Genomic DNA, 144,179 nt, shown 5'->3' on the forward strand with positions numbered 1-144,179 from the left:
TCTCCTCTTAGCCTACACAGACTCTGCCATCCCTTTGAAGATTAGCGGTAGGCACGCTCCAATCCCCGAGTCCTCTGAGCATTCTCTGGAATGTCCAGCCCTGTTCCACTGGATGCTTACAGAATTCACAGAACTGCTATTTCCACAGGAATAGTACATGCCAGCTTATCAGTATCACCTTAGGATCATCACTCTGCCTAGTGCACAGTACTTAGATATGTTTATAGTGAAAACAAGAATATGTTTATTTGACAAAGAATAGAGATTTGAGAAGAGCCAAGTAGCATTAATAGAAACAAAAAGTTACCTATAAAATAATAACACACATTCTAGAGCCTAAACTTAACTAATAGGGTGCTCTTTTGTCCAATAATATACTGCCTACCCAAAGTCCTCCTTACAGCATTTTTAACTTGGATGGCTGAGACCCTCCTATCATAAGAACAAGCCCATGGGCAGCTTGTCTCCCCAGATGAAGGATACCAGTGCATCTGTCTACATTCCTAGATATATTAGACAAATGCTTTGTTCATCTGTAAACAGAGTTCTGTACCCTTTTCCCCCATACTCTATCCCGTTTATCTCTTTCTGTTAATTTCTTTTTCTGAAGTCCCCACAATCTCTTCATTAGCATTTGACTCCATACCAAAATAGACTTCCATTGTATGATACTTATCTCCCTGGCTGACCATTGTGTATCTCTCACCTCTGACCTGCTGGAACCTCTGGGTGCCCTGCCTTTAACTTCAAGGCTTTCAAGAAGATCATTTCCAATATGCATACATATCTCCTTACACATTATCTGCACATACATTTTGCAAAGATTACGAGGAACGGTGTGACACAGGCTTTCAGTTGGGTTCTCATATGACATTCTTGTATTACTAGGAGGTAGATGCCAGACCCAGGGCAATCCCGGTAATCATTGTGAACCCTTGTGCTCTCTGCCAGTTGGCACCAAGAGATCCTTGGGTCATGTTGTTATTGCTGGTGAGATGATTGAAGTTAATAACTAGCCATATACCACACTTTTCTTGAAGTTCTGTGTATTCCTGTAAACATACCTTTCAAGCTGCCAAGGCTCAAATAGGGGACACAATATGTGACGAGCCCAAAATGAGGGATTCTGATGGGGTGTACAAACCCTGCACTGGAAAAGAAGGGGTTACAAAGCTACCTTGGGTCCAGGCAGCCCTACCCCAGCACACCTGCAAAGCATGCCTGTTCTGGAGGAGGAGCTTCACAGGTGACCAGAACAGCTCAGTAACAGGCAGCCTATGGAGGTAAACAGACCTACACTCTTCCCTCCTGCAAGGGAGCACTATGGGAGGTCTAGCCTCCTGGGGCCCTGACTACTGAGACTCTACCCAGCCTGCTGAGGGGGAAAGGATTCTGGACACTTGCAAGATCTGGGATTTATCCTTGAGTTATTTTGTTTATATATCTTTGCTTTGCCCTTTTGTGTAAGGAAAATGGTAGGAAGCAGTCCGGGGAACAGCAATGCAGTACCTCTTGCAAGTGTAAAAAACTCACTTCCCACTACAGGGCCCAACTGGAACCTGATGAGACTGATCAGGTGTATCTACATAGCAAGCACCAGTGAGTCTCAGAGCTATTGGCTGAGCCCCGTGAACCCAAGTCCATCGATCTGGGCTGTGAGACTCTCCACTGCCCACTGTGTGGATGCACCCACAGAGTTTAAGGCGAGAAGGGAGCACCAGCTCATCTAGTCTGACCTCTTGTAGATCACAGATCACCCACCCACTAAACCCAGCAACTGAAATAAGACCCCAGTGTTACAACCCAGAGGAGGTTAGACTATTAGGAGATACGGGCAGAGAATACAGATGGATCAGTACCCAAGGTCCCTGAAATGGCAGGTAAATGATTAAATGAGACATACCCAGATAATCCTGGCAAGTGACTTGCACCCTGTCATGGTTCCTTCCCCACTCTGAACTCTAGGGTACAGATATGGGGACCTGCATGAAAACCTCCTAAGCTTACTTTTACCAGCTTAGGTTAAAACTTCCCCAAGGTACAAACTATTTTGCCTTTTGCCCTTGGACTTTATCGCTGCCCCTACCAAACGTCTAACAGGTATATAATTGGGAAAGAGCCCGTTTGGAAACGTCTTTCCCCCTAAAATCCTTCCAAACCTTACACCCCCTTTCCTGGGGAAGGTTTGATAAAAATCCTCACCAATTTGCATAGGTGAACACAGACCCAAACCCTTGGATCTTAAGAACAATGAAAAAGCATTCAGAGTCTTAAAAGAAGAATTTTAATAGAAGAAAAAGTAAAAAGAATCACCTCTGTAAAATCAGGATGGTAAATACCTTACAGGGTAATCAGATTCAAAACATAGAGAATCCCTCTAGGCAAAACCTTAAGTTACAAAAAGACACACAAACAGGAATCTACATCCCATTCAGTACAGCTTATTTTCTCAGCCATTTAAAGAAATCAGAATCTAACGCATATCTAGCTAGATTACTTACTAAGTTCTAAGACACCGTTCCTGTTCTGTCCCCGGCAAAAGCATCACACAGAGAGAGGGGCTTTGTTTCTCCCTCCCCGCAACTTTTGAAAGTATCTTGTCTCCTGATTGGTCATTTTGGTCAGGTGCCAGCGAGGTTATCCTAGCTTCTTAACCCTTTACAGATGAAAGGGTTTTTCCTCTGGCCAGGAGGGATTTTAAAGGTGTTTACCTTTCCCTTTATATTTATGACACACCCACATGCAGCAGAGGAAGGTGAAAAAACCCCAGGGTCACTTCCAATCTGACCTGGGGGGAAATTCCTTCCCAACCCCACATATGGTGATCAATGAGACCCTGAGCATGTGAGCAAGAACCAATCGGCCAAGCACCTGAGAGAGAAAGAAAACACTCGATGCCACCTCAGAGCACAGGCCCAACCCATCTCTAGCTGTGGCTTCAGATGAAGGAGATTGGAGGAAAAAACCCAAAACAACCAAGTATACTTTGGGGGCAATGCAGGGGAGAAAATCCCTTCCTGACCCTTGCAGGTAGGTGACTGAAACCCTGAAGCTTGAGGTTTTAGGAACATAAAACAAAAACCAGAAGTGAGCCCCAGGGCTGCTGAGCTCTGGTCCCTGCCATCATAAGCAACCCATCATACAATCGCACTTATAAATTTGTCCAGCTCTCTCTCAAAACTAAGTTGTTTGCCCCACAGCTCCTATGTGGGAGGCTGTTCCAAAACCTCATCACCCTGGTCATTAGAAAACTACTTCTGAATTTGTTCATGGACTGTTTATATTCATTTGTTTTTTTGCCAACATTGTCCTTTAGCTTAAGTAGCTCTTCACTGCTCTGGTATCTAACCACCCTGATGTATTCATAGAAAGTAACCCATAGCCCCTCTCAGCATTCTTTCTGCTAAACTAAACAAACCAAGTGTCTTCTAGTTTTCTCTCATAAAATAGGTTCTCCACTCTCCTGATCATCCTAACAGGTTTCAGAGTGGTAGCCGTGTTAGTCTGGATCAGCAAAAAGAACGAGGAGTACTTGTGGCACCATAGAGACTAACAAATTTATTTGAGCATAAGCTTTCGTGGGCTAAGCTTATGCTCAAATAAATTTGTTAGTCTCTAGGGTGCCACAAGTACTCGTCGTTCTTTTTGCTGATCATCCTAGTAGATCTTCTCTGCACCTGTTCCATTTTGAGAGGGTGCCCATGTTCCCCTACCAATCCCTGGATAGGGCTGAAGGCAAAAAGCTACCCCAAATACAGGAAAATCTAGACTAGGAAGACTCTATAACTTAGAAGGTCATGACCTTTAGCCATTGAGGCCTGCAACCCCTTGCCTGACAGTGGGACTATCCTTCATTGGACTCTTTATATATGCTGAAAGGGATGGACATCTTGCCATAGGGCTGAGATATGGCAGGGGCAGACCACAACAGGATTGGAGTGGTTGTGAACAGGGGCTGTCAGAAAAGAAGAGAGTCTGCTATGCCCTTGCCTGATTAGTAGGCTGCATATGTGATTAGTGACCCCTTCACAGAGACACAAAATAGTTATTTCTGCAGGGTGTTGTATATTGGATATTCTCAGATGTTATGAAAGAATAAAAACCCAAAGGCATCTTTCTGCTATTTGCTGTTTTCTATATGACTAAAGATACTGTCCCCAAATTTGATTTACTGATCTGGGCCTGATCCTGACGATATTAAAACCAATGGGAATTTTGCCTGTATCTTCAATAGAAATAGGATTTGGGCCTTCATTGCTTTATTCATCTCTCCCTTGAAGGATTTTTGCAACGTGACAAATTCATGCCACATGTAACCTACAGTAATCATTAAAATATCAAATGCACATTCACTGAATTCCTAATGTTTCTCTCTTTTAAGTTGTTCCAGCAGAGGTTTATATGAAGCCTGAATTTTCATTACCTTTCCAATACTAAAAGAGTCTTTATTGACTTGTTTATTGGAACAATGGACTAAATTTTCTGCTGGTGTAAATTGGCAGAGCTCCATTGGCGAATAATCTCAAAATTTAAAATGTTGATTTTTTTTTTTTCTTTCCACTGGAACATACGTGGCAATGTCAACTCCAAGGGTAGTAACAGGAAGATCCCTGTGTGTTGTCCTGGTCTCAGGTTAACTGAGCAAAGGAAATATCATATGAGAACCTAATAAATAAAGGTTTTTTTATATTTGTGCTCCAAGTTAACATATGGTCAGCCAGTGTTTTCCAGCCCCTTCTATATCCATCTATTCTTGTCTGACTACTGTAATTTTCAGGACTGCCCATCTTGTTTTGTTGCTCTATAAATGTTTGGTCTGCTGATGCTTCTATTATTCTCACTTTCGGCAAAGTCATGTCTTTGAAGATTCCTACTGCAATATGAGGAAACATTCCTATAAGACTTTTAATCTGACCTTTGGAATATAGTGAAACACTTGAGAACTCTGATCTGTTGTAGTGTCTTTTCTTTGCTGATAGGTAGAATCCCAGACTTGGCTATGTTCTATGATGTTGGACTTTCAACTTACTGAGTTCTGCTTGCTATTCTACATTCTTATGTAGCATGACAATTCCCAATGCACAACAATTTATTCAGAATGAGCTGAATTTCCCTTACTACAATTTTGAGGAATTTTTGGCTGCCAGTAAAGTTCTGCCTGTGACAGATGTCAAACTGCCATGTATGTAGCTGGAGCCGTCTATAAATACATTCATCAGCCCATATGTTCTTCAGATATCTCCTCTCTATACAACATAAAGTTTTGGAGGCTTTTAAATATTATTTCTAGATGACACAGTGGTCCTAGGGGAAAAAAATACTTATACAATTCATAACAGATTGGGGCTACTGGTTTTGCATGTCATGTCACTGAAATACTTGTACCCAGAATACAGTAGTTTGGTACTGTACAGCATATTCAAAATACAGTTTTGGGAAAAACAAAAGATGTGGTGGCAACTGAATCCGAGCCAGATTTAAAAACGGACAAAACAGCAGCAGCAACATTCCATCTCCTGTAATTCGTCTTACTCTCCCAGCCTTTTTTCTATAATTTCAGCTACCACAAATCATAATTAAATTACTATAAAATCTATTGCCTGAGTACTGAATTAGATTCTGAATCTCCCCAGTAACCATATGGCATGTATCACATACCAGGCTTGTTGAACTAAGGATTGAAATTATCTGCAAATAAATTGCATGGAAGTTTTCCATAGTTTCCTTATGTGACCCTGTACAGGGCTTTGAATATTTGAGGTCAGAGGGAACATAAATATTCATTTCTAAGTGACTCACTATGGATCCTCCATTGGATGAATTATAGAATAATTCTAGTTAACCAACAATGAAAACATTCTGGACATTGACGATTAGCGTTGTACACGTTGGTTTGGCCTGATGCTTTTTTCGGTAAAAAAAGCTTTGTTCGGACTGCCCCCTACAGAAAATAACATGATACTTATTTAATACTTACGGTTTATAGTTATTGAAAAAAGAAAGTTCAGAAATGTATCAGAAGAGTCATTTATCTGGATTCTGTTTGCTTTTTACAGTATTGAGGATAGTGTGGCTGCTCAGTAGGGTGTGTAGCCTGCAATTACACACACACAAAGTGTCAAAATATTTATTTAATATTGGTATCAGAAAATGGATTTTATTAAACATCTCATTTATGGCAACAATCGTATTTGTCATATTTTCAGCAAGCCCAATTGCCTAAGCAGACCAGTGTCTGTGCTTTGCTTTCTCTCCAAAGACTAACGAATAAGGTTACGGTTTTGTCATGGTTATTTTTAGTAAAAGTCATGGACAAGTTGTGGGCAATAAACAAAAATTCACAGAAGCCTGTGACCTGTCCCTGACTTTTACTAAAAATAACTGGGGCGGGGAGGGACTGACCGCTGTGCTGGGGGCTGAAGCCAAAGGAAGTCATAGAGGTTCGTTAAAGTCATGGAATCCATGACCTCCGTGACTAAATTGTGTCCTTACTAATGAACGATATAATTGCCAGCAGTTATAAACTACCACACAGCTCTTTATAAAAGAGCACATTTATTCTTAAGGGGAAAGTACATTACAGAGAAAACATACAAAAGTTCCCATATGCATGCTACAAGCTTACCAGAAGTCGCCCAATAGTGCTATGGGGCCTCTGTAGGCCAAAGTCCTTCCAACCCTTCCCAGGAAGGATTGGGGGCTCCACTTGGATAGAAGGTTCTGTCCATTTGCTGGATCAGAAAGAAGGCCCCGAGTCAGATGAAACTCGGGCTATTTATCCAAAAGTCCTTTCTCTGTCTGTTTGGTCTTTGGAGAATCCATTTTGAACGAGTATACGTGAGCCTCTTCAGGTGGCAGCACTTCTCTACAGGTGTTGCAACCTGAGTGAATTTGCCTATTCACTCCACAATGTTCTTAGCTCCTGGAGAAGCTGTGGTCACCCTCCCCCATGGAATTACGTACTTTCCCTGGCCTACAAAGATACATAAACTTAATACAGTAAAATCGCCCAAAGATATTGCAGGAGATTGCCAGATCTGTCACACTCCTAATTAAGTGCCTGATCCAGCAAGGTGCTTAACACCCTCAATCCCATTCAAATTGATGGGAATGGAGAGCATTTGGCAACTCACAAGACTGGATCCAAGGTGACGAAGACCTCAGAGGCCATGCAGTGATTGAATGAATGATCATTAATTTGATTAGCACTTTGATGGTGAGAATGGGATATGCTCTCCTATGTTTCTATATTTATCTTATGTGAAAAATTTTCCATCTTATTTGCTTATTCCAAATCTGTATAAATATGTAATATCCTAAAGATATTATAACTAAGTATTATAACTAAAATCAGTATGTCGAGGACACAGATTGGCACAAAGCCTGTATTTTCTTGAAATGTTGCTTTATTTTATAAATTCAGTGAAGTGGAGAGATTTTGGTATGTGATCTCTAGGTAAGTGTAAGGTTGTATTCTTCCTACTAATATTTCACAGCAATATTCCTAGGCATGGACCCATTTCTCCATCCATTTGCCAGAATGGCAGAGTGAAGATTTGCTTTGTAACCAATACCTTGATCAAGACATGGAAAGACATACTTAAATATACTTGGAAAGACATGGAAATATACTTGATCAAGACATGGAAAGACATACTTAAATATATAAGAAAAATAGTTCTATTTTTCTTAAACTGTAGTTTCAATAAGAAACTATATCATGGGAACAGATCAAAATAATTTCCTGTATTCAGGCCTTTTGTTCCTCTCTAAATTAAATAGTTACAAGTTTTTAAATAGTATCTCAAGAAAGATCTTGCTACCCACACACTTTGTGAACATAGTAGCTTTAATGTATGAAAGTCTTATTTTGTGAATGTGGTTTCTTTCTGACGTTCTAGTAAGAACAGGCCACAGTTACTCATGAAATGGAATAGTCTTGGAGACCACACTTATGTCTAACATTTTTGTCTCTGCTGTTATCCACCCAAACTGATACCAAAAGTATGAATGCAGAAAAGTGTAAATCAAAGATTATCTTTAGCCATTTCCTTCCATTTCTTCCATATTGGACAAAGAGTTCACTTTGTCTCCTTTTTGCTTTATGTTACAAGTAGGAAGGAGCTGAATTTACATATTAGCAATTAGGGCTCAGAAAGTGTTCGTACTATATGCAAGCTCTGCTCTCAGGAGTTGGGAAGGTAGATCTTTCTGCTGAGAAGATCAGCAGGAAATAGCTAACAACTTTAGGATGATTATTGTTAGGCTTCAGAGTCAACATTCCATTGAGCTGAACAGGAACAATTTGAAGCTCTCTTAGGATCATTAACTGAGTTCTTTGCCTCCGATTGGGTATGCACATGTTCAAAATGTATCTAGATTTTTAGAGAAGGGCTAAATAATAAGTGCCTTTTACTGTAAGGGTTTTAGTCTTTAATCAAAATTAACACTGCAAAGAAAAACAATTCTGCATACAGTTAAAGTATGTTAAAGATAAATATATTTTTATTTTTATTTTTTGCTTGGAAGCGGGAACAGTTGCTGTTGACATCAGAAAGTTCTCCTTTGTCTTGTGTATATATTTCCCTTCTCTGCTCCCAAAAAACAACAGTCACAGAGCTTGACTCCAAAGACTTGGCATTTTCTCTAATTCAAATTAAATTTAAAATAATATATAATTAGATTTATGTTTGTCTTGTAAATGAAAGTTATATTCTTGGCAGCAGGAACCAAGGAGCTGGCTGGTGGAGAGAAAAAACAACTTCTTCCTTCCCTTGTTTTGTCCGAGCTCCTTCCTTCCTCTGCCAACAATCACAATTCTTTCTTCAAAGGGAACACACAGTGAGTCAGAGAGAGCCTCAATTTTCAGTTCTTATTTTGTGTTGTACAAGCTGAAGCAAATTCAGCAGTTCAACTTCAGGGCCCTGCCTACTAGACTCCTAAAGCAACTGACATTGTCTATGTGATGCCAAAATGGCTCCTTCTGTTACATCTTCATCAAATTAAGCAAAATAGGAAACATGAAAAAAAGTATTTCTCTCAATATTTCAAAATGGAAAACCTGAGAGATTCATTTTACTTCTTGCATAAATTCTTGTAAATGACAGCCTCTCTTACTTCCCCCTTACTGTACAACTTTCTGTTCTACTCACCACATACATACTTTGGCCCCAAACCTGCAAATATTTCCCAGTTCCCATGTGCTTAGAGTGCAAAAAGTGTTTATAGGATAGCACCTTAGATTCTTTCTCTAGAACAATACATCACAACTAGAGTACCTTGTGGTGCATAATCTTTATTTTTGGCTATCTGTGTATCTAACTATTGCCCTTGATGTTACTATCTTGTAATTTTCTGCATTATATGTGAACCTATGTTCAAAGATAATGAGCACACTTAGGTAAATGCACCTTTGAAAATTTGAGTTTCAGAGACCAGCTCCAGCTTGTGGCACAAAGTTTTTCCTCATTCTTGCCTCATTCTGTTATCCACTTGTATGATACTGTAGGTTTGCAGGATACGGTCCATTTAAAATAGCTAGGAATTAGAAATTCCACCCATTCTTCTCAGTGTAAGAAGCCAAACTGACTATTAGTAGGAAAGAGCCTTGCCTGGAAGAGTGTGCATGTCAGTCTGTACATGTGGAAAACTAAGGATATAATAGGGAATAAAGTGAATGTGTAATGTACTGAAAACAAAGCTGCTATAAGCTAATGCTGTCCTGAAAAAAGTGAGAGAATTGTGGTTAACTCTGTACGTCTAGGAGGTGATATACTCAGTGGTCTAACATCTACAAACAGTGGTTCTCAGCTCTCTGTGTTATGTGGGCCACATCCACGTGATATATATATATTACCTCTATGGCCCTGATGATGTCACATGCACCACAGTTGTGTGCTGATTGTGCTGCAAGCGGCCCACAGGCTACAGCTTGAGAACCATTAATCTATAGTATCCAGCACATTGACTTTCTGGTGCCCATTCCTAGTTGTAATGGACAGCCTTTCTCCTGTACCCAGAACCAGGAGGGAAGTGAGACCACTAACTCATTACATAATATGCAAAGGATTTGTGCACTGAGGGGCCCAGGTGTACAGGATATGAATGCAAGGCTTTAAAAAAATTACGTATAAAAGGTGTTCAGTTTAAAAGTTTGGGTTTTGTTCTTTCACAAATCTAGGACTTTACAATAATGTTGTACTGAATCTTCTTACCTGTCAGATTCTTATTAGGACTGTAACCAGCAAAAATGGCTACTTCATGATGACATTGACATTGGTAAGTATTTCCAAAAGTCACTAAAGAGAGATTGTCTAGGAGGTGATGTCTAACTTATGTGTCATTAATGATTATTATGCAAGAATTTATGTACGTTCACATTTCTATTTTTTGTTTGTTTTTTGATTCATAAACATAATACTGCTGACTGCTGATATAGTTGGTTCTGTCAATTCTGCCCCCGTTGACAAATTCAGTGGTGGTTAGGAATAACCATATGGAGGGATAGTTTGTCATCCTGAACTTACACTAGGACACTTTCAAAAAGTAGTTTATTCTTAATCATTAAGGACTAGATGTAGTAAAACCATGTATGTCCTCTGCACCGCAAGGTTGTGGAAGCACAGGAGATTTTTAATTAATATTTTAGAGGCCTCACAATGGTTTACCACTTGTCAATGGCAAATACAGCTCATCTCAAGATGGGTTTTCTTTGAGGGGTGAGGAACAGGGAGCAATCTGGAGGTGAACTTTGGATCAATGGTTCTGTTTTTGGCCCATCTCTACTTATGCACCAGAATTATATATCTCCCATATAACAAAACAATCCTTATTAACAAATGTGTACTTCCAAAGAGAAGTGGATTACGCTGTATCTTTGTTTCTGTGTCATCATAAAATGTGGATACCAGACATGAAAAGTCTGTATATTTTTTCTGCTCATTTGCTTGCCTGTTCTTTCCAGCATCCTCTGATAGCTTTGTTTTCAAAAATGTATCCACTCATGTGGGATAAACACGCACACTGTGTTTACATGAGTTACACAGGTTTAATAGCAAGAATCAAATGATTATATATAAAACATGCACTAATGAGCTGATGAATTAGCTGGGTCTTCCACGGCAACCACATTAGAGTGAATGCAGCTTGCATTGAAGTCTATGGGGTATTCAGCCATTTGTTTCAATGAGAGCAGGATCCAGCTTAGAATTTAAATAATAATATAATATGAATATTAATTTAATAATATTGCCGATACAACCGGAACTAACAATTAATAGTCACTAATAATAATAACCAAAGAAGCCCCTGTATCCCTTCAAAATGAGATTTGCTGTTGCTTTTTCTTAAAATAATAAGCAACATGAGTCTGCCTTATGTATTAACTACTTAGAACTATCACTTTAAAGAAAGGAATCCTGAACTGTAGCGATCAAACCTTGTGGGTTTTTCTCTAGTAGTCATGCAAAGGAGTCTGGGAAATCTCTCAGGCCCCAGGTTTGGTCTGCAGCTGACAGTGGTAGAAACAGGCCACTACTTGTATTTCTTCTCCTCAATGGTGTTAAGTAGCCTTCAGCCACCTTCACCACAGACTGATGTGACAGTAGCTACCAATCAACTCCCAAAGACAGACAGATGAAGTTCCCTAGAGATCTAAGAAAGACTCCAGCAGAGTTTAATCCATAAACATGAGAAGAAATGGCATTGAAGCCTCCAGAAGACTTCAAGGGTAAGTGGGCAGGGACATGACCTGTAGAGTAGAAGGTGGTTAGTGGGGGTACAGAAAGGGATTCTGAGTCAGGCCTGATGAACCTTGGCTGAGTTTCAAGTTCATAGTAAGATTTGAAAAGTGGTGATTTTAGCCTCATGTGAGACGTTCTTGCACAGTCCTAGAGTTATCAGTTATCTATGAAACGCATGGTGTTTGAGGCAGAGAGCTGTAGAGGCCAGAGTCTGCATTACATTTGCTCCCACAAAACATCTAGTCAAATGCTTTCCAAGCCAGACTGGGTGGAGCATTCCTGAAGAAAATAGGATCAACGATTCATACGTGAACTGGACAGGCCTGTGATCACACAAGCAAATAGTGTATGGTGGCTCGGTTCTCTTTTGAGAGGCTGTTGTCAGTCTGTTGCTGGGGACAATACTTTTCTTCTTGACATGAGGCTCTGGATATAATGATTTAAAGGCCTGAGGTGAATTGTAGGAGTGATCATGATAATCACTGTAATTTCTATGGCAAGAGTCCCTTGTTATGTGTGTAGGATGATTTGGGCCTTTTTCCTAAAGAAAAGGTCTGGCATACATTAAATAAAAAGAGAAATGTTGGATCTGATGGTGGACACAGACTAAAAACAACCCCATTTTTGCACCCTATTCCCCCCCCCCAGGGGGAAAAGACTGGCTCATTATTTTTAGCTTTGGGGCCAAATCACGTGTTGCTTTTGTGCTGCTAAAGCTGTTGCTGTGGAATGAACCAGTAACCACAGAAACTAGTTTATTCAGCTGGATCATCATCTTGGGTTAGTACAATTTTCTTTGATGCTATTAAAGTTGCAGCCTGTTGCCTTGAACCAAATATACTTGTGTGTGGTGTCATGTTTATTTTCTCAATCCCTGGTGGCAATGACTCGGAGCCAAATCATCCCGCTGCAGGAATTACCTATGAAGGGAATTGGAAACTCCATGGAGTTTCCCTGGCATAGTTCCCTACCAGATGGTGCCTCCGGAACCCCTCAAAAGGGGCTTCCACAGTGCAGAGGTAGAAAGAGCTTAAGTAACTGTTGCTTCAGGTAGTTTGAATTACTTTGGAGTGCATGAGAGGATAACGTGCCTGCTCCTCAAGCTCTGTGCACTCCCACCTTTGACCTACTGCTCCTCAGGTGTAGCTCCATATCACCCTATAAAACCCCCATGGATCCTGGGGAAGTTGGAGGGGAGGGAGAAGTATGCCATAAAGACTGCTCTTTCACATTTCCATGGCCTCCCAGCGCCATCTCCAACTGCTGAAGGGCTAATGTGCCCTTCATTTAATTTTTATCAGGATTCTAACATACATTTCCGTTCCATATGGTATTGTAGACTGGCTCATCAAACATACTGATGGTGGGAGACCACACCATTCCAAGATTTTTGTCATTGAATCTGAACAAAATATTTCCTAGTGCTGCAATGAGGAGAACCAATTTGGGATCTTTGGAAATGGGCATTACATCATCTTTTTCACTCTAATTCATAAAAACAGAGGGAGATTATGAATTGTGATGTGCTTAAAGCATTTGAAACCAAACATTTTGTGTGGGTTCTTACAAATTAAGTCTGGGATTTTTCAAAAGGCCCTGAGAAAGTTAGATGCCCAAGTCCCATTGACAGCCAGGGCCCCTTTTAAAATCCCAGCCTAAATATACACATGGAGATTTTTTTTCTAAATTCAGAAATAAAGTAAAATCATTCCCAGACTGTTTTCTTGTTTGCCAAGTTTCAGAATAAAATAGATTTTTGTATCCAAGTAATAAAACTCTGAAAATAAGAGTTTATGGAAATGCTGGTACAGCATTAGTTATAGCAATGTCAATGGCACATGATGTGATGCTATAGGCTGTTAATCCTAAAGAAAACTTTCTTGGAAAGAATTGAGCTTCAGAGCTCAATGGGATCTCAGAGGAAGTTGGACTGAAAAAGGAGAAAAGCTTTTTTGGCCAATGTAAATCCATCACGATTGCTTTCTCATTTGAGAGACTTAGATTGCAAAAACGAAGAGTTTTTGAACAGGAAAGTGACCACCTCTAAAACATTTTAAAGCACTGGTGATCTATATATATTCTGGGATTTTTAAATAATTCTGTTTTAAAGCCTTGAAAAGGTTTTGGAGAAGTTCTGGTGGGTTAACTGAGGAAGACATCATATAGTTTACCTGTGCTCACCGGTCTTATAGTGAGCTTTAGGTTGTGAAATGTTTAGTACAAATATACTTCTGTAAGAATTGACTCTTGGAAAAATTGCAAGAGGAATTGCAATGATGAAGAGTTAAGTGAACCCTAAGATAATGCCAAAAAGACTACAATACCATAGCCTGGGAGGTTTGAAGATTTTATGTGGAGGGGCCTTTAAGATGGAAAATGTAGCAGGCCAGGTTCCCAGGAAAGCATGTCATAGCATGGTTTTACAAACTTTCCAAACTTCTAAAGTGTCTAATGCATTTCCTGTCACAAGAAACGAGGAATGTTTGGAAACACAGATCTAAATTCTGTTCCCTGTTACACCTGTGTAAATCCAAAGTAATTTAACCAAAGTCCTCCTGAATTACTCGAGTTTTAAACCAGCATAAATTAGAGTAGAATTTGGTCTATAAAAAATAAAATCTCACTTATTAACTACAACTAGATTTTCTGTTGCTGATCACTCTAAGAAAAAAGAGTCTTCCAGTGACCACATCTTGGTTTAACAAAGCTTTGGAAATTTTGATGCTAGAAAAGCTCACCCACGGATTAAAACAACAAACCTGGAAGTATTTTTAAATAAATTACTCACCATCAATTATGCCCACCCACTTAGGCTCATAATTACTAATTAATGACAGATAACAATTGTTTTGTCTTGTTTAAAGTATCTCCTTCATTTTGTATTGTTGCTTACAGTTGTTTGTATTTATATGAGCATTTCAAGAATTAAACAAAAAATAAGGGTGGAAAAATGAGCAATACTTCAGCAGAAATGTGGTTGTCTTCCAGATAAATGAATATGGGGTTCTTTGGAAAATGATAATGTAGGAATAATTAAACAGAAGGGACTGAAGATTTTGGATACCCAGAATGCAGAGCATATGCTGTGCCTCTACCAAAATTTTAATCTTGTGAGTGCTCTTGTGATTTTTAATACCTTGGACATAGCTCATTAATCTGCAAAATAGAAGGTTAGAGCTTATATCCTTGAAGAATTTTCTCTGAGCTCCTACAAATGCCACTTCTCTATATGCAAAAAACATTTGTTTACTGATATCATTTACTTTCCTCAACTATAGCATAATGTATGAAAAAAGTGAAGTAATCTAATTCAAGATATAATAAAGAAGAAGAAATCGAATTTAAAAGACTATTGTAGACACAGATAACACCAGGACACCATATATTCTGCAATTCCATGGCCACAGAATTTATCCCTTACCTAAGGACTGTGCATAATTGCGCAACAGCATCTCAGCATTTCATTTTTTTAAAATTGTGTTTGTACTCTTAGCCCATTGCTTCCCTGCACTGCAATCCAATTAACTCCTGTTGGGGGAGATAACCTTGAAAACATGCAATGAGTATAAACTGATGCAGTGATGCCTGCTTACGTCTGTAGAAAGTCTGAAACTAGGGCTCCGAGCAACGTGAACCACCTCATTCATCTCAATTAGTGCTTCACGTGCTCAGTGACTTCACAATGGTGGGATGTGGCACTTTTTCCAAGATGCCAGAGAATTCAGCATTTTTGCAACCGAATGTGTCATTTTGCAGAAGCCTAGCATTTTGTTTTGTTGATCTTCAGCTTTCCCCATAAGAGAGAGTTAATTGGATTGCAGTGCATGCTCCCTGCACCTTTCACTGACCCAGGCAGCAGGGAGGTGAGGGCTAGGAGTAGGAGAATCTGAAGCTGACTACAAATTTGCCTCCTTTCTGGTACATATGGGGGAAGAAGGCCACCTGGACCCCGTCATGGGAGCTGAGTCCCAGGAAGTACAGCTAGGCCAAATAGAGAGCATTAAGTGGGGTGCAGAAAATAATCACTGTCAAAAATTATTATTAACTATATGTCAATGAGTCTGTGGGGAGGGGGAGAGGATTTCATGGTGATGGAATAAATTAATCCGAGGAATTTAGGGGCTGCTGCTGTGGAATTAAGTACCATTGTGACATACAGTTCACGAATACAGACCAAGATCCTGAGTTGTGGCTCTCAGGAGGATGCGGTGCAAAAATATCAGGTTGAATTTGTTTTTGGCTGAATGGTTTTCCATCAAAAATACAGATTTTTTCTAAATCTAAATTGTTTGTGGAAACATCAATTTCAACATCATTTTTGTCAGGATAAAGTCAAAATTAATCATTTCAGTGCTTTTATTCCATGTGGATAACATCAAAATATTTTGTTTCAATAAGATAAACCTGTTTTGTTTTGTACCCGAGGGTAGCCGTGTTAGTCTGTATCCACAAAAACAACAAGGAGTCCGGTGGCAACTTAAAGACTAACAGATTTATTTGAGCATAAGCTTTCATGGGTAAAAACCCCACTTCTTCAGATTTTATGCTTTGTTTTGACTCTATCATTTCAATGCATTTATTTTTTTATTTTTATATTAAACATAAATTAAATATTATGTTTATATGTATTATATGATGTATTTTAATATTAATGTGTTGACATTATTGAAACAAAATGTTTGACCTTAGCAAAATTAAACATTTATGTCATTTATGCCGAATCAATCTTTTTCTGCATTGTAATTGCATGGGAAGTTTGAATAAAAAGCTGAAATTTCAAAACAGCTTTTTATTAAAATGAAAACAAATTCTGAAATGTCAGAATTTCCCCCTGGAACGGAAACTCTGTTTTCCAGCCAGCTGTAGCTATAAAATACCTAAGACTTCTCTGTGCCAGGCCAGTCCCACAGTGAAACTGAGAACAGCTTGGAGGGCCTCAGCGTGCTGGGGCAGAGAGATGACCTACACATCATCTTTCCTCCAACCACTCTCCTTGCAATGGCATCGGGCAGGGAGGGTTGCAGAAAATTATTACGATGACTGTGCATCACCTGAGAATCCCCTAAGTGGGAGAATCCTTCAATGGGCAGATAAGCTGGTTTTAGGACATCTTTGCATCAGGATCTGAGCCAAAAATTCTTGCTTTTCCAAAGAACTTCTGAGTCCCCTTGGGCTTCTTTTAGCTTCCATTGCACAGTTTCTCCAGCAGTAAAATGGGGATAATAATATTTGCCTACTTTTAAAGTCCTGAGATAGACAGTGTTATATCTCTACATTACCATTATTAGAGAGACAAGGTGGGTGAGGTGATATCTTTTGCTGGACCAACTTCTACTGGTGAAAGAGACAAGCTTTCACGCTACACAGAGCTGTTCTTCAGGTCACGACAGCACGGCAAACATTACCATTATTAACATTCTCCCAGATGTCCCATTCCTGTATATATTTCTTTGGAGAATTTTGATACATTCTACAAAGCTGATTTACTGATCTCAGAGAATCATTCCGTTCAGTCTCATTTCCAGAAATGGGAACTTCAGAGAATCATACAACAGTGCACCGATGAGACTATAAGTATTTGGGGCACACTGATGGACAGAAAGCATTCACATCAGAGTGCAATCTGTATTTGACATTTATATTTTTGCAAAGGTGTTATTTTTATACAGTATCTTGTTTGGAGACATTTTTCCATGATTGTTTATGCATAATCAGCTCAAATAAAGTGCCAGTTTTTACAAATTTTAAAACCAAAATTCACTTTTAACACTCACAATTTTGTTCCTGTCTATACACTAATGTATTTTATTCATTAAGGGTCTTGGATTAATGTATTTTCTTCTTTATTTTTTGTTCTAATTGACTTGGCCATTAATACTGATACATGAGATGCCAGAATTAACTAATCAAAACAGGAAATCATGTAATAGTAAACAAGTACATGACCTTCCATAGAAAACACGGAGTATTTATTAATAAACAAGTGAGCTTGGACCAATACTATGTGGTGTCTTTTGTACTTTAGATTTATGTGAAGAGTTTGGAGTTATGTTCAAGCTACTTGCTCATTGCTGTGCAGCTTTCCAAAGCTCTCCATTTTCTGTTTCTAATTTTATTGTACACCAAGGGCTAGTTTGCATTAGTGTTTGAATGCCACAGTGTGTTCAGTGTCTGAAAGTCTGGCTTCTGTACTAACACATGCCAAGAAACCATTTAATAAGCGTGGGGGGTTTTCCAGAAATGTTCATTTTGTGCCATTCCTTTGTTTCCCCGCAGATAAAATCACCACATAGCACATGCCTTTCAACCATCTGCCATGAAAAGAAGAACCAATGTTGGGGCAAATCATGGACAAACGGAGGAAAAAACCCTCCCAGGAATGGCTTCTTGAAAATGGAATTAAAGGCACAAATATATGAGAGAGAGAGAGAGAGAGAAAAGAAAAAGAAAAATGAAAAACACGAGAGAGAGAGAGAGAGAAGTTTCTTTTTAAATGAACACTTTTAAAAGCAGTTTCCTATTAAGCTGTTCTGATTTTTCTCTTTTTTAAATCCCATTCTGTATGAAGAGAATTGGAACAATAAATGAAATATTGATGAAAAGTAAGGAAAAAACATCAAAATAAGCAAATGTTAGGAATATGTGGAGTTATAGGCCTAATCCTGCAAACAATTATGTATTTTCCCCATTCAAATCAGTATTTGAAAGATTGGATTCTAAAGAGTTTAATTTGTCTGAGAGAAACTACATTTGACTTTTTTTACTCACCTAAAATCTCTTTGGTTGGTTGATTTCTGTTTTATTAAAATAGTGAGAGGGTTTCTGGCAAGAAAAAAATATAACCTTGAACTGAAAAGTGAAATATGGCTGTCTCTTGTTTTGTTGACAGCACCAAAATAAGAGATACCATTACAAAATCTCTTCTTTAGCTAATGGTGGACAGTGCACAGAGTACTTCTGTTTAATGTCTAGGTTTATTTCTTTATCAACTGAGACAAGTACAATACAGTCAATCTCACTAAAGTGGCTTGGTTTCCAGCACTGAAAAAACGTCTAATATTGTCTTACACTAGTTTTCATCAAAATAAATATAATTTTGACATTTTCTTTTTTTGCAACCAAAGTCTCTGTGAGAAATATTTATAGTGACCTTTGTACTGAGAGAAGAGATGCCAAAAGTCATTAAAAGTTATATGACAACATAGCTAAATTGAATACAACAGTTTAATCTGAGACCATTTGAATTTCTCTGTTGTGATTTTTTTTCCCTCAGAGAAATCCAATAGCATAATACCCAGCTGCATGATAATATTGGCAAGCAAGGCAATGAATTTCTACTGCAAACTCCAAACACTGAATGTGCTGTGTTTTTAAAGAAATCCCCTTTTGTATGAGATATGTAATACCCTTTTGTGCCAAAATGGTTTGCATAATAATGGTTTTCTTTAGTTATTTGTTGTCACGTGGTGGAGCTGCTAAGTGAGCTAGGCACTAACAACATAAAAGACAATGTTCCCTTTTCCCTAAATCTTTTGTGTGTGTGTGTCTTTTAGAATTTAAAAATTTTATGTGTTTGGAAAAGATATCCAGTTATTAACATTTCAGGTATAATTATTACCTTTCCTAATTTCTACCTTCTACCTTCAGAAGAAGAAAAAGAAAAGAAGCAGCATTATTTCCTCCTCACTCCTGGGGAACCTCAAACATCTTAAAATAGTGGACTAGATGCTCAGCTAATGTAAATCAGCATAGTTCTATTCAAGTCAATGGTGATATGTTGACTTACACAAGCAGAGGAGCTTGGGGATAGAACCCTCTGATTATAGAGGCTGAATGAAATTAATGTTAATTGAGCAAGTCGTGCAATGTACACCAACGATACATTATGCCTTTGTGATGAAGGCTACTAAATGACAAAAGAGGGCTTTCAAAAGTAACTGCTGCAAGGGAAAAATTCTTTGATAGCTTCATTCAAAGTGTTCTTAAAAATGTATTTAAAACTTTAGTTCTTTCATGTCTTTTGGTCTAGGGTGGTAGCAAGAAATATTCTCAAATGAGCTATAATTAGACTAAAATGGGGCGTAATCTTGTATCCACTAAAAGCAGGATTGAATTTTAAGGGCCAGTTTTTCAGCTAGCGTAAATTAGTGTAACTCTGTTCCTGTAAATATTTTGAGTACTTAGAAGCTACCATAGGATTTTTCCATTGATGTTAATAGAGCTAGGCCAATTTACATCAGCTGAGGATCTGCTCATTAAATTGTAATATTTCAGGAAAGAGCATCTGGAGAGTTAATGTAAATCTAGTTAGTAAACATATTTTAACAGAACAAAGAATACCTCACAAAATTAGACACAAGGAAAAAACATACAAAAAGTCCTAAAATGTGTCTTTCTTTTTACTTTTGTGTGCCACCATAAGGACGTGCGGGGGAGGGGGCATTATAACCAAACCGACAAAATTCACGTGAAAAATTCTACAAAATTTATCCATATATTGACTACATATTACTGCCAACTTAATATATATTTCTATACTTTTTGTTACACAGAGCACCAAGAAATCATCACAGCCTCAAGCAGTTAACATACTATCAGTTAATACCAGAGAGAGAGAGAGAGACTATCACTGCAAGCAAAAAACAAATACTGGAATGAAGGTAAGAAAGGATTATCAAAATTATTCATTCTTCATTTCTTTTAATCTGAAATCTGACAAGTAAACTGCAAACTGACTCATCTTGGTTGGAGAGCTGATGCTATTAATGCACTCCTGGATAAACAAGCTATTAATCTTTCTATTAACTATAATCAGATATATTATCTTAGATCATTCCTTCCTGCAGGAGAACCTGAATGAAAGCTTCCTGGGAGGAAGAAAACCCTGGGAGGAATTTTCCCCAAATAATTGTCAGGGAGGTGCAGGGTTTACCAGTACTGCTACTGATTGCTCCCCAGTCCTCCATAAAATAAAGAGAAGTTTGGCTCACAAACTCGTGATCCCTATGATATGCACAGATCTTAGGAAAAGAGCCCCTTCTCTTCAATTACCCCTTTGCCTCCAGGCTTCTAGAGCATTCTATAACTCTCTTGTTCTTCCCTAATAGACATAACAGGACTTTTGATGTGCTCATCGCTTCCTTTTAATTTCTTTAGATGTGTTGACGTTTCATTCACGCACTGAAATGAGAGCTGAATGTTTCCAATATAAAAAAATAGCCTTTTCAAATATGTCATGTTCATGTAAATACTTCATAGTGACACAGATGGTCAAAAAACCGGGGCAATAAATCACTGCACTGGGGAGGTTTGTGTTTTTTGCCCTGAAACAAACAGCTGTTTTTTCCACAGCCCTGACCGTAATGAACTATCCAATGGCAAAAAGCCACCCACTCTTAGTAAAAATGCTAATAACCAATCAAAGATTCACCATGTCCCATCCCTATATTGCACACTATATGTGATTTATCTTGTTTTATAATAAAGGCAAAAAATGCAATTGATACAAATGTGAAGAGAGCCATTCCATTTATATTTATTGTATAGATAAATAGAATGGGGTTCCAAGGCTAACCCCAGCTCCCAAGCTCTTAGGCTTGGCACAAATGGGTATCATGGAGGAAGCCTCTGATATCACTATTATATAATAGTAGCCTAAGCGTAAGGTTACAGCAGCCCCACTGCTTCTGCCCCCCTACTTTGGTAGGGGAAATGCTGATTGTATGTCCCCTTATCTCTCACACACATGCATTGCCCTGGCTCTGCTGAATTTGAGGTCCTCTGCAGAAAGGGGGTAAGGATGTATCCCCTAACAAAATTAATTTTATCACAGTGAAGCTTCACATTTCAGTGCTTTGAAACAACTGGGGGTCTCATTTTCCTTCCCTGAAAAGAGTTTTATTTTCAAGTTTCAGAACAGTATGAGAGATCCACACTAGACTTCAATTACCTTATACAATGTGTCTAACTAAAAAGTATAGAAAACCTTCTTTATGCTTTAGGGCATAAGCTAATCACCAGGAAGAAATTTTTCCCCTATATTATTATACATTAATCTAATTATTAAGCATTAAGAACAACCAAAACCCAGATCCAACCACTCTGTGGAAAAGTTTGGTTCTGGATCCAAGAATTGTGCCTCAGTTTTAATTCACTGCTTCTGAAATGTGTGCGACTGATTGCTCTGAGAGAAAGGATATCAAATTAGATGGGCCACCGGTGTGTTCCAGTATGGCAATTCCTAGGATACTTCCACTGCAGCAAGAAGGTGATATAATGAATTTTTTACATAACATTTTTCTGCTGCAGTGAAAGGTTTCATGTACTTTTCAGGCTAAAAATCCTTCCCCCCCACCCTCGCCCAGCAAAAAGCTGCCAATAGGTTAGCCAGATTCTTCCCAACAGACACATTTGTATTATGTGCAAGATGATCTATATGGGGGGAAATCCTGCTTCTTCCTAGATAATTTTGTAGTTCTCATGCAAATTATTTAGAACATCTCCTGCTACTTAAAAAACTTATACAAGAGACCAGAAAAGTATCAAGCATAAGAAACACCACTGAGCTTGTTCACCCTATTTGGAGGGAAGTTCTATAGTTCCTGTAAATTATCATTGATCTCATCAATTGTTTTGCACAAATAATTAAACCATACATATCTGCTGTATTCAGAACTGGCCTGGTCTCATATCACTAGAAATACATGGTGTGTAGTTAGACATAATTTTAATGTACCATACATAGAACAGAAATGTGATTTATTTCAGAATTGCATTTCCTAGACAATCACTCCCATATACTATCTGTGTATGCAATATAGAGAGAAGGTTGTTGGTTCTTTTTTTTGTTGGAGGGGTTGGTTCTTAGGTTTTTTTGTTTTGTTTTGTTTTTACTATGTGGCCAGTTAACTTGATCATTAAGGAACATCAAGGAATGAAGAAGGATGCTTTATTGAAGTCAATGGAGTAAACTTAACTGGGTCTGATTCAGTTCCTAGTGTGGAAACTGCTGTGTTCAGTGATCACACAAGATGCTTGCAGGAGCTCTGCTTTATTCTGAGTCCTGTCCAACTGACTGTGCAGAACAATAACAAGAGTGTCACAGCACCTACCCCACTCCCTTTGTCTGGGAAGCTCAGCCCTTAAAGACACATATCCCAAACACCACAGAAACTGCAGCTAACGTGCCCCTCCATTTAAAATCAAAGCTTCACAAAGGCACTAAGGGTCAGTGGGCCCATATCAAGTGAATGGTGATGTCAGCATCTGTGAACAGGTCACCCCTTTCCACTCCATGTTGTGTATAAACAAATGGCTTAGAGCTCCTGCTGTGCTGCATAGACTTGATCTGGTAGCATCATCTGGAGAGCAGCTCTTCTCTACTGCTGCTCCTGCTCCTCCACTTCCCTATCAGGCAGCTCCTCCTTTTAACCCTCTCATGCTCACCAGCCCCACATGGGCCACCACTGCCAAATTTCCTCCCTACCAGGAAGCCCCTCGTTTTCCTGTGGCACAGAAGAGAAATTGTTGTTGCTGCTGTGATACCTCCCCCACTTGGAAGAAATGCTGTGATGAGGGAAGGCCAGTCCCTCAGCATCAGACCCACTACTTCTGGAGCACCTGCAGGGGAAAAGGGGTCAGAAAGCCCTGGTAATTGGGGCCTGGGATCCCCAGAAAAGGAAAGTGAAGGGGACTGAGAGCCCAGCCAAAAGAGTGGGGTAGAGAACCAGATAGTCACAACTGGGTAACTATGACCCATGTCAGGTGACTGGGGTCAGGATATAAAGAGGTGCTCTCCTGTATGTCACAACTTTATTTAAAGAGTGAAGGGACAGGAAAAGGAGAGCAGGAAGGTCCAAGACAAAGAATAGAGAGTCAGGTACAGTGAATTGCAGAGGTCTGATAGGCTGGTGTGGAGGAAGGTGGTATCATGGTCCTGTCCTCCCCTTACCCACTTCAGGTCATCTATTTGTGGCAGGTGGGGAAAAGCACCCTACACAGCACCAGACTGAAGCTATATCTATATAGGACAATAAAAAGGCAACTTCCAATATTAAAATAGCCTTATTAAGGCCTTTAACCCATATGAATTGGGCCCAAGACAGGAAAAAAAAACACATTAGTGCAGCAAGCCTACCCTGATACTAGCTGGAAAAGAGTAATTTGATTACACCGAACGTACAGACCAGGAGAGAGAGATTTCCATTCCCTTGCTATGACAACTCCGTTTCAAGCAAACTGAGCCGTTTCACTGGTCTATGACCCCTAAATATGAAAACGCAAAGTTCAGCCAAAACAGAGTCCTAGAGAATTTTAAGATCTGGGATAAGGTGGGGATCCAGTCACTGAGAAAGCTTTTCAAAATAGCGAAGTTCTGAGTCTTGAAGAATAAAAAGGAATAACATATAAATGTTCTTTTAGCTATATATGTTGTAACACAAAGGGTTTATTCTTACATGTTGGCATGTCTTTATTGGCGCCATTTATTTTTATAGCAGTGAAAGCATGACTGCTTTTATGCCACTGTATTTGATTGTGTATGACCGTTGCTTTAAATTTACAAGCATCTCTTGTTCATGAGGGGGAAAAAAAATCTCTGTAGAGTGTTTAGTTAGCTCCCTGTTGAAGTTAAGCAACAGATATCTATGGAAAACTCAAAGGATTATTCCTAACGATGCCAGTGGGACCCTGGCTTTGCTTGTAAAAATGTGTGCCACTTGAAGCCACAAAGATACAATTGTCTCAGATTTACCCCAGGAAGAATTATCAACTTTCTTTCAGATGAGGTATACGAATGTGGATTGCAGCATACACCAATATTCTCTGAAGGGGGTCAGTGTCTGTGCTGGGTTCCAGACCCTATGCATCCTGATTCTCTTATGATTTATGGTAGTCTGGAATAATTCACTTGAAGTCAAGTAATTTCACTGATTTAGTGGAATGAATCCTGAATTACACTGATGTAAATCATAGAAGAATCAGACCCGTGAACTTTAATAAAGAGAAGATCTATCTGACACTTGATAGATTGTTGCAGGGATGAACAACAGAATGTTTGGAGTCTTGTAAGACCATTGTCTCCCAAAGTTTGTCCCAGTTTGATCCCAAAAAATGTAGTCACTCTTGCTGAAGAAGGTTGATCTCATTTTAACAAAAGAACTCTGTACATCAGCCTTTTCTTTCTACAAGAACAGTAGTTTTTTCTACTGTTCCTCAAGAGACAGAAAAGTTTTATCAAAGAGATTTTATGCAAGATCCTTATAGAGTTGAAGAAACTTTGTGAAAACCAAATTATATACCCAGGTGTTACGAGAAAAGACTGTCTGAAAAGGAGCTGTCTCAGATTTTTATATTTAATTTTCAGTTATATCTCTCTTTATTTCCCCCATTAACTTATTTCATAAAGCTCCCATTCTCTTAGAGGTGTGTGGGGTCAAGCAGCAAAATTCAGACCTGGATCTGGATTTTTAACATCTTAAGTCCAGTGACATCTAGGGATATTCAAATCTGGGGTCTAGTTTGGCCCCATCTTTGACTTTCTCTCCAAACTACTGATGATCTCATGGGTGAATTGTTGTAACAGCATCTCCCCTGACAGTCGCGTGCTTGCTAAAGAGATTTCTTGTCATTGTCTACATACTGTTGCTAGGAAAAACAGCTGATTAGAGAGCAATGTAGTTGCTAGTTGATGTCATATACACTTGATAGAAGTCTTATCAGAAGCTCACACACTCACATGAATACTCATGATTAGAGTAGCTTTATCAATATGAAAAGAGACCCGTTCATTTCATTACCTGTTGGAAGCAATCTTTTCTGAGCTAAGTTTTAAAGCTTCAAAGCAATATTGCCTGTCACCCCTCACTACTCATGCCCATCTCGCCATGACGAACAGATGCAGCAAAGGAAATGCCAGGTGGTATCATGTTTTCTTCCTCTATATCTGCTTCAATGACATGAGTAAAGTTAGAGTGCTTTGAGCTTCTTTGTTTTGCTGCACACATACAGGCAGAGTCCTGGAAGGCCTTTCAGATGCTATCTGCAATGAAATACATCACCCGGATATTGAGGGTGAAGAGCAAATGGACTCAGGCAAATATATCACATCAGAAGAAGTGGAGTGAGGGCAAGACTTAGCAATAATGCTGAACTGTGATTATGTCGTCTTGGATGGTATGTTTGATCCTGGGTTTCAGCAAGAAGTTGCATGCAAGATTTTTATACTCATTCCCTACTAGACATAGCTTTTCCTTAATGTCATTTAAAGAATCTGAAAACAAAGACAATCCTTTCATTTTTTAAACTCCCATTTTAATTCTTAGGAATTAAATCTCTTGTCACTCGTTCAGCTCCTGTCATGGCAAACTATTCCTATCAATCAAAAATACACATTTGTCTAGTTTATGCAAAATGACAGTTTTAATTCTGTCTCCCCAGTAAAGACTACCAGAAGAAAGCCCTTAATCTTAGAGAAAAGCTAGGAACTGTTTAAAAAAAAAAAAAAGAGGATAGGGTACGATAATGTTTTTCAGATCTTTTTCTTAGCCTCATAAGGCCAACCCTTGGCCCTTGATCCAACTGTTTTGCTGAATGCAGCTATAAAGCCGGCAGATTAGCCCCCAAATTATTTCAACTGAAGGCAATCATCAGGTCACATAGAGCTGATATATCAGCTCCCAATCCCCTTAGCGTGGGGACTCTCTGGGACAGAACAGGTGTGGCTGAGGTGTCCATTGTACAGCTTGACAATGCTTGACTGTTCTAAAGGACTCTAAAGACCATTGGTAGCTGAATGTATGCTAGAACAGCCCAGAGGCTTACACCAGTGCCCAGGACCAGGGAATGAAGGATGTAGGCCATATAGTTTAATTTTCCTTAAGTAATTTGAATGATAATATGATAAACCTTTTTACAAGGATAGAAAAGATTGGCAAGGAGGGAAGGATATGTTAATTTTCCCTCAAATAAATTATCATCTGACTTTGCTTTCCCTTCTTTAAAGAAATTGTATAAAGAGGCCTATACACTATTTAGAAAATTGCTTTGGAAAATCACCAGGAATTAGTTTATAATCATTTTACTGTAACATAAATTAACATATTAGAACTGGAGATCAGTTGGTGGAGCTTTACTAATATGCTTTAGCCCCACTGATGTCAGTAGGACTCCTTACCTCAATAAAGGCTTGTAGGATTAGGCCCCTGCTTTGTAAGTGTGGGACTGATGACCTGTGATTAATTTCAGAGGTATTGGCAATTGAGAGATTTATAATTTCCATAGTTTTTTGACTAGCTAGTTTCTTCTGTGTCCCTTGAGATAAAGGACAATGTGCAATCCATAATGGCAAAGTCCTGATTTTTATTTGCATGCTTTTGTGTTTAATTAAATGAATGTGTTTAAATCCTGACAAGATGGGTGTAGCAAGCAGGGTCCAATGAGAGTGTACATTTGATGAATGGGGCTTCATGGTAGAGTAGCACCACTCACTTTTACTGCTTCAGTCCTCTAGGACAGCTATGCAGCCTTGGACACATTTTATTGTGTATGGTCTCCTCAGCATGTTATAGTAACCTGAGCTGGTGGACGTGAAGCTGGGTACATAGGACAACCACACACAGTACAGGTATGGGGTCTTAAAGCAGGGAAAGCATTGTATTAAACAGCACAAAGAAACCAATTCAAAGCAGCCTCAAGTATGGCTTTGACATCTCTGAGTAGATATGCTCACTGGGGACTAATCCAACCCATTGTCCCTGTTTCTGCAGCTCCTGGTTGTGCAAACAGTGTGGTTCAACTGTATAGGTCTAGATTTAGGGGGCTGCATGGGGTGTTCTGCGGGGATTCTTTGAATAAAATCATGCAATGGTAGGTGAGAGGGGGCATGGGTGGGTTAGGGAAGGGCCATGGACCCTTCTGGGCCTCGGCAAGAAGTCACAGAAGTTGTGCCAATTGGCTGAACATCCTTCTGTGGTCCATCACTCCATGGCCTGAACGGAGGATTTCTCCCTCTAGGTCCGTACACACTTGCCCAGTGTCTAACCCAGAAATTTGGATTGACCACTGAGCTAAGGTTTGGTATGTGTACAAATTCTTTGTATGTGCCCTTGGTCACCTGGCCCTTTATATTTAACTTTTTTCCTGTTAACTCATGCATGGCTTGCATAGTAGGTGTTGGCCTTGTGCATGTGTCTCCTACGCCCTTGCATTCATCATTCACAGACAATACATCACCACTGTGTGCCCTTTTATGCCTTACCTCATTCCTGCTTAGTGCTATACAAAAGGGCACAGTCAACCCAGAAATAACTGAGACAGTAGCACGCTGATGTATTGTGATTAATGCATCATCAACAATGACAAGTCAGCCTCAGGAAATTTCAGCAACTCAGAGAACATAATTTTTAATGTGACAGATTTTTTAAAAAACAAATGTATGTTCCAAGCAGAAAGGCCTCTTCAGATTCCTTGCAAATAGAGTAAGTATGTTGATGCTAGCCATGAAGAGAAACCAATAGGAGGCTGTTTAGGTGAAATTCCTACTGTCTGAATATAAAAAATAAATAAATAAATAAACAGGTCCCAATCCTGCAATTGGATCTGTATGAGCAGACCCCTGTGCCCAAACAGAGTCCCATAAATCAGGGACTTGCCTGTACAGATCACATTGCAGGACTAGAGCCAAAATAGAAAGATAAAGCACTCCTGAGAAATAACACATGCACTATATAACCCAGGTGATCTTAGGGTGCAATTCCCTGCACCTGCATAAAGCTTTTGTAATTGAGCTTTATGCAGGAGTACTGGCATCTGGACTCATAGAGGTGAAATATACCCCAATCTGGGGTAGGGTGTGGGAGTGTAGAGTGGCCCCCACGGCTCTTTTTCACTTTTGATTTAAAACTAACAGAGACTGAGCTTTTTGAATGACAAATGGCAATTGATTCCATAACCATGTGATGTAAATGCTGCAAGAACAGGGCCCAAGCTTTTCTAAATTACAGGTATAGCAATCCAGTATGTCTGCATGCTTTAATCAGAACTTAAGGAACAACTGGGATCACAGAAAGAAAAGGCATCTTCTTTCAGATAATCACTGACCCCACATAACTGAGGACATTTTAATTAATAGGACATTAAAATCTGTTTGAAATCTCACTTCAAAACTGAGGTAATGTGGTCAGATCAGATAGATCTAGATATAACCTAGCCAATTAAAAATTCAAGTGCATAGTGTTTTTCAGTGCACATATTAAAATTTGAAAGCTGTTCTCCCAGGGACCTAAGCCTGCAAGATTCTGCAGTAGAGCTGTGGGGATGGTGGATTTTTGGTTGTCTGCCATTACAGGATTTTTCTCAAATGCTCCTGAAGAGAGCTCGCATACCCCTATGGTTATGCATACCCCAGTTTGAAAAACCATTGAAGAAAATGTCAAACAAAACATTTTTACATTTCGGGGGCGGGGCAGAGGGTATTCCCAACACAAACAAATTTGCAAAAACAGAAACAAATTTTCAAAGCATTTTGGTGTCAACAAATATGCATTTTTCATGATTCTCCCCACCCCCCCAAAAAAAGTTTTATCCAAAAAATTTGTCCAGCTCTACCACTGAACTTGCAACACAAGTGGCAAACCATTCATTTGGACAGAACACTACTTCCTTACAGACTGCTAGCAACAACAACAGAAAACATTCTGTGGACTTCTTTGGAGATCAGCAGCAATCTTCTCAATAAGCAACTTCAGAGAAAACATTTTTATAAGCTTCAGAAGCCTTTTGTCTACTGTTCCCCACTGGTACCAAGTCCATAAATTAATGAAATCCTTAGAGGTAACCACAGCAGCAGAAAATCAGAGTGCTCACAAGTGTACAGCTTCTCAGTATAACAAGTGATTATTCACAAAGATTTCTTCTCTACCGCTTTTCTTTTGACAGGCTGAAGTAAGCTCAGCTTTGGGGTTAGTTGTGGAGATTTCTCTCTTATCTGTAGTAGGGTTGTTATTTTTTCAAGTTTCATGGAATTCCAGAACGTTGGTCTGGGCAGTGGCTAAAGAAGATGGTAATGCTTTTCTAAAGAGTTATTTTCACTATAGACAAAGATATAGAGCTGGATGTTGCACCAGTGCACAAAGGTCTCATGGAGCTTTCCTCCTACTCCACTCCCTCACTTAGAGGCTAGCCACAGTTGCAATCCCTACACCTTACTGAGTATAGAGGATACTCCCTGGCTGGCAATACTGGGGACAAATCATGTGAAAAGGAGTTAGAGATGGTGAACCATTGCTCCTTTCCCTTCGTCTGCACCAGGGAACTGCCTGGCACATAGGAGAGCATAAGATCCGCTCCTTCCAAGGCTACAGAAATTAGCACCCTTCCCTTACACACCTAGGAATTCCAGGAGACATTGTGTATGTCTACACAGCAAAAGCTCTGCACCCAAGTTAGCCTGAAACCAGCTAATGCGTGTAAGATAGCAGTGAAGAGAGCAGAGCACAGACTTCAGAATGGGTAGTACAAGCCCAGCAGAGACCATGGGTACGTACCTGGCTGGGTCACTAACATACTGCCTCGAGTGCTCTGCTGGGACAAGTGATGCTGTACTGCCCCAGTGTAGGACTGGGCTGAAAGCTCAGTTAGATCCCTTAATGAGACTGGCTTGTTTCAGCACTAAATTGTTGTAAGTATATCATCTTCAGAAGAATGACTGGCTCAGTGGACAGAGCCTTTTACCTCTTTTAAATCACCCACAATATTCTAGCCCAAGACGGTAGGGGTGAAAAATCATTATTACCACTTGGCAGCCCTGGTGACCTACATGAAATGAGCTGGTGATATCAATTCTTAGCAGACAAGCATCAACATCACAAAAACCACCAAATTATACTGATTTGCACCCTTCTTGATGGTCTTAACGGAAGGACCAAGGAATGAATGAGCATGGAGAATCAACTCCTTTCTTACAGAAAAGGCTGTCCCACCAAAACAGGGTTGAGATATATTACCAGGTGACTAGAGAAATTTGTGCTGACCCTGTCCATGTTGCCGCCAAACTATGAATAACGAAAGGATCTGAGTGTCTGAGACTGTCCATGTGGCATCTTTCATAAGTACTAAATTACATGGTTTAAAAAAAAATCTTCCTAGGGATTATTTAACCTGAATAGAAAATTAATTTCAGAGAGAGACTCCCATTGACCTCAGTAGGCATTGGTTTGAACCCTTAGATGATATATCCTCAGTCACACCAAAATATGAATCTGAAGGACTTGCAACATGAAATAGTACATTTGTACTGTGCCATCAGTCCCAAACTACAGTTATGATATTCTACAATTGTGTTGTACAAAGGCTGCACTGGTTCCCTCCACCCGAACAATAAGACTGATTGTCCATTGTCCTTCACCAGTGCTGCCTCAATCAGTAATTTTTTTCAGGCACTTGATCAGCTAAAACAACTTGCCGTTTGTTTGGTATTTGTGTAGAGGTTCCTCGATTTATATGGCACTGTTTCCCCCAGACTTCCCCCTCAACATTCCCCCAAATCTAGAATTCTTCTTTCCTCCTATAATAGTAATCTTATCTATTTGGCCATTATAACTTCCTGCAGGAATGGAGGACATTTTAATCTTAGTACCACTGAAGAAACAGGGCGTTATTGTGTGTATTAAAATGCTGGTAAGCATTATGGGACTAATTATTGCTGACATCTGCCTGGAGAGAAAGGTTGTGCTGATGCAAGTGCAGGATAGGGGGCTTAATTAGAACAATACAATATTAATAAATAAATAACACTTAAGAGTCTACAGTTAACCGAACTTTTTGTTGAAAAGCCATGTGTACAATAGAAGCCAGCTGGCAATTCCATAACCATGCTGGATGTGCATTGTTAATCATTGTAAAAAACGAAGATTTTCATTTTATAAAGTGAGCAGACATGAGTCAAAGGCATAGAGGTATGCTGAGTAAGAAGGTACTATTTTACATAGTCACTTGTTTTCTGGGCATAACCACAATTTAGTAAATGATCAATCAGTTTTTCACTGGTCAACTAGACGGCATGTGACTGAGTTTTAAAAGAAGTTAAGCTGAGGAGGCTCTAACTATAGTGAGTGTGAAAGTAAAGAAATCTGTAATAGCTACATTACAGTAAAGAATTGGATTTTTGATTGCTGTCTGTTTTTCTAACTTTCTTGATAAGAAAACACAGGTTTTGATATGTAATATGCATGACTTACTACATCTGTGAAGGCAATTTGTAAAATAAATTGTTCATTGCAAATTGAACCCTACTTCCTGTTCAATATTGTGAGCAAATAGACTGTCATTTTTACAAATTGGTTCATAATTCAAAGTTATTCAACAATGTTTTATGCAAACTAATTTCAACCTGTGGATTACTCACAAACAGTTTGCTACCAGTATTCCTTTGAATATTCTCTCCTCAAGTTATGTGTTTGATCACCTAGGTGACATGGCTTTATTACAATTCCCATTGTAGTTGTAATACAACTCCCATTACTCAGCATTTCTGAAATTCAAGCTGGTTATTTTGATGCCTAAAGGTCTGCTCCAAAGCTCACTGAAGTCATTCAGTGGGCTTTGGTTCCAGGCCCTAAATATGGAATCAGATACCTAAATGTAGCTGCACAGGTTTAAAAATGTAGGTCTTAACCACTCTGTGCCTCAGTTTCTCTATCAGTAAAGCATGGATGACAATAGTGACCCCTTATAATATGGGTTGAGATCTATTGGTGAAAAAAGAGATGTATTTCTGTTTTTCTGATTGCCTGTTGTATCTTCCCCTCAAACCATTTCAATATTAGCTTATTTAGTTTCACAGTGGACTTTTAGAAAATACTTTTTACCATATGTATTTTATTATTTAAATTTATTTGAAAATGTTGCATTACAATGAAAATCACAGTCAAGAAATCCAGATGTAGCACATCACAACTAGAACACTTTTAAGCGGCAGACATTCATACAGTACATCCCAAGACCAGGATGTTTCAATATCCTTTAAATTGTCTCGTTGTCCCAAGGCAAGGAATTTGATTTGCTCAGCAACATTTGTTAATTTATATAAAATACAGAATCAGATATAAATGTATGGAAATACTCACATCAGTTCTTTTCTCCTTTGTTTCTTTTCTTTTTTTATACATGGGATTTATGCTATCAGGATTTAACATTAAACAGATTCCTTATTTGTACTTAGCTTTCAGATTTGGATTAAAATAAACACTGGAGTGAATGAAATTAAATGTTTCTTTTGGACAGCAAACTGACAAAGAAAAGGAAATCCCTTGCTGTAGGATATTGCAGTTATGGGTCATGAACATTTAAGCAGGAGTTACTGCCATCCAGAGGCAGATAGCCATAAAGTGTCACATTCTATTATTGTTTTAACCACAGAAAGGTAAACCCAAATGAATGAGTTGGTTGGTTCAGATCATTTCACATTAAGGCATCCAAGAATAGAGAAATGATCATAGATCTGACCAGGGGTTTCAGTGGTTTATTTTATTATATGAATGCATTAATGATACAAAGTTCTGTGTAATACTAGAGAGAATAGTATAGTATACAGACCCAGAGAGAAAGCAGCACAAGTTAATAAACTTGGTCTGCTTTCCTCTCTCCACTCTTGGATATTCTATTTAAATGGGGGATTCCAGGATTACCTGTGGTGGGGACCAGGGGTGGGTATGAGCCAGTGGGGTCAAGCAGCAGAGTGGAAACAAAAGGTATTCATGTCTGTTTCCTATATTTCTTGTAGATTCCTGGAGATCTGCAGGTGAAGGAAACCTTTGGCTACTTCCACATAAGAGGCAAACCTTCAATGGGAAAATGAGCAGGATACTCTGTGGACTTTCCTTTTGTCGTTGTGGATTATTTCCAAGTTATGGGATCTTTAATTCTCAAATCAGTGGGAGAGTTGTTAGAGTAAAGAGTTCAGGATCAGGCTGTAGCTTATTAAATAAAAAAGTTAGACAATCAAGTTGTCTAGTGTTGGTATTACAATAGACTGGCAAAAGGTTAAGTGTTTTATTCTCTTAATGCGAGGGAAGGAAATGAGATTCTGAGACGTATTTGAGTGGGCAACCCAATTAGTATTTGTTTTTCCTGTTCTTGATAGTGATCAAATTTCCCCCTATCTACCCACACACACGTGTCTCAGAAATAGAACAGAAAATGAGGAATTAAGTGAGAATTGGGACAAATAATAAGAAAAGGAAAAACCTTGATTATGCTTTCTGCCCACGATGTCCACGGCACTCAATAAAAACCAAAGCTCTCAATTTCTGAGGGGAAAATCAAAGGAAAACCGGGTACAAAAGCACTGATAGAAGCATAAAGACGGCTTTTGAACAACCCACCCTCTGCCACAGTCATGTTAGGAATTCAAGACTGGAAATTCACTTTACTCTGGAAAACAGTTAATGGTGACCCAGAGAAAAGTGTTTCAAAGGTCATTCTAAATCTACAGCTACAGAGCCAGCTAGATCCGCCTTTACAAGATGTTACTTGCTTAAATATGTTTTCTTTCTGAGAAGCTGGTTTCGGTTTCTTGCATGCCTCCTTACATTTACCATGTATTCTGAGCATGAACAAACTAACCTCTATCATAAATATTTTTGGTTTTACATGGATAAATACCGTGCCACCACTTTTACAGTATAAAATATATTTCCTTAATAATGGAAACATTCTGCCCCTGTGTCCATTTAAAAAAAAAAGTTTCCATATCTTTCATTATAATTAATTATCAGGGTGTTGGGTTTTTTATATTAAACCATTTCTATTGGAGTGAATCTTTCCATTACCAAACTTTCTTATAATTGTTAAAGTAGGTTTAACAATGCCCTCTACTGGATTCATAGCTGAAATGACAAAAAATATCAGGGGATCAAATAGGGAACTCAGTTAAAACCAGCAAGCTTGAACTGAATGGTGGGTGGATATTAGTTGCCTACGGAGCAGTTCAGATTTGTGTTTTGTCCAGTCATAAGTCGAAATCATAATGGTGGTTCTTCCATCAAACAGCACTGCCTCAGTTAGTGGAAACATTTTGCTCTAAACAGTTATATAAAATATTATCCCGTTAAATATTCACCACATTAAAAGTTATCAAGAAAGTGGCTGTTTAGGTTTCAGACCTTTAAGAGACTATCAAATTGTTTCACAATAACTTAGTGATCTTTATGGTAACAAATTAGGCCCTGATCCTGCAACTGGATCCATGTGGGTGATCCTTTGCACCTGTGCAGGGGAGCTCCAATGACTTGATTGGAACTCTGAATGGACAGATGGGACTGCACATGTAGATTTGATTGCAGAATCATAGCCTTGGTTGTAGTAGTAGAGAGAGAGAGAAGTACAAAGATGCTAGTCAAAAAGTATCTGAACACCACATAGCCTGGTGCAAAGCATGCTACAGTGTTTCTGATAGAAAGATTGAATTTTTAAAATATTGTTGTTGCAGCTCAGAAGCCCTTTCACTGTTTAATGGATGGCACTGCACTATAGCGCTGAAGATGTTTTTAAGAATAATATTTTTAAATACTGTGCAATGTCCTTTAAACAGGAAGCATAATTATTATTATGTATTTATTGGTATTATCAAACACGCGTCAAAAGCCCTAATCAGGGACCCGGACCCCATTGTGCTGAACAGTTGTGTTATTTTTACAAAGGGTCAGTATAACAATTATAATTGTAAAATGAAAGAAAGATGATTGTAACAACAATAGTCTGTTCCCTCACGTGTCTGTGACACTGTAGACAGAAAACGTGGTTTATGATGACAGACCTACAAGGTTATGTCAATTTCTATGATAAGGACTAAGGCCCAGATTTTTAAAGGTATTTAGGCATTTGCTGCACTCAGCCTCACAATGCCTAAATGATTTAGAGCCTAAATCTCATTTTCAAAAGGGATTTAGGCACTTAGCTGTCTAAATCCCCTTGACAGTCAATGGAATTTAGAAAATTAAATGTCCAAATCCATTTGGCGAATAGGATTTAGGCTCCTAAATCAATTAGGCAATGTGGCACTGGGCACAGAAATGCCTAAATAGCTTTTAAAATGTGGGTGTAAACTACTTACAGGTTACCCCAAATCCTTATGTAAATTACGGGGAGGTGTGGACAAACCTTATTGTTGGCAGTGAACCAATCCCTGTGGGTTACCTGGAAGGTTTGATTTACTCAAACTCTCACCTCCAGTGGAACCCTCGGCAGTCACCCTACCTTTTCTCCAATGAGCAGCAGGACTGCCCACTCCCCATTCTTATCTTTATGTGTCTTCAGAAAGGTAGTGGAGCTTTTGGGGAGAGAGTTGGCTGTCACTGGGGAGGCGTGAGGGAGCTAGCTTCCCAGCAGTTTGTACCACCTCAGTTCACACCTACTTAACTTTCACAAGCAATGCTGATCTTCAAGAACACACCAAACCTGTAACCCAAGACTCAGTTCAAGTGGTTTCAGGTTCTCTGTAGGTATTTAGCACAGCTGTATGTAACCAAGAAAAACCCTAAGGTCTCATACGCATACAAATACCTCATGTACACACATTTTGGCAAGTAATTCTGCACCTTTGAAATTAGCAAATGAATTATAATTCTATCCACAGAGGGCTCGGTAATGGAGAAATTTCCAGAATAGCTTTAATCTTCCTGTTAACCTTTGAGCCAATGGTATGCCTGCCCCATTTGTAGATTTATTTATTAAGGTAACAGAGAGGTCAAAGGCAATGAGCCTTCCACTTCTGTAAGTTATGTGTCTGGTGACCTGCAGTAGGAATTACAATTGATCTCTGCTTATAACTCCTGTGAGCTGTCCCTTTTGTACCTGCAGACCCGGAACCCTGGATTTGAGTATCAGGAGCCCTAACAGACCTAAAAGAGACAAATGAATGTCTTTACTTGTGCACAAACTTGCTTTGTAGCAAAATACTTGTCTGCTTATTATTCAAATTATTTCCAATGGCATACGAAAAAACTGAAATCTTGTTGTTTGTAGACCTGTGAGGTATAATCATGTTAAAAGGCTTTTTTTATAAAAGAAAAACAGGATCCTTCCCCTTCTCCTCACCACATACTGAATCTTAATGAAAATATTTGTACATGTTAAACTTATCTTTACTGTATAATTCATTTTGGCAAACAGGAAAGTCACCATAACATATGTCATAGTCAGTTAAAAAACCCAGCAGAATATCTTATTGATTTCATTCAACTGCCTACCACAAAGAAATTTAATGAAGTTGGTAGTGAGAGAGGACAAGCCTCCTGTTTTTTGCCACTGTACCAAATACCTCCAGTAAAACATTGTGTCATCTCTACCTCCATCATGGGATGATCTATTTTAATAGCATGTGAGGAGCAATTGATCTTACAGGTAATAGATAACCCTAAAGCAGCAGCATCCTAAAAAAGCAGAACAGAAATCACTAGCTACAGTTTCCAACTGAAAGCAAGCGATAGCCAGCTACATTTTACAGGTCCAAAGTAACATTTTGCTCCATGTGAAATATTTGTAATATTACAAACCAAACAAAAACAAACCTAACTAGCAAACTGTATTAAAATTCAGGCGGGGGAAGGATGGTAGTGTTAATATGTAAGGGGATGCATGGGCCAGTTCTCAAAACATTGGATATAATTTTCTACCACATTTGACCAGCTAAATACACACAAACTCTGAAGGGTTTTGGCAAGATCCACAGTATTTTTTCTCCTGACACCCTAAGAGAAGAAATCTCAGAATGGATGAAATCATTGTGGTAGAATGCGTTTGTATATTTTAAAAGAATCAGGGGTCAAGACAATATTCAGAAGGCAATTTATGGTAGTAATTCCATGCATGTTTTCTGTGTTGCCTATTCCATGAAGCTGCCCTCATCTGGCTTCCTAAATGGATGAGCGCCAATACAAACTGTAAATATTAATGGCTGCCGAGAGAAATTGTTGCTCAGTGCAGTCCCTCTCCCAAAGCATGTGCCACACCCATGGATTAACTGTTAGCTCAGGAAGTGATGGTGAAATTTAGCTCTTTATTTTATCTTCTCAATGCAACAGTGTAGGTCTATTGGCAACAGAAAGGCACTTTCTATTTATTAAGCGATATTGGGCAAATCTCAACAAGACTCCAGTGGAAGGCTCAGTCTGCAGCAGAGTTTATGTAATTAAGATGGTCAGGAGAACATCTACGATGTGTAGAGACTGCCAGGGCCTGTATGACCCTTATGGAACAGCCCAATCAAAATTCTATAGGATTTAACAAAGAATATTATCCCTGCTTTCACTTTCTATTGAGTGGTTCAAACAAAACCTATACAAAAGTCTCATTTTCCAACTTCTGTAGGTCTTTAGAATAATTTCTGTAGAACCCGTTAAATCTGGTAAGACTTTTCCATGAGGATGATGTCCAGGCCCATCATGCACCAAAGGCCAGCTCTACAGAGGTTCCTTCCCTGATGACATATAGGAGGTGGCTTGTGAGGGTGGAAGTATGCAAAATGCCAGACTATCAGCCATGTGTGCACTGTTTCCAATCTTATTTTCTTGAATAAAATGAGGAGACCCCAAACGGAATTTGGAATTGACTTAGAGAAAACAACTAGATTCGGCTTTCCGAAAGGCAGTCCATCATTTAAAGAAGTGTTCAATATTGTTGCTGTTGTGACTTTGAACTGAACTTTTCTTCTTTAACAGTAACAATGGTCAGTTTGCTTTCTGTATATAGATATTAAAGAAACTGGGTAAAGTTTCAAATAGGTTTGAGGGGTTTTAGCCAAGCAATTCTGACTAATGAGAACTGCACCGATAAACCCCAGCACACTGATTTGAACATTGTATCTTCATAACTGTATTCCTTCACTCTTCAAATGAGACACTTTAAATAAACTCTTTTAAAAATAAATTTTATTGTATGGTTTGTAAAACAAAATTCAAATCAGAAAAAAATGTTACTATACCAGAATTACTTTTGATTTGTTGAAGTATTTTTAATATATTATGTACCAGAATGTCAGACTTTATGTTGTATATAGTAATGATCTGCTTGATATGTGACAGTACCATCAGTTCCACTGGATGGTATTAGAACTGTTCACATATGTGTCTGAGGTCTATCACACTCATGAAAGTTCCTGGATTATGCATGAATAACGCAAGAATCAGTTATCCAAGGTTTAATTCCAACATCATGCCTAGGTAAGAAGATATTCCTTGCGGTTTTGCTGGTATGGACCTATATTTATGACAACTATCAGAGATCCTCCTTTAACTCATTTAAAATCTATCCTGGTTACCACAATGAAGTGATAATAACCATAGTATTCAGGATACTGACTGTCATGAAGTGTAAGTGATCAAAGATTTGTTCCAGTATTCTTTTTTATTACACAGAATTTTGGAGTTTTGCTTTATAATCTTCATGTATAAGAACACTTCGTCCTTTGTAGGGATGTGCACAATGGAGAAAAGGACTGGTTACCAAGTCACTAAAGTCAGTAAAAAAAAATTATAACTAGACTTTGCAGTTCTATTATTTATTTGTTTGTTTGTTTGTTTGTATTGTGATAGTGTCCAGGAGACCCTGTCATGGCCCAGGGCCCCATTGTTCTGGGACCTGTACAATCACAGTTCTAGCGGTTGTTTGTCCATGGATTTCTTCAGAAAGAGCTCTACAAAATTGTGAAGCAACAGTTTCCACTATTTGCAACTTTATTTGGACCCTTTGGCCAATTTCCAACTAAGCAATTGGGTCACATTTTGCACGTGGGTCTGTCCCTGATTCTCCCTTTCTCTATATTTGATCAGTCAAGTTATGCTGATTCAAGATGTTTGCACATGACGTGGAATCCTTTGGCTGCTCACTCGTTTAATTTAGCTGGTATTACAAAACAGTTCCTACAAGTTAAACTATCAGGCTACACTTTGTATCTTATCTTCTCAAGTGTCTGAGACTCCCCTGACTGAAGAGCTTCCATTTAACCTCCAGAATTTGGGTTACTTATCAAAATATTTTGATGTCTTATTAATTATTTGTGTTAGAATAGTGTCTCGGGACTCTGCCCAATCTCAGGGCTCCATTGTGCTAGGCGTTGTACAAATACTGTACATAGAGAGAGTCCCTGCCATGAAGAGCTTACAAGCTCTCCTTCCTTTACATTTCCCAAACTGCTCTCTCCTTCTTCATAGTCCAGTCACCAACTTCTCCTTTGTGGCATCTCTTATGCCTGGCTCTGCTTGACAAAGCTCCCATTGACTTCAATGGGAGCGGGTGCAGATCCTGTCCTTCCCTCCCCACATGCCACACTCTTGGAACCTGCTACTCTTCCTCCCTCTTTATGCATAGACTCTTTTTTCTTTTTTTGGATGATCTCCCAGACTCTAAGTTAGAAACTTAACATCTGATAGTAAAATTTTGACATTTAATTTCCTTTCTTGGGTCAATGGTTGGAAATAAGAGAATTGTAAAGTGCCATTACTGCCTTTCTAAAGATTTTTAAAATATCTTTCCTTAGCAATTCAATGGTAATATAACTTCTATCATCACTGGGTCAGCTAGGAAGGACCCATTCAGATGTCAGTGTATTTTGTCATTGTCCATGAAAGGCTTTTTGTACATTTCATACAGAGATGCCATGGTCACTCTGGATAAACCGACGTCTCCTCTTCCTTTTTTTTTTTTTTTTTTTTTTTTTTGCAAACCTGCTGATTTTTTTACTTGTGAGGGCCTGATCCCATATGGTGCTGAGTAGCCATTGTGAGGTGAGGAGTGTCCATTACTTTCATTGAGGATGCTCATGACCTCGTAGTGCTGATCTAATCCTGATTCACAAAATTCTGTCTCCAACAGCTTCCTCCTGTGAGAAAACCCAAACCCCACAGCTTCCAGGCTAAGGCAAGCTACATGATGCTTAGGACCTCCAGACTTGGACCCTGGCAGCTCCTACCTCTCTCACAGGCAGTGCCTGTCCTCTAGATCCCACTTAAAGGTTGAATTCCCTACTCTGAAGGGGAGTACTGTAGATAAATACAGTCTCTAGCTTCTACACTGACCTCTGGAGGAGTCTAATGTGGATCCCCACAGCCTCAAACCACCTGTCCTCACTGTATGCTCCTTCCACTGCACATGTCCCAGATCTCCAAAGTACTGTCCGTGGGGTCAAAGGAAGATGTTGCCATGAAGGCAGCCATGAGACCCTTTTCCTTTCAGAGAGTGGAGATTCTCACATAGAAGGTCCTTTCCATACATGGATCTCATGGATGCAGTTGGTCCCCTGCTTCTTTGTAACAAGTCTCCCGGTCATTAGTGTTATCAAAAGCCTTGGTTCTGCATGGTTCTGAGCACCCTCTCTTCCACTGGCTTCACTAGTTGCTGAGAATGCTCAGCACTGTACAGGATATGGCCCCTAATCAGATCCTAGTTAGAACAGTACATGGTCCATTTTGTTTTTAAACAGAGGAGTTAATTGTATTAAACAAATGGGCTACCTCCTTGCCATCTCCAATATAAACCTACTATGTTATTGTGAAATCTTGTTTATTTTAAGCTTGTAATATTAACCAATGCAAACCATACAAAAAGTATATTTTTAAAATCCCATACCATTTTTCAGCTGAATTCTTTGTTGGAAAGACATGTTGATGTATAATTAAATGTGGCTTGCTTAAACGGTAACAGTTAGTAGCTTAATATATTTTTTGTTGTATTTTGAGTACAAAGGCTATATTATGCTTTTGTTGGCATCCTCACTAGTCAGTATGCCAACTGCATAATTCTGTTCTCTGCTATATGTCAGAATTCAAGTGCCGAGGGCTCAACAGGTGGTGTTGGGATAAAGTTCTGGCAAATCAAATAGCTAATGTGGTTATTTCTTTTGTCAAATTATAATTCAAAGCAGAGCTGAGTAAAATGAAACTCATATTTTCCTTGTCCAAAACAAGATTTAGAATTAAATACAAATCAACTTCCATGACAAATGCACATCACTACTGGACCTGGGTCTGTAAATAAACATATAACACCTTAACTTTGATTTACAGTGATATTGTTCCCTCGAAAGTTAAAACCTAAACACCAAGATGTAAATGTTAACAGAACGTAGGAAACTTTTATCCCAGCTAACTTTTATCCCTCTTGAACCAAATTTGCAGGAACTTGCCAAAAGTTTCAACAGAACTTTGGAAAGATTTTAAACCTAAAATTCCAGAGAATTTGGTACAGTCTTTGATATTTAACTCTAGTGTTTAAAATAAAGAGTTTCATGCCATATTGTTTCCTAATCATTGCTATAACCTTGCTCCCAGCAGAAAATGATAAATGGGAGGGAAATTCTAATGACTCTTCTTCAAGTGATGGTCCCTTTGTGTATTCCACATATGGGTACACATGTGTACCATGCATCTGAGTCGAGAAGTTTTCTCCAAGCAGTGTCTGTTGACCCACACATGTACAGTGTATCTCGTCATGCTCCTGACCAAAGGTATATGGGGTGGTGCAGGTCGATGCCCCTCAAGTTTCTTCTTACTGCCACATGGCCTGAGTCGGAACCCCTATTCCGCCTTCACTCTTATCTCAACAAGAGTTGTTGCATACTCATATAAATAGTTCTTTCACAGTTTTTATAGCTTAGTTAAGATAGTTTAGTATTGTGTCGTGTAGTATGGCTAGCATAGAACCTCCCTATTCAGTGGCAGAACCCTTGCACCTGGGGACTATGCCCAGGGTTCTGGACTTTAAGAATTGCATCTCTCGCCCTCATTCCTTTTCCATTAGTGATAAGCATCAATTGTGCCTCTACTGTCTGGGTGAGGCACACATCTCAGTGAAGTGCAGCATCTGTAAGTTCTTCCTGCCCAGAACTGGAGAGGCCTGTGAGCTCTGACTCCCCAAGTTCCTGATGGAAGAGGCTACGAGACCCTGGACTCACTCTGATCCAGGCCAGGGAGACCCTCATGTAAAGCGGCCTCTGCTGACCAGTAGTGCCCCTCTGAGCACAAGCCATAGTGCGGAGCCACCGGCACTGAAGCCCAATGAAGACCAAATAAGAGTAAAAAACACTTATGCTGGCATAAGAGCAGGTCCCTACAGTGGACTGCTCATAAAAGACTCATTCCTACCCCGAGCCGTGCCTGGTCAGGTGAGATGTTGTGTGCGGATCCTACAGAACTGGCACTGAAAGCCCCAGGGCTGGAGGGTATGACAAAGAAGAAGCAGGATCAGTACCGCCTGTCACCTTTGTACTTGGACACATGGCACACCAGTCTACGAGTTTGGCTCCAGATATCCTGTCAGTGCCCCCTCACCAATACACAGTCCGGCCAGCTCTGATGACCAAACCAGGTCCCTCCAGAGTCTCCATGGGCACCCCGCAGACTCTGTGATGCATGGAGACATTCCTGCACCAGAGGATGGGTTCTTGCCTTACCCACTTTCTCTGCTTCTCTCAGGCCTGTCCATTCTCCGGGATGTCTACATGCCTGAGGATGAACCATTACTTCTGTTACAGAAGAAGCCCTTTCTTCATCCGTCAGATCGGGGCCCTCCAGTATCTATAGTCCCACCATTTCTGATGGAACTGTCATCTGACTCAAAGGAGTCCCAGGATATAGTACCACCAACATCTCTGCCAGCATGCAGGAGCCTGGACAGACATCCAAGGTACCCTGACCAGCCTGGCTATGACCCCCTCCGGAGACCCCTGGTACCACTTCCTGTGGGGTCCACCCAGAATGATGGACCCCTCGTTCTGGTCCTACTGGAGCCCCTGGGACCCATACCACAGATGTACAATGCCATTGCAGGGGTCTTATCATTCCTTCCCCACGTACCAACCAGCTTCTTCAGTGTACAAGGAGGAAGTCACGGAATCGGTACCACCGGTACCACTGCTTCCTTTATGATTCACTTGGTTAATGTTCCTTAATTCCAAATTCATATACAAGGGTATAACACCTTCTATAACATAAATGCTACATATCATATATCCATAACTCCATTTCAGAAACTGCAAATAAAAAGACCCATCTACTCTAAGTCCATCCATTTTATTATTGTAGCCAGTGTTTTTACACTGAAATGTTTTTCTTTGCCTGAAAGAATCTAATCCACAGCTTCTACAATAGTTGTTTTCTTAGTGGCCTGTTCCTTATAGGAATCACTCCTCACTATGCAAAGAAATTTCTCCTAAACTCATCTCTCTCTCTCTCTCTTTTTAAACTCTAGTTTGGGCCTTGTCGTTTGTGAACCTGTAATCCACTCAGGTCTTGACCTCTGCCTTTGTATACTCCTTCAAACTAAAAACACTTACTTGCCCCATCGAGCTGTTCTCTTATTTCATAGAGATTTAGTTTTCCTGTTTCATGTTCCAGACTCTGGGCCCCTGACTCATGCTTAATACCTTACTCCACAAGTAGTCAGGTAGTACTCAACATGAAGAAGGGTATCACAATCTACCCATAACTTTTACCCATTGTGCTCTTTATTCACCTCGGTTACTTTCATTTTGCCCTGAAGGGAGATGTGAGATACACCTCTTGCACAAGTAGAGCCAAGCTGGAATGTCACTATCCCCTGAACTTTGGGGATGTTTAGATACAAATTTAAAACTTGTGACTCAGACCCATCTTTACTTTCTAGACATTGTGATCTATGTTTTCCAAAGTAGCCTCTAAATTTACATACCTCAAATAGCTCAGCAGGGTGCTGGCGCACACAGTTTGGGCACATAAATCTAGACATCCATTTGCAACTTTTGGCTTTGTACTATCTATGCCTACAGTCAGGCCACCCTTGTGATGCAGTTACCTTGAAGTCAGAACTGGGAGAGAATGAGGTGGAAATTGATTCATGAAGAAACCAGTAAACCCAGGAACCTTTAGGCTACTGGGCTCTGACTGGTCACAGACTAAATTTCTTCTCCCTGTTCAGTCAGAAAGTATTTGGAAACAAAAATATCTGACCATAAAGAGTTTGGCTCTAATTTTAGCATGCACCATCTTCAGAACTCCACATCTGGGCTAAATGCTATCCTGGATAAGTTGATACAACTTCACTGACTTAGTGGAGTTGCACCCACTTTATGACTGAATTTGTCCCCTTAACTGTGAGTGACTGAATCAAAATGTACATGATATGGTAGAACTAAAGTTACGGTATGTTTCCATTCTTTAGAAATCCTTTCACGGTACTACTATGTTGCTAAATTGATTTGGGACATGTACAGAGGATTGATCCCTGCTAATAAATATTCAAAGAATGAAAGAAAATGTTATTTTTTATTTTAAATAACCATGTTGAATATTTATCTTAAACCCTAGGTAGCTATTTAGAAAAGAAACAAATATGTAGCAAATAATGTGCCCTTTTCATTGACAAAAGATTTATGTCTTGCCTGGCAGGACTTCATACTCACAGAGCTCATGGTTGACAGAGTCAAACACAAATAGCACGTAGCCCAATGTTTATCCAGTGGAATTGAAACCGTTGCTCCCGCACCTCTTTGTGTGAAATTAAATCGGCCGCATTTAAACTGGCAAAGATATAAAAACATGATAAAATTCCTATTCAAAGAAAAAGGGGGGGAACCACAGAATCTGTTTGAATTAATGAATGTTGTGCAAAAAATGTCCAATATGCAAGAACATTTCTGCTGACCTTCCTTAGGAGCCATCTGTCTAGTTGCAGTGTTCCTTTCCCCCCCTGGGAACGGGTGAAGAGTTCAGCTCCAAAGCTCAACACCCCCTCCCCCACAGCTGTCAAAACTATTGTAGTTGGACTCTAACGTATGTATCATTAAATTCCACACTGTGCTACGAAGAGACGGGAAATCATATGAAACATGTATTTAAGCATGACTTTGCCACAGACTATGTACAGCGTAAGGCCATTCTCCGTTAGCTCTTGCTTTCCAGAAACTGAAGGTGTAAGGCTGCATTTTAGCATCATTTTTTTGTAAACCTCAGTGAGGAAAGATTTCAGAGTAGCAGCCGTGTTAGTCTGTATTCGCAAAAAGACAAGGAGTACTTGTGGCACCTTAGAGACTAACAAATTTATTGGAGCACAAGCTTTCGTGAGCTACAGCTCACTTCATCGGATGCATCCGATGAAGTGAGCTGTAGCTCACGAAAGCTTGTGCTCAAATAAATTTGTTAGTCTCTAAGGTGCCACAAGTACTCCTTTTCTTAGTGAGGAAAGAGGCATTTTTTTCTATTAAGGGAACACCGACTGAGAACAAAAGACCAGGTCATCCCCCCAAAATCCACATGCAGCATGCAACCCTCTTGAGCAGCTCCTCAGCTAGTGTAAATTGTCATACCTCCACAGATTTCAGTGGAGCCATGACAATTTTCACCAGCTGAGGGGCTGCCCTCCAGAGAGCAGATTTCACCCCTCTTGTGTAGAGGGGTGGGTCAGCAGCCTTCATGGCACAGTGCTCTTCTATCAAACACCCTGCAGAGAGCTCCACTTGGGGTCCAGAGTCACATAAGAGGAAGGGAGATGCAATAGGGTGAGCTGCACTGGGTGAGAGGGCAGGCCAGGGCGGGGTGTATATATATCACTCTTCACTTCCCACCCCACAGACCTGCACTAGAATATAGGAATGGCCATACTGGGTCAGACCAAAGGTCCATCTAGCCCAATATCCTGTTTTCCAACAGTGGCCAATGCCAAGTGCTTCAGAGGGAATGAACAGAACAGGTAATCATCAAGTGATCCATCCCCCGTCGCCCATACCCAGCTTCCGGCAAACAGTGGCTAGGGCCACTATCCCTGCCCGCCCTGGTGGGATAGCCACTGATGGGACCTATCCTCCATGAATGTATCTAGTTCTTTTTTGAACCCACCTCTAGTCTTGGCCACCACAACATCCCCTGGCAAAGAGTGCCACAGGTTGACAGTGCGTTGTGTGAAAAAAATACTTCCTTTTGTTTGTTTTAAACCTGCTGCCAATTAATCTCATTTGGTGACCCTACTTCTTGTGTTATGAGGAGTAAATAACAGTTCTTTATTTCCTTTGTCCACACCAGTCATGATTTTATGGACCTCAATCATATCCCCCCTTAGTTGTCTCTTTTCCAAGCTAAACAGTCCCAGTCTTATTAGTCTCTCCTCATATGGAAGCTGTTCTATGCACCTATCATTTTTGTTGCCCTTTTCTGAACCTTTTCCAATTCCAATATATCTTTTTTGAGATGGGGCAACCACATCTGCACACAGTATTCAAGATGTGGGCATACCATGGATTTATATAGAAGCAATATGATATTTTTGGTCTTATTATCTATCCCTTTCTTAATGATTCCCAGCATTCTTTTAGCTTTATCGCAAATCAACATGTTTTAATGGTTCTCAACTAACGAGAATCACCCTTTGTAGAAAAAGAACTAAATATGATGGCAGAACAAGATTTCAATCCAGATTTTCTGTTTGCTGATTGAAATCAATCCTTCGTGATGGTCACAGATCCACCTCCTGTGGAAGTCACAGAACCCAGCCCACCACCTATACTCCAATAAGCCCCGAGGGATATTCTGTGGGACTCATTTGGGGAGGAAGGGACGTGGAAGTTGTGGGGTGACAAGACCCCTTTTCTCACAACCTGTTGGACACACCCACCAGGAAGGGGATGCTGCTGAGATGGGACCTGCCGTGGGATTCACCTGGGACCCCAGGAGGCGCTCATTGGATGTCAGACCCATGCTGTCCCAGGAGCAGCTAATCCCAGTGAGAACCTGTGCTCCCCACCCAGGCAAGGGCCACTGGCCTGGGATCTCAGGGATTTGGCGGAGTCCGGAAGAGATTACAGAAAAAAGTACCTCTGAAGTTAGTGTGAGCTGCATGTGTGTACTACAGGCAGAATTTGCTCCTGAACAAATAGATCAAACATATATCAACTTTAAATTCCCATTTCTACATCTAAATAACCATATTTTATTATTTTATTATGTTATCTTGTGATTGGAAAAAAAAATAGAATAGACAGGAAATTCATTTTCTGATATGCAGTCTTTCGTGACTAGCTTTGTGGTAAATGCACAGAACTGGGAGGCAAGAGACCTATGTTGTAATCTGAGTCACAGATTTTCTTTGTGATGTCAGGCAAGTCATACTGTTCTGCCTCAATCTCCCCAGCTGTAAAACGGGAATGATAATATGAATTTACTACTCCAGGGGGACTGTAAAGCTAAACTGATTAAGATTTGAAATGAACTTTCAGTTCCTGGTGGCAGGGACTGCAGAAGTCCAAAATATTATTATTTGTGCAATTATGTAGAGAGAAATTTAGAATATTTCTCAGATGGTAGATAGGAACAGGGTACTAGTACATTTTTAAGATTTCTTTCAATTTTGGAGATTCTGATGGGATTTGTTCTTTGCTTCTTCATGATTAATATAAATGTTAGAAATATAGTACAGATGTATAGATTTCTTTTAGAAATGGTATGTAGTGTTCTTTTGTGAGATGCAATTGTGTCCTATATGTTTCTTCTTTTTTACACTATTTATTGTTCTTTAATTAAATACAACTATTTTTGAACTACAAGAAAGTGTGTGGTGCATGCACATAATTTATATTGATTTTTTGGGGATCCTTTTAACGAAGTGGGGGGAGAAAATCTTCAAGTTATGAAACAGGTATCATTTCCTCTTTATTCCAGTCCTAGACTCTCTGGGAAATGCATATTTAGAATTATATTTTCATCTCAGCTTGATGTACAAGGTTTTAGCCATTCAAATCCCTTTTTCCATTAGTGGCAGTTAAGCAGCTAACAGCCGGTGTTCTGAGGTTGCCCTAGTTTTGTTTGTACATATGCACATACATATGGCATTACATTCAATTTACCTATTCTCGTATGCCAGGTAAATACACATTTATATATGGTCCAGCTAGAATAATTTTGTTCTAGTGTATTGCCTGCTCTGATTGTCCAGCCTACGGCATATAGTCTTTACCTCCTTTTCAAACCAGAGCCGTGACATTCAGATCTAAAACTCCCCAGAGTTCAAAGAGGTTTGGATCCAGTATATAGTTTTTGATTCCAGACCATTATTCCACCTGTGATGCACATGGTTCCATATCTTTACATGCAGTTCCCCATTTTCATCATCATGGTTCTCACATTTTACATGTTATCACAGCTTCTGAATACCTGTACAGGTCCTCTCTAATTAAAATAACCCTCTTACAGCTTTATTTTCCTTTGCTATAATTTCCTCTCTATTCACACCACTTTCTATGAAGGCTAAACACTGAGCTTTTAGATGCAAAGTTTGGCCTGACCCTCATCTCCATTGAATTCAGTAGGCTTGCACAGGTTGCATTTGACAGCACAATTTGGCCCTTACTGTGTTAAATACATCAACCTACTCTGTTCAGTATTAAGAACTATTTCAAGGTCTAATATCAAAACACACCCCAAGCTGAATGGGAATAAGATGGAGCTTTGATTTCAGATGTTTCCTATTTCAGATGTGCTGAACTGACTCAGTAGAGTGCTAAGGAATGTTTGGAAAAGTTTTTACTTAAAGGGACATAAGATGATGGGAGGTCCCAAGACTCAGCCTAAGAATGTAATACGCCTCTGAGTCACCCTAAACTCAGGTGCAAGGACCTTGCATAAGAATGGAGAGTAATTATTGCTGAGTCATGCTGGCAGGTGGCTCTTGTTCACTCCAACCAGGTTATAAAGGAATTTGGGTGCGACCTCTGGCTAGAAGGAATTAAGAGTAGGATAGAGGAAGTTCTGCGGTGGAACTCTGAGTAATCAAGCTTTGGGACGAACGTGAAGCTGAAGCATTTTATTATCTAAGTAAATGTAAGCCAAAACCTAGGCAGTGGTAACTTTGGACCTTACCTTTAGTCTTTATACTTTTTATTTGCAGTAGGATGGGAACTCTGAACTGATTCCTTTTAAATAAGTAATCTCAAATCCCAGTGTTTTCACTATATGAATCTATTTTAATCCATTAATTTGTTGTCAAACTCAATATTGATAACCGTATTACTTTTATTTGATAATGCTGTATAATGGCAGAACAAGCTAACAAAGAAAACCTGTTATAGATTTTTGATCTGTTACACTAGTAGGGAATAATTCCATTATAGACAATGGAATTCCTCTAGGTTTACACTGGTGTAATGGAAAGCAGAATCTGACCCTCTCTTCTTAGAAATGTGCTGTTCCTGCAAATTACAGCATCAACATAATGCTATTTTAGTTTTTCATATGTAGTTACCCCACTGAGTTCTTTAGTTATAGTTGATTGTAATCTGAATATGGCTTCTTCATGAGCAGGCACACTTTGCAGCTGTGCTGAGTGAATGCAGATGTCTTCATTATGCAGGCATTTTGATACAGTCATTGGATAATTCAGTTAATGTGATACGTTTGTTACAAACCAATTTTAATACAAAAGTATTGAGTCCAGAAGATCTTCCCTTTGGGTCCTGCCAAAGAGCAAAGACTATCCTATTTCCAACAACCCTTTGAAAAGTGAAAACTAAATCTTACATCAATGACTGTAAAATCCTGCAGGGGTAGGGATTTTTTGTGTGTGTGTGTGTACAGCACCAAACCTAACGGAGTTCTGATCCCAAAAACTAGTCTTTGGGCTTCACCACACTACAAATAATAAAGAATAATTAACAATAGGAACCCCCTACCCATGCAACCAAAGGTACTCCCAGATGCTTTTATTTACAGCAAATTAAAGACAGATATTTCACCACTTACAGCTTCCAGTCTCCTAGGTAAAGCAGCTCTTTGATGCATTAGTATGGTCCATGACGCTCTCCTGGCCACCCCTCTTCCTGCATCTCACTTTAGTTCATAGAACTACTCTAAACTACTAGTTCAGCTTCAGGTGGGATGAAGTTAGATTATAGGTTTATAGGATATAGTTTATTTCCAAGATTATTGATGCTAGATCGATAGCTAGTGGATTGTAGTAAATGGTAGTACACTTGCACAGAGAGGACAGATGATTATATCTAGCTCTTACACCACATTTTTCATCCATAGATCTCAATGCACTTTATAAATTAGATAGATTTTATTACTCTCATTTTCCAGATGGGGAAACTGAGGCTCACAGGGGTAAGGAAAAGCAGCAGGCTAGGAAAAGAACCCAAATCTCCTGAGTTGCAGTCTCGTGTCCTATTAAGTCAAGTAACTTTGCTGAGATAAGCTGCTGTATATCCCTAACAGGAAACTGTTGTTCTGCTTTGAATCTCTAGGGTATGGAAATATCAGTTTATTGTTCCAGGGCTTGCAAGACTTCAATAAATGACCAAGTTATGTTTTACAGTTCTTTGGGACTGGAAATATCAGGCCGTTTTAGGATCAGTCTTGGTAGCTGCCCGGGGAGTAGAAAGGTGAAAAAGTTTTCAACTATTGTTTTAAAAAATGCTGAGAAATGTGTGATGTAGGTCCAGAAATGTTATGGTTTCTGTAGAATGGACAAAACAGTTTCAACCACCCTCATGGGGACAAAGATATTTCTTGAATGTTTCTAGTTTACAAATAAACCTAAACAGCTCTCTGTTTAAACAAGCACTAACAGAGGGTCCGATGTGTACTGTTTTCCTTGATGGGTGAACTTGCAATGTTAGTGCTACAGAATGTCTTATGAAGTTATAACTAATATTTATCTTTTTGCCCATATTTGGCATTGAAGGAAATTTGCTGTACTTTTACTTCTGAAATGTTGTTGACGACAATAAGCCAAAGCTTGTAAAGTCTGTGTGAGCTGAGCAAGTGTCCTGCATGAGCAGCATTTGAGGGCTAATATAGCCTTTGACTATTACATAATTTTAAACTCCATGAATGACTTAGAGAGAGAGAGATAACATACCGTTATTGCAATTGTTCATCCCTGGGCATTTGGTCTGCAGGGTCTGACCTTGCTGATCATCAGTATGTCCTGCTTTTACCAGAGTACAGCCAATGCCAAGAGAGAATTTTCTCTATCCAATTTTCCACTGTACATATTGTCAAATTTCTTTTCTTCTGTGGGTTAACAGTCTGCTGCTCTAGCTTTACTGTGCCAATAATACATGTCTGGAGATTAATCTGACCCTGGCCTCTGCTCCAGCTCCTTTAATCTTGAGATGGTATAGGCTGCTTTCTCTTATTATTTTAGCACTTTCTCTCACTTCTGAGTCTCAACATTCTTCTGTTGCCAGCAAACATCTGTGAAACCCACTGCCAAAATGTCTCACCTCCCTCTAGTGGATGGTCTACATAGAGGATAGCAACCTATTACTGCTATCAGTTATTCCCTTACCTCAAGCAATTAGGGCCTGTGCGTAGATCTAAAGATCCCAGCCCTGCTGATGAACCATGTGGGCTGGATATGGTTAGATATGATAGAATTTCAAAGGGGGGGAGATGTTCGATTTGCTTTTTTAACTAATATAGGAAATGACATACAAAAACTGTTGAAAAAACATTAAGGTGGCTAAATTGAGCACTCCAAAGTTAGGAAATGCCTTTTTGTAAGGTTATCTGGAGCAATCCCTGCCCTACAGAGGTTGTGGGCACTATACCTGTGTTTGTCTGGTTCATGAGGCAACTCTTTCCTTTCCCATTTATGTACCCAAAGAGCAGTCAGGCACTATCTGATCCCTACTATGTAAACCTTTTCATTCCTATTTGATGATTATGTATTAACCTTGTAGCCATAGTAAGAGGAGAGTTTTAGCTGTGTCCTCTGTGGTGAAGTGAACTAAATCAGAAACCCTCATATACTTAGAGTTTAACCAATAAAGGGACAGTTGTTTTTTCATTCTTGGTTTACTTCTGCTCTTTGGACAGGTAAAACACAGGACAAAGAAGGAAGAAAAGAAAAGGCAACAAAGGAACAAAAGGCAAGATTCCCAGAAAGCAAAACAAAGGACACAAAGACAGGACACCCAGGTACATATTTTAAACATTAATCATCCTTTCAGTGTATACGCAGCCTCAAGCAAGGGCCTTGCAGTGGAAAATTACACTTCATAAGATATCGTATCCCCTACATAAAACAGCCAGACTCAGATTTTCAAAGCTGCCTAGCCCCATTAAAATTAATGGGAACTGGACATGCATATCCCTAAGCAGCTTTGAAAGTCTGAGCTCCAATTTGCATCTGTGCAGGGGGCAAACTCTCAGAGCACATACTGGAAGAAACCATGGGAGAGGAAACCTCTACAGTATATGCTCACAAACCAAACAAACTGGAGAGGGCAGGGATATTCATGGGGTCCTGTCCACCCACCTGGCTCACAGGAGCCCTGGGACCTCAGAGAAAGAGCACTTCATGGCAGAGCGGAGCTTCCTGATGATTTCAGCTGAGCACTGCACATCAGGAGGTACTGTTTATCCCTCACTGGCTCCCTTGCAAGTAGCTTCCCGCACTGAGCTATAAAAAGTGCCATTGAAGCCACTCATCTTGTACTTCCCACCTCTTCCAGCAGTCTTGCCACAGCAAAAAAGACAGTATAATCAATAATGTTCATTTATGCACTAATCTTGAATCTCTTTTCCCCCCCATAGTTTAAAATGAAAAAATTCTTAATAAGCCATACATCAAGAATGTGTATGTTATAAGAATCAGGAACCTTGTTTCCTAAGGCCCAGGTTGTCTCACATCACTGCATGGATGTTTCCTTCTTCTTGAATCCCCAGTGCATGGGAAGTCCTAGAGCTCATCTGATAGCAAGAAATGACTGGGGCTCACACTCCTAGCCACCCCAAAGTCATGGGTGTGGAGAGGAAGTAGATGCCCCATGCCATCTCCATCAGTAAGCAGAGAAGAATGTACATTGTTTCTCTGCACCACCGTCTTTCTGAGTGCCCCCCACTGAGGCAGAATCGCTTTGCAGTACTCCCAACATGGGCCAGTGGTTTAAGCTCTGAGGACTCTTGTGCTGTTTTATCTTTTACTGCTACACTTTACTAGACTGAGATCCTAAATCTTCTCTTCAGGCCACATCCTGGTCCCAGGAAAGTAAACAGAATGTTTCCCATTGACTTTATTTGAGATTTGACCATGATTTATATGCTGATTACCATGATCTCCAGTCTGATGACTGTGTCATCACTGTCATCATCATTTCTAGAATGAACATATAAATGGAATTTTGGTAGCTGAAGAGAGTTGGCCCTGGACATCCCAGAGACTAGTTAGTATTAGGAAGAGTATTAGTGTTCTATAATTTATATTGTTAAATTGTACTCTGTGGGAAGAATTGGGCTTTACAGCTCAAGCCTATTTCATATGACAAGGCTTTGCTGACAGTCTGTCAGCCATGAATAGAAAAGCTGATCAGAAACCAAGAGAAGAAATCTTAATGGTACAATTCTGTTTAATGCACCATATATAAATTAGCACAGAAAAGAAGGTGAATTCTATAAATGGGTAGATTTGCTGTCAAATTTGATATAGAAGTTTGGTGCAAATATATTTTAATTGGGTATTTGCTTTACTTAAAAATACATTTTCAAAATCCTTCTGGTTACACACATCTTATTCAGGCTCTCATCCTTGGGAAAAATACAGTAACAAAGGGCAAGCTTTATAAAATAGCTCCTGAGTAAATGGAATTTAATGGGGTCAATTATCCCCACATGCCTGCATGCAACTTTCATTAATATTAATGGCAGGTAGACATGCGCATTGACGGAGTATAGAATAAACTGTCATTGCATCTGTAATATTGGTTTTTTGCTGGTCTAGAAACATAGTGTGTAGCATAATTCTTTCAATGCTACTGAATACAGTTAATGGAAACCCCAATATATACAATATTTATTCTCCCCCCCGTTAGATATGAAATAAAAGAATTAAACATGAGAGAAGCAGTGGTGAATTTTTAGGGTTTGTTATAATTTAGCTTTATGTTACATGCATGCCTCCTCTATAAATAATTAATGAAATGGCAATGAATATGTAACAGGCTGGATTCTTCCCTCTAAGGGTTAAGTTCCATTTCTACAAATTGGTTTGTGCCCTATTTCTGTTCCTGTGTCTCTGTGCATCTAGACATTTTCTTGGCATCTGAAACTCTTCTGAGATTTAGGGAGATCTTCAGAGATTTGCTAATAATTGACCTGTTTGGATTCCACATGACTGGCATCTGCTAAAAGATAATATAGTCCTGCATTTTGCTGTTAAGTGCCGGTCACGTTATTAACTTGTGGCCAAACCAGAATAAAGACTCATGGGACATCATTTTCCCTTCGACAACTTCATTTTGTTCTTACCGTAATCTCCATTATAAATGAAGCACTTCGGTTGTAGCTTAAAGAGTCACAGAACCTACAGCTTGTCAGCTGTGTTTGTTCAATAATGAATCCATGGACTTCTCTGTTCATTTTTTGTAAGAGTTACTGTACACTGAAGATAAAGGATCAACATAACACTGAAGTCAGATGATTTAACCTTCTGCCACTTCTTTAACCACTAAAAAGTCCCTGCTACCACTAATGGGGCATTGGAACACATGTAAATGTTTTCTGAGAAAACAGGGTTATCAAACACAGCAGTTCCCTTAGAAAACAATAATAATGAAGAAGCTTAGATCTGTCCTACTCCAAAGGAGTTTGTTTGAACCCTATTTGTTCAACATTTCTTATGTTGCAGACACAAATCCTGCTCTCAGTTACAATGATATAAATCTGGAGAAGCTCTATTGTCTTCAGTCCCAATTCTCTGACAACTGAAACCAGTTTTACACTAGTTTAACTCCACTGATTCCAACAGCTGAGTTCCTCCTGATTTACACCTCCTTTAAAGTCTGAGAAATTTTAACTTCAAATTTGAACCTAGAAACAATGAAATAACAAATAAACACATACAATTCACTTTTGTATAGCAAAGGATAAAATACTGCTGATCTTTGCAAGCAGCAATGACAACTCAAAGATGGTGCCTTGGGGTCTGCAATAACCTGGTGGCTAATTAACTGCATATAGTATATTAAAAAAATAGATTAAATAAATTCAGCACAAATCCCTAAAGACCAATAAGCATGTTTAGACAGTCTAACTAAATTCCCTCCCCCCCCCGTGATACTTTGGGGTTCAACCCAGACCGGCAAGGTGTTGTGTCACCACCTCTCCTGACACCTTAGATGCCTCTGTGCTGTGCAGCTTTGATTCAGAGTCCTGACACCAGCAGCCTGCTTACAGCACAGTGACCTCACACTGGCTTCCTTCCACCAGCCTGGTTGCTTCTTGCAGGGAGGCATCAACACCCTCCCACCTGAGTTTTCCCCCAAACCAATAGTGTCCAATCCTTCTGACTGTAACACTCTCAGAACCTTATTAAGTTTGTTGCTCCTTTAAAGGGACAGTGCACAGCACCAACCTGTTGTTTAGCTGAGGACTCACACTCTCTTCAGTATATAGCACTCAGATGGCTTGTAATAAAACTAAAATTGTTTCTTAACAAAGAACATAGGATTAAATGATTTCCAGTAAAAGTGAAAGAGATGAAAAGTTATAAACAACACACACTTTCTAGTGACTAAATTTAACTGCAGCAAGTTACATTCTTGGTCTAAGCAGGTTTCTCACCTATATTCAGTTTCCAGGGACTTTCCACCCCCTTGGTTGGAAGGTTCCACTTTTCTCATGTGTACACTAGCTCTGGCCTCTTGTATCTGCCCAGTAATGGATGCTGGCATGGTTTTCTGTCCTTGCTTATATCTTCCAAAGTTCAATGACTTTGTTTCAGGAGGCATGAAGGTTTCCTGGAGCTGCAGCTTCCATCTGCCATTGAGAGTGTTAAATGACCATCTTCCACATTGGTTTGCCTGATAGCTTTGTCTACCCTTCATGTAAATGTAATTTCATGATGTCTCCTTGCTCAATTCATATTGGAGAAACATTCAAGCAGCAGAACCACCTTCCTGTGTCTAGAATGGTGTGACTTAAGCCTTACCTGTCAAACTCATTTTAAGAATGTATTTCCAGCACATATTTCTTCTTATATCACTGCACATACAACACACCACACCACAATATTAATGATCAGCCAGTTTATATTATGATACCTTACCTGCCCCCTTTTAGATACAGAATATGACAGTAGAGAGTTGGGGCAAGGAGCAGGACAAACCTGATATGTGTTATGTTATGCTGTTCCCTCTGCCAGTTGGTGTCAAGGGGCTTCCAGGGTCACAATCCCAAAACTCACTGAGCTATATTCTAAGCATGAAGAGGTACTGTGTGGGATTCGGACAAAAATTTGTCTGTTTATGATGTTCTCCTACAATAATTCTTTCTGTTTAATACCAAAGGAGATGGTGAGTGTTGGTATTATGAAAGGCTTCATTTGTCAGTACAATCAGCGATGCTTTTGTATCTCTCATTATAAGGCTATTAGAAATAGATTTTATCCCAAATAGTTCTGTAAGGCCACCACCTCACCCACCTTGTCTATCTCCTTAACACATACATTTTAAAAATCAAAGCTATTTCTGTGGCCCTAATTTGGTAAAACAGAGCAAAGCAAATCATTCCTAATGTTTTGTTCCTTAGTTTTACAGCTTAGTCAAATATCATTATCTCATCTTGTTATCTCATAAAGCAAACCCCAAGATGTACATAAACTAGAAGTATGCGAGCAAAGTGCTGTAAGGCAAGTGCAGAGGATGGCAGGGAACTCAGCAAGGAGTCATAAAGGGAAAAAAACCAGCTTTATTCATAAAAAGGTGGATCAGTCAATAACTGGGGTGTATTTAGGTCAGTATCCAATAAATGTAGCAGTCACCCAAAAAAGTCTGTGGTTTGGCTGATGAAATGAAATGACGTATACTAACTTATTTTTAATTCTCCTAGCACAGTACCTAGAGAATGGAAACATACTTTCCTTCACCAGGTTTTTAAATCAAGTAACATACTCTGAGCAAGTAGAATATAAAACACAGACTTGTGTTAAACATCTGTCTTCAGTGAAAAATATGTTTAAGGAACCGTAGCCCTTAAAATGCTATAGGCCTGGCCCCTATGACTTGGCTGATAGCGTCATGTACCTCCTCTGTGACTTGTCTAATGTGCTTATGTCACTGTTCCATGGAGGTGAGAGATCCCTTGGTGGCTCTAGAGGTACTTGTGAAGGTATAAGAGCTATCATTCCTTTGCAGTCAAAGGCCTGCAGCTGGCTGGTTGGCTGATTAGCCCTGCCTGCTGCACCTGAGAAGAGTTGGAACTTAATTAACTGATCCTTCTAAAAGAGGGCAGCAAGAAATGGAGGGGGAGATTGCAACACCCCTCAGAAAGATAAGGGGCCAGGAGCCATGTTCCTAATGGACTGCTACTGGAGCTACTGCAGAAAAGAATTGCTCCAGAAACCAAATGGACTAATGGAGACTGTGGGAAGTCCTTTACTACTGAAGTTCTGAGGTCAGAGCCGGGAAGTTTTTTGGTTGCTGAAGTTACTGGTGTGAGAGACAGATTTGGGGAAGGGATTACTCAGCCTGCACAGACTTTTGAGGGAAGACACTGTGAAGTTTTGATTTATTTTGTTAAGGCTTAAAATAAGCCCACTGACCTTGCTGGAAATTGCTTCCCTGGATTCTGTGAGAGAAGTCCGACAGAATTACCTCAGGGAGTGAGCTGGTTCAGTAAGTGCAAAATCTGGTCTGGTGGGAGGAGGGTGCTATATGTTAGGGCCCAATCCTTTACAGCACTGTAAAATGCCTGCTTCTCCGCTCAACTACAGCAGTTCTACACCACAGAAACAAAACCGATTTCAGCGGAATTATTCCTTGTTCATTACACTGCAAGAGAGCAGTCAGGCCCTCTCTTTCCTTTATACACACAACTCCCAATAGCATTTACGTGGGTTATGTGTGTTACAGAGAATGGAGCTCTGTTACAAGGTGGCTGGGGAGTCTTTACTGGAACCTTGTTTTGGATATTAATACTAAATTATGTTTGCACATGCCAAGCACAATGAAGCCCTGGCTTCCAGGAACTCCCATAAAACAAATAACATAATGGTAGCAGCTCATCAAAAGATAGGGCCAGATCATGCTGTACAGAGAAAAGTCTATTTACAGGGTAGGAAACTTTGAGAGTTTCAATTTGCTGAGATCATCTCCCAGTGGGAGAGGTTTACTTCTTCAGGTTTGATCACCCCTCCCTCCTGGCTATGCAACTCCCACAGGAACTACTCTGAAACCTGTACACCTATTGTTTCCCTTAGCTGGATCTGTCCTGATCTTTCTCTCTCTCACATGCACCCTAAGAATGGAGGAAGAAACTGCATAAGTCTGTGCTGAATGGATGGGAAAATCCATGTTACATGGGGAAATCCATGATAATTTTATTGGGGTTATTATGCTACAGAAAGCACTCATTCCCGTGTTGACCCCTCTTGGTCCAGCTATGTGTCCCTTCCCCATCCAGTGTCAAATATGCAAATGTCCTACTTAGACTGACATTAAGATCTAGTTCTCATCCAGGCATGAATCTCATAGAGACATTGGGTCATTCATTCCACAGCATCAGCAGCCATGCAAAATAGATCTATAGAGCTGGATAAGATCCACATGTTGAATTACACTGCATCTATGTTGTCTTTCTTAACACCTCCAGTGGCCTCAAATGTGGTGAACGTGATGGGGGAAGAAACACATAAGCCCCCAAATCCCCCTTCATGTGAGATCCCTTGGATTAGAAGAACAATTGCCCAATTCTACCCTCCGGTGCATCCCATATAAAAAGAACAGAGGGGAGCCAATCAAAAGAAACTCCATCCACTTCCACTAGTGACATCAGAGGAGTCAACAATTCCTCATAGTCAATAGTATGCTAAGAGATCTAAAAGGTCAGTATGTTTATATCTTCATCCATCACAAAAATGGAATTGTTGACCAATTCCACCAATGCAGTCTATGTCCAACAGGCAGGTCTGAACCTAGTCAAATCAGGTTAGGGAAACTTTAGGATTCCAGGTAGTGCCGGGCTTGCCTCACCACAACTTCTTAGTGATCTTCCCCCAAATAAGAGGAGATACAGGTGGATTTCACAACCCTGTCAGAGCCAGAGATGTTTTTAAAGTAAACGTCCCCATCAATGCCTCTTTAAGAACTGCTCTCACTTTGTCATTGACTCTCTTTGTGAGGGCCTTAATAAGCCAGGAAGAATGGGGTCCTAGCCATTGGTTGAGACACTGAACTCCCCTATCATCTCCAGTACCTCAGTGAGTGACAATGGCCAAAAGTCAAGTGCAAAAGGGCATGGGAAGATCCTTGTATCTCCTGGAGATATTGTCCTAAAACTACAGAAATAGGTTGTCTGGCAATGTGAACCTGAATAGTTTTATCCACAAAGTAACATGCAAATACCTCATAGTGAGAGAGACTCAACTGTCTCCAAGTAGAGGCAACCTAGTTGAACCAGATTATCTACCCTTGTGAGATTTCTCAAATACTCTAGTTGGGGCAAACAACTCATGCTTTGCCTTACTCAGAGCCATAGAAGATCTGTATCTCAGTAAAGACTCAACAAGTTACTCAAGAGTGAGCAAACAACTTGTCACTCTAATTTGCAAACACTTTCTAATTTACAACCATTTTCTTTTTTGGTAAAATAGAACTGGGTACTTAAATGTTTCTCAAGCTCAGAGTTACATAAAAATACAAATACATAACCCCAGTGTACCTTTGGATGAATAAATTATGGAACCTCATTCTGCATTGTTTACCTAAACAGTGTGACCATCATGGCATCTGGCAGGCTGACATCTTCAAGCATGCTGCCACTGATGAGATTTAGATGAAATCTACTGAACAAAAATCAACAGATATAAAACCACAGCCTATTTGTACTTGTGCATTTAATTAGCCATATGGTTCTAAAGTATTTTTGGAAAAGACAAGGTAGATCTCATGAATAAATGAATGATTTTACTAAAAAGAGCTTCTACTGTAGTTAAGAGTTTTCATTAATGACATCCAGATAGAGTTACCTAAAAAAAAGTATGGCTTTAGTTTGTTGCCATTTAAATCATCAACTACTGTATATTTTCAAGACCTATTGGCTCCAAGCTCTAACTATTTAAGGGACTGTGTAAGTTATGAAAGGGCCAGGTAAGAGGAAGTAGGGAAAAAAGAAAAGCTATTGGATATCCATGAGCACAATAACTGATATTACTACAAATCTGAGTTTCCATTCCTTTGGTTTCTTCCAAAGAGAATTAGACATAATTGGAGCAAAGGCTCAGGAAGAAAAGTGAGAGGAGAGACAAACCCAGTAAAGGGAGCTTATATTTACAAATGCTTAATACCTTTTCAGCTTTTTTGTAATTGATTTATTAAGTGCTTTTCAACACTGTAGTTATTCATGAGTTCACTGGAGAGACGGTCAAGATTACTAATTAACTAATCATAGAACACAGTTTATTACCAACAGCTTGCAAAAATCCATGAGTTTGGCTTGTACTGGCAAAAATGTGATCATGCCGGCAAAATCCTGATTGTGAGAAAACATTTAGGGTTTTGTAGATGACAGAAAATAAGGTTAATGTTAACTCTGTTGCTATGTTTAAGGGACAAACTGCCTAGTTTTGAAACCAGCTAATTTCCTCACCCTTATTACTAATTATATGTTAGGCTTTTAAAAATGTTTTCAGTTTCAATAATATATTTCTTTTCCTGTTGATGCAATTTGCATTTCTCTCTGCTTGGACAGTGAAAATAAACTCATCAGATTTACTTTAGTTTCTAGTCAATTTCACCTATAGGTTCTCATTCAGTAGCACAATTCTTCAAAGTTGAACTCAAATTTGCATGTGAGAACAAACAGAAACATAGAAACCTCTTTACTGCACTTGTGTTTTGTATACTCCTACTAAATTTTGTTCCTGAATTGATCCTTTAAACTGAGTATGTAGCAAAATGAAAGACTTTTCAAGGCTGATATTTCACTTGGATATATTTTCCACCATTATTCTGGTTGTGTGTGTTTACAAAAAAATCCAGCTATATTTCTGCATGAAAGGTGGTTAATAGGGAATTGTAAATAAGGATGGATGACTCAAATGAACAAAGGAAGAACCCCTCTTCCACCTATCTCCATCACTATCCTTCAGACCCTTGATGAACATTTATACCAATTTTTAACCAAATCATTTTTAATCTTCAAAAAGTTCAGTTAACTTTTTAACAGTTTTTGATTGTGATGGCACATCTTGATTCTAGCCATAAGTACAAGTGCCAAAATAATAATCTTGGCATGTTTCCAGCATGTTCAGAAGAAACTGGAACAATTTTACACACACAGGAAAAAAAAGCCTGATTTGAGATTTACATAAACGTTCAGGTCCAGAATTTCTGCTATTATCTGTTCATTTTGCACCACTCAGCTGGCACAAAGTCGATGGATTTAGGACAGAAATTGCCAATGGGGAATTCCCTTTGCAGAAGGGAACTGCTCCCTTGCATAAAGCCAGCAGCGGGGAGTCCTGGCCCTAGGGGAAGGTTGGAATGGAACTTGAACACAGGGTGGAATTGATCCCTAAATATGTATCCAAATAGGTGCATCCTTATCTAAAATGAATTTCCAAAAGTTTTAACATTTGTCTTTCATTAACTGTGAATTTCATTAAGCTCAATGGAAATCAGCACCTCACAGTATACAACATATTTTCAATGTCAAAAAGCTCAACTTGGGAACTTCCAGAAGTTTTTAAAATAAATTTTAAAAAATAACATCAAAATGAGTATCTGGTCCACTTTTCAGTGAATCACTGAATTTTAAAAACATTAGGAAAAATACAATGGTACAACCTTTGTCAGCTTTGGTCTGCCACAATGGAAGCATTAGCTGTGGTGAATGCAGTCCAGAGTTTTAGGAGCTAAATTCACCTTTTTAAAACTCCAGGTTTTTGATCATACACAGCCCCTATAAACATGCCCTGTTTATAACTATTTATAACTGTAAGGTTGCTCATGGTCACAGAGAAATGGGCCTGCACCTCTTTGGTTTTTGTCTGTATTTTCCTTCAATATGGTATAGTATAAATGTTCACTTTTGAGTTTTGTATCAGAAGAAGGCAGAGGTGGGTCACACAGATCTTTCTTGATGGAAAGTAACATATTATAGCCCTGTAGGAAGCACCTTGTGCCTGATATAGATGGAGAACTCTTCTCAGTTGTAATTATTATGATTTGTCAATTCAAAAAAAGCAAGGTCATCTTGACAAGTAAAGATGAATTTTTTTGACATCTTGATATTTGTTGTTTCATCTTTAACATAAAAACATTCTCCTACAACAAAAATAGCATTTGAAATAAGGCTTGCCTAGGTTTGTACTGTACATGTGCTGGTTTTGTATATGGCTTCGCGAGGTGAGACTATGCAGAACAATACAGTTTCTTCTGATTTTTCCATCATTTTACATAACTATGCCCACCTCTTCAGGAATGTTTTGAGCTTTGATACACTCACAGGAGAGTTTCATCCCAATGTATCCCACTTGATGCAACTTTCACTCTTATTCTCCAGAGCACCCACAGTGGACAAAACAATCAGCCAATCATTATTCCATCAGGAATGTCTGCTTGAATGTATTACCTTATGGTAAGCTCATAAAATTACTCTCTCTTATGTTCCCGAGACCTAACTACTTCCCCATAAGTGTACCAACCTCTTTAGCATTTGGAGAATATTAAACTAAATACATCTTGCCAATGGCAAATAGCGAAAGGGTAACTTTTATTTTAATTACTGCAGACAGAAAAAAAGGAGTTCTTTAAGAAGTCTGTCAATTTAAAGCTATATATAACTATTTGAGGAATTCCTTAGTGATTTTCCCGCTTAAACAGATTTCCTTTAAAATGCATTTGTTTTGCTGTGTAGGCTGGAATTATTGTAAAATCAAATACTCATTTTTCAAAAGTCTGCTCTGACTTTGTAATGTTGGCACAGCATACAGTACACACACATCCCCTGGACAGCTTAGATTTACTTTATTGAATATGTGGAACAGAATAAAAGATATCTTTTTTTTTTAAATGACCCGACATTATAGAGCTAATGTTAGCTTCTACCAAGTGCATGTGCAATCCTGTGAGGTGAAATCAATGGAAATTGGAGCTGCAAGGGGACTGCTCTCCCTTCCATTGATTTCAGCAGAATGTTTTTCCTGATCCAAAGCACCTTGAAATCAATGACAGCCTTTCTAATGACTTCAGTGGGCTTTGGATTAGGCCCTGCGTGTCCATCATATCCAGAGAGCAGCTATGCTCACTTGACCCTTTTGAGATTCCAGTTTCAGTTACATGACCCAACAGATCACCTTCCAAATCAGTGTTGCAGAAGATGTACCAGCAGATAGGGTACTACTAATCTGCTTGCTGCATGGGAGGTGCAAGGAAAGCATTGGAACATGAGAAGTGCACCCCTACACACACATAAACACACACACCTTTTGAGTTATTTTAAAGGAGAAAAAATGTTTAGACCCTGACTTCTTTGCAGATGCTTTTTTTGTGTGTAATTATGTGTAGTTCTGAGGAATTTGAATATTTAATAAAACCTTGAGCCATTTAAGTGCTCAGCTCTGGAAAGAGTAACTCAATATTATCATTGTAGTGGTGACTTCGTATTAATTTCAGGGCATGCTGTATTATCCCAGGAGAACACCTTATGAGATTAGGATGGGCTGCATTACTACAAGCACATTCTCAGTGCTGTGAGACGTGACTAGGGATGTGCTGGGCGAAATTCTGAGGTCATTGTAAAATGTTACAAGTTACACATCAGTAAATAGGTGAAAGGGAACCTAATGAAGTCTGATAGTATAAATACAAGGATAGGCCAGAAGAGTAAAAGCAGCTAACAGGAGGGCGTATGAAGTTGTAATTTAAAGTCTCACACATTACTTTAGCTATGTCTTCTGCTCTCTGAGTGTAAATTGTCCCAGGTTCAGATAGACTCCCATTGTCCCATATTCAGTTACTTACCTGCAGCTTATACCATATTACATAGCACCTCTGAATTTGGCCCATTATCTCCCTAAGACATGTCATTAATGCATATCAGTGCTGCAGATAGATTTAATGTGCTTATGCCGTTGTAAGGAGTGGCTTTCTAAGTTCTCTTGCTGATTAACTAGGTTCTGGGCTTTTTTTTTAAATATACTCAGCAACTCAGCTTGTATGCTGAAGGGGAAAATAGTGTTCCCTAGGTTTGTGCAGACTTCTGTGGTGTGGAAGGCCCAGGTATTTTTGTAGTCAATCAAGACCTTAAAGAAAACAGCTCAGAATTATACAACAATCCAGGGAGAGATGGAATATTAACCTAGAAAATCTAGTAGTCAAGTAGGCATGTGTAAGACCTGGCTTGATTGCTGTTCTCTCACTTCTCAGTGCAAGTCCTGCAAAGGCTTTGAACTCAGGACACATAGCTGTGAGGTAATCAGCACCCACAGCTCCCACTGAATTCAATAGATTTTGGGGTAGTTAATAGAGCAGAAGAATGGACTCTCCATTACTACACAGCAAGGATTGCTTGACTTCCCGCAATAGTGATTCTTGTAGTCGGTTAGGATAGCCCAATCTGGGCTACAAAACTATGAAGACTTGAGTTTGAGTTTGTATAACATACATCCTAAATTTGCTTTACCCTTGTTTGGGACCTGGCTTACCATCTCCAACTTAGTCTGAAATATGACAGCAAATTGTTTCATAGATAAATACATCTACTTGTCAGGATGGTCAAAAATCAGTCGTTCTGGTAATTCTGACACTGAGGGTTTAGTTTGACTTTCCATATCTCCTGTCAAAAATGACAAATTATTTAGGGTGGGGGTTTTTTTGTCATGTTTTGTTGGTTTTTGTTTTAAAGAAGATGGCATTTTTCCATTCCTTCTTATAAGCAGGTTTGAAGAAAAGATCATTAGCAACATTTCTTGATCTGCCAGTCTAGCCCTTAAATCCAATTTAATGTGGATTTAAGATTGCTTAAAGAACTGAATGTACGATATTTAGGTATTACCAATATACTGAAAGATAGATGAGACATCCTCATGGTAATACAGCTTTTAACCTTTCCTCTCCTCTACCATGATGGGGGAGAATTACAGTAAATGATAGTTACCTTGTCTGCAGTATGGACAATTGATTTGACCTGACTGCCTCTGATGCTCTAATGGACTTTGTGGCTGAATCCCTGGAGATATAAAATATGTCCAAGTGAATTGGGGCAGGTTAAAGAACAGACCTGCTTTTCGTGGCTGGCTCAAACTATAATAGATCTCCCAGTTGTTCTGAGCAGAAGATTAAAAGTGATCAATACCCAAATCATTAAAAAAAAATGTGTTGGCCTCTGTAAATCTACTTTAGATTTTTTCTACCAAACAGTTTTTTACACTGACTTGCAAAAAAAAAAAAAAAAAAAAAAAGGTGGGGGGGACAGGACAATAATCATCTTCCGTGTGAACCATATGAGATTTTATAAAAAGCATTTAGTTTTGTTTATTCTCTTGTAACATGTTCCCTTTAATATTAAGGGCCAGACTCTCAGCAGCTATGAATCAGCATAACCACAATTTACACCAGTAAAGAATCTGGCCTTAAGTATCTTTAGTATAGATGAAATGACAATCCTATAATACATCCTGGGGCAGAAAGAGAAATGTAGGTCATGGAACATGATAGCTAGAACCTCAATTATAAATGCACTTTTATTTCACAGCCATTATAATTAAACTGGCTGAGTCAGAAACATGGTTTACTCTACATCTGTTAAGGAAAGAAGTTCCTTGCTTACCGGAAGCCTGAGTGAAGAGTAATGTCAATGTTCTGTGTATAACACAATAAATATGGTGATGGTGACTGACCACAGAAATATAGACTAGAGATGAGTCAACATGCAGTCTTAATCCACATCCAAACTTCTCCAAAGTTTGGAGATGTTTGGCTCTAGAATTTTGGTTTCACCAGGCACAGAGATAAGAACCAGTCACAAAGTTCAGATTTGCATATGGAGATAACCTTTCCCAGTGTTCAAAGGTATTTGGATCTACGGATTTAGCTTGGGCTTGTCTCAATTGTAAATGTACTAGATAAATCAGATTGAAATGAATGAATTTATATGATGAATTCGCATTTCAGGAGTCAGAGTATTGCAATGTAGAACTGTGGCTTACATTTAGTTTATTTCACATGAATATCATGCAATTAGATCAATTCAGAAGTTCTAGATTAAAATTTTAGTTTATTTTATCCAGCAGGATTTCTTGTGCTATTTTTTACCTTTTACATCCCTGTGATTGTTTGTTTTAAAAGCTAAATGTGTGACAGTGCCCTATGTAAGGAGAAGATTTTTTTAATTTAAGGGACTACTATATGCAGAAAAGGAAAGTCAGTTGACTAGCTCTTTACTGTATGTATTTATGTCAGTTGTGTGGAATTGCCCATATTCTCTGTCTTGCAGTAAATTGAAAACATAACATACATAGGTTGTATGAAGAACAACTGGTGACCTCTCAGATCTATCTATTCTTGTATTTGGAAACATAGTCAGGTGTTACAAGCATCTAGCCATATGAAAGGCCAAAGTTGAACACTACATTATCTGAGTAGATGACACCATATTCTTATTCCTCAACAATTCTAACAACTTACGGTCCCCCTCAGTCTCTTTATGAACACAGATGTCATTTTAATGGGTGGACAGGCGAAGTGACAAGAAGATGACCTGTGGGTGAACTCAGGAGCAGGTGAGGCCTGTCAGTTTCTAATTTGAAACTGGTGTCAGTCCTGAGGAATGGTTGGTATAATCACATTTGTAACTGATATCCTATAAACTCTGCAAACATTCCCAGTGTCTCTCTTATGGGCAATATGAAATTAACAGTTCATGTTTATGACTCTGGACACCGAACTAAATCAAATAGATTTTGGTAAGTATCTCATCTCAGTACATTTTCCAGGACAGAATTATGAACTAGTTTTGCCAAAGTGTTAATTGTGTTCTTGCATTAAAATAGGCATTTTGTGTTTATATTGAAGATGCAGCATTAGTAACATACTGTAATGTAAAAGGCATGAAAAATAATTTCTTGTTTAAACAGTTTAAAATCTCGCTTGTTGCCATGCCAAGTCTCTAAAACCATTCGCAACTTGTAAGCCAGTGTTTGTGCTCTTGGAAACAGACCACATACTGTATCTGAAGTTTCTGAATAACTAACATAAGAGCACTATGTAAATCATCCTTCTCAGACACATAAAATTGCCAGCTGCACGCGTTCTGCCATTAAGACATGAGCCAAGTCCATAGGGTGAAAGTAGGGCAGAGTGCCAAAAAGGGGTGGAGTTATAGAAAACAAGACACTTACCCACTACGTAATTTATCCCTAATCTACTCTCACTGCAGCTGAGCAAGAATGGACAACATGACTTAAAACTGCTTTAGCTTGCACTTGCCTTTAGTTAGCTTTGCAAACCCACCCTATTCCCCCCTCTTTTGTATATTCCTTTCAACCAGTATTTTTATTAGAGAAAGCTAAAAATGTAGCATTTGGATCTAGTTTTGGTTCAATTCAGGTTTAAGTCTAAATCAGGGCTGGGATTCAGTTTCTGATTCAGTGGCTCCAAAACTTGGTAGTGAATAATGTAGACTTAATCATCCACAGATGTGATCACTATAGCAGAGAATGAGTTGAAAACTTTGTCTGATCATAAAGCATAAGTATTTGGTGCAGAGTAAAGTGTGATTAGCCATGTATAAAACTTGATAAAGATCAAGTCCATTGAGGTCTTTTCCAATAACCAATAAAATATTATGCTTTCCCTCCTGCTTATACTGTACAGAACAGTACAACATACCCAGTACAAATATATACAATAAAAAATATGTTTGAAATAGAGCGCCTACTTCTGTGGAACATAGCCTAATACAACAGTATGTGTTCCTTTTGGTTCAAAGCAATACAGAATAGATCCTCTTGGGCAATACGGGCCTTTTAAATAAGGTGATGCTGGACTAAAGAGCCCAATACTTTGACAGAAAAAGAATGCCCGTTTTTGCATTTTTTGGTGACTGGTTGTTGGTGGGGTTTTTTTTGTTGTCGGAAGGAAGGTGTGTTCTGAATTTCAACTTTTATGTAGCTATCATCTGCCAGAGATAAATTTAGTCCCACTTGAATTACAACGTGTAAATGTATATTTTTTTTAATTCCTTAGTGAAGTATGTGTGTGTATTCAGCCTCAAAAACCTTCATTAAAGTAACATTAAGACATGATTTAAACCCAGAAAAATACAGCTCAGAATTATGACTATTCCAGTTGTATTTACTGGAAAACTCCTGGATTTGTGTGTCAGTGATTATGATAGATGACAGTCCCCAATGTGGAATGCTGGGTGATCTCACTACCACATGTGCTCCAACACCAGGGCAGAAGTTAAACTGCAGTTCATCAGTTGAAATGCTAAAAAGCAGTTGAATAGGCTGTGAAAGGTGTTTCTTAAAAACTTTTGATTGCAGTTGGCATTGCTAACCCTATTGCAGGAATCTGTCTTCACTTATTACATTAGTGCCACAAGAGCCCAATGGACGAGGCTGTGACTTGTTTCCATTCTGTTTTAAAATGATTTAACTGTAGTTTTAATAGTATTGTAAGGAGAGATAGGTGAGGAAGAGGATACAAGGAGCATTTTCCTTTTCCCCTTACCCTCTGACCCCCAGTGCACCAGCATGGGAGCAGATCAGGATAGACTCCTAGTTACCTCTTGGGTGCTAGAGATGTGCACCTGGCAATGTATCTGATGTCACAGATGTATCTGGTATTGGTCCACAACCCTAAAGGAATGTGGTCAGTTGAGTTGGGGTGTAAGCATGTTCTCAGGTGCCCTGCATACCAGCTTCAACCTGCTACAAGAAATGGGTGAGGGAAAGGGCACATACTTCTCTTTTTTTAGAAGAAAATAAAATAGAGCTAAAACACATTACCTACCACACCCCTGTTTTCCTAGACCATCAGGTACAATGGTTACTGGATTCTTCACTTGGTCCTCATATCTCTGCTCCCCCTCTTCCTTTCCCAGAAAATTGTTGGTGATTTACAGCAGAATTCAGCCTTTCATGCTCTCTGAGGGAACACCCTCGGATTGAAGATCCTGATTCACTGATATCCATAGAGATAATCTGGGTTTACTACAGTATAACTGAAAGCAGAATTTGGCTCCAAGTGTCTCCAGTAAAGCTGGAAAATATTTCATAACCATCTGAAACTAACCAAACTCCTCTGGTATTCAGGTTCAATTACCAACCCTAAACTCATTCCACATCCTGGAAATATTCATGAGTCTCAGCTGTCTTGGACAACTTCAAAACCCACCCAGTCTCCTGCCTCTCAGAGTCTAAAGCCAGAAGAGACCATCACAATCATCAAGTATGATCTCCTGCATAATTCAGGCCATAGAATTTCACCCAGTGATTCCTGAATCGGACCCTACCATCTCCAGTTGAACTAGAACAAGTCTTAATCAACTCAGAGGCCGCAGTATATCCCATCTCTTTACCAAAGAACTCTTCTGTACGCTACCAGACGGTCTGCAACTCTTCTTACCTCAAAGACAGCAGAAAAGCAAGGATCTCTTGTGGAGCATGGAAAAATACAGAAATGAGACAAAGGACCTTTGCTGAGGGATTAAACCTGGCAGTTTTGATATTTTAAAAATACTCTACATATCAGTGCAGGGTGAGTGAGAGAATGCTATTGGATTGAATGCATAATTTTCATGAACTAGATATTCAAGTGTCTATCTGTCATGACCTCGTGATAACACATGGTCATGCAACAGCCTTTTGACCTGACACCACCAGACTGTGTCAAAACATCATCAAGTCATAATGCAATGAAATCTGTGAACCCAAAACTGATTTCAGGACCCAGGAATGTCCCAGAACCCTGACTTCTGAGATTTGACATAATTCTGATTTTCTTGGGCAATCCTGAAAATATGTATCTGGGCAATACTGGACATCTAGTTGTAAAGTAGGCTTTAACACCAGGGGTGCTGGAGTACTGCTCCACTCAAGGTGTGAAAAATGATAAGATAAAATCAGTATAAAATAAATGCATCTTCTTCCTAATGCTATGCTCCATTTACTGCTGTTAATGTAATGAAATGGCTCTTAAATGTGACACAATGTCTCCAGTGCCCTAGACTGCATAGGTCATATATGGTCGTAGAGTGTAAGGGACCACCAGATCATCTAGTCTGACCTCCTGAATATCACAGGCCACTAAACACCACCTAGCCCCCTCCACACCAAACCCAACAACCCTAATTAGGACAACGTATTACAGCCCTGGGGAGCGTAAACTCTTGTGTGTCACAGACAGAGAAGAGGAGGGACCAGTCCACATTCCAGCAGGAGGCTCCAAGGCATCAGCAGAGCTTCACTGAAAAGCCTATATGCCACAACACAGCACTGAGGGTACTTTAAATACATCCTGAAGTAGTGATTACACGTATCGTTAAGGTGAATTACAGTACCACATGTAAAGAAGCCACTGAAATCACAGCCTATAGCAGTTGCAGTTTGACTGTGGAAACCATCATGGAATTTTACGTCAGCTACAGAATTTGGCACTCATCAAAAACTGATGCCTGCTTATCACCCTCTATAGCAGGGGTTCTCAACCTTTTTCTTTCTGAGGCCCCCCTCAACATGCTATAAAAACTCCAGAGCCCAGCAGGGGTGGGGGACTCAGGGCTCCAGGCCAGGGATGGACCCTTGGGCATAGACGTAGTTTGATTTATATTTTCGGGGGGGGGGCAAGAGCCGGCAGGGCTCAGACCAGCTCTACACAGCAGGCTCCAGGGAGGGAGTGCCACCTCCATCCCCTGACTCACCTCAGCAGACCACCCACCCTTCAGGCGGTGTGTGCCGGTGGCTGCTCCGCAAGGGCTCTGACAGGCCCCGGATCCGGGTCCCACCACCCGGGCAGCTCTGACCAGCTGTGTGATCAGTCAAAGGGGGCTGGGAGCTGAGGAGCAGCCGCAACCCTGGGCACCAGCAGCAGCAGATGGGGGAATGCCACGGCTGCCCACTCCATGACACCACCAGCTAGAAGAGCAGCTGCCCCTTGCTGCCTGGCTCCGGCTTCCCGCCTAGGATCTGGCCAGAGGGTGGGGCATGAGTGGGACTGAGGGAGAGCAGTGAACCAAGAAGTTAGTTATATTGCCGCACTCCAAATAAATTGAAATATGTCAGTTATCTTAGTCCAGAGGCTGCTATTAATGCCACTTATGTGCAGTGAAGGAAAGTGCAGTGAACATTTGCAAATCTACACAGGGATGGGTGAACTGGTTTGGCTAAAATGAAAACTGACCTGAGCATCTGCCTAAAACTTGAAAAGAACCTGAAGAAAACTGCTGTCCTTCAGGTATAAAAGCGTTTGGGTTTATTTTTCAGCATTTTTTATTTTTGTTAGCTTCCCTGACTCTCGCCAAGAGGTGAAATGGCAGAAATATCCAGAAAGTCTAGTCCACCAATCATTTCCATCCCTTAAGTATCCCAAACTTCAGGATGTTTTCCAAAACCAAAACCAAACTCTGAACCTTGAAACCACTTACAGATTTATTCCACTCAGAAATGGAATGACTATTAAAACCATTGGCAAGAGTAGCACGGAATGATAACACCCCCAATCCAGCAAAGGGACTGAGATCAATGGAACTTAAACATGCACTTAGACTTAAGCTGCCTTGCTGAATATGGATGGACTTCAGCACCTCCTTAAAGTTAAGCAAGTGCTTGGGTGCTTTGCTGAGTTGGGATCTTAGGGCCTGATCCTGCACCTGAGTCTATGCAAGGCAGATCTTTTTGCCTGTGCAAAGCCCTGTTCATTTCAGTGGGACTCTGTGCAAGTGTAAGGGTTCACTCTCACAGATTCCAGATACTGCTAACTCTTAAACTGGCCAAGTCCCCAGATCAACCCTCGTAGAGCCAAGGCTGGAGAAAGGACTATTCCATGGTTCCCTCCACTCTAACTAGCCAAGCAAGAATGTTAGAACCGAAATGTTCCATTGTAAGTACTGTCTCATCTGATCATACTTGTGAATAGAATCTAAAACCATCTGTCCCCAGTGATAAGGGTTTTTATTATGAAATATAACAGTTATACTGTACATGACTGTTCTGTACATGCAATTTACAGAGATATTCTGTCACTGACAGGATCCCCTTTAAAACACAGACTTGTATCTCTTCTTGAAATTTTCATGTTTGGGGAGTGGGAATAAATGTAATTTCTTTAGCTGAAAACTTCTATTAGGAAACTTAGGGAAGTCTCTACAAGACTGCATGTCAAAACACTTTTTATTCCTAGCTGTTGAGAAGTACAATGACCTACAGTAGCACTGCCCTTTGTGATCATTCTTGTCTGTCTGTATTCTCCATACTTAATATCAGTTCTTCATTTGAAAAGACTGACTTTTGTGAAGTTACCAGATCCCATCTTCATAAATGCATGTTTTCATCCACACTCTTTCAAGACTTCAAAATAGTTATCAAATAGACACAAAAAGGACATGCTAAATTAAAATAGAGTACTTAACATTTTAATGATCTCTTCTCATGGTTGTAAATATCATGACCTTTAAATGTTATAATAAGTAGAAATAGAGAATATTTTATTGAAATTAAAAGGCAGGTGAAAGTACTCTTACATGTCTTATTAAAACTAGGGCCTGAAGATCCTGTGTATACTTATGTATGGGAATAAGTTAGTCATGAGCATACGTGTTTGGCAGACTGAGCCAATGGGAAGTCAAGGGGAGCTTTACATCAGGCCCTTAGGGAGTACAAGGAACTTCACCGGCATAATGGGAAAAAAAGGCCAGTAAAGTAGTAGTATAATAAATTTTTCAATAGAAAATTAATCTTAAAAAAGTGTGCTGTTTTATCTGTGACTTGTTCTAAAGTGGTTCTTTCTGAGCACTGCATAAACAAAGTAAAAATGTTGTCAGCTGAATTTACCTCTGCTATTAAATGTAAGTATGTTCCCATTCTAAATTGCTTGATGGTAAATTATCAGAATACAATCACTTTGCACAATGTACTTTTTCATTCCTGGAACTGAAGTACTGCCAGATGTCAGATTGGGGGCTAATGTATGGCATTAAAGCCACAGCCCTGCATTGGAGCCACTGCAGAGCTGTACCACCCTAGCAGGACTCCTCATAACTTTCTGCCTCAGGTAGGTACAACACCTTCTGAAGCCCCCACAGAGTACAGACAGCATTTGAACCTGCTCTGTTGGCCATTGCAGAAGGGGGAACAGCCATGTTCTCATTTCCCATTACAGCATGTGCACAGGCTAGCACCAGTGGAGGCACTAGCCCTGCATCATCCTAGTGCAAGGACTCCCATTAGGCCTAATTCCTGACAAGATTGCAGGCCATATAGCATTTTTATTGCTAGCTGTTGAGAATTGCCTACAGCTAGGTAATCACCTAAAGTAGCACTCCAGCAACTACGATAGTGATAGCGCAGTTCTTCATACTTGTGTTTGTTTGTATTCTCCATGTTTAATATCTGCTCTGCCTTTGAAAAGATTCAGTGACTTCCCTGAAGAAACAAGATCTACCAAATCAATATGCAAAGGGATGGAGTGCCACACCCCCGGCAGGCACAGTCTGCTCCTTTATGTCCTTTTATTATTTGTAATAAAGAAGCCACCTTTCCAATTTGATTTGACTGTCTAACTCATACCTTTAGTACCATTGTGTGTGTACTGCAGGCGGGGGGGGGGGGGGGGGGAGAGAGGACCTATAATTGTAAACAGCAACACTGGCAAACATCCACTAGATGTCAGTCATGCAGTTAGCATCAATTTTGGTTCTGAATACAAATAGGCGGGTAGCAGTTTTTATTTGAAAAAGTAAACAAAAATTCCCTGTGATGCATCCTAATTCAACATGTACATGCCAGAGGCACATAGCATTAGATATTTCTATCACATTAAACTCTTTCCCCTGCCAAAGGAATTTGGTTATGTGGGTTTTTTCCCCATGACAATAGGGGTGTAGTGTGGTGTTTTTTAGGGAGGCAGGGTGCTGCCTTTAGACATAGCTGTATCTCCCAGTGAATGAACAGGTGCCAGATGTAGAAAATCATGTATTTTGGCACTTACTTTATACTCTAAGGAACTGTCAGGACAACAATGCTGTCCCATCATTAAATACTGGCCTGAAGAAAATACTACTTGAGGAAATGACATAAGTACATCTAAAACTGAGGAGCTGAAGCTGTATTTTTAGCCCATAAAACATTGCATTTCAGAGACAATATTTATGGGAAAGGTTTAAAATGCACCAGTCTCTGTAGCATCGATTCATCCCTGGGCTGCTAGGTATTTTGAGGGGTACCTATAGGCATGTGTGCACACACACATACCCAAAGGTATGTATTCTGGTGTCCCTCGTATTCATTGTTTGAGTGCTGGTTTACCTCTAACTTACCCCCCTACTAAAAAGTGAGATAAGTACTGTAAATGCTGCAGGTTACAATGAGTTCAGCCCTTGGGTTCATACCAGTATTTCTGTGGCCTTCGGTTTTTGTACATATGAGAAATTGTGGCAATTTTTCATCCACAATTATTTGCACCCACAATTTTTTTCCTTTATACTTATGTGAAAACAGCAATTTGCAAGTCAAATAAATATGCTTTAGTTTTTCAGACAAATCCAGGAGTCTGATTCAATACCTAAATAAAGTTAACTGAGCTGCACATTTCTGTCATATGAGTGTGCATGTTACTGTTATCCTGGAGTTGGCACAGACTTCTCTAATTCTGGGCCTAGAAATGGATATTGAGTCTGTTTCACTGATCAGGGAAAAAGTCCATTTTAAGTCCTTTATCTGATTTCACCAAAAGCAAATCATGATTTAATTCAACTCTTTCCCACTTCTAATGAAATAATCACAACAGATTTTCTGAGGTACATATTAATGTACCTCATCAGATCTTTCAGTTTAATAAAGGAAAATTGTCATCCATTTTCAGTGTTTGCAAGGCATTTATTATCTGCTGTGTGATACTTTAATTACTTATGAGCCCATTAAGTACATTACTTTTTATCCGCAATCAACTGCAAGTCTCAGACTTTATTTGGATTAAATGTTTGCTGTGTGACCAGTTACTGGTAAGTCTTCCACATCTTATCCCTAAATATACATCCACATTCCTAGATACACAAAATATGGGTTAACTGGTTCTGTACAGCACAGACAGTATTGTGTATGGAGACTACAGCATCTAAATTTAGTTTTTGAATACACTTTCTACCTGTACTAACTTTGAATGCTGTAAATAAAATAACACTTTCTCTAATATCTGCACATTTTCTTTCATTGTAAAGAGTGTAGTTGGTAAAATTGTACAATCTGAAAAAAATACAAAAACTTGTCTGGGAGGTAAACATCTATCAAATAGATTTCTTTGTTTATTTCTTCCTACATCAAATATTTAATCAAGGAAGTGATGGTAACTACAGTGACAACACTACGTTATCTATCATTACTTGTTTCCTGTCCATCCACATTACTAAACTAAATAGCAGGGGAACATTGTGTATGCTAATGTAGTGAAGCCCTTCTTACTTAGAAATGCATGTCAAAGGTGCTAAGCTAGCTGACAAATATCTGGATTTTTGCTTATGTTGCTTTATGCCCTGGTGGCATTTCCACACTTCAGAAGTATGCATCCATTCTGAAGAATTCTTTGACTACAGATACTGCATCTGCTAGAGGTTCTTCACTTACATTTTCCTGAATTGATTCTGGGTGGTTAGACAGAGGGTGAACTGAAAGTCTCTGAGCCTAAGTCTGGACATAGTTATGCTGGTGTAACTCAGCTTAGTTACATCTTTGTAAAACAGTCTCTCTCTCTCTCTCTCTCTCTGCAGTTCATAAAAACTAGGCACATGTGACCTAGAGATGAGCCGGAACCAACCCTAGATCCACACTAACTCAAACTTTTAACTTCACATCCAGATTTAGAGCCAGGCTTTGGGGCTTGTCCACTAGCTCTGTAACTCGCCAAACCAAAACCCCACATCCAACCATCTTAACCCCTGAACTCTGGGTAAGCTTTGATCTAGATCCAGGCTAGATAGCTTGAGGCAGCCTCTAGTATGAATCCAGGTATTAAACCCCCTGATATGAATATCAGAACCTGCATGCAACCTAAGCTACTTGGTGCAAGTGAAGAATTGATGCACATATTCGTGACACTGGAGTCCTGACACAATTCAGATCCCAGGCTATCCACCCTTACAACTGGCACCACAATAGTCAGTGTTTGTGGTCAATGACAGCAGACACTGACAGTTGCGGCAATTTGGGAATGTAATTAATCACAGGATTAACAGCCCCAATAGCAAATAACATCACTGCAAAATGTTAAAGGAGAAACAGTGAATACAAATCTAGAAGAGCGGGGAAAGGAGCAGAAAGAGTGGTGAAGAGATAAAAGGAAGGTGAAATAAATGAGACACAGCATGGTTGTAAGAGACTGGTCTTTGTTTTCTGGCACTAATCACCTGATGTGTGTGTTGGAAGAGGGTAGTACGCCTGTGATGTGACTAGTGGCTACTGTTACAGAATAGAGAGGAGAAGAAGAGAGCATAGCAGAGGGAAATGAAGGGAGAGGAAAAGTGATTAAGGGGTAAGAATGTTCTTTTTTTTAAAAAAATTAAAAGGCTGATGTACTAGAACGCCTCTTTTGCTCTGAACAGAGAACTTGAAAATGGCTGAACTGATTGTGTTTTTTTTTAAAGATATATATATAAAAGGATTCACTCCTGGGCAGAGAGCTTTCAAAGCAATAAAACAATTGACTCCATAAAATGCTAGTAACACTGAAACACTCTTAAGTATAACACCCCGAATGGAACAGTGTTAATAAACTTAAATCTTGACGGGAAACTACTGTTATGCTTTTGAAATAAAAATGTCAAGCTTTGAGGGGTTTTTTAATTGAATGGAGGGTTGTGTTGGGGTTGGGAGTTTTTTCTATCATTTTGAGTTAGCAAATAGACTAACAGAGAAGAGGAGGGAAAAGCCCCTGTGTGGTGTGGAAAGAAGTGGCGTGTACTGAAAAAGCATTCGATGTTCTGTACAGGGTGAAACATTAGAACAGAATGTTTAGATGGCTTTTAGATGCTTCTTGCTTCCCCCTTCCTCCCCTCCCACTGCAAATAATCAATGTAGGCCAGCTCCCATTTAGGCACTAAAGTAAGTGGCCAGACTTTCAAAAGCGCTCAGCAAGCATAGTGGTGTGCTCATTTTAAAAAATCTGTCCATAGGAGTTGCAGGGTGTTGAACTCTTCTGGGAAATCTGGCCCTTATTCGGGTGCCTAAACAAAAGCTAACATCTTCTGACAATCTGCCCCCAGTGGTGGTTGTGGAGTTATCTTTAAAGTCACTTAAGCTCAGATCCTCAACTGTATTTAAGTATTTAGATCCCATTGAAATAAATGGAAGTTAAGAGCTTAAATACCTTTGAGGATCGAGGCCTCAGACATTTTCAAAAATGCCACCCAAACTGCTCTCCTGTGGAACTTCTTGGGGATTTTCCTCTGAAGAGGTTTTTCAATGAAAAATGTGGTTTCCACAACATCAATTTTTTCCATTGGAAAATATTTGATTTCAATTGTCCCAGTGTCCAGCTTTTTTTGATCAGGAAAATAAAAGCAAAATATTCCAGTTTGAGTAGAGGCAATGCACACCGCAACAGTTGGCTTGGTTGAACTGAATTGAAATGTTTCATTTTGGGTCAGTCTGTCATTAATCTGTGTCTGCCTGAGCTTTCACGGAGCCTTATGCCCCCCATTCTCTTCTATAGGCTGAATTCCCTGGCTAGACTCTATCTCCCTGATGGAAAGTCTGAAAGTTTCAGCAAAATGGAAATTAAATATTTTCCTATGGAAAACTTAGCTTTGTGGAAGTCACATTTTCAGTTGAAAAATATATTTTGATAAGCTGCCAAGCAATCAGGAAAGTACACGTTACCTGAACTAAGAGTACGTTACCTGAACTACAGTTCCCATGAGGCATCGTGGCGGCTCGGGCAGACACTGACCTACATCAAACTGAGCCAAAATGAAATGTTTTGATTCAGTCTGACAAACCAAAAGAACATTTTCTGAAATAGACTCATCTAAGGCCAGAAGAGACCATTCTGATCTTCTAGTCTGATCTCCTGCATACCACAGACCACAGAACATTACCCACTGCCTCCTACAGACACATACAACCTCTGGCTCAGTTACTGAACTCTTCAAATCATGATTTCAAGACTTCAAGTTACAGAGAATCCACCATTTACTCTAGTTTAAACCTGCAAGTGACCCATGCCCCATGCTGCAGAGGAAGGCAACAAAAACCCAGGGTCTCTGCCAATCTGCTATGGGGGGAAATTTCTCCGACACCAAATATGGCCATCAGTTGAACCCTGAGCATGTCAACAAGAGTCACCAGTCATTTTGAGAAACCAAAAGAAATTTTTTTTATATTTTCAAATGGAAATATTTTGGAACTGTTTGTTCTGTAAAATATTTCAGCTTTTAATCCTGATTCAGGATGAAAACAAATGTCAAAATATTGGAATTTCCCACAAGACAGGAATTCAGATTTTTTGATCAGCTCTGCTGATTAGTCACAGAGTTACACACCCTTTTCTGAACTGGGCACTAACATAGCAAGTTCCCATCCATGTTAAGGAATAAATCTCTGCATGATTTTATTTTTTTCAATTCAGCAACTTTAAAAATGTAATAAAAGCAATTCAGTAAGGGATCTAAATCCCTCTGAATTTAAAGATTAAATGAAATGCATTAGAAAATGAAACTAAACCCTAAGCTTCTAATCAAGTACCTGTGCAAACTTAGACACTGATCCTGCAAAGAGCTCCTGGAGGATGGATGATCCCTGCATCTATACAGAACTCACTGCAAGATCACAGCGTTAATCATAAAAATATGTTTAAATCAAAATAGTTGAAAATCAGCTCTTTTTTTTTTGAAACACTGGCAAAACCTGAAGTCAGTGTTTTGTGCTTTCCATAACAGAACATCACAAACACCCAAAGCAGAATCAAGGTTGCAATTACTTGCACTCTCTCAAGTGTTAAGTCATCAGTTGTTGCTGGAGAAACAGAACAGGTAAAAAGCACTTCCTCTCTTTTTCTCAAATATGGCCCCCATCACCACAATATCTCAAATTAATGAAGTGTACCCAGAGACAGGGATTTCTCTTTCACACTCTTTCTCATTCCCTACTCCTCTTCCCCCAGGCAACAAGGACTGGACATTGGTACAGTGTTTTAACAGGAAGGATACGTCAAATAAGTGTGGTTTCAATTTTGCTCTGAAGGCACTGAGGTTCATGGTCACTCTAATTTTCTCCCAGGGCAAGCTCAAGATTAGTGGGCCAGTCACTAAGAAATCTCTGTTTCCTGCACACTTAAGTTTTGCTTCTTAGGTTGTTTAATTGCTCTAACAGAACATAGATGTTTTGGGAGGTCATGAGCACACAGGGTGAGGTGGTTTCTATGCTAACTTGGGACAATCCTGTGGAGGCCTTTGATGCAAACCTTGATTTTTGACTTGGTATTCAATGGGGAGTCAGCTAAGAGAGTTGAGCACTCAGGTGATGTGTTCCTGGCCATCTTTATTGCAGCCATGTTCTCAATCAGCTAAAGCTTTTCTTAAAGGTTAGTGGTTTCTTATTTAGAAACAGTGAACTACAATAGAAAAGCCAAGAGGTCGTGACTGTCTGGATACACAAATCAAGATCTGATAGGAGAGTACATACACGCTTGTCTTACTGTCTGGTGATGGGAAACGGATTTTTCATAACAATGTCTAGTTAGATATCCCAAAACAATGAGGAGTCAGGGTGAAAACAGGTTCAGCTCTTCCGCCCCCACTAACTTCACTTTGAATCACTGTAGCAGCACAAAATAACCTTAATGCTGCCCTAAAGGGAAAATGAGTATTGTCCCAGTGCGGGGAAATTCTGGACTGGCATGGAACTGGCATAGCCTTATACCAACCCCTCCTGAGCAGGAAGCATGTCCAGTCTAGTTGGGTATGGGAGAAGGCAAAGCTGGAACATGATGTATTCCATCAATCCTCCACCAGCAGAACAGTTCCTAGAGGATCATTCCACCCAGCTAGATCTGCCCTGTGGCTACACTAACTTGCACTCAGTGGTGGTCCACATTGACGTGCAGAGAATCAGGAGAAGCATAAAGGTGGCTTAGAGCTACCTTTGTTACCCCATCTCAGCTGCATTGAACTTGAGCTTGGCACAGATGGAGAGCGTGCCCATAAACTACAGACTGTCCTAATGATGGGAGGGCAGATGCTCTCAGTGAAAGGTGGTGGTACAGAGATGGTGAGTTCTTGAAGCAAAGATACTGATCCGCTGCTTATCATGTACTTAGATTTTTTACTTCTACTGCAGAACAGGATTTAGAGTAATATGAACATATATTAACTTTATATATTGCCCTTTATGAATGCACATCCTCAAATTTATCATGGACCTTCTATCTCCACTTTTTATCTGCCCTGTATTCTGTTTTCATAGCATTTAGAACATGCAGCTGTATATGGGAATGTAGGAGAGGTTCTTGATGATCAGGTTAATATTTAGCATTGCATACTAGAAAGCCAAGACTAAAACTGAGCCAAAGGAAAACACCAGTGTTCCACTTAATGTATCATGAACAGCAAGTGAGCAATTCCAAGGAGTCAATTCCAATTTCACAATTCATACACAAGCACCATTGCAAATTTTCCAAAATCTGTGGCAATAAATGCCCACACATCTGAGATCAGGTTCAGCCCCCAAGTGGATATTCTGCTATCTACACCCAATAGTATACCCAAACAAAACAGGAATTTGTCTGTGGATGCTGTACTTAAAGAGAACAATCAGTCCCTAAATTGTTAGCTGAAAGTCAAATATTTTGCTGTCAGTAATATTGTTGCGATTGTGGTAGTTTTTAGGTAAACATGGGTCGGAGGAGCATAAAGTAGTGGTTGCTACCGGATGAATGCTGCAAAACCTTGTACATGCTCAGAATTTTGCTTTGATTGTTTCCCTACCTCACTCTTTTGTTTACTTTATATGGGTCTGCTTTTCCGCTCACTTTCATCAGTTAAACTTCACTGGAGTTACTCTTGGTGTATTCATGTACTGTAACTGAAGGAGAATCAAGTCCCTTGAATTCACTTTGGGGCCATATCTTATTATATGTTTTTACAGTGACTATCACTATGCATCTGGGACCTCTAGACACTATTGTAACACAAATACTTAATAATAAGGAAGTTCACTGATAGGACCATTTACTGAAACAGTGAATGAGTATCACATAATGACCATGGAAAGCAAATATCCAATTTTATCATCATGAGTATTCACATGGTAATCTGAATCTAAGAGTTAACGCATCCACACAGGGAACAGAAACATAGCACATGGCCTGTGTGTCCAATCAGATTGAAAATTTTGATTGTGAACCTGGAAGATTCACATCAATGAGCAGTTTGCCAGCAATCTGTTAAATAAGAGATGTTTTCATAAAACATGAATCAAATAACTTTGACCAAACACTACATTTTCAGAAATCATGATCGGTCAGTGGACAATTTTTTTTTTAAACGGGGGCTAAGTTCACTACATAAATTGTTGTCTGTGAATAGCTCACCCTGCTCTGCTAATATCACTAGCTGGAATCATGCTGGGAGCAGGCAATGTGCAACATTCTCCACACACTACTGCCAATCCAATTCTGAATTTATGCACCCCCCAGCTACTCCAATCCAGGCCTCCCCCACCAGTCCTGTCCCAGTCCTGATATGCAGATTAAACACATATTTATATACATTCTGTACCATTTATATAGCAGAAGACAGAATAGCTTGCCAACTGTATGAATCATTTGTGAATACCTCAGGACACCTCTAGGTCAGACATATGCCAAACAGTTTGTCAGAATTTGGGAAAAATCTGTCCCTTTGCCTCATTTCATTGATTGACTGACTGATCCTTAAGCTTGTTTTCTTTTGCCAAAGAAACGAGAACACAAGTGTAATTAAGCCAGTGTGCAGTCTTCTGAGGTTCAGAAAAGCCACAATGAAAGCTGGGTATTAGCAAAACTTGTTCTGTTCAGAGATGACAAGGTTAGATTATGGGGTGAGTACGATTTCAGTTTCTGTACTATATGTAATTATGTAACATGCTTACCTGGCACTGAAGTCAGTCAAATCTGGGAAAGCTGCTGCTGTCTGCTTTATTATGAAATTCAATTCAGAAATCTCTGGATTTAGCACCTCTTGGCAATTGAATCCAAACTTCCATTCCAAATGAAAGCTGTATTATCTCTACCATTAATAGAAGCCTGGTAAAATTTTACTTGCCCAGAACAAATAAATATAATTTTACTGGTAAACAAAATCTCTATTGATTATTTTTCCACTGTTGTAAAGGTTTGGCAAACGGATTTCATGAGTGGCCAATTAAATGCTCATGACCATTTTTCAAGGCTTATGCAATATGTGATTTCCAGTAGGTAGTGATGTAATATTTGACAAAATGGGGGATTTACCAATTTCATCCAATTCAGCAGTATTCCCATAGCTAAATACAGTGGACTGACCCTGTATTCACAGCTCTACATGTTCCAAGTTATTCTTCTATCTTTCCTTTCTGTCTTGCTCTTTTATCAGGCAGTCAGGTAAGATCAGATTCACCTCAGTGGCTCAGCCTACTCGTCTTGATCCTATTACATTTAGAGGCAGAAAATCTGAATCTTCGCATTGCTGACCTTATTGTTTTACAGGCTATTGATTACAAGTCATCAAGTTTCAACAGTGCAAAGAGGTCAGTGTTTGGAAAAAGAAACAGAAAGAATGAGTGAATTCACACACCAGTATGGGGCTGTAATCCAACTGGACTGACATACCACATTAGTTGGATTTTTGTGTAATTTGGATGAATAGTAATGAAAAGTGGTTCCCTCATCTATTTTATGCACGGCTCAAATTCAGCCACGTAGAGTTTTGGCTGCACATTAGAACACACACCTGGCATGCAGAGTTTACAGGTATCTGTTCAAGAAGAGAATGGGGGTGGGGATGGAGAAGGGGGAATAATGTGTCTAGCCCAAACAACCAGCTTGCATAAATTCATAAACTCAGAACTTAGATAACTCTTTAAATACTTGGTTTTGCAAATTGCATAACTGGCATCTAGGTGCAGATAATCTTTATGCATCTTGTCAACGCTACAGGGTGATCTTTGCATATGGAAGACCTCTTCTTAAACAATTTCTCAATTATATGAGATTAAAATGTACTTTCCTTTAACATCAGCAAGCCAGAGACAAGATTTTATATGGTGGGTTTTGAATGCCTCAATATTTGGGTGTTCAATCTGAGATGCCTTAAAGAGAATTGATTTTCAAAAAGTGAAGAGCATCCACCCCTGAAAATCAGGCCGCTTTAGGGTGTCTCTACTTGGGCATCCAAAACAACTAGTCCATTTTGAAAATCCTTGCCCATGGTTTATAGTTCTAAGTCTTTTTGCCCCCTTGATAAATATATTTTGTGTGATCAATGCAAGAAAAATGGCTCTCAATCTCTAAAGGGATGTATATGGCCCTTACTGTAATATAGTCACACACATTACTTGCAAACATTAATGAATTTATCATCACAATTGTCCTGGGGGACAGGAAAGTATTGTTATCCTAACATCCCTGATGGGATGTGAGATCCTAGCCCAACTGAAGTCAATGGGAGTTTTGCCGCTGACTTCAGTGGGGCCAGGATTTTACACTGGGAACTTAAACACAACAAGTAAGTCACACAGCATTCCTGGGTTGGGATCTAGAATCATGGGTGCTGGAACTAGGGGTGCTGGGGGTGCTACTGCACCCCCTGGCTTGAAGTGGTTTCCATGATATACAGGATTTACAATTTGGTTCAATGACTCTCAGTACCCCCCACTATGCAAATTATTCCAGCATCCCTGTCTAGAACTACTCTTCCCTCCTCTTTTCAGGATATTACACCTTAAGTGGCAGTGAGGATTTGAGGAAGGGGGGAAGTTATTAGTCCTTTCACCTACGCAAAAAATGTCAAAGGCTAGATTGTAGTTTTCCCAAACCCGGTGTGCAAGGGGTGATGGGAGCACAGACCATCCTCTAGTGTTCCTGTGCAGTGGCCCAGTACAATGGCATTCTTTGTGCTCCCCTAAGAACAAGGACTGAGAGAGACTAGCTCCAGCAGTGGCAGGGAGGTGTACGTTGGAATTGGAGGTATGGCCTCACTCCACAGCCTGCAGTAGGCAGTGATGCTGGCTGGTTGTAGAGGGGGGTATATGCAGCACTGAGCCTGGTCTTAGTCTTCAGCAAAATCCAGTCCTTTATCCCCTGTTCAATTACAGATTTATTTGCCACTTATTAAAGTTCCCAGTGGGTATTCAGCTATTGTACCTTTCAGAAATATATGATCAAATATCTACAATGCAGGGGGCCTATAGGAAAGTAAAAGAAGAGGTACAGGAATCTGATGAGCTAGAAACTAGTTTGAAGCCAATTGTAGTTGGGCCTGGCCCTTTGCCCAGGGTTTTGAGTTGCTTTGTAAAGAGGAAAGAAGAAAATCTCTCTGTATAAAGTGGAGAAATCCTATAATGCAGCTGTGTGTGTATGTGTGACCAAGACCATGTCTCCCGCTGATGGCTGGCCTCTTAAGTATAAAAGCCTGCTGCTTGCTTACAGCTATCAGAATTAGTCCTTTAACTCAAGTGGTAGGGTACTTTGGGTGTGGGTGGTTTAGGACCTGGGGTCTATCCCCACTGACCTCCATGCTTTCCATGTGCTCATGAGCCAGAATTCATGACAATTACACTTAATTTTCTGCCAGTTTTAAAAAACATGTTGCTGTTTTTCACTGGCCTGACTTTGTGTTTACATTCCAAAATAGAAAATACAAATGGAGACTTCAGCTTGCTTTTTCATGCCTGTCATAAACATAAAGGGAAGGGTAAACACCTTTAAATCCCTCCTGGCCAGAGGAAAAACCCTTTCTCCTGTAAAGGGTTAAGAAGCTAGGATAACCTCGCTGGCACCTGACCAAAATGACCAATCAGGAGACAAGATACTTTCAAAGCTGGAGGGGGGGAGGGGGAGAAACAAAGGTTCTCTTTGTCTGTGTGTTGCCTTTGCCGGGACCAGAGCAGGAATGCAGGTCAGAACTCCTGTAAAGGGTTAATAAGCAATCTAGCTAGATATGCGTTAGATTCTGTTTTGTTTAAATGGCTGATAAAATAAGCTGTGCTGAATGGAAAGTATATTCCTGTTTTTGTGTCTTTTTGTAACTTAAGGTTTTGCCTAGAGGGATTCTCTATGTTTTGAATCTGATTACCCTGTAAGGTATTTACCATCCTGATTTTACAGAGGTGATTCTTTTACTTTTTCTTCTATTAAAATTCTTCTTTTAAGAACCTGATTGCTTTTTCATTGTTCTTAAGATCCAAGGGTTTGGGTCTGTGTTCACCTGTGCAAATTGGTGAGGATTTTTATCAAGCCTTCCCCAGGAAAGGGGCTGTAGGGTTTGGGAGGATTCTGGGGGGAAAGACATTTCCAAGTGGGCTCTTTCCCTGTTATATATTTGTTAGACGCTTGGTGGTGGCAGCAATAAAGTCCAAGGGCAAAAGGTAAAATAGTTTGTACCTTGGGGAAGTTTTAACCTAAGCTGGTAAAAATAAGCTTAGGGGGTTTTTCATGCAGGTCCCCACATCTGTACCCTAGAGTTCAGAGTGGGGAAGGAACCTTAACAGTGCCTAACTGACGTGAGACTCCAGTTAGAAAATTGTTCAGGTTTACCACAACAGAGCCATTTAATATTAAGTTCTATAATTCTCTGTTTTTTAAAACTCTAAGTCTAGCAGTAGAAGCCATTTGAAAAACAGGCCATTGAGTTTTTACAATCAACAACTCCTCTTGTGATCCGTCTTAATAAATATTTCCTGAGATTGCGTCCAATAACAAAACTTTAAAACTGGACATCAACATAAAAATGCAGTCTTGTAATCCATAAAGCATCATTTGGCATTAGACTCATCAAACCTTTAGAACATGAATCAGTCTATGGATCAACTGCATTTTTATTTAAGTATTTTGCAACGTAATGTATTCCAAATGTTGGCTTGTTTAATTAGGTTAAAAGATATTTTCATTTGAATGGACCTTGCTTCTGACCCCTCTTGCCTGTGTGTGGTTTATATTGTTCTGCCTAATGAGATATAGGATATGTACTAAACATTTGCACATTAAAAGCATCCTTCATTCAGCATGAAGGTGTTGATACATCAAGGATATCTCATACATGCCGGGATTCCAACATCTTGTCAGACAAATTAGCACCATCTCAACCATGGGTAAAATAGAGTTTCACATTTCTCCCTGGTGGGAGAAAAAAATAAAAAATCACTGTCGTTAATGCTTTCTTTTTTAATAAAAACACAAAGGCCTTATCACTTCTAGTACTATAAATTATAGCCCTCACTGACTATCTGATCCTAAATTCATCAGTTTTAAATGATCCCTGACAATACAGACCAATCCATTATGTAATCTCCTGAGACTCTCTTTGGGCAGATACTTTCCCTCTTTTGAGTCTGTTTCTTTTCCCTTTATTAAAAATACATATATATTAAAATAGAAGGAAATCAAAGCCCAAAACTGACAATTGAAATAACATTTACCACACAGTCTCAAGGGATTATTGGCCAAAATTTTAAGGAGCGGGTTGAATGAAGGGGCCATAGTGCCATGAAAGTGTAAGGGTATAAATTTTTAAAAAGTGACTAGTGATTTTAGGTACCTCCATTTTTTTGGTGCCCAACTTAAGGTACCTTAAGGAGGCCTACTTTTCAGAACATGATAAGCACCACTGTCCGATAATCAGGCCCTTGTAAAGTGTCCTAAATTGGGTACCTAACATGGTCCAAATAGGAAAATAATCGATGCCCAGTAAAGGACTGGCACAGATTATGTACCTGCAATAGCAAAAGGTGAACCAGGGACTGAACTGTGACTGAGTCACAATTCATTCCCTGATCTGTTTCTGTGGCAACATGCTACATATTGGCACTTATTCAGGGCGGGTTGTATAATACAATTCAGCCCAAAAATTGGAATAATTTATGCTTCAGAAGGGCTTCCAGCAACGTATGTGGTTGAAATACAAACCCACAGATGTTTATTATCATCTGATAGGTATTCTCACATCCACCTGTCCTCCATGTTTATGAGGACACAAATCTCTGAAAGGGCGTACAGCTTGACCCATGGACATTACATTATTTTTCCCCTCAGCTCTCAATAACAGTTGCTTCTATAAGCAATGAAATGATAATAAATTCATTCAGAATAGTGTATGCATGTGAGTTTGTGTATGTGTAGCCCAGAGGGAGTTATGTTTTGCATCTCCTTCATCCTTTACTGTCTCAGAATCATTTTGTAATGGATGTTTAATGCCCATAAATTAGCCAGAGTGTGGGGCAGGAAAACTATGGAAGATAGATAAAGGATACCTCCCATTAAGTTAAATACATGTGGAAGGGCTGGTTTCAGTTTCCTGAAGGTGAGCTCTGCTTTGAAAAGTTTGTGAACACTGGTCTAACAACTGTAATTTACCATCAGCCGCTCTCTTCTCCCCTTTAAATGAATGTACATTAAATGAGAACTCTAGACAGATAGATATTCATATTGTATCAATCAGCACAAGAACAATATACATGTGTTGGCATGATCCTGGTTACTACTCAGTTCTCTGCTTCAAATAGTTGTTAAATCCTGACCATGATCCCAAGTGTACAACTACCCTTTACTCTTCAATCTCTCATACCCACTCATTTATGTTTTAAGACTAAGAGGCCATATCCTGTACCTTAATCAAGCCATTGCAGAGATTAGCCACCTGAGTAAAGTGTATCGGGACAAATATGCATAAACTTCCGATAATGGGATTCCTGTTTTGTAATGTGATGTTCTACAGTGAAGAAGTGACTAGGCGGCACTGTTCCCTCTAAACTGTGCACGTGTGCACACACACACAGATCCTAAACCCCACACACACGGCGAAACACTGCACGCACAAAAATTTGCACAGAAGCACAACAATTTGCACAGAAGAAATTTTTTGCGCACACAGCCTGTCAAAAATTAGAAGGAATATTGCTTGGCGGGTTATCATTTAGTGCCCAGAAGCCAAAACAAGGCACACTAAAGGGATAAAGATGCTTAAGCATAGACACATGTATGGATTTAAATATGGATTACCAGATTACGACCTGACCATAGGTGGCAGAAGTGTAGATCTGAACCATCCTTCACGCAGAATTGTACACAGAGATCTGCGGAAAATCAAAGGTCAGCATGTGATGTACTTTCTGCTACTCTGAGATCGGCTGACTCTCCTGTGTGTGTTCAAAAGGGCCAAACTGAGCCCTTCACTTGTTGATATGTGCCCCAAACAGCAAGCACCTGTACATCTTTTGCATTCAAAAATAAGTATCATGAGGGAGCTATAGGATTCTTAAACTCTGAATAGAGAAACAGTATTTTTGGTTCATATAAAGCTCATAAGAATTTTGACAAGGTACACCAAACTTACTGTTAAAAGGTGCTGACTTTTAAAGTAGACCACAAATCTGTAATTATTTGTGTATCCGGGAGATACTTGGTTTTAATAGGATGATTGATATTCATAAGCTTTAATTGTATGTGGTCTGTTGCTTAACTTTTGAAATCAAGTCATGAAAGAAGATCACAGTTCCTTATTAGTTAAGACCACCCATAGTGCTAGAAACCTTGGATGATCAAAGAGTAGACATACTTGTGCTGAAAATGTTGACCTGCTCTTCAGCTTTTTAGCATAATACAAGATCAAAAATGAATGCTTTACACAGTAGCTATTTAATAGTGTAACACTGTTTATGAGGTTACAAGAGTTTCATTTGCTTGAACAGTAAATGACTGTTATTCAGTGCTACTTTCTTGTGGAGCTCATCCTATTTCAAGGATGAATATTTATTTTATATTCTGCAAATAGTTTTGTATTAACTTGTCTATTAGTACTAGTGCTGGCCAAATTACTTTTTTCCTATATTATTTAGTATGAATTTAACACTTTTTTTTCTGTTGGCAAAACATTTGTGAATTAGGCGTGATTTGTGTGTGTATATTAGATATATCTATTTGCCAGATTGTTTGGATGAATAGATTTCACTATATGGTTTTCTTGTGAACTGTTCAGTTTGAGTGTTCATTACTTGTAGTGTTATTGGTCATCTAAGTCACATGTACTTGTTTCTGCTTTCTGGTTGAATGGCTGAAATTTTTTGTGCAGGAGAATAATGTACAGTGAATACCAAATACTCTTGCTCATGCCTGGTTACTTTTTTTTATACAGATATGGTGAGTAGTATAAGGAATAGCCTTTCCCTAACACTTCTGCAAACAAAAACTTGTTCTCATGAATATTCACAAGTTTTGACTAATAACAAGCACAAATATGCTTGAAACAAACCTTGGTTTGGAATTTGAACAAATGTCAGTAAATGCTGACTTGCAGAATACAAGCAGCTCTAGTTAATACTGTTGTATTTTGAATTTTTTTCTGCATATTCAATCTGAAGTGATTTCTTGAATATATTCTCGTCAAACAGTAGATTGCATATTAGATCATGTCTTTTGATGCTGTTATCTGAGATTTACAAAATATATCTGTTGCTTCTATTCTGTGGATATTTCAAGTGAAAGATGCTGGATTGAGTGGACATACATCCAACATTCAATTTAAAATAAAATATTTCTTATAAATCTCTGACTGTAAATTGTACCTGTATCCCAATTAGTAACACAATGACTTGATCCTCTTCCCACTACAAATCTCCACTAATCCAGAATGAAAACAGACTTAAAAACAAATCATAAAGTGATTTAGCTAGACTGCTCTAGCCACAGTCCAAAGGAAAACGTCTTCTCTGGCAGAAGTAGCATTTATAAGGAATATTTTAAACTCTCAAATAGTTAGTGATACAGATAGGTGACTTGTGAAAGGTGTAAGACTGAATGTCCTTCTCTTTACTTGTAAAATAGCTATAGGGCCTGATTCTGTAGCTCTTTACTCATGGATTTAAAAGTCTGGAGCCCAATCCAAATTTCCTACTTCTCCCATAGGCTGAACCACAACCTTTGGTCAGAGTGCAACTTTTCCCAGTGTGGGATATTCAGATGTGTGGGGTGGGGGGGGGGAGAAAGAAGGGGGGAGAGGAGGGGAAGAGAGAGAGAGATTCCAAACCAGTCCCATGTCTCAAGTTCAGACCTCTGTTTTGGCTTAGGCCCATCTCTAATTACTGATACAATTTACTCAAATTGCATTTGGAAAGTCATCTTTTCTGTAAGCTGTAAAGTATTCATAAAAGCTAAAAACTGCAGGAAAATTAGCATTGATGGATGTTTTCTTACCCTCCATCAGGAAACGATGTACTTGAAACTCATTACAGATCTTCGTAAAAACTCTGCTGAATGCGCCTTGGGCATTGTGCTGATCAGCACATACCAAGTTTACTGCATAATTCATATCTCTTGTGTTGCATTTCATGTATAACATGTATTTCCTGTTAATTGGGAAAATAAAAATGCATCCTTTCTTCTGGAGACATAATCATGAAATTAGGAAACATGGAGATATATTATCCCCATTTTACATGAAGACTTCTATTTTATTTTAGTTCAATTTTCTCTTCCACCCAGTAGCGGAAAGGGAGAAAAAAATTGCTACCAGAACTGACCATCTCGGGTTGGACTCCTCTCACCATTCTACCCATGGCCTCACTCCCACTGAGGCCAGACAAGGAATTGTGAAGGATGTTTCCGTTCTCCTACCCATACACATCGCCACTTCTCTCACTGGGGCTGGGGAACAGAGGGGTCATTGAGTGGGTATCCCTTCGCTCCCCTCAGCTACTTCTCGCACCAGGGGCCGGGGGTTGTTGATTGGCTCTCTGTTCATTCAGGTGGTGACTGAGCAGTCAACAACCTGCTCTCACTCCCATTACTATTTATCTCACTGGACCTGGAAGTTCATTCACTGGCTTTCTGCTCCACCACCCTTCCTGCATCTCCTTTCAGCTTGTCTTACCAATCGGGGCAGGTGAAGCTCCTAAAGATAGGGACACCATCTCAGCATCCCATCCGCCTTGTGCCGCCTGTCACACTGAGAGGATGGAGGAGGAAACAAGGAGGATGTGGGATCGTAATTGTAGAGTTGTAGGAAGAAAAAGACAGGAGGATGCAGCCAAAGACTCACCATCCTTGGTCAGAATGAGACTTGGTGGTGGGACTTGTCATACTACCATATCCAGTGTGCTCGGATCTCTCATTTACTTCCCAAACTATGTTCCAGTCAGTTCTATGGCAATTCCACCTCTGTTTCCAGACTTTACAAATTAATGCATAGTAACCAGTGGTTAAAGTACATGAAAAAAGGAGAGGGAGTTCATCAGAGCTGGTGGCAGCCAGCACTGGTATACATGGCATCTCATCTTGTGGTAATGGGATATAGCAAAAGCATGAGAAATTGAGAATGGGGAAGAAATGTGTCCAATGTTGCGAAGTGTGCCAAACAAATATCATGATGGCCCCAACTCCTTCCCACCCTTTTTGGGATGCTGTACAGCCAGAGGGAGGGAGTAAGTTGCAAGTGTAAAACATTTGCATGTTCTTTGCCAAGCCACAAGAGAATGGGACTCTGCTATAGCTCCCAGGTAGGGACTTAATCCTTCTAGCTCATGCTCATGTTCTTAGTACTGGAGACCACAAGTTCAATCATCAATGATGACCAAGAAACCAGCTGTTTATATGTGCACCCTACAAAAGGATGTAGCAGCATACATGATGCCTCTGGCTGTCCAGGAACATTCTGCCCATGAGGCAGTGACACGCTGCACTTCTCCCAATCCCCAAGTGAGCCCTTTACAAAGGGCTGAACCAAAATTCCAGTTGTAAATTTTGCAGCTAGGAATTGCCCATCTCTAATAAAATGGTAGTTCTTTTATTAGGGTTTTTGAAAATTCATTTAGAAGCAAAATATTTTGCATGGTGTATATGATAGTGTTTCAGGGGAGCTTGGCCTTTATATTTAAAAAAAAACTTGTTTTTATCAAGGATTTTCTTTTTACCCTAGCAATAGTATAGTGCTATGTTATTCTGCTGCACCTCAGCTCTGCTCAGCTTCCTGTCCATGCTGGAGAAACTCCCATTTTAAATGTTCCTAGGGGCAAATACTAACAGGGAAAGCCCTGATAGTGTTGCTCCAATGGAGTTATACTGCCAAAGAGCTGAGGAGAGGGAGACGGGACATGGCCACAGACCTAGTGTAGACCACAGGAATTCTGTACACCTGGTCCTGTAACTGAGGAAGATTCCTGAAATCTACCTGCACCCCGGGGATGTGCAGGTTATTGGCAGAGAACCCCCTGTTTATTTCATGGGAGCAAACCCTGCCCTCTCCTTTGCCCCTCCCCCCCAGCCAAAAAAAGAATAATCTAGGAAAAAGTCTGCAAGGAGATCGTCATAGATCTTTTCCTCCCTAGCGTATCTGTGGGTGGAGAAAGATGCTCTGTCCCTTGGTGAGGGACTCTGGAGGTAACCCTCCAGAGGTGACCCTTGCAACTACAGGCTAGTAAACCTCACTTCAGTACCGGGCAAACTGGTTGAACCTATAGTAAAGAACAAAATTGTCAGACACATAGATGAACATAATTTGTTGGGAAATAGTCAACATTGTTTTTGTAAAGGGAAATCATGCCTCACCAATCTACTAGAATTCTTTGCGGGGGTCAACAAGCATGCGGAAAAAGGAGATCCAGTGGATATAGTGTGTTTAGATTTTCAGAAAGCCTTTGACAAGGTCTCTCACCAAAGGCTCTTAAGCAAAATAAGCAGTCATGGGATAAGAGGGAAGGTTCTCTCATGGATTGGTAACTGGCTGAAAGATAGGAAACAAAGGGTAGGAATAAATGGTCAGTTTTCAGAATGGAGAGAGGTAAATAGTGGTGTCCCCCAGGGATCTGTACTGGGCCCAGTCCTATTTAGCATATTCATAAACAATCTGGAAAAAGGGGTAAACAATGAGGTGGCAAAATTTGCAGATGATACAAAACTACTCAAGATAGTTAAGTCCCAGGCAGACTGTGAAGAGCTACAAAAGGACCTCACAAAACTGGGTGACTAGGCAACAAAATGGCAGATGAAATTTAATGTTGATAAATGCAAAGTAATGAACATTGGAAAACATAATAACTATACATATACAATGATGAGGTCTAAATTAGCTGTTACCACTCAAGAAAGAGATCTTGGAGTCACTGTGGATAGTTCTCTGAAATCATTCACTCAATGTGCAGCGGCAGTCAAAAAAGCGAACAGAATGTTGGGAATCATCAAGAAAGGGATAGATAATAAGACAGAAAATATCATACTGCCTCTGTATAAATCCATGGTACTCCCACACCTTGAATATTGTGTGCAGATATGGTCACCCAATCTCAAAAAAGATATATTGGAATTGGAAAAGGTTCAGAAAAGGGCAACAAAAATTATTAGGGGTATAGAACGCCTTCCGAATGAGGAAAGATTAATAAGACTGGGACTTTTCACCTTGGAAAAGAGGCGACTAAGGGGGGATATGAAACAGGTCTATAAAATTATGAATGGTATAGAGAAAGTAAATAAGGAAGTGTTATATACTCCTTCTCATAATACAAGAACAAGGGGCCACCAAATGAAATTAATAGGTAGCAGGTTGAAAACAAACACAAGAAAGTATTTTTTCACGCAACACACTGTCAACCTCTGGAACTCCTTGCCAGAGGGTGTTGTGAGGCCAATATTATAACGGGGTTCAAAAGGGAGCTAGATAGATTCATGGAAGATAGGTCCATCAATGGCTATTAGCCAGGATGGGCAGGAATGGTGTCACTAGCCTCTCTTTGCCAGAAGCTGGGATTAGGTGACAGGGCATGGATCATTTGATGATAACCTGTCTGTTCATTCCCTTTGGGGCACCTGCCATTGGTCTCTGTCAGAGGACAGGATACTGGCCTTGATGGACTTTGGGTCTGACCCAGTATGGCCATTCTTATCTTCTTATGTGAGTTGAGATACAAACTTGTTCAGACTTTTACCTAATGAGTTTTTGATAGTTTTCCACAACAAGTCCTTACTGATTCCATTGGAGACAGGAAGCAGGAGGTTACATATATGTGTCTTACACCTATCCAGGTACATAGCAGGACACGTTTTTCATGGATTACACATTCTCTTTTGAATAGAGAACACTTCAGAGTGACAATTTGAAAGCAAAATGATGATATGTAGCACAAGTGATACAGCCTTGCTTCCTATATTAACGCCTGATTCTTGGTTGGAATGGTGGATGGGATTTCACAAGTGCTAAATTTTTACCTGAAAGCTGAATATTTAAGTTGGCAGAGGCATTCTAAGTGTTTGCATGACTCATCCCTGTTGAAGTGCTTAGACAGTTGGGAGATGCACTGTGCCACTCCCATCTCAGGCTTCTGGGAGCAAGTTTGGTGAGATCAGCCTAGGGAGCTGTCCTAATTTGCACTCTAGCTGCAAACCCCCATATGAGCTATTCAAACAGCTGGGGCGAGCTGAAGCTTAGCATTGCCCTGAGACACCACTTGTACCTGAATTGTGCTGGTGTGGGGGTGGTAGGCATAAAGCTGCTTATACTGGTTTTGAACTTGTTGGGGGAGACTCATTTGCTGGGGATTATTCTCTGGGAGGAAGGGGAAAGTCTTAATGCTGATTTGTTGTTATTTTGCCCCAGTTATGCTCGTGCAAGGTGGTCACAGCACAGGGGTGAATTCTCCACAGTTATTTCTGCCATTTCAGTTGCATTACTCCTGATTTACACCAGCAGCAGGTCAGAATTAGGCCCTTTAGATGACTTGGGTAAGATCACGCAGCAATCAGTGCATGATCCAGAGCCAACTGTATAACCTACTGGCCCTTGTCTAACCACATGACCTCTCTGCCTGCCTTACACATAATGTGAGAATACACTCAAGTATCTGTATTTTTTTTTTCGTTTGCCAACAAAGTATGACAATACATGGCTCTTGGAGGAAATCTTAGACATACTAAGAGTCCATGGATATTAATTCTTTTTCTGAAGCCTACCCCATAGAGTACTGGCATTTCCCAACAATATAAATTTCCAGTTTTATGTCTACACCTGTGGTAATTGCAATACCCAATTCAGTGAGAGTTTGTACCTGTATGGAGACTGAATCTAAAGATATAATACCAGGAAAGGTGTTAGGGAACACAGGAAAAATTCGCTCCTTTCCACAAATGCCACGGGCCCTGCATGCAGCAGAATCAGCATCGTGCTGTTACACAGCGTGAAAATGTGATGCTGGGAGCCTCCACCAGAGGTGTTGATTTCCTACATGCTCTGGCCCCAGTTCCACGGGGACTCCTCTCACAACTGAACACAACTGAACCACTCTCTCTTTAACTTAGCATGGCATCCACATATACACTTTTTTATTTTGCATAGTCAAAGCCCCCTTTTGTCCGCCCCTCCCCTCAGGGCTCCCCGCCATTCCTCTCCCAGCTGGTTTCCCCATGAGGGCATTCACGTCAGCTCCCATACTTGTAGCAGGTCTTGAGTCTGTCACTGAGCAAATGCTGTGGGCAAAGTAGAGAGGATACAGGCTGTTGCAAGAAGGGCAAGGTCAGGCAGACCCCTGGAGGTCCCAGGGCCAAATTAAGGCATAAAATAACTAAACTGCAGCTTAGGGCCTCGCAATATGAGGGACCAAAAAAGAAAAAACTGACTCCATTTCAAATTTTTTCAAAATCGGCTGATAAATAAAGGAGATATGGATGGGAAAAAGAAGATTCTCTCGAAATATAGACATTTTCATTCAAATATGACAAAAATATATACATTTGGCTACACAAATCCCCTTACCCTACCCTTACCCTTCACTAATTGTTCATTATTGACAGGCAGAAGGCCAGGTCTGAGAAAAAAACTATAATTGCACTTGTAAAGTTAGTATTTCTATGATTAAGTCTGCTATCAGTCTCCCAAGGCAGCATTTTGTTGGCCAGCTGCTACTGGTAAAATTCTAACTGTGCCTTCATAACTTATTTAAATAAATAACTAATCTCACTGCTGATAAAATCAGGAAAAATGTGAGGTTGGAGCTGGCAGTGTCGTGAAGCCATCCTGCCAAGCTCAGACTCGTATGGGACTCATCCTAGGAGCGACGTCATGTGTAGCATCCACCCTTGGCTGGTAATAGCTGGAAGTTCGCTACCTTTTGTTTATGGTCCAGCATGCTCAGTCTTATAGTGCCTTCCCTCCAGTTTTTCTTTGTTTTCTTAAGTGTTAGGGTGTTCTTTCTTCTTTTGATCTGTAAATACCTACAACTGTGTATTTTAGGGCGTGCACCGCTTTCTGCTTCATTCGCTATCCATGCTTCACATGATTGAGTTTGCAGGTGATCATCTTAATGACTTGGGTCAAGTGGATCTTGAGGAGGGTAAATTTGTGTTGGCTTCCCTCTGTCAGTTCAGGAACCTTCACAGTAAATGTCAGAGAGCATTGAAGAAAGAATAGATAGACGGTTTTGAGAGAAGTGAAGGAAGATATACATATATATCAAAATATTCTGAGTACTTGGTGAGCAAGTTATTTCAAACTATGTGCATAAATGATTTATAGGCTACTAACGCCTATTGTATTCATTATATTTGCTTGAATATAGGCTAGTTTTTCTCACTTTCTCAATGCCTGTCTAGAGATTACCAGTCTTTTTTCTCGTAAATTCTTTCTTTTTCTTTCGCACATATAGCTTGTTGACTCTCTGTGTGTCCAAGGTGTTTACTTGAGATTAATTAGTGGTCCTGGGGGAGACAGAGGATAGAGAAGCAAACACAAAAAGAGATGTCTGCCTAGAAAATACTGCAAGAAAAGCTATCTGCCCTAAGCATTCTGTGCATCAAAAGTGACTAACTCTGTAGCTTATCATTGGAGGACATCATCAATGACTTTGCTCTCCAAAAATCAAAGACGAAAATGTTTTAAATTTCAGTGTTAAAATTAATTTGATATGCAAACAGACATTCTGGAGGTTGTACTGTTTCCATTAAGTAAGCTGGTCTGTGTAACTCTAACTGCTTTTGTGTTGCTGTAGATATAAAGTTTTCATACCTACTAATTAAGAAATCATAGATGAAAATATGTTAATTTGAAACTATTTTATACTGCAAACAGGCATATTGCAAGACATGTTTTAGTTCAATTATTATTCTATTTTACAACTTTGCCTTTGTATATATGCAAATATAAAGCTTTGGTGTTTATATATTCAATGTCCTTTCTGTGAAAAAAAAAAAATATATATATATATATATATAATATATGGTATGGGGCCTCTTACTCTTAACATAGTTTAGGGCCTCAGAATGTAATAACCCGGCTCTGGGAGGTCCCCAGCAGCTCCTGCCCCAGTACCTGAAACAGACCAGGGAGAGCTCAGGTTGTACCCCACCACCTTGAATTGGGCCCTACGCATGTGCTAAGGTTGGCTATGCTTTAATCTGGCCCTGCCAATGGTGCACTCCATGCATAATGTGTGTATAACTACGGGCACCATTATTTCTAGCTCTCTTGGTTGAGGAGAAAAGCGTGAACTCTAAAGGCTCAAGAACCAGAAGGCAAAAAGAACCCCAGATTTAAATATTTCTAAAATTGTGTGATTTTTTTTAAGCCAATCTCAGCATTTTGAGGGGAGCCTGACTCATGATCTCTGAAAGTTTAGGGGCTGGCAAACTGCGCATGTAGCCAGATGAATTTTGGCAGTCCAATACTTAAAATATCCATATAGCAGAGTGCCTGTGCAAAGGCATCTAATTAGTCCCTACCCGGTCAGCTCCAATCAAGGGAAGCAAATTGGGGCTGATGGAAAAGGCCTGATGTCAGCCTGAGGATTGGCAACACCTGCTGGCCTGACAAGCCAGGGGCTATAAAGGCTGGGAGGGAGAAATCAGTCAGGGAGGGAGCTGGAGGCCTCCAAGTTGAAGGCTGACTCTGTCCCACTGGTGGTGGGACAACCTTAAGTAAATAAAGACATGGGTGTTGCACAACCCTAAAGCCTCTCTGAGCCTTACTGGGAGAGCAAGTGGGCCCCAGGAAGAGGGGCAGGTCATGAACCCTGTTATAACCCACTAAAAAACACTAATATATAAACAGTAATCTCTATCTTTATGGGTAACTGAAGAATGCAACATCAACTTATTTAGGAGGTGAAGCCATAAACTGTTTCTGAATAATGTAAGCAAAAACAAAACAGAATATAAAGAAAAAGGATCATGAAATATTCTTTCATGCAATGGGAGGATTTTGCATAGCTTAGCTCACAATAAAGCTTTTCCCATCACCTTAGCATTTCACCGCAGGGTAAAATCATAGATTTTTCTAGTTATTGATTCTTTTTTTATCTCCTAAATGAGATTTAGGGAATAATTCTTTTTTTTTTTTTCATCACTAGCTCTGTTTTGGAATACACTATCTTGGTGGTGTTTACGCCTTTATCACACACTGAACTTGTTTCATGATCCTCGTATACTTAGGGATGTTTTGCAGTTAAAGATATTTGATTTCTTTTGACACACATTTTATCTTTTTGAAAGTTGGTTAAAAGGTTAGCAAAAAGCAACAGAATTATTAAGAATCTAAGAGATACTCCTCAAGGACAAATGATGTGCATTACAAGCCAGGAGTCACAACTACTCAAGAACACTAATTAGCTTCTTTCCATGTCTTTATACTTTATGAAATCTTGTATTGGTTTTTTCCCCCCTTGGGTTTCCTTGACTATTCTTTCAACTGGACTAACCAGCAAAATTGATCTTTCCTTTAAAATATATCTGTGCATATGATTTGTCTTTTGAAAAATTGTTTCATTTGTGAAATATTTCATATTTGAAAGGATTGTTATCAATCGACAATATTAGCATAAAATGTAAGGCCAGGTTTTGTTATTATATTTAATTATATGTGATAATTTTCAACTCTGTTCATGGCACAGTTTAATTTCTGTACTTTTGACCACAGAGGCTCAGAAATGCTACATTGATTGGCTTCTCCAGTGAAGCTTCAGAGTCAAAAAGTCCTCCGTATTAATCTTTCTGAACAAAGACTGTGGGCTCCAGTAGTATCAAATTAAGGTGAAAAAAGAAGTTATGCCTTTTCTATGGTGTGTTTAGCTATGATTCTTTTCTTTGTGTACTGGACCTTTAAATTTAAGAATTTTGCTCTCATATATGTTAAATGGCAGGACTGCGAGATGCTTAGATACTATGTTGAGCAGGGTCATCCAAATATCTAGATAGACTCGGAGAGTATTTCAAAAGAAAGTTACAGGCTGCTGTCTCTCTCGTAGAGAATTTATATTCTTTCTTTCTTTGTCTTCTTTATCTAAAATAAAAATGTTCTACATTGGAAATACCTGTTTTGCTCTTCATGTACAGAATCATAACATAACAACATTCCCTCATGTACTGTTGCCCCCCCACTGATAATATCAAACTGATTCATGTCAATTTGTCAAGATGTTCAGAGAGGATATATAAAGAAGGAGAAACCAGCAGACAGGCACCTTTGCCATCCATCTCCTTTAAAGGAAAACAATTGCTTCCTCTAATTACCTACCTACCTCCACTTTTCTAACAGGCACATAAGGAAAACTAGACCAAACCAAGTTTCCACAATGTACTCCAGAGAGCTTCTATGCATATATGGAGCCTGATCCAAAGCCCAGGGAAGTCCATGGAAAAGGGCTTTGGATCAGGTCCATAGTTAACAGATTAATGAAATTTGCCCCCGTGGCCTTCATCAAGGTTGTATATGTGAAAATGCTGCATAAAATTTAGTGCAAAGAAATCCCTCAGAATACCTATTTATCAAAATCTTCCAAAATTTCAAGCAATGCTCTCATAAACATGGTAGTTAGGGAAAAACAAGAAAATCAAACACATTAGCAACTTAACAGCTCTCCATGTATATGTTTACTTAACTCTGCCATGCTCCCACATCCTCTATTAATTCTGATTTAAATTAAGCAGTAAAATTCAATAGTGAGTGGAGAAAAAACCATGGGTCTGATTCTGGAATCACTTTCATGAGTTTAATTCGATTCACTTCAGTGGAGCATCTATGTAAGATCAGAACCTGCCTGAAAGCTTTACTTGCATAACACCAATGCTATGAGAGAATCATTCACCTTACCCAATACGCAAAATAATATCAAAAATATAGATTATGTAGCACCTTTCAGCCCAAAGCATTTTACAAACTACAGAAGGATTATTTCATCCATCATTGACATTAATTGTTTAATAGGAAGAACCTTACTGAGTTTTCAGTCCCCTTCATGGGTGTTTCTCCCTAAGAGACAAGCTGGATCTTATTTATTTGCTGACATTTCTGTCTTTGGTGTGCCTCCTTTGTAAGAGCATTTAATAAAACTGTGTAAGCTTCCCGACCCTAAGACTCTTGGCCAAAATTTTACAGCTTCTGTGCCATCCTTAGCCAGACTATGTTGCTGGCATTTTTACTTTCATACTGTCCTAATTTGTGAGAGAGAGAACAACTGCGAAGAACTGAAAAGGCAGCAGTCACTAGGTGTCATAATTTCTAACAAGAAATTATTTCAGTCTGTATCAGAACTGTTCCTCCTGCTGGAAGTGTGAATCACTGTGTATCATGAAAATGAAATAGCAGATGTTTCCAAATATGCAGCAATGCACACTATGCATCTCAGCTATCTTTCTGGGCTACTGACATACATTAAAACTATCTTCTTTTTGTTTGCAGAAAGCCATTTCTACAGAACAGATTTGAAAGCTTTTTTAAAAGGGGATTGGAATACTATAAATCTTTACTATTTTAACTGCTGAAAGATACCAAAAACAATAAGAGTTAATGCGTAGACCTCTAGCAAGTTCTTTTAGCTAAATCCCTGACCAGAAGTCAGGAAGAATGTCGATAGGAAAATTTGATACTGACTTCTACAGTAGTCATTCAATGGATACTACATGATGAAAGCAATGAAGCGCTTCATGTAAGAATCATGTTATAAACTTGTGGCAGCTTAAAAAACAAAACTGAGTAGAGCTTTCTAAAAAGGAACAAAGCATATTTTGAATCTGATACTCTCTCATTTTAGAGTTGATCTTCAATACACATAACTGCTCACAACATAATTGCTGGTTTGTTTTTCATTTTATATCTCGGTGAAACAGTGAGAAGGGGAAGACATCAGTGTGAAATATGCAAAAAGAAAAGGAGTACTTGTGGCACCTTAGAGACTAACAAATTTATTTGAGCATAAGCTTTTGTGAGCTACACCTCACTTCATCGGATGCATTCAGTCGCTAAGGTGCCACAAGTACTCCTTTTCTTTTTGCGAATACAGACTAACGCGGCTGCTAGTGTGAAATATGATGCACTGTTATTTTCATACATCAGAAATAGCTGTGTAACCTAGAAGCAGTGGAGTGGCGGCACAATCTGATTGTGCATGATTGTCTGTACTGAAGGCAAATAAAATTAATGATGTATTCTAGTTATGTCATATCAGCTTGTGCTGTTATATAGTTAGGATATTCTTTTAATACCAGATGGCTGTGGTTGGAGTATACACATACTCTACATGTTGTACAGTAAACTAGACTGAATGACTTCCCTAAAAACTGAAATTCACCATAACAGCAATTGCATTGAGAACTGGAATTGAAAGTAGAGATGAGCCCAATCTCAGAATTGGCATTTGCACCCAGGTTTCAAACTTTCTAAAAGCTAAGAGGTGTTTGGATCTGGGATTTTGGTACGTGCTGTTACATTAATATGTGCTAGTTATTAAATTTGATAAAAATCCTGTGATTCCACCTTAACTATAACTGGCCTGATGTCATCCTGCTACTTTGGGCTAAAAGCCTTCATGGTTAAAAGAGAGGGCACATGACCAGAGGTGAGAAGCAGAACACATGCACTCCCAAACCACTGATGATTACGGAAATCAGATCCAGTGCTACATTGCATTGGGGATGGAATGCTGCCACACATGATGTCAAGCTCACTCAAAGTTTTAAATTTAAACTTCTTATTAATATTTTATTGGCATTTAGCATTTCCTTATTTAGTACAAAATGAAAAACAAAACAAGGGATTTCCTGCATGATACACATACACTCTCAAATTCTATACCTAAGACAATATATCACGTGTGTAGTAATAGCTAATATTAATTACTAATAACAAGATTAATAGAATCCAATTAAGAAAAGACCACCGTGTTTTAAAAGCCATAAAATTAATCCCATCTGTTCTACCTGACTACATAAACTTTATCAAATCTGTATGGGAAGTCAGATGTAACCAATGAGCTGCATTTGTTTAGACTCTTTTTTCTAATACTGAATAGTTATGTTGTTGCTATCGGTATGTCTCCATGTTTTCTTACATTTTTATCAACAGAATCTTGATTCTTATTTCATACAGGTTTAGAACCTTGAGTGTCTCCAGTGGAAGTTAAGAGTGTTCAGCCCCTCACAGGATCTGGCCCTTAAAGATGAGTAAAAACATGTCATGCCCATTTGTAGAGGTTTCTTTAGAGCTATCTGCAGTGGCCTAGAGATTATAATGTTTCTATTGAAAGGGAAGAAAATGTTTGGGTCTCTAGCTTTAGATATTTTTGGTATCCAGCTTTAATGAGGAGTATAATCTCCTACCACTTACACATACCCCCACTCAAGGAAATATGTTGTCCTCTTGATGTTACTATTTATCTTATCTCATATTTCATAAAGACATATTTACTGGGTTTTAATTGAAATTTCAGAAGCAGAAAAGTCTTTCACTGTTGCTCTGCTAGTTCCATGGTGGAAATTTGACTTTTATTTAAACTGGATGACCCCATATATTCAGTTCAACTCCTAGATCAACTGTCACTGAGTTGTCAACTGTCTGTTATGAATAGTATACAGAAGGAGAACAAGTTGACCTTGAACTCACTAAATGTTTTGTGAATACTACTCATTTCCAGAAAAATATGAATATGTTTTCCAGATTTGCTCTTTCTGCCTTCCTTAAGGCTGTCCTCAGTAACAAATGCCTTTCATCTTACTGAGGTGCTGCTTATATTGAAGGTGTGGGAAGGGGAGAACAACATTTTAATGATGAATTTAATGCTTGTGGATTGTAAGAGATTGATTCTATTGTAGACTGAATTCCTGGACTTAGCCAAAGGCTATGTAGAACATTGTAGCTGTAATGCTAACTATTAAAGCCAACATTACTTCCTCATTCCTACAGAATTCTGTTTTATAATTCTCCATTACAAGGATAATTTACTCTCAGTGACTACTATTGGTGAGCAAAGATAGATTAAATAAAGCTATTTAAATAGATTAAATGAAAGCAATGATCATTTTGATCGGTCTAGAATGCACTAATCTCTGGGTTGCTTTCCTCAATGAGCGAGATTGAAATCCAAAGGTCTCCAGGTGGTATTGGAAAGAATGCTATTCACATGTATATGCCAGGGAGCGCTGCAGAAGAGAACTTGAGGAAAGCAGAAATGGGATAGTTAATATTATAGAATAAGGTTCATAGAATGGTTGTAAGCAACAGAGAAGCACTCAAATTAATTCCATTTAAAGACATTTGTGTTCAGTGCTGGATTTTGATCTGAAGCTTCACAAGTAAAAAGAGAGGGACTAATTTACTGTGTCAAGGAATATATTGGTTCCTTTTCAAATACATAGACAAGCTTCTTCAGAATTTTCAGACAAAGTGCTTTTCCAGCTAAGATATAGTTTTAAATGCATTTCTGAAAGCCTCTTAGATCACAAAACTCATAGCAACAGCTCCTGCTACTGCTTTAAAAGTGCAATAATGTTTAATAAGAAGGATGCACTTCAGTTCATAGATCACTTGTTTTCTGTTTTACTTTATTTGTCATAATACTTACCTTTCTCTTATTCAAAAAAAACCCCAACAATCCTGTATTGATCTCCTCTTTCCCAAAGCAGATTCTCTTGGTCTGGATCGAACCTGCCTCTGTCAGTAACTGTTTTTCCAGACCATTCTATTTAAAATGTTTCATAGGCTATCTAGTTATTTGTTCATTTGTTAGGAATGGTGGGACAGACTATAATAGACAAGCAGTCTCAGCTGGCTGCTGGACGTCAGACTAGATCTGGTAATATTACAGGAGAGGATATATATTCTGTGCACTATGGAAAATAGTTTTATGATACATCTTGACCCAGGACTTATTAAAAAATCTATTACTTATTTTAATTGAAGTTCAAAATGCCCTTTGGAGTTTCATTTTAGGCATTTTTTTACTAAAATATTAGTTTCAGTGCTGTGAATGAGAAATAGCTTGAGTTGCCATATGGTTTACATGACAGCTATTAATTCAGTATTGGAAACTGCATTTTTCTAATTTACAGTGAAATGAAATATGTTTTCCTTCAGAGCGAACCTCATATCAGCGGTACGGTTTCTTTACATCAGTCCTGGAGGAGCACACAGGTTCTGTTTATAGGCTTGTTAACCTTTGTCTAACAAGGACTGACTCAGTTCTTGAGTTTGCTTTTTTAAAATTTTGACCCTAAGGATAGCTTCCTACAGACACAACTGTACACAAATATCAGGGCAGGAATGTGTTGTAAGTGTAATCTGGACAGTCCTCATTTCATCTGTAATATCAAAGCTCACTGATGTCAATGGGAGAGGCAGTTGGAGCTCATATCCTACATTAGGCATGGTGAGAGGAAACCTGAGACCTGCTCCTTTTCTTCTGACACACTTACAAGACAAACACATGCGCCTTTAAAAATAACACTGCTCTGCTCTGATATGTTTCCCTCCCATGTGTCTGCCTTAAAAATGTGCATCAGTTCACAGTGTTATGCTTGTTAAGATATAATATTACTGCTCTGCAATGAGGCACTTCAGAGAATACAGTGGGAAACTTGGCTCCTGTTCTGCTGAGCCAGAGCAAAACAACATCTTGTTGTAGCACCAGTTCTTTCCTCACCCTGAGTTTGTTCTTTGCTTGGGGGTTTTGGGGGGGTTTTTTTGGGGGGGGAGAGGAGGGGCAGGGTTGTGTCGTGCAGGTTCCACCCTTGAAAACTGTAGTGACATAATTGACATTCTTTGCAGCTGTGGCTGAAAGCACTAGCAGGCAATGTATTACATTTTCTTTTCTCTGCACAGTAATCTGTGGGTCACAAGCATACAATCTCATTCTTAGCACATCTCATTGTGAAGTGCTTTTAATCCTAATTTGTTACCATTATTTAAGAATAGTCTGCCAATGGGGAAACTATCAGAATGCTGCTGTGTGGTGTGAGCCATTATTTTGATCTTGGCTTACTCCTGCACAACAATCTGATTGCAGTTTGCAAGCACATGGAATGTTGTTCTTATTCACATATTACTTGACAGTAGTGGCAATATAACCCATAATTGCAGGAGTTGGGTTAGCGTGTGGTAATGTTGATGTGGGATGGGTTTTTTGGTCCATATTGTATAAAGGAATTCATCTGGATCACAGAATTTTTCCATTAAAAATGATCCATTAAAATAATAGATATCCATAATGCAAGATGCTGTATATGTGGTCCTGCATACAGGGCTTAATTGTGTGTGTGGTGGGGGAGAGGAGGGAATAAAAGATCACTTGAAGTAGAAAGAAGAAAGATTCCAGAAGAAGTAGATGAGACTGATATTCCAATCTACATCTTAAGGTCCTAAAGAAATTAAATTAAAGGTACTAAAGAAATCTTTACAGTCATTTTTGGTGCCTGGCTTTTATGAATGAGCATGTCACTTTACATCCTATTTCAGGAATGAGGAACCCTAGCATTTCTCAGGAGGTTAACCACCATGGAGATTCCATCCACTGAAATTTCCATTTAGCATTAGCACTTTAGGAGCAGGATCAATGTCATTTTAGTGGTGGCTGTGAATGCTTCAAACATTTAGTGCTTGCTGATACATTAGCTGATATTAACTGTTTATCCACTAAAAAGGTTGAAGTAAAGTGACTCAAAGTGCCTGTTAATTTCGGTTTTAAAATTTGTTATACATTTAGTTTTTGTGAATTAAAATATCAGTATAGAATTACTTCCTGGTGGAGAAGTTTGTCACAGATTTAGATCATTCTGTTTTTGTGTAGTTTAATCAATTTAATTCTTCCTCCTCAATTTCACCTCCCCCTTAATAAATGTATGTGGTTTAGGCCCAAACCTTAAGGGCCATATCTCCAGCTGATATAAATTGGCATAAGTACATTGATTTCAATGGAGCCATCTGGCCCTAAACTTTTGCTTAGTCCTTACTCAGGCAAGAGAACTTTAGGAGAGTGATAGCTCAAGCATACATGAGAGAACAAGTATCCAGCACAAGTGAATATAGGGGAACAATCCTCCTCTCCCAAAGTTAGGTTTGCAAGAGGCAAATCATCCGATAATAATATCTGAACCTGTTCGCTCTCTTTCTGTTCAGCAGAACTGTAAATTAGAAAATATAGAAATGCTTGATAAAAGCCATACAGAGTTGGAGTTATAGCTGGGATGGGGGAGCAGAGGGAATGGAAATATGTTGTTTTCTATTTTTCAATGGCAATATGGCCTGATAAGGAAGATGTTTGTTTACATTTCTCAGACATGCCCTCTGTCCAACATTGTGAGTCTTCAGTAAACACTAGTACTGATATGACAGGTAACTATTCAGCTTTCTAATTGTGTAAGTACAAATACCTGTGGCTAGCTGTTTATTAATAACAAACAATAGAAATGCACATGATAAGAAAGGAAAAGGTAAATTTTGCTATGAAAATTCTGTGGGGAGTTTAATCAAAAGTACATAAAATCATCCATACATATTTTATATCATTTTAAAAGATACCTATACTTACACTGAAGTGAAACCTGACTAACAGGAAATAATTTTTTTCAGGGTGATTAAAACTCTTTAATTTTTGGTTTCAGAGTAGCAGCCTTGTTAGTCTGTATCTGCAAAAAAAAAAAGGAGGACTTGTGGCACCCTAGAGACTAACCAATTTATTTGAGCCTAAGCTTTCGTGAGCTACAGCTCACTTCATCATGCATCTGATGAAGTGAGCTGTAGCTCACGAAAGCTTATGCTCAAATAAATTTGTTAGTCTCTAGGGTGCCACAAGTCCTCCTTTTCTTTTTTCTTTAATTTTTGTTTGTTTGTTTTTAATACCTATTCAACTCTGGTGTGTCACAACCAAAAGATTCCACATGATCATCCCTCCAGCTAAAGCTGAAGAGAACTTCCAATCCACATCTATGGGTCCTGCAAGGTCAACTTCCAGCAAACCAAAGACAAGACTTGGCATGCTTGATATTTATATGTTTTGGGGGCTTTTAAGAAGGAGAAGAAAAAAACATTACAGACCTTCTTTAAACTTTTCCTTTTCCCCTCTTCAAGTCACCTTTAAGAATAGCTGGCATCCCCCCACACTAGATAGTGAAACAACACCAACCTCACCCAACAACGGGCCCAGTACCCATGAAAATGGCTATTGTGAGACAAGGGCTCAACTCACAGGTTTTTACTTGGAGCACCTTCCAGATCTCAGGGAGCCATACCGGCTGAAAAACAAGCAGAAAAAGAACGGAGGATTTTTGGCCTAAGCATTTGCCCTCTCGATCCTGCTCTGTCTCCACAACAACAGACCACTCAGTTCAGATCAAGAGAAATGTATTTACAAACTGACACAAAAATACTTCAGGGTATGAAAAACTGGACTCTGTATCTTAGTAGATGAAGCCTGGAATAACCAGGTAATTGACCACGTGGAACAAGTCAACTATGCAAGACTGTGGATGCAAAGAACCTGATCTCAATCTTCTGTGCAGCCACAGCATAAGACTTCAAAAACTCTTTATGTTGTAATTGATCAGACTTGGCATGGGACTTCCCCCAACAGCACTCCAGCCCTCTCCCCTTGCATTTCATCTGTTGTGGGTCACCCATAAACCATGCTGACCCGCAGGAGGAGGAAACCAGTGAATAAGATCGTGCCTTTACATATGCACACAAGTGTAAATAAGGTGTTATGAGACGTAACTTTTGATTTGAGGGGATTTGTCTGTTTAGCTGGAGGGTTGCATTCATGTAAATCAAAGATTTTTCAGATGGCTTGGAAAAATATTTTTCTCAGAATGATTGATTACTCCAGACAGGGGTTTATAATGGAAATGCAAGCAGACCCTTAATTATTGCCAAAACTGGGTATGTTTCACCATAATAAAATAAAGCAGAGAGGGCCACTTCATGTGCAGCTATAATACTTAGACAGCATAAACAGTGCTGTGACAAGCTGCCATCAAGGAAAGCCCACCATATGGGATCCAGTTAAACTTAAATGTTGTTTATTTCTGCAATCAAGGCAAACTAACCTGAAAATCCAAAAGACTCTATCAGAAGGAAACCTTCATGAAAAACTTTCTACAGGAATTTTACATGGAGATCAAAGACATTTTCCTGGGATCTACCAACTGGGAATTAGGGATACTTGTTCCTACCACAGTTGTAATGTCCCACAGAGCTTTGACACTTACAACTGCTCAGGGAGTAAAGCAGATTTACAAATGGCAGTGACCTGTTTGTCAAAAGGGAAGTAAAGTAGCTAATTCCCCCTGCCCCTTAACATGACAACATCATTCAACGTACACTAGGGAAAGCGCTTCAGCAAAAAGTTTACAAAAATGACATTGACAGATCACTGTACATTAGATAAAATCCCAGCAGTATACCACATGTTTTAAATCCTCGCAGTAGCATCTTTTGTCTGACAGTGAGACTATAAATGTTTGTTACCTAAATATTTTAGTGTCATCTGTTTTGCCAAAGTAACTGGCAATGGAAAAGCCATTGTAGCAGTAATTTTTAAAATAATGAATGTGTAAGCCACAGATATTTTATCTCCCATCCACTCATCCTATAGTAAAAAAAAAAATCTATATTTAAATATTGTTGCTAGTTTTTTCTCTCTCATCTTAGATACAAGTAACATTGGGCTGTGTGGATGGTTTGTGTTCACTACCTGGTTACCTTGTTACTATAGTGACTAATAGCCAGGCTAGCATAGAAAAAAAATAATAGAAGTTGCCTCCCCAGTTTGTTTGTTTTTTAATGAAATCGACTACTTTAAAACTTAGTTAACTCCTGCTTTTTAATCTCAGTGCTTATGGCTGAGAATCCACTTCTCTCTCGCTATAATTTCCCATACATAACAATACAATTCAACTCATCTATTTATTTTGCTACATAGAAGCAGTAAAGCAAAATTCCTTTCTCTGTCGACTTGGACAACCAATGACTAATTTGTTTTCACATAGCAGAAAATAAAATCTACTTCTGTCCATTAAAACGCTTCAAGATTCAGTGCTGAATTAAAGTAAAAAGCAAATGTATTTAATTTACATATTTTTTAAAATAGTTTAACAGAGCACATTACATAAGTATTCATAATAAATATGCTCGCTTTGGGCTGGAAGGGAGAAAATTCTTGGGCAACTTTATGATAAAGCAAGTTTAGCTTCTCCATCGATCCCGAGAGAGGCATTAACAATCCTTAAGGGAACATACTGCAGAAGATGGCATAACTGACACACACAAAAGACTCAGTAAAAGGTATGTGGAGTGTTGGGAGGAAATGGAACATTTTTAACATTACATCCTGGTCATACCAAGGTCCATTGACCCTATATTCATTCCAGATAATTAATTTACAACACATTAAACCTCTGTGTGAAGGAGGATGTTATGCATCAATTGTGTAGGAATAAAAAGTGTTATTGATTTAAGATTCTACTGTATCATGCGCTGACAGAAAGACACAATCTAGCTGTTTCTTATAGACAAAAAAACCTTTTCTGAAGGACAAATTTGCTAATAAGTGCACTTTATGCCACACTAGTGTTGACACCCTAAGAGAGATTCTTGTGGAAAAAATTGAGCATAATTAGAAGAACATAGAGTGACTCACTAATATTGACAATCACTCTGACAATCAAATTTTTGGAGGTGATAATGCTCTTTCTTACAGTAAATGTTTAAAATAGCAAAACACATTGACAAATATGAGTGAATCTATACCATTCACACAGTGTGAAGTCTGATGTGAGTCAAGATAATTCTCTCTGAGTAGGCATTGTTGATGTTTAACCATTATGTAAGATAAGAGAATAGCTTAAAGAAGGCAAAGTTTGAAGAGACATGAACCGAATAGCACAAGGCTAAGTTGTCTTGGCTGAAGTTTATTGACAATTACAGTCTGATTTTTTTTTTTAACTAAAACTCATACCAAATATCCAAATTAAGGCTGGCAAATGTTGCTAAGCATTACATACTAAAAAAAAATTTAAAATGTAGTTTTGAATAAGCCTTTGTTTTATACTGAGACACTAGTACAGTTGGAACACCTAACATACAAGCTATATACATTGTAGTTCATGATGTCCAGCATATAGAAATGAGATAAATTCACTGAATTTCCCAGGAACTTAATACACATCCTCAAAAAAAGTCAATCCTGGGTCACTTTTACTTTACAATGGGCCTGATCCAAAGCCCACTGGAGAGGCCCAATATGGGTGCTTCTGTAAAGGATGTGGCCCCCTGTGCAAGATCTCTTCGTAGCATCTAATGCATATTATTAACTGAAGGTGTATATACGTGTATATATATTTCATATTACACAGAAAAAACTCCATTAAAAATATTAAGAAACTGGGACTGGCTGGGCAAGGACACTGTAAGTGGAAATCAGGTAGGGAGGAAAGGCCGGGACTGCACACACAAGGCATATATATGTATGTATATTTCATATTACACAAAAGCACTGCATCAGAAGAATATTATTAAAGTTGCAAAGCCAAGCACTGAAAATCTGGGACATGCCCATATTAAGGTTACCCGTGCACAAAAGAGCCAAATTAAGGTTGCTGAGACAGACTTTACCTTCTTAGCAAACAATGCAAACCGTGAGTATCTGCAGTGAGGCAGGGCAGCCTTTTCAAAGCAAGGTAGCATTTACTAGTCAACTGGAATACAGTATGAGAAATTCCTCAGGTTAGCATAGAATCATAGGACTGGAAGGGACCTTGAGAGGTCATCTAGTCCAGTCCCCTGCACTCATGGGAGGACTAAGTATTATCTAGACCAGTGGTTCCCAAACTTGTTCCGCCGCTTGTGCAGGGAAAGCCCCTGGCAGCCCACGCCGGTTTGTTTACCTGCCGCGTCCGCAGGTTCAGCCGATCGCGGCTCCCAGTGGCCGCGGTTCGCTGCTCCAGGCCAACGGGAGCTGCTGGAAGTGGTGGCCAGTAAGTCCCTTGGTCAGCGCCACTTCCAGCAGCTCCCGTTGGCCTGGAGCAGCGAACCGCGGCCACTGGGAGCCGCGATCGGCTGAACCTGCGGACGCAGCAGGTAAACAAACCAGCGCGGCCCGGCCCGCCAGGGGCTTTCCCTGCACAAGCGGTGGAACAAGTTTGGGAACCACTGATCTATACCATCCCTGACAGGTGTTTGTCTAACCTGCTCTTAAAAATCTCCAATGATGGAGATTCCACAACCTTCCTAGGCAATTTATTCCAGTGCTTAACCACCCTGACAGGAAGTTTTTCCTAATGTCCAACCTAAACCTCCCTTGCTGCAATTTAAGCCCATTGCTTCTTGACCTATCCTCAGCATGGTAAAGCCAAGCTCAAGTCAGAGTCCATATTGGTATAAGCAAGCACCCCAAGATGCCATGCTCTTCTGATATCCTTATTTGCTCTTCATCTCTGTGGTTGACTCTTTGTGATCTTCTAATGTTCCCAGCAGTCTGTTCACACCCTGGTCTTTTGTATCTTGTTGCAACCACGCTATGCTCAGCCTGTTTTGGCTTCCTGATCATTTAGTGTTGAATGTTCAGTCATTGGAGGCTCCCATTTTATCATCTGGCTTCTCCATTCATACGTCTTGATTCCAGAAAGTGTTTGTTAAATTATCTGGGCTCAACCCAGACAGCATCTGTGACACTTAGCCATGCCTCATTCCCTTTTACACTCAGTGTACAGCAGTACATAGTGAGCAGAGTAAACTGAGGCACACATATGGGTCCTTAAAATATTACCTCATTCATCACAGGCACCTGTGAAGATTTTTTTACTGAGCTTTTTTTTCCCCAGAGGCTTATACGTTAGGCACATTCGGGCAGCTTTTCACAGGGATAGCAAAAAAGCACATCTCTAACACAAAGGTCACCTCCCCCACCTCGCCAAATTTCAAGTCTGTCTTCCAAAGCAGGGGATGCTATTGCTGTTCAAGGGAAAGGGTGCCAGAATTTTTTTAACATGGGCAAAGCATATTTTTTCTTCACCTTGTTCTCAGAAACATTGAATGCATTTGTTTGACATTTTCCAGAAAAATTCAACCCAAGGCAGTGATTCAGCATGGAAAATTTCAGCCCAAACAATTCAGTTTGGCAAGGTTATAAATAACCGCAAACAGGGTTGGGCAAACTTAATAAATATGTGGCACTACCAGCCTTGCCTATAATATGCACACATACATATATCCCAAAAATGCATGTTTGTTGGTGGACTTAGGGAAGGCTAAAAGGAGCACTGACCTGACTTGCTGAGATCATTCCATTTAGTTATAATTATACTGTGACGTTGCACTCCATATGTTTAAGGAAATATGCTTATGAGTGTGAATATAATGTAACTGGAATATGCTTTATGCAGAAGGTCTCTTATAAGGTATCGTTACAAAGCTTATAATCCACTGAGTGTGTTCATTCTATTTGCATGAATGTATCATTCTTGTATCTGAAGCTGGAAATATAAAGTATTACTCTGAAGTCCTATGGTAACTATGCAAAGTGTGGGCCATTAATGGTGGCTTGGAATCTTGATGGCTCCCATTAACCAGGACAGTTGGTTGTAAATGGCTCTGCTTACTCGCAAACCTTCCTGGGTACATTCAGACCAACCCTGAAAGAATGGAGAATGAGGTCTTACATGTGACATGTGATCATGTCACCTGATACTGGAATCCATCTTAAACCTGGGGCTTTTCCATTTAGAAGGAAGGGTGGGAGCCCAGAGACAGACAAAGGATTCCCGCCTTGTGCCAAAGCTATAAAAGGGTATGGAACTGAACAAAGGTGGCTGCAGTCATGAGAAATCCCCTAGTTACCACCTGAGCTGGAACCAACAAGGACTGTACCAGGGAAAGGATTGGGCCCAGACTAAGAAGGTGTCTAGTCAGTGAAAGAAGCTTATTGGAACATCTCTGAGGGTGGGATTTACCTGCATTCAGTTTCTTAATGTATTAGGCTTAGATGTGCGTGTTTTTGCTTTATTTTACTTGGTGACTTACTTTGTTCTCCCTGTTATTACTTGGAACCACTTAAATCCTACTTTTTAGTCTTAATAAAATCACTTTTGTTTATTATTGAACCCAGAGTAAGTGATTGATACCTGGGGGAGCAAACATCTGTGCATATCTCGCTATCAGTGTTATAGAGGGTGGACAATTTCTGAGTTTAAGCTGTATAAGCTTTATACAAAGTAAAACAGATTTATTTGGGGTTTGGATCCCATTGGGAGCTGGGTGTCTGGGTGCTGGAGACAGGAGTACCTGCTGAGTGGTTTTCAGTTAAAGCCTGTAGCTTTGGGGACATGGTTCAGACCCTGGGTCTGTGTTTGCAGTAGGCTTGCATGTCTGGGTCAACAAGACAGGGTTCTGGAGTCCCAAGCTGACAGGGAAAAATGGGTTCAGAGGTAGTTTCAGCACATCAGGTGACAGTCCCAAGCGGGTCTCTGTGACCGAACCCGTCACATATACATCATCGGCTCTTGGATTGCTTTGAGTTTTCAGTTTTTCATTCAATTTTTAGTCCAGCAATTCATGTGCCACTTCACGTCAGAGAATTTCTCTAATCACAGCTTATGAATAAGCTCCTAACAGACATTAGGTCAGATTCTCAGCAGGTGTAAAATGGCATAGTTCCATTGCCTTCAATGGAGCTTTGCTGATTTAGACAAGCTGAGGTGCTGGTCTATAGTATTTTTATGGGAGCATTCTTTTAGGTATTAATTTAGAGCCACATACACATTGAAAGTGTTCAGGGCTGTTACTGGAATCAATAGGAATCTCAAATGTACACATATAAGGACATAATTTAGCTATCTCAGCATTTGTCTACACTTCAAATGCTACAGTGGCATCACTGCAGCTGTGCCGCTGTAGTACTTCAGTATAGACACTACCTACACCAACAGCAGGGGGAGGTTCTTACATCGGCATAGTAATCCACCTCCCTGAGAGACAGTAGTTAGGTCAACAGAAGAATGCTTCCATCAACCTAGCAGGTCTACACCAGGGGTTAGGTCGACTTAACTACGCCCCTCAGCAGTGTGGATTTTTCACACCTCTGAGCGATGTAGTTAAGCTGACTTAATTTTCTAGTGTAGACCAGGCCTTAGTTTCATTGCTTCCAATAAATTCCTGCTGTCCTATTAAAGGAAAAATTTCAGTCAGTCCTACTTATATAATGACTACAGGATCAGGCCAAAGAATAAGCAAATTTTCAAATTAGATCAGAGAACTCTATGTTCAGGTAGATGGTTTTTAAAACTCTTCACCCCCTCCTTACTCTCTCCCATAGACAGGACAGGCTGTAGAATTCACAGATCATTATTCGTTATAGCATCGTTTCTCTTCAGTATAAGATTGTGGAACGAAGCCCACATTCTGAAATTACGCACAAAAATGTTAAAAAAATGGAGTGTTTGAAATCAATTCTAATGTTAAATGCAAAGGACTTCCTTGGCTCATTAAGTTAAAATATCTCATTTAATGAGCAGGAAAGCACTGGAGTACACTGAACCCAGACACAAAGCAAATTATTTAAGTGATAAATTATATTTTATGGGGAATGTAAAAGTTAATAATACGCAGGGGTAAGGTAATAAATGCAGAGGTGTAACTAACTTCATTGACTGCTTTACTTGCAAACATGCCATATGTACTTAGTTACTTGAAATAGTAATAGAAGGACTGGGCAGAATTGCCTGGAACTGAAAAGTCACATAGAGACCTTTGCAGCATTCTTTTCCACTAAGCAACCTGTGTTTTATTCTTTCCAAACTCTTTCTTCTCTCCTCCCCCTGCACTTTAGCTCTGTTCTCTTTACTTTTCACTTTTTATCAAATATTTGATTTTGCAGCCATTAAAACTGAAACTTCCTTATCTACCACAAGGGCTAATAAAATCAGGTGCTCATTGACCCTCCATGATGCCCCACAAGTGACCTGAATCCTGGCTTAAAGAGAACCAAGTTGCAGATGGAAGAAGCCAATGGTTCAGTATTGAATCTCACACCATTCTAGCTCTTTCCTGCTCAGTAATGCTGATTGGCCTTCTGTTATTCTCCACCAACAATTTTCAACAAAAAAATGATTGAACCACCCATGTTCTGGTGAAGCTTTCACTGAGATGAGTTTCAGTGAGCTGGCACACAGTGAATTTAAGCATAGGACTAAGTGTTTGCAAGTTCAGGGCCTTTATGTAAGATTAATGCACCAAAGCCGAGCCCCTCGTTTTATGTTTTTAATAATACAAAGGAGTATTCTTACATGTCAGCTGAAGTAGTGGACGGTACCTAGTAATTGGTACCCAGCGGAACAGGGTAAATGCTAACAAAAATATTTGCTGAAAGTAATGCTTACATTTACATTTAATTTGCTTCAGTCAAAAGTGGTATCAAATCATAGAAATGTAGGGCTGGACGGGCTCTTGAGAGGTCAAGTCCAGGCCCCTGTGCTGCACCTAGACCATCCCTGACAGATATTTCTCCAACCTGTTCTCAGAAACCTCCCATGGCCGGGATTACACAACGTCCCTTTGAAGCCTATTCCAGCATTTAACTACCCTTAAAGTTTTTCCTAATATCTAAGATAAATCTCCATTGTTGTAGATTAAGTCCATTACTACTTATCCTCCTTTCAGTGGACATGCAGAAAAATTTATCATTGTCCTCTTTATAACTGCCTTTAACCTATTTGAAGAGTATCAGCTCCCCCCACCCTCCCTCTAGTCTTCATTTCTCAAGACTAAACATACCCACATTTTTTAATCTTTCCTCAGCAATCAGCCTTTCTAAATGGTTTATCATTTTTTTGTTGCTCTCCGCTGGACTCTCCCCAATTTGTCCACACCTTTTCTAAAGTGTAGTGCCCAGAATTGAACACAGTACTCCAGCTGAGGCCGAGTAGTATGCAACAATTACCTCCCATGTTTTACATATGACACTCTTACATTTCAGAATTATATTAACCTTTTTTGCACTGCATCACAGTGTTGACTCAAGTTCAATTTCTGATTCACTATAACCCATACATCATTTTCAACAGTACTGCCACCTAGACAGCTTGCACTTGTCTTTACTGAAATTTCACCTTGTTGCTTTTGCACCAATTTGTCAGGGTCTGAATTTTGAATTCTAATCTTCTCCTCCAAAGTGCTTGTAAGCCTCCCAGCTTGGTGTCATCAACACATTTTATAAGAATTCACTCCACTCCATTATTCAAGTCATTAATGTAAATATTGAACAATACTGGACCCAGTACTGAGCCCTATGGGACCACACTAGAGGTGCCCTCCAAGTCTGACAGCAAAGCATTGATAACTATTCTTTGGGTAGGGTCTTTCAACCAGTTATGCATCCACCTTGTAGTGTGGACTTGGACATGCATTAACACAGCAGGGAACAAGGTTAGCAAAGCCCCTTGTGCAGACATAATTAAATAAATCAGACATGGGATGCAACTACACCTATCGCAACTAGGACTGCCCTCACACCCGTGCAATTATTCTGTGTGCATATCATGGGAGAATAAAGTTAAACTCTGAACCAAGACAAAAAAATCTTATGTTAGCCCCAGTTTTCTAGGAGTGAGGCCTCCAGCAAAGACCATATTTCTCAGAAAGGGAAATGTTTAGAATATGGTGCTATTCCCTAATCCCTTTTAGCTGTGATCACTCCCAAAACTGCTCCCTCTCCTTATGAGAATCAAAACCCAGTGACGACTTCTGACAAGCCACCTGATTAAGAGTTATTCTCATCAAACAAACAAACAACATGACGCCACATGACTGATCTCAAATCACCACGCCAGTTTGCATTTGGAATGCCAAAATATCAACTACAAAAAGAGAACTGTTCATGATAAATTCATAGAGTAAACAAAACCTGGTGAAAAAAAAGTGTAGAGTGAGTTCAAATCATTTAGCTCTAGTAACCATCAATAAAGATGTGAGAAATGACACTCGGGGTACCTTAGCTCTAGAACAGTCGCCCCCAAACTTGTTCCGCTGCTTGTGCAGGGAAAGCCCCTGGCGGGCTCGGCCAGTTTGTTTACCTGCTGCGTTCGCAGGTTTGGCTGATTGTCGCTCCCAGTGGCCGCGGTTCGCTGCTCCAGGCCAATGGGAGCTGCTGGAAGCAGCGCAGGCCGAGGGACGTACTGGCCACCGCTTCCAGCAGCTCCCATTGGCCTGGAGCAGAGAATCGCAGCCACTGGGAGCCGCGATCAGCTGAACCTGCGGACGCAGCAGGTAAACGAACTGGCCCAGCCCGCATGGGGCTTTCCCTGCACAAGTGGCAGAACAAGTTTGGGAACCACTGATCTAGAAGATGAGATACTTGTTTTTGAAAAATGTAAGGGATCATAACTTCAAACATGGGGGTGTTTGAAATCACTCAGCATTTGTGTAGGTTCACTTGTAAAATGGCCAATCTGAACTACTCCTGGTAGAAACAGTCAGTTGCTAAACAATATCAATGGAGCACATCACTAACCAGATTACAATTTTTTAAAGGCAGTCTTCCAGTCTTGCAAACATCCTGGGTTCAGCCGCAGGACTGAAACAGCAGCAGTGACTCCAGAAAGAAAACACCAATATTTAAAATAAAATGTAAATTTTAATAGTCTTTAAAAATAAGTATTATTGTATTATTTGAAATTAAAAACCTATGGGATAACAACCTCGTGCTTCCCCAGTAGCATGTTATTGCAGAGTGGTCCATGATGGGACTCCGCTGTCTTCCTCAGAAGCATGTGGTACTGGCCACTGTTGAAGACAGGCCTAGATGGCCCATTGTATTAATGGATCAAATATGTAATTCTTATATTCCTATATACAGATGAAATTTCACATGAAGGGCCTGATCCAAAGCCCATTGAAGTCAATAGGAGCATTTTCACTAACTGCAGTGGGCTTTGCCTGAGATGCACTGTAATTGCTTTATGGCAATTTATGGTCACTACTCTTTGTAGCTGCATGAGCAACAATTTTCAGGTGGTGGTTGATTTGACTGCGCTTTTGCATTTTCAGACTTTAGGATCTCACTACTCCAGACAGAGAGGTTATGATGGTGTCCACACTCTGAGGTAGGGGTGTAATTCCCAGCTCGAGGAGACATACCTGCACTAGCTCTAATCAAGGCTGCTCACTAAAAATAAAATGTGAGCAATAGTGTGAGCGGGTCTGGCCTTCTCAAGCACATCCCCATCTGAGACACTAGGCACTTACTCGGGGCAGCTAGTCCTGCCCTCCACTTGTGCTATTGCATCTACGCTATTTTTAGAACACAAGCTTGATCAGAGCTACTCCAGGTATGTCTCCCCGAGCTTGGAATTATACCCCCTGCTCCAGTGTAGACATACCCTACCATGAATGGATAAGCAAGATGTGATTGGTATGTTTTTTTCTTAAAAAAATTATTTTTTAAAAAAAATTCCCAAAGACCTTTTATATTTAGAGATAGTTTCTAGATCATATGTACAAATGGAGAAAAAGATTTTTATATTTTTAAGCACTAAACACTTTTCTACATCAAAAGATATCTTTTTCATGCAAGAATTACATTTGCATGAGCACTGACGGGAGGTTTAGAGAGGCTAAGGTCTGAATGGTCCATGGAGATGGATTTATTGTCTCCAGATTAGAAATGTTCATTTCTGGTCAGGGTGGTGGTGAATTGGCATTAGCAAGTTGGTGTAGGGATGCTTACTCTGCTACTGCTGCATGAATTCAGTGGATAGATGCAGGATTTCAGGCTGCAGGGCTGTCACTATGGCATTTTTCATGATCTGTAAATCAATTTCAAAAACACTAAGTCTAAGAAAAAATTATTTCCATTTCTGGGCAGAGGCCTTTTTGTTTTTAATTTAAGACCTGAAAACAGAGATAATCCTGACAAGCTCCTAGACTAACTCCTGTAAGGCAGCAGTTCACTTTAAAATTTCTTTTTAAAAATGTGCTTTGCTCTTCTCATCCAAGTATCTGAAAGTGGTGCAGATAGGATTATTCCCACTTTGTGGATGGGTAATTGAAGCACAGAAAAGTTAAGTCACACAGTGAGTTAATGGCATGTTTGAGAACAGTGCCCATGTCTTCTGTAACCCACTAACCAGTAGATGCTGATATCTTTACTTTTTCCCCACACATGCTTTTTATGGTTTTGGTTACATGTAGAATAACAAACGTACTGGTGCCAGTCAGATATTTCATATCACTAGCCTCCACAAGCAAATTTATTTTACATAGCAGTTGAATGAAAAACATCCTGCAGAGAGTGCAAATGCAAGGGAATGAAAAGAGAAAACACAGCACTAGCAACATGATTTAAACTAATTAAGTGAACATTAATACCTCCAAGACATTGCATTATTGCTTCAACTCTTTGGTGGGAAAAGCTATAATTTACATGTACAATATTTTTAACACCCTCTATTAATTAGACATGTACAGCAGTTCTGTTTAATTGATACTGTAAACAAAAGATCCATTCAAAAACACATGCTGCAATAATTAAAATGTTATTATGCTGACAGTGTCTTTCTTTGAGGAACTTGTAACATCTGTATTGACTGTGATAAGCATTGATTATCTGGAGTGATATAAATATTTGGGGAACTAATAACAATCAGGTAGGAATTCAGTTCATGCTATAGACACCAAAGATAAATCACAGGAAACGTAGATCAAAGCTGGTTAGTAAATAAGTTTGTTTTTATACTTAATGCCTCACTATAAAAACACACACAGAAAACTGGTCTGAGATTTAAAGCACAAGGAAATGCCATAAAGAAACAGCCCATCCTGTGCAGCAGTTCTGTACATCTGTAGAATCTCCATATGTAGTGAGCAGGACGTCAGCATATAAAGAGAGACATGAATCCAATTCACCAAGCCCCAACCATGCACATTTATCAGTAGACATTTCTTTGAATGATTAAGAATCAATTAAAAAAAACAAAAAAAAATAAAAAACCCTGGTATAAATCTTGCCTTTGCTCATAGGTTAACTTTACAAAGTGTCTGGGTCAGCAGCAATCTAGTTCCAGTTCAGAGCCTGGCTTACATGGTCAGCTGCAACTTGGTTCTGATTCAGAGGCTGAACTTTTTTTATGCCCAGGTTTCTGATTTACCCTCATTAATCATCCGTTTTAGCCACTGATAGTAGAGAAATTTGCAGCTAGGGCTCGGAAGATCCAAGTCTGGAAGTGGCCTTTCCCAGGTACCTTTCCCTTCCCATTCTGATGTCTCTACACTTGCACCTCCCACTTGCCATGTTGTCATGGATCCACAGGCTCTGTGCTACACCACAGCGTTTAAACAGTCCCTTCAGGCTGCCATACCCCCGCGGGGTCCCACTCTTCTTTATGGGTAGGTCACGAGGATGTAATGCCTCTGAGACTGAACCTCTGGGCTCCAGCATTCCTGTTTCACACTATCAGCTCTGCCCAGCGAGTCCAACTGAGATAGATTCCTGTTCAAAGGCATTTTGCCCTCCTCAGGGGTCAATGCACCTCAGCAAGTATTTGCAGGGACACCAGCAGCCTTATTAGTCAACTGGAATTCAGCATCAGGAAGTCCTTAGGTTAACATAGAGAAGCAAAGGTTACAGTAGAGTTCAGACTAGCCAATATCAAGCCTCTACCCAGCCAAGCTGCTATAGAATCCATTTTCATTTCCTCTCTCTCTCTCTTTGTCCCTTTGCCTGCCAGTCCAAGGTGAGAGCTGTTGTGTCTCCCCATGTGTTTAACACAACCACATGATACCTCTTCCCTTTGTTCTCCAACTCAGGCCCTTTGTGCTACTTCCCTGTGGGGAGGAATGGGGGGACGGACTCCTTCCTCTTGGCTGTTGGTTGCTAGGTGTGAATGTCCAGGCCACTGGGGTTCCCGCTGTCTTTCCAGATCCTTCATTCATGGTCAGTTTCAGCCATTCTTTTAGCGACCTATTCATAGTACCCTAGCAGTACAGTTATGTGACACGCACACACCCCAACTCATGTCTCCTGCTCTTCCCCCAGAGCAGTTTTTTAACCCTTTTGCACCCACTTGGTAGCAATCCCTCATCAAGTAAGTCACTGTCATGCATATTACTCATAAAAGGGTCACAGAACATTCCCACTTGGTCACACATGCAATTACTCTTCCCAGGACACTTTACACAGAAGGGGCCCCATACGTTTCTAGAAGTGATAGGCAGTGGAGTAAGTTTTCTGGCAGAGATAGCATTGACTCTAGTCAAGTTGAAAAAAGCATACCTGAAAGCAGGATCTGGCCCCATGCATTCACAAACAGGAATTTGTATTCTTGCTTAGTTTCCTCTTTCAGACACAGAACAAAAGCTCAGTCCTGCCAGTCAGTGGAAACAAGCACAAAAGATGGTTTTGTAAGATACATAATGATGTGTGCCTGCATATTCAAGGACAGGAGCTAGCGCCAAGGATTCGATCCTGACTTGAGATACACCTGTGTAATTCCCACTGAAGTTGCTTGTGCCTATTAGAGGACAGAATGCGGCCTCCGATATTTCACTTTGATCTGTGGGTGAAATCCTGGCCCCAGTGAAGTCAATGGGAGTCTCTGCCATTCACTTCAAAGGGGCCAGGATTTCAGATTATGTGTCTATGGCCCTGATTCAGCGAAGTACTTAAGCATATGCCTGACATTAAGCACACGAGTAGTCACATTGACTTCAAGTCCTGATGGGCCTCCTCACTTGCTCATGATCATTAAAGAAGCACAGTTTATGTAAACCTTCATCCATGAGTCAGAGTCAAGAAAACAGAGATTTAATTCATATTTTGTGCAAACACTCCACATTTAGTGTACAATGTACTGCATTTTTTCTTAAGTCATATTTTTCATTTCTTTGCTTTTATAATTTCGATCTGACACTCATGGTTCAAGTCTCTTTTTTAAAGTTATGCATTAACTCATCTTTCTATAACCTCTGTGCAGCTTTTTCTGTGATTGTTGTAACAGTTTGTGCTATTCAGAAGCACAGGGATTAATTGTGTCTCCAGTTTTTATCTTGTCCTTGTTTCACTCAGACTAGCAGCCTCTGAATTTTCTTCAAAACAGCTAGGAGGTTAAAAAGACATCATTTGCCCAATCACGTAAACAAATGTTCTCTAGACACAACAATGGCTGTTTATTGCACCTTGCATAAACTACTTTAATTACCGCCAGATTACTGTTGTTATTCAAATCATTCATTTATAGCTAAAAGGGTCTGTGGACATTTACAGAAACTCTACAATACACTGTACTTTGTACTAGGCTGCACTACAATGTATTCTACTCTTTATGGGATTCAAAACAGGAAAAATTTATATAAATGGCTTTTCAGATATTAATCAAGTTCCTATTTTAATAGCTTTATGGCTTCTATTATTTTAAATGAAAAACTGAAAACATTGTAACTGAATGCCTTAGTAAAGCAGCAGTAATGTCATCATAAATGCATTGCTAAGTGTTACTCTATTGAAAGACTAGTGTGGTTTTAGCAAAGTATAATTTGGTCAAAATTATATATAAATCCACAGGTTTTTACATACTATAGCAGCTGTACAGTAAATTTTGTTTGCACTCGGCTAGCCAAAAGATAACTCTAACTCTCTCGCTCTCTCGCTAGTCTTTGCATACGGTTGTAAAGGTTACAAGGATGGTAGCATGGTAGTGAGTATTGGAGTAGGAGTCAAAGGGTGTGATTTTTCAACAGTACCTCAGTGATTTGAGAAAGTCAGTTGAACTAGTGATCCTAAGTCACTTGGGTGATTTTAAAAATTCACACCAGTGATTTCCCTGAGCACTGTGGACTTGCTGTGTTATGCTGGCTAAGTCACTTAAATCTCTGTGCATCATTTTACTCCCATCTTCAAAATGGAGATGATGATTTCCAAAGTTTGTAAATTGCTTTGAGGGCTGTAGATGAAGAGTTCTACATATTATTATTATAATAGGGAAAACAGATTTTACTTTGCCTCGAATCTTAATAGTTCTGACTGTATGGCACATTGTGTAAATATAAGGTTTTATATATATATTTAGTTGACAGTTTAAAAAAACAAAAACTGTCCAGGATTGGTTCATTTTTTCCTAACCAGCAAAAGATCTGGTCAAATAATGGGGGGTAGTGGGTTCATTGTTAAAAATGTCGAAAAAAAATTTCAATTTTAATAGAAAATTTAAAACAGTTTAATTTTTTCCAACTGGATCTAGTTACCTGGATCATATTTACATTGTTAAGTATAATGTGTTTTTTTTCAAACCAATCCGTGTGCTAGGCTCTTACATTTGAGGCTAAATTCTAAAATGGCTTAGACCATTCTGCAAAGTATCAAATAGCATAGGCTTACCTTAAAATAGAATAGGTGTCAGGTACCGCCCCCATATGGACAATCAGCTGAAATAAGAAAATAGGAAGAGTCCTCGGACACCAGCTCATTGTGGCTTCCATAGGTTTGGCTGCACGGGAAGTAAGGGAGCATAGCAGAAAGATAGTAGGGGTGTTCCACCTAAAGAACCGTGGGAAAGATTAATCAGTATCTGAAGCCTTGTCTTTCTACCCAGAAAGACCAGACCTATTTTCCAGAATTCCCCACCATGTCTACACCTCCACCAGTGGTACCAGTACCAAAGCTGGGAATACACTTGCAAACATGATCTTGGTGATCATCAGAATTTTGACCATTGTTTCATCTAGACCTGGTTTCAGCAGAGCTGGACTAAGTCCTCAAGCAGGCTGGCAGAGATGGTGGGAGACAGCCAGGTGGAGACACAACATACAGAAAATGAAGACGTCCAAGGCTAACTTGCTGGTAATTCCTTGCTGATCATGTTGGAGACTTTCCTTTAGGGGCCTTTCACTACTAGATGTGGATAAGAGCTAGTAGGGAAACTGTGACCCAGATTCACAGCAGCCCTGCATTATAATGTCACCTTAATTGTAGTGCTTCACTGTATTTAGAATAAGAAATCGCTGTGATAACCAAATGGCTTTTGTCAGCAAACGTTGAGTTTCTGGTGGTAACCACCGTATATGGAAACAGTGCTGCATATCACACATAGCTACTGGCCAAGTGGAATCCTTACCCCTATATCAGGTCCTGCATGTCTCCATATACAGGCATCTAGAGCCCATAAACACATAAGAATCTTCTGTCTTGACCATTGTGTATTTTCTAAGTAAATTGTTTCCTACTTGTTATTAAGGCAGAGCCAGTTTAGGGAAGTCATAACTAATTTGCATTGTAGCCCCAAATTCAGCATAGAGCCATGAGAGGTGGTTTCTGTTTGACAAACTAAGGAATGGGAAGAAACTGACTTGAGGAAATTTGTGTGAAGGAGGTACAGAAGGAAAAGATTTGAGGAAGGATGGTCTTGTGGTTAAAATTCTGGACTGGGCCTCCAGAGATCTGGGAATTGTTTCTGGCTCTGCCAAAGATTTGCTGTGTGACCTTGGGGAACTCACGTACATTCTCAGTGCCTCAGTTTCCCATCTGTCTTAGACTATAAGCTCTTCAAGGTAGAGGGGGACACTTGGGACCTATGTGTGTATATATGATGTCTAGCACAGTGGAGCCCCAATCTCAGGTTCTTTAAGCACTACTGTAATAATAACATTTATAGATTTGTATAGGGACAAAGAAAGATTGAAGGAATTATTGTTAATTATTTGTTTTACAGTATCACAGAGACTTCAACCAAGACTGGGGCCCCCTCATGACAGATGCTGAAGGGATGAGGTCTCTGTCAGATAACTTCACTTGTTACTATTTCCAATTTGATTTCACGTATACTTTAAAATAAAGTATGAAAAGTTTGCAGCATGAATCTCTCTAATCCTACAGGTACAACGAAAGGAAATTCATATTGATTTACTGTAATCGCATATGTGTTAGACTCTTGAAACAATGCATGTTACATGTTCCTTTTATTTATTGCTACATTATCATAACTACTGCAGGACTGGTTAATTTTTTCAATCCAGTCATGACACCCACATTTTAAATTTAGAAACTATGCCACATCACATACAGCTACATATCACAAAAATGGGCAGGTTTTCTATCTTATAAATATGTTTCCATGTAAATATAATGACTCTTAATTATGTATAAAGTAATTCCATTTGGAAGATGGAAATTCCCATTTACATAGATGGTCCCCTTACATTTTTGTCTCAAAGATTACTTACTAATTAGAAAGCTTCACAGCATTTTGTATTCATGCTAGAGTAACTCTTATATATGTGTTATGTTAATGATCACTGTAATTTGAGACTAGGCTTTTCTAAGTGTCAAAGATGTTTGAACACATTTGTTTCTAAACAAGAGACAGACTGTGACAAACACACATGCTGAATAGTAAAAGAAGGGAGAGTGGTTACAGGAACTGGAAATTAAAAATGAAACAAAAAACATAACAGCCTGTTCTAGTGACCTTGATACAGAATCTACTATTTAGCTGTAAGCTGGGTTTCAACAATTCATTCCATTCTGGTTCTCTCTTTATTTAGTATAGGTAGCAACATCAGAAGAATTTTTGGGGGAAAATAATAAGATCTTTGTCTGAAAATGGAAAAAAAAATACCTACAGTGACTTAATATTAACATCATAAAAATCGCATGTCTACACTGTGAAATAATTTGTACACAACTATAAATGTTTCATGTTTCTATCAAACATTGATAATAAATGTTTTAATATTTATTGTTACCCTTGGCCAAACTCTCAGAGTTCCCTCTCCAGTAGGGTAGGCACACAGAGGTACAGATTGCCTTTGGGTACTACTGATTGGGGCGGTGAGCACACTGGGGATTTCCCACTGGAATATAACACTGGTACTCAGTTCTTCTTAATATTCAGTTTCATGCATTCATCTGTAATTATCTTTATCTTGAATTCTAATGAGTTCTGTTTTTACATCGGGAGCTGTGCCTTTAAACAATCAATGTTATTAAAATGACCCTTGATACTTCATGATTCTACAGTGTGGATTTTCAAAGCTATGTACAAAAGTGCAGTTCATTACCACTTTAATGTGGAAGTTAAGAGTCAGAACTTCTTTCCATGGTTCTCAAAGTTATTTTACTAGCTTTGAACGGTTGCTTGGCCCACCATGGTGAGCAATGCGGCATGCTCCCCACAGCAGCCAGACAACGGTTCAAAGCAACGTAAGAAACATGGGGTAGGAGATTGGATGGCTCCTAGGATGTGTGATAGGCTCTGTCTTTGACCTCTAGGTCACTGGTCTGAATGTAGCTCAGGAAAGTAGTGATAAAAAAATCACTGCCATCTGACAGTTACTTGGTGCTCTGTATTTTACTGGGATAACTTCAGAGGGGTTGTTTAGTTGTCTTTTAATTGTTATATTTATGACTTTATGTAATGGCTCCAAACTGACATGATGAATAAAATTTATTGTGAAGTGAGTTTGATGTTCGCAGTCCAGTTCCTATTGGACGGGTGAGCACATCTCAGAAGCTTCCAAAATAACAGTGGTAATAGTGGAGAGACTACATGTAGAATTAGCCATCATTCACAGCACGGCTTACTTATTAAAAGTGTTTAAATGGTGTTTTAAGCTGGAGTTATGGTAGAATAATTTTGGTCGCAGATGTACAGTGTCAGTGCACAAGAGTGAATTGCTGCAAGAGGATACTGCTTTTTAAAATCTGAGTAGAGACTGATGACATCTCAGTCAAAACTACACATTAAATGGATCCTGTTTTCTGAAAGACAGAGTCGGCGTGTATTGGAGACGGTTAATGGCTAAGGTGCAGGGGAATGAATTAATCAGGAAAAAGGGGTACATAAACAAAGAGCTCCAAGTGTGTGGAAAGGGAGCCCAATGTGACATGGAGCAGGATGAATATAGACCTCTGAAAATGAAATAACATGAAACTACTTACCTACCTTGCAGTCTCCGTAACAAGTTGTTTTTCTTTCCTGGAGCAAAGTTCAAATATACAAGTATAAAGAAAAGCAGAGGATCCATGCATCCCACTATTCAACAGCAGTTTCCTTTTCTCCTAAAGGACATGAAAGGAAAGCATAAGAAATCAAAAGTTTTTTTAACAAATGAAAAGAATGGTCACGCTAGAAGAACATGGTGCCAGTTCAGTGTGAAAAACATTTCCCCTTTTGACACATTTACATTAAGACTTAATACACAAATTAATCCCGATGGTGGATTTAAAGTAAGCAAGACAGAAAGGCAATATTTCACTGGGAAGCAGCAGGACATCGGAAATGTTCAATAGATGTTAACCTATTACAGGCTTTAATGAGTTTGCTCTAATATTTACGTATAAACACCTTTATCTGGCAAGAAATAGGAAGATCCTTAAGCACTGAACTGTATCTGCAGGAGTGGGAGGCAGCCCTCAGTCACAGTGCCCTTTAATATAGTTAAATACACAAAAAACAATGTTAACAGAACATTAAGGTTTCAAAGTCAAGCACTCAGAAAGTTAGGAAATGACAGAATTAAGGTTGCCAGTGCAATGATCAGTCAGCTCCCTTGCGTGTATGCATTAGGACACAGTCTTTAATTACATTCAGTTTCCCACAGGACCGCTGCCTCATTCAGTGCACAGGATAGATTCTTTCCTTACCTCTACCACAGGATTCCTATATGATTCTGGGAAGTCACTTAAACCAGACATTTCCCATGTGGTCTCTAAATGGGTGTTCCTCATTTGCTGGGTGAATGAGTATGTAAAAGCCAAAGTGTGTAAGGCACTGTGTACCATTACCCCTAACTCCCAGTGATCTCAGCTCACCCTCTAAAAATGCCATTGTTCTAAGATTCCAATCAGAGTATTTTCCTCCAGTGAAATTTTATCTAAATTCTTATATTTTTCCGCAGAGTTTTTGCTCGGGAAAAACATACAAATTTAGCTAGAATTTCATTGTAGAAAATAGCTGCTGCTAATGACAAGTTTGTAGCTTCCCATTTAGGAGGACCTTGGCAAACTCCAGCAGCTATTATTGTTAGTGTAGTCTTGTAGGCTCACCTTGAATGCCCTTTCTTTATTTCTTCTGCAATCACAAAGAAAAGTGGACAAATTTTACTGAAATTCAGTCTCTAAGGACACTAACTTCATATGTTTTCCTAGTTAAGTTACTCGTTAATATTAGAGGACTTGTAAAGGATGATGCTGCCACAGTTTCATTTGCTACTGTTAAAGCATTTGATATACAGACATTATAACAAGGGGAAAATATCTATCATCATGCCATTGATCAGTATGCAGGTTCAGGGAGGTGGCCATGTTTACACTACCACTTACCGTCAGCAAAACTTACGTCACTCCAGGGTGTGAAAAAAACAAACCCTGGACGACATAAGTTTTGCCAGTATAAGTGGCAGTGCACCCTATGCTATGTCAGCAGGAGAGCTTCTCCAGCCGATGTGACGACTGCCATTCATTAAAGGTGGTTGCATTATGTCGACGGGAGAGCTCTCGCCCATCAGCATAGAGCTACTACATGAGAGATCTTCCAGCCGTGCAGCTGCATCAGTACAGCTGTGCTGCTGTAAAGTCTCCAGTGTCGACATAGCCCGTGAACCTTTGGAGAGATAAAGCTCAGAAAGAGCCTGAAGATCAACTCTTTTATAATCCCTAGCTAACAAAGTTGACTTTACTTTTTCTATCACAAATGATCTATTCATTTATCCTAGAAAAAAAATCAGAACAGAGGCTGGTTGTAGTATGGACAGTGCTCCAGATGCTATAATAATAGGCACTTTAGCAATATGTGGAATAATAAATAATGAACTGTGAGGTGATGAAAATGCCGGTAAACTCCATTTTGTAAACCAGTATGCAAGAATTGGCTAACAGGAGTTGTTTGGCTCTTCTAAAAAAAAAATTGCCAGTCTCAACAGCAGTTCATTCTAGGCAGCAGTAAAATATATATTCACATGTTCTTTATGGAACAGTGGGTGTAAAAAAATAAAGGCACGCCATTAATAATGTTAATGAAATAACTTCCTTATCAAGTTGACAATAATATGAAGATCAGAAAAAACTCTGTTACAGCTAAGATTACTCAAAGGTTTACTTGAGGCCATATAGGATTACTTGTTTTCCTGATTAACAAATCATCACTGCTTAGGGCATGTAAGAGCTACACAGGTGGTCAGTCCTCTTGGGGTCACATCAAAGAGGCCACCATGAAGTTTTAGATGTGATTCAGAAGTGATCTGAAACTTGTCTATCAATGTTTGCCACATCGACTGTACTCCAAAGAGTCACACTTAAAGCAGCATTGGTTTACAGTGATTGGATTTTGTAAATAAGCTGATGTTAAAAAATTGTTTGATGGTGTTTTATTAACTTCTTATTTTCAAAGTACTTGTATGGAACAATATGCCAGTTTAAAAGTGTATTTTTCTATGAAGCGCTGTCTACTTGTCCTCAAGTGCAAAAAACAAAGGGAGTTTTACCATGTGATAACTCTCTGTATAATCCTGTCTGTAACTGAAGTCAGTTTAGGTTACAAATAAACTATGGTTAGGAAAGCAAAAGATAAAGAAATCCGAATTCTGAGTCTCCCACCCCTTCCTTCACATCATTAAAAAGAAATATTGTATAATATAAATTAAGAATAATGTTTGAAATCATCTGTGCTGTTCCCTTGGTGGGAAATGTCAGGCCACTTTTGATTAATCTTTTTTAAAAAATTTATCCTGAAAATATCCTTATTGTTTGTTTTTATTAGCTGTTATCATACAATAATAAAAGTATGTTTGATCTATACTGCACATGAGATAACATTTTAATGTTCATCCCAAGAAGAAGAGAAATTGAAATCTTTTTCTGAAAAATGCTTTCTGTCTACAAATGTCTAGAGTCTACTAACATAGCATTTAAATACGTGAGTTGCTGAAAAAGATCAAAGTCTAATTAAGTACCAGTTATTCCATCAATATCAATGCAATGTTTGTAAGCCATATTTCACTGTGGGGACACCAGAGGAGAATTCAGACCTATAGCTCATGAAGACAGACAAAACTAACAAGATTTTTCAGCTACAGAACTCTGCCTGACAAATTAAAAGCAAACTCACAGGAAGAAAAACCCATTGGGACTTCACATTTTTAATTGGCAGATAGAAGGCTGATGATAGAAAGATTTCTTGGCCCTTGTTTTTCAAATGTTCCCATTCACAAGATGATGTACTCAGAAACTCTAAAGAAATGTATTTTACCTTGTAAAGGCATTCATACTATCATACTACTTTGGTGCTATTGTATCTCATAAGTTATGTAATCGGAAATCTCCAAGTAAAACCTGGGTGTTGCAAGAAGTGATTTGATCAGTGGTATTCTTCCTTTTAACACTGATGAAATATCTCAGCACAATGCTATGGGCTCTGTACTGCTGGATGTGCCACTGTTCTGATGAGACTTTTGTGGTCATTATAGATCCCATCTCACTTTTGCACCTTGGCCAAACACCAGTTTGGTGTAGGTTACTTTCACCCAACCTAAAATTCCCCAGTAGTTTCCGTGGCAATGACCAGCTCCTTTATCTCCTGACCTAAGGCGCTGTATAGCACAGCTATGCACTGTTAAGCAGTTGCCATGTTTCACCCTAGAGATGGTTGCATGGGGAATCCTCAGCTGTTTCTCTTGGGCGCGTATGTCTCTCCAGCATCTCAAAGGGGATCTCTGGGAAGACCAAGGATGTAGCCCCAGTGAACCAGTATTACAGGCAGAATTAGAGGGCAAGAATATCTGGCTCAACACTCATGTTCAGCCCAAGAGTTCCATACTGCCTCATTTAGCTGAGTTTACTCACAAGAACTTTGGGCCTTTGGTAAGGGCTTATCTTTTCTCTCTTCCTTGAAGGGAGCTCAGGGCCCAGCTGTCTGGGCTGGACTCTGGTGATGTACCAGAGGCCAGTGGATACTGTGACCACCCATTTCCAGTTCTATCTATGGTAGAAAATTCTGAATTCCTTAGAATCATAGCCTCAGGTATTCCATTGGTAAATACATTCTTGTGGAAAGAACAAACTCTGCAATTTTCTATCCTTTTCCTTGAGCCTACAACGCCCTTTTGTTTTGGTTTGATTTTATGCTGGGTACAATGAAGCCCCATTTTTTTGGCAAGGAAACTTTGCCAACTGACCGTCCAGCCTGGGGTATGTGCGGCAATCACTTTTCTGCTGCTATCTGCTCCAAATATAAGAGGCTGTGTACTCTCACAGAGCACTCATTTAAAATTCCCTTACTGGGATTCAAGTGCAGTATCATCTGCTCCCTACCTTTGAAGGGTCCCTGTTGCTGAACAGAGAAGGGAGGTCAGATGCTTGATGTCTCACACATAGGATGGGGTGGCTAAAACTGGTTTCCCCACTCCAAATATGGCGAGAATATTAGTTATCTTCCAGGAGCAACATTCTCCTCAGGGCCAAGGAGTGGCTGTAAAGAGACTTTTCTCTCCTACTCCCACCTGATCTTCATAGTCATGTACTCCATCACCTTTGGCAGGACTTGGGAAGTGATGGTAGTGGCAGAGGGACTGAAGGGCTCTGTTAATGGCTTCCCAACATGCTACTACAAGGTCCTCTGAACCCAAGAGCTGGCACCTGAGAGGAGTTCCTGGCACTGAACAGTCCGTCACATCTGTTCCCCACCAGCACACACTGTGAGATAGTTAAGAAAAGACATCATGGCAAACTTGTAAGCCTCCTGACTGATTCACACTTTAAAGCGATCTTTGCAGCTAGAACAGCTCGAAACATTTCTCTGAAATGAAAGTTGTGACTTGTAACTTTGGCCAAACCAGTAATGGCTGTGAAAAAACAGAGCCCACCTGCAATATGGAGACTTTTTCACGCCATCTTGATAAAAACAAAAGTCCTGCAGACACATTCTCAGTAAGGATGTAGTATCAGCATTTTACGTGAAATATGCATTTCCCTCAATTAAAACAGAGTATGTGATAACAAGTGCTGCAAATGAAAGAGCAGAAGAGGGTATTTTTCCATTGCTAATATGTTGCCCAGAGCACTTTAACTGACCTCGTAGGAGGGTAAAAAATTGCTTCTATCCAGTGACTCTACAGTCCAGATCAACTGTAGTGGAGGATTTTTTTTCAATCTAGCAAGGTAACCGCTCAGTGAGACTAATTAGTTTTCTCTGACAACAGCTAGACTATTGATCTGAGATTTGAAAACATATTGATGTACAGTAGTCAGTTCCACATGAATGAGAATTATCTTTATGGGAATTTTAAATAAGAAATAGGGGAAATTTTACATTTTTCTGACTTGTATTGGTATGTAACTAGACAGTTCCACTAAGAAATGCAGAGATTCTCAGTGCAAATACATGCAAACACTTTGAACTTTATGACCATCATGATATTAACAGTGACTTCTACATATACTATGTAAGTTATGGAAACTGTAGTGGGCTTTTTACTGGAAACTAATCCTCGCATTTACCTGTCAGATTCTATAACCTAACAAGCTTCTGGAATGTGATTTCTCACATTGGAGTATCTATTTTAGGACTTGTCAGCATGGACAATTGTTTTATCTGACATACTAGAGATATGACAGTCTTACACTGAATGACTGTGATAAAAGCATGTTTATATGTCAGTGCCAACAGCCAAGCTCCTCCTTCGTAACAAAATCTCAAGCATTCTGGGCCACATCCTACCCTTGAGCACGTATGTGTTGTGACGATGATCTAATGGTCCCTTCTGGCCTTAAAAACTCCAGTCATCCATGGTAAATTTCACTCTAGGAGTCAACTGTGTTTATCCAAGGGCAGGGTTTGGCCCCACATATTCTAATTGTTATATAAGGGTCTGATCCTGTAAGGTGATCAGCAGCCTCGGTTTTTCCAGCCCTGATGGCATCTCTCCATTGATTTAGTGGGAATAGGATTGGCACCTTATCCCTGTCAGCCAATATCTAGAACACTTACTTTGTTAACGGCAATTTTGGGCTTGGCTTGCTTTCTATATTGTCTATTTTATGTTTTCATTCATTTTATGTGGGACTTCCCATGTGCTTAAAGTTAAACACATGCTAAAGTGCTTTGCTGAATCAAGACCCAGATTCTTAGCACAGCCCCCATTCACTCAGGCAACAGAAGAGTCCTTGGATTCCCCTGCTAGAGTTGCTGCCTATGGACCATCAGAATCCTGGTTGAGGCTCAGCTGTGGTAAAGTATTGGAAACTCAGAAGCCACAACCAGCCACCAGATGGTGAATTGTACTAAAGGTCTATCCAACACCCCCTGAAGTCAATGGGAGTCTTTCCATTGACTTCAATGAAAGCTGGATCAGGCCCTAAAGCTTTCCTGGAATATGGCTACTGGTTGTCAGAAACAGCACTAAGCCACTGTAGAACTTGGGTTTTTAAGCACAAAATGAAAAGCAGTTTGCGGTGTGTTTTGATGTGCTGATTCCTTTTACTCCTCGTATCAGTTGTAATGGCTAATATATAATGTTAGCAAGCCTGAGCAAAAGAAAAGCCAGTTTTCCTGACACTGAGTCTGAGGCTTCTTCTAAACACATACAAACAAGGTAACCCATGTTGCGTCTGATCCATCTTCCCTGCTAACATGAGGCTCGTATTTTAAAAAAGTAAGTTTTTCCATTTAACTCTGGCGTCATATTTCACATAGATGTGCTAAAAGGCAACATCATAATAGAGATCACACATCCCTGTCTCCCCACCACAGTGAGACCCTTCAAACATGATCTTTTTGCTGTCACAGGCCAATTTATCAAAGAGCTCTGCCCCCATTTCATGGTGTTTCTGCAGAATATAACTACACAGACTCCTGGCGAGATCTCATTTGAAGGGCCCACTTAAAGCATGGCTAGCTTACAGCCAGTAAACAGGGGGGTGGGGGAAAGGAAGAGGAGTGACATTACATCTGGCTAGGCATAGTTCTTCCAGACTATCTTTACAAAGATTTTGATGCACTTTTTTAAAATTGATTCACTGTGTGTAAACAGAAAAGGAGTTTCTTTTTTCTTTTTGAGCTTTCTTATGCTCAAACAAATTTGTTGGTCTCTAAGGTGCCACAAGTCCTCCTTTTCTTTTTGCGGATACAGACTAACACGGCTGCTACTCTGAAACCTGTGTGTAAACGATGAGAGAGCACATAATCGACAGCCTGCTTCTACTGGGCACTCCTAGAAATAGTTAACTCTGGTGCATATGTCAGAAGGGACCTAAAAATACAAATCCTTGAGTAAGTTAAAAACTCATTTCCTGCTCACTTATTTTTGAACTGTAGTTTCTGTTCTGTCCTTAGAGTAAAGAGATATTTTCAGTGTGAATAACTTATTTTAGATTACGAGAACAAAAAAAAAACAAGCAAGAACCAGAGTAAGGTCTCCTTGATAAAGCATTCACTGCATGTGTGTATCTCTCTAGTCTGAAAATGGCTGCTTGTGTTTGCAGATGTACAGACTACATGGGCCTTGTTTATATGAGAGAGTTTTACCAGTTATTCCAACGTAGTTATACTGGTACAATTATGCCTGTGTAACCTCCTGTGTGGACACATGTATTCCAGCAGAAGAGTGGCTTCTTTCAGTTTAGCTTAAACCCCATCCCAAGTGACAAAGTGCTCTTATGCTGGAATAAGAGGGTCAATGCAGGGGGTTATACCATTATAATGGTACTCGTTTAAATTCACCTGTATAACTTTCCCATGTAGCTATGGCCTTACAGAATTAAAGGGGTAGCACACAAACAGCAAGTATAACAGTTATGTAGCTAACTACACCACAGTTTCCATTTCAGCAAGCCATGATTTGCTGGGCTTGGCTATGTATTGCACTTGCTTAACGGTGAGCTTGAGAAGATGCGGCTCCTTTTTTATTTTAAAGATACAAGGTGCTTTTGCAGCTTCAGAGTTCAGTCCTTTTGCTACATCTGCTGTAAAGTAATTCTTCAGCATCCATCATAGATGGTTTGGCATTCTGAGCACTAGCTTCGCTACACGATTGCGGTTTAGACTGCTCAGCCAAAGACCAACAGCACTGGTTCTGGGCCTGTGAGATGTTGGACATCTAGTCCACTAGTTTGAGCATCCATAGCCCACATTATGCCCATGTGGCTGAGGACCTTCAGTTGTAGGGTGATGAAATTTTCAAAGAGACGAGCCAAGGGTACCTTGTTTTGGAGGAAGGGGAGCATGCAGGGTACTGGTTTTGACAGGGAGGTGAGCAACAGTTTAGAGAAAAAAATAACATGGTCCTCCTTTCTTCGCCAAGCAAACCGCCCCCCTCTCCTTCCCTGTGTGGGAGTGAGCTGGCTTGCAGACTTGTGCTCAACAGTGACAGGAAGGGAACATGGAGTGTTTCTCCTCACTGACCGGTCTTGGCTGATTGAAGGGATCCTGGCAGCTCCTGGACCTTTTGCTTGTTGCTACCTAGTGTAATTTAAGCAATGCAATCAGACAAAATCATCTTCTCATTCTGTCTGAGACCAGATTCCTAGCTGAAATCTGGACCCTATGACAGCTGTGTGTGTTCTTCCAGAGATCTAAGTGTGGTTTTAAAGTTACAGGTTGATTATTATTATTGATCTAGGTATGTCTTAGGGTCATATACATCACTCTTAGCACTAGGACACTATATCTCCTATTATTATGTTATTCATTTAATGATAAGTAATACTTAGCCTTTAGATAAGCGCGTATATGTTCTAACCACTGTACAGACATTAACTAATCCTTACAACTACCCTGAAGTAGATGGACAAGATTCTTGCTTTACAGGTGGAGAAAATGTGGCAGAGAGGTAAAGTGATTTGTCCAAGGACATAAAAACAAGTCAATGGCAGAGCCCAGATTAGAATTCAGGACATCCTGATTCCCAACCCTGTGCTCCTTCTTTAAAAAGCACCATAGAGCTTCCTGGTGCTTTACAGAAGTCTGAACTGTGGCATTGCCATGAGCACCCAATCAAGAGTCAGTGCTTGTTTTTGCTGCCCTTGGAGCAGCTTAGGATGCAGACTATGACTCAGCCCAGACTAAACAGTGGCCCAGCTATTGTGCCAGTGCAAGTGCATAAGGTGCCACAGCACATAAAGAGAAGCAGGGTCTGCAGAGGTGCAACATACCCTTGCACAGATGGGCAGGAGGGGATGGAACGGGGAAGGGAATGGGTAGAACCTTGGCTCTGCCCCTGAACATGCCAAGCAGCACAGATGTGCCAGGGTGCCAGGATCCATATAAACCAGGTTTGGACCAGTAAAGTTCACCTCAATTCCTCCTTCTGTTCCTGCTTCTGCTCCAATGGAGTTTACAATCCGCCAGGAGGGAGATTATCAAGGCATGAACAAGTATTTGGCAATAGGAATGGGTTTGGGATATGTTGCAAAGGAATAAGAGGCAAGATTTAGCAACCGCTTGAATGAGGGGGCTAAGTGAGCGGAGTGAGAAGTCAAAGACAGCACTGAGGAAAGGAAAGGATTATGGAATTCTCTGCTGTGATGGAGAAGGGACAAGATGGGGAAAGATGAGGACTGGGAAGATAAAGGGTTCTGTTGTTGTCATCAACGTCTTCAGTGGGAATTGTGCCAGCTGATCTTGGGTAGTACATGGTTCCAAGAGTGCGAAACAGCACCTTCAATGGCTATTTTCTCTTAAAGTTGTGAAATGTCCAAACAGATTTAATGTTGAGACCTGGAATGAGGAGAGAAAGAATAGTCCAAGAGCCCCTTTTGTTAAATTTCAGCCTGGAGTGTAAAATTATTGGTGTTTATGAAGGAAATGCTGACTGACCCTTAACCATAGCAGTGTGAACAAAAATATGCATATTCTTCTTCCTACTAAAGTTTTATTGTCTTGAAATTCAGTGTAGAATTAGTTTATTGATTTTAGAGAGAATTTTTGAAAGAAAGGCTTGATGGTGCTTTCCTGATTCCCTAATGCACAAAAGAAATAATTCCAGTTAAGTTTACTCGGAGGGTTTCAGAAATGAGTATGACTAGTTTCTCCTAAAATTGGCCATCTGGTTGCCTGTGACAGCTTTACAGGCTTAAGCGCTATTTCAAGAGGCATGTATTGGTTCACTCAGAACGGAGAAGGCCACTGAAACGAAATAGCCACAGCATTGTATTCATTTAAACTAACATCATCACTTCCATCTTAGGCTCATTTTTTTTCTTTGATTTTACATTGTGCTTCCCAACAGGGTCCCCCCGTTAATATTAAAGGATTTGTGAATCTCATTACTCTCATTTAGATCTTTTCAGTATATTTAAGGCTATGTCAATATTAAGTTATCTGTCCCTTGCAAGGGCCTTGAATAGAGTTTAGATTAGGAATATTTTTAAATATATCCTCGCAAGCAAGGAGTCTTTCATTCCTCCCTGGGCTGCGACACGACACACTTGTACAGCTATATTGCTTTTGCGACAGTATAATTTAACACTAACAGTTAGTAAGGCTTCTTCATACAAAAATATTACAATATTCTACAGCAATGGGCCAAGTCATTGCGGTAACAGTGTATGCAGCAGTGCTCTTAAGGACTCCTTACTGAAATATTCTGAGCACTCCTCAGAGGTGCTGAGCACTCCTGGGAGGTGCTGAGCACTTTGAAAGCCCACGGATTTCACAGGTATTGAGGATGCTCTGCCCCTCAAAGGAGCCAACAACCTGGTGCAGGCTTTTACCCCCTTTCTTGATGTACGACTCACAGTAGTCCTGTTCAGGCTGCCTGCAACCCCACACTACCCCCCCTCCCCCGCTCGCCCATAAATTAATCATGCTGGTGAAATGGAACAGGAGTAATCTGCATGGCTTGGAGCTGATCGAGACCTGTTAGGTCCATCACAGTCAAGTCGGGTTTAGGGATATGTTCCACACACCAAAAAATGAATGTGCCTTTAACAGTCAACTCATGATAAAATGATATTGGGTACATACAGGGCGGACCCACAGAGTCACATTTCCATGGTTTTGGATGGGAGCCAGAATACAGTTTTTGCTCTGTGGTTGCCTTCCTAGCCAGGGTGTTTCTGGTGTGCATATCCCTGCGGAACAAGCTAGAATTTGTACTGACTTTACCAGTTTTGTTTAGGCTTGTTAAAAAGTGCAGTATGTTGACACAGATCTGAGCATCATTCTAGCTGCACTATATGAGTTAGTAGAAAAGCCTACAATGATTTTTTTTTTTACTTATGTAAATGATCAACCCAACTGACACACAGGCAGATGAGGAGACCTAACATAGCTTCATTTCTCAAGCAAAGGATGAGTGTGATGTGACTGGAGCGCAGCTTCTTTGGACTTGCTAAAAATCTATATGTGCTGAAATTGATTACTTTGCTAATTACTGTGGTTAGCTGTCTTCTACTACCACTTCAGTAATAAAGCGACTAGTTCTGTTGGAACACTTTGATGTAATTGACATCTGTATTAAGATCTGGTTGTACAAACTTCCCTCTGCAAACCTATGTTTTCATTGAAAATGGTCAGAAATATATTGGAAGTCAGACATATGTTCAATGGCAAGCGATGTTTCAAATAAATAAATAAACCCCCAATGGACACACATACACAAACACTACCAAGTCTACCAGAAAACGATTACTGCAAATCATATATTAGAGAGGTGACAGGACAGCATTTTATCTCCTGCTAGGTGGGGTGGGACTGTGAGATGGTGTATTCACCCTTGGAGCTCCGCCTTGCAACCATGTGTAATGTTGCCGGTATCCTCAGCTCCAGCACCTCCTCTGTCTGCCTGCCTCTCCCCAGCTTTTCTGTAGCTCGGCTTTCTGGCCAAGACACACAGCACAAACCCCTTCCTGGTAAATCCAAGCAAATTCAAATGATTCTTCTGCCCCGCTGGGCTATGGAAATCTTCAGCTGCCACTTACAAATCCTATCTCAGGACTCCCTCCCCCGGAGCCTACTCTGCTTCCCGTGCAGCTCTGCCACCTGTTGTAGGCCCCTAGCTCCGGGCCTCCTCCCACCGGAGATTACGTTGCTTCCTATTGGTTTATTTCCAAAAGTGATAAAGCTCTGCTGCATCTCTCACTGAATCTTGCCCCTTTTCCAATCCCACCAAAGGGATCCGTTCTGCTCCTGTGGTGAGTGTAGCGCGCATTCCCTCTCTGCTGGATCTTCTTCCTTCAGTTTCTCCTTCAGTTTTGTGGCATAAGCCAACTCACTTCCTGAGACTATGACCACCAGGCACTGAACTGTGTATCTAGTTCATGACTTAGAGTCTCGCTCCTTTCCTGGTATTCTTAAAGAATTGCAGAAGAGCTTTTTTATTGGGCCCCTTTTCCTTGTATTCTTGATAGATGTTGCAAGGACCGTTTTGTTACTTTACAGCCTCTGAATTTGCTATCTAAACTCCTCCTTTCACTGGTACAGCCTTTACCATCCCAAAAGGATGTTATCATTTCCTGGACCTCACATGTTACCCATAATCAATCTGTGTTCATGTTAGTTAGAAATAAATACTGTTTAATTCACAAAGCCCTGTTCGAATTCTAAATAGACCCACTGCACTCTTCTTCTCTGGGCATTGGATCATAGCTACATTGTCAACTGTTGCGCATACTTCTTGGAATTTTTTCTCCTTTGTTTCGTTTGCCCACAGTTCTTACCATTCCTTCCTTAGCTCATTTTTGATTAGGTGTTTAAATTCCAGTTTGCCTAAAGGAATTCCCAGGTCAACTTCTTCATGATTAATAGCATGATTTTTGCATGGTTGTCCACCAGTTCATTGCTTGCTATTCCTACATGCTCTGGGATCCATGCTATTACCATGGATATATCCAATTGCGCCAGCTCAGTTGTTAGCAGTAATATTTCATTAAAAATATCATTTTTGCTGTCAGACTTACCACTGTAAATTGCCTGCAGCCCTCATAAGGAGTCAGACAAGTAGGCCACGGCAGCTGGCCACACATCTAAAACCTAGTTTACTGCTAGCATAATCCCTGTTCGCTCAGCCATAAAGAGAGCTACAAAGTTAGTTAGACTTACGGCTTTCTTGAGTCCCATTGAAGGCATGCAGAAAGTTGTTCCCTGTACCTTCCTCTTTGGAGCCGTCTATACTTATTTGGCAATAGTGTCCCCACTTATCACAAATATATTGATTTGCTATATCTTGTATATTTATCAGTCTTCTCCTTTTATTTATTTCCTTATATAATTCCATGTCTACCTCGAGGGGGGTTGGGGATGGTTTCCTGTGATAGAGTATGTTCCCACAGTTATAGATTTTGGTCTCTTTCAATCCTTTCTTTTCATTAAGATCTTTATCTACTTCTGTACCCTATTTACCTGGGGAAATTTGATTTTTTTTTGTCCTATTCAGCCTCCACTTAATACTCAACAATCATTATATATGTGCTTCATGCTGCCATCTTCGCTATTACCAAGTACTTTGGCCCAAGAGATTAAGTCTAGGAGCTCATTCTAAGAGTGACAGGCATTTCACCAGCTGCTATATGTAGCACACCCAGACGCACAGTAATGAAGGCACCACATACAGTATGAAAGGCCTGTACTTGGCTATAATCTAGTTGTCTCAGATTTGTGTTCACTGGTGATCCAAAAGCTTGTGAATAAGCTAAACCCAATTAAGCCCACTTTAGTTCTGAATGAGAACGTCCACAGAGGGGTACACTGCAGTTTAACTAATACACTTTTAATTCCTACCTTTTTGTTATAACTTGGATTAATTGTGCTGAGTGTCCCCTAAGACAATTTTATTTTGTGGATGACTTTCTATTAACTATGTATAGTTGCCTTTTTCAGGTACAAGCATCTGCCTATCATCCAATCACATTTCTCAATAGTAATGGATTATCAGCACAGGTAACAAAGTAAGACCATAAGTGATGGGCTGGTAATCCTTTCACTGCTACATAAAATATAACTGAGCATATCAGCAAACGTCTAATGTTACCTTTCAGAAAGAGCTCTCCTGTGACATCAGAGTCCCAGCCCAGATTTTTTTTTTCCTAATGGGTTTCTTTCTGGTTAAGATTTTAAGATATCTAACTAGCTAGGGCTAGAGCTAGAGCAAACACTCCTTTTCCTTGCAGAAGTTCATTTGACCTCCCTTCAGCTCAGCAAACTGACCTTTCCAAAATAACCTAACTGCAAAAGTAGATTGTGAGAATTCCAAAATTACAAATTGCTTATTGCCATTAGTAAGAGCTACAACAGATCTCACTTGCAACTTTCTATACAAAAAAATAATATTCTTCTTTGGGAAAAAGGATCTGTACAATTTAAAAAGGGAAAGCATTAAAGCAAACCCTTTTTTCCAGTCCAGGAAACATGGACTTTCATTGCCCCAAGGGAAATGATGAGGTGCTAATCTATGTTGTTCTCCCTCCCCTTCCCCCGCCTCGCCCGCCGCCCATTTCTGCATTCACTGGATGCAAGATCCTCATCAACAGAACACAGCACTCCCATTTCTTTTCAAAAAATTAATTAGTTGCAGAGTCCCTAAAATATGTTCCCTCTACTGCTTTACTAAAGGCTGACAACTCTTTTTTGAAAATGAATTATTCTAAACATACTGTTTCTATATTAAAGACAGAAAATTAATAGATTGAATATGTTTAAGAGGAAGTATTTTAGTAATAAAAGCTTGAATATGCCCATAACCAGCACTTCTATTATTCTGTAGTAATGATGATACATTGCAGGTGGATGGGGGATAGTATTTGTTTAATTAAACAAAAACACGCCATGCAACATAGAAACACTGTTTTGGCATATCAACAAGAATAGTGTACACTACACTTCAGAGACGTACCCAGAAGTTGTACCTTCAGTTAGTAAAAGGACAGTCTCATTTTTAGCCAAGAAACTACCAGTCCACAACTTAACTGAGTTTTAAAGAATGAAGTCATGGATAAAAAACAATATTTGTCAACGTTTTCACACAGCAGTGGGGAATCTGCCAGCTCCTTTTTCATTGTCTTCCTCTGCCACTTGGAGCTACACCGCACAGTGGGATGCAGCCTGCTTTTCACTGTGGCGTGTAGCTACGCATACTGCGCCACCGCAAGTGTAGACAAGGCTTAATTCCTTACGAATTGCCTGGTGGCAAAAGCCTGCTGCACACAGACACCAGTGACACCCTGTTTCGGTTCCAGTAGGTCCCTTTGGAGTTGAGACAGTGCAGGTCAGGGGCATGAAAGAGCTCCTTCAGGGCTTAGTTCTCCATTTTTTTCATGACAGTCCTGTCCATGGCTTTTGATACAATTGACACAATGGTTCATTGTAGGGCTTTTCCTAGTGCATCTTCAATGCTTGCAGCCTGTTCAGAATGCAGCAGCACACTTGCTCGCTGCTTTAAGCCACCATGATCACATTACACCTGCAGGCACTTTTTGCTCTGGTTGCCCATGACCTGGCTTATTGCCTTTAAAGCCCTAATTCTTCAAGCTGCTCCATGTGTGTGGACCCCATCTGTAGTTTTATTTGGGCACATGGGTCATCTTCCTCCATGAAGCAGCTTGTAGGACTGAGGCCTCAGTAGGCACTGTGGTTTGTTAAATGGTGTAGCCCCAAGCTAGACCTCCATTTTGCATCTTGTCCTGTAGAGGGAGTAGGACACCACCCTGACTGTAGGGATCTCCAGCACATCTGAGATCAACTAGAGATTTTACCTTAGCTGTGATGGCTCCTAATCGGTAGAATTTGCTCCCACAACATCCATTCAGCTCCTTCTTTGTCACATTAGAAAATTACTTTTAGTATCATTTACCGGGGTCTTTATAACCATCCTTCTCTTCCCCACCTGTGTTTTTAATGAACAGGTT

The sequence above is a fragment of the Natator depressus genome, chromosome 8 (genome assembly GCF_965152275.1).
Source record: "Natator depressus isolate rNatDep1 chromosome 8, rNatDep2.hap1, whole genome shotgun sequence".
Classification (NCBI taxonomy): domain Eukaryota; kingdom Metazoa; phylum Chordata; order Testudines; family Cheloniidae; genus Natator; species Natator depressus.